The following is a 141527-nucleotide window of genomic DNA, read 5'->3' on the forward strand; positions in this document are numbered from 1 at the left end:
GTGCGAATTTTGGTTGAAGGAGATTAAATTTCTTGGTCATGTTATGTCCCGGGATGGAGTAGCAGTTGATCCAAGTAAGGTCGAAGCTGTATTGGCATGGCCACGTTCTTCAACGTTGCACGAAATTCGAAGTTTTTTAGGACTTGCTGGTTATTATCGCAGGTTTGTGGAAGGCTTTGCTCGATTATCTGGACCTCTCACTACTCTTACCAGGAAAAATGTTGAGTTTGTTTGGTCAGACAAATGCGAGATAAGTTTTCAGGAGCTGAAGAAGAGGTTAACTACAGCACCTGTTTTGGCACTTCCGGAACCTCATAAGCCGTTTGTAGTTTTTAGTGATGCTTCCAAATTTGGTTTGGGATGTGTGCTTATGCAGGAGGGAAGAGTTGTGGCGTATGCATCTCGCCAATTGAAAGATCATGAGAAGAATTATCCCACGCACGACTTGGAGTTAGCAGCTGTGGTTTTCGCTCTCAAAATTTGGCGGTACTATTTATATGGCGAGACTTGTGAAATTTACACTGATCATAAGAGCCTCAAACATCTTTTCTCACAGAAAATTCTTAACATGAGACAGAGGAGGTGGTTAGAGTTAATCAGTGATTACCAGTGTGAGATTAAGTATCACCCAGGGAAAGCAAACCTGGTTGCAGATGCACTAAGTCGGAAGTCTTATTCAGTTGATGAGGTTAAGTCATCAGGGTTGGACTCTCTTCTTTCTGGTATAAGGAGACTTCTTACCACTAGTTCTCAGCAGGAAGAGGTGTTGACTTCAATTCTTGATATCCGAGTTCTTGATTTTGAGGAGTTGGAAAATGACTCTAAGTTGTTAGACATTAAAGAAAGAGTCAAGAAGTCACAAGGACCCGCGCATTTCAGTCTAAGCAAAGATGACATTCTTTTATTCCGTAATCGTAGGGTGATTCCTACAGATTCAGAATTTAAAGAAAGAATCTTGTCTGAGGCCCATGCATCACCTTATTCAGTTCACCCTGGAAGTACAAAAATGTACCGAGACTTAAAGAAAAGTTTTTGGTGGGAGGGAATGAAAGGAGACATTGCTTTGTTTATTGCGAAATGTACAACTTGTCGGCAGGTTAAAGCTGAGCATCAGAGGCCCGCTGGCTATCTTCAACCACTCCCTATTCCTGAGTGGAAATGGGACGACATCGCAATGGATTTTGTAATTGGTTTTCCAAGGTCACCTAGTGGGAAGAATTCAATCTGGGTTATTATTGATCGGTTGACCAAAAGCGCCCATTTCTTACCTATTTCTAACACTGATACTTTGGGAACCTTGACTCGGATTTATATCAAGGAAATCGTACGTCTTCATGGAATACCCATGAGTATAGTGTCAGATAGAGACCCACGATTCACGTCTCACTTCTGGAAGAGTTTGCAAACAGCATTGGGCACCATGTTGAAATTCAGCAGTGCTTATCATCCTCAAACCGACGGTCAATCAGAACGCACTATTCAGACTCTTGAGGATATGCTGCGAGCTTGTGTTTTGGATTTTAAGGGAAGTTGGGAAAGTCATCTGTCGCTTATAGAGTTTGCGTATAATAACAGTTTTCAAGCGACTATTCAAATGGCCCCTTATGAAGCCCTTTATGGGAGGAAGTGTCGATCTCCCTTATTTTGGGATGAAGTTGGCGAAGGGAATCTACTTGGACCGAATATTGTTCAGGAGATGAAGAATCAGGTTCAAATTATAAGAGACAAGATGGCAGCTGCGCAGAGTCGTCAGAAGAGCTATTCGGACACGAGGAGAAGAGATTTATTATTTGAGGTTGGTGATTGGGTTTACCTCAAAGTTTCTCCAATGAAAAGTGTTAAGCGTTTTGGTAAGAAAGGGAAACTTAGTCCGAGATATGTTGGCCCTTTTCAGATTCTGGAGAAGGTTGGATCAGTTGCTTATCGTATTGCTCTGCTAGAGCATTTTGGTAGAATTCATGATGTTTTCCACGTATCATCCTTAAAGAAGAGCTTTGGTCAGCAGGAGCCACGTTTCGTTGATCCATAGAGCATTCAACTCCGCTCTGATCTCACTTATGAAGTTGTTCCAACTCAGATCCTTGACATGAAGGAGCAACAATTAAGATCCAAGTCAATACCTCTAGTTATGGTATCTTGGGGAGATCCGTTAGCCCAGAATTTTTCGTGGGAAAGAGAGGCAGACATGAGAAAGTTCTACCCTTACTTATTCGGGTAATTTTGAATATTTGTATTCTTTCTCAAGTTTGTTTAAGAGTTTTGTATTGTATCATGTTTTGGAATCAATTTAGGAACTTGGCAATTTCGAGGACGAAATTTCTTTTAAGGATGGGAGGTTGTGAGATCTCTAGTTTCCCTTGAATTTTTAATCCTTATTATTTTGAGGTGTTATTTTATTTTGATGTGTTAATTAAATATGTTATTTGTTTTGGTATTTAATTTTAATTTAATTTAGAGAATGTTATTTTAATTATTTGTATTGTTTTTATTTTTGGACTTATGTTTATTTTTGGGCTTTTTATTTGCTTGATTATTTATTTGGGCTGTGTGTGTGTGTGTTTTTGGTGACCGAGATCCGGCCCAACCCAGCAGGGGGCCCAGACCTTGTGCGGAACACGGCCCAGCCGTGCGGCCCGTGAGAACCCAGTCTCTTCATTGTGAAACGGTGTCGTTTTGATGGAGCCCTAGCTCCATCTTATTCCCTTCTCTCGCGCAGCACTCTGCTACCCTTCTTCCCGATTCTTCTTCTTCCTTTTTCTTCTTCATTTCTACTTCTCCCACCGGATCTCCACGCAGCTGCTGCCGAAAATAGATCCCAGCCGAGAGCCACCTCCACCTACGTCTCACTCTCTCGTGTCGTTCGGCATGCACCCCAAAGGTTTGCTGTCAACCCGTGGCATCGCACGGTCACTAGCTCTTCCGCAAGTGGCGATGAGCATGGCTTCCGTGAGTGCCGCCGTGCCACGCGTCCGTGAGAGGACTTCTTTTTCTCCACGGCATGCTGCCGTTATTTCCTTCCTCCACCGTGCGACACGCACGCCATGCGAACCGCCATTTTTGGCCTATAAGTAGACCACGACTTCTCATGGTTTGGGGATCTCCATTGGAGTGTGTTTGATTTTGCTTTGGATAAATTAATCGGGATTTTTGGTGTGATCCGAGAACAATTTTCTCTTGAAATTTCTGGGTTTTTGGTTTGTAAATCCGTGAGGTGTTGTGATGTTTGCCGAGCTCTTTGTGCTTTCAAAATCTTGTATTTTGGTTGGGTTGTTGTTGAGTTTTCATCTGGTTTAGTTACAACCTGTGAGTTGAGAGAAACGGTTTTCAGCCGTGAGACGCCGTCGCCACTGTTGGCAGCACTTCCTTTCACGTGATCTTCCAGATTTTTATCAATTTCATCGTGTGTATGTAATTTTCTCTTTATTTAAATATTATTTGTAATTTCTCAATTTTATAAATAAATTGTTGTATTTATTGGCTTTATAAACTGTTGTTTATTTGTACATTATTGGTTTGATGAAAATGTATTGTATTTGTTGAAGTGTTGGGCTTTAATGGTATTATGAAAAAATGGGCCTTGGGCCGTCAAAGTTGTTGGGATTTTAAAATGTAATTGGGCCTTGGGCCGGATTAGCGGATGGGACTATGCGTGTATTTATGGAATTGTGTTTCGGCGTTTATTGAGAACTTGTAAAAATGAATTATTTAAATGCGTATTCTAATAAACTGTTGAAATGCATAAATTATCATTTTGTTAAATTATGCGGTAATGTCACGAAGTCTGTTGGATATTGATACTGTTGCGTGGGTGCATGTGTTTCACGACCCCAAGCCGAGATGGGGCATTATCTCGGTAGAGCTTCTCTGGTCACTCGGAAGCGTAACAGACTGACGTGACATCCTCTGAGTTGTCGCAGGGCGACGACGGGAACGGACGAGACGGTAACGCTCTTATACCGATTCCGTGACCTTTGGCTGGCGAGGTTAGAGGATGCTTGGCCATGTACGCGCTGGGCGCGGAACTGAGCATCGCTCGTTACGAAGTCTCATGCACGGACGTTACCCGTGATGTGACGAAGAGAGCCAGGGTGTGCGGAAGGTCCATAGGGGAGACCGTGGTGCATGCGTGAATTCATAATAAATATGAATTGGACAAAAATGGGATTTTTGGGTGAAATAATAGAATGATATTTTTGGGAAAGAAATGTAAGTTGTTATTTGTCCGCATGGGAACACGTGTTTGTATAATTATGTTTTAAATCTCTTGGATGTTATTTTGGTTAATTACTTGCTGAGATGTCATAATCTCATAGTGGTGTTTACCCTACGGTTCCGTTTTATGGTGCCGTATAGTTTGACGCAGAGCCCAAGTATGAACCTGAAGGACTGACTCTGCCAGAAGCTTAAGTCACTGTTATGTTGTTCAGCGTTTTAGGACTTGTTTCCATTATGTTATTTGCTTTCTTTAAATTATCTGACGGAAGACTGTAAAATATTTGTAAAGTTATTTTGCTGTTTTATGAACAATTCTGGTACTTAATAAAGAAAGACCCTTTTATTTTCACCACTGCGAAAATTACTGTACATTTTATGTATGTTGTACACACTTTGAGCACTGAGAGTTATTGGGGTGCGTGATCCGTGTGGTCATCATCCCGGTGTCACGAACTCCATAAAAATAACACGTGGGGGTCGAGGGCGTCACACTACTCATACCTAATAAATTAATAATAATAACTAACCTATTACAATAATATAAATTAAGAGAAAATAATTATAAAATTACAAACATAAAAGGGACATTGTATCAACAATACAAATAACTGAATCACTAAAAACAACTGAACTAACTAGTAACTACTAAGTAAGTTGTTTGACATTTGGGGCGGGTGACCAAGGGTGGCAATACATAATTAGAATTTAGTGCTGCCTACTGTGAGTTGTGAGATCATAAAATCTAAAATATTAACAATTTTATAGGAAGATAAATTAGAATTAGAAACAAGAAACAAAAATTAAAATTAAAATTACAAATAACCATTAGAAATGAAAAAAATTACAAATTAAAATCTGACTAACAAAGATAAGATGGGATCAATATGAGACATTGATGATATATCATTTGAGTTTTGGTCCTTGAGCTTGAGATTATGATTGAGGCTTGAACTGCGAATATGACAGTAAGATTATAAAAATAATTAGATATCAACAATTATATAAATACAAAAAATAATTAATGGACAATATAAATTGTACAAACCTATGACAAATGGAAATAGTGGATCGGGGTCGAATATGGTGAAGTTATACTGCATCAGAGGTAGACGCCGTCTCATATATTGCCATAACAATTAAATTTAAAATTAATACCAATGAAATGAATATAAATAAAATAAGTAAAAATAATAAAATGAAATCAACAGTTACTAGTTTACCACAATGGTTACACTTGATTGGGGGTTATTAGGGTCATCACCCTCTAATTTGGTAAAGCGAGACCAAACTATAAAAAAATATTTCTTACTTTGTGTGGGCTTGAGACAAGGTAAGGATCCGTCTCCATAGGGTTGGGACTAGGGTACGTGAGGTTAATATCAGGTGTAGGGTTAGGTGTTGGGGTAAGGGTAGGAGAACTATCACTAAAATCTGATGGAGTAGACATTCTCCAAAACAAGCAAAAAATCTAAAATGAAAACATAAACACCAATGATTCACATTAAAAAAACATAAAAAAATAAAATTCAATGCACATGTATGATCAGTTGTAAAAACTTTTTAGAACGAAATTTTAGTAAATTTCATAAAAGTAGTAAACCCATATTAAAAAAGTTAAAAAATCAGAAATTTTAGTAAATTTCATAAAAGTAGTAAACCCATATCAAAGATTCACATAAACACCACAAATTCATAGCAACATCACAGGTTCACAAAATGCAATGTATACAAATCAATAGTGAAAATTTTTAAATTTTGAAATAACATCTATATTTTCTCTTATTTCAAAATGCAATGGAAATTTAATCACATGCATCTTAATTTGCCTTTAGTTTCTTAATTTTCAGGAATTAAACGATATACAAGATGGTAATTAAGTAAAAATAGCATATGATTATAAGTTGCTATTGTCGATGATTTAATTCATTTCTTTTAAAAAAAAATAGTCAAAATAGGTCTAGATTGTTTCTAAATATTGAGAAGATGGAATGGACAAAGTTTTTTGATAAGTCTCACAACAAGCCATTATATATTCAAAGAACATGCTCTCTATCTTCCTTATTTCACATATTTATATACTTCTCAACATTTTAATAATATTTCTTCATGATAACAAATTAAGAAAATAAATTAATTCATGTCTTATTATACAATATATATTGTTCTTTAAGAACATGGTCCAATCCGAAACCCTAAAGGCCTGGAATTCTAAATTAGTTTATGGTTCAAATCTGAAACACAAAATATACAAAATCACAACATCAAAGATTCAAAACACATGCACAATCAAATATCTACAACACACAGTTCACAAAGACACAATCTCATCCTCAAACTCTTCTGTTTAATCCCAACCTTCTTCCAATCTTCATAACTCAAAAAAAAAAAAAAAAAAAAATTTAAAGCTTTGAATTCAAGGCTTAAGCTGATTTCGTACGACAGATGAATAGCCTGCGAGAGAGAGAGAGAGAGAGAGAGAGAGAGAAGGGTTAAGGAAGCTGAGAAGGGGGAGTCGAGGAGGGGGTCTTAACACCTTACACCAAAACAACGTCGTTTTGGTCTGGGGTGCTTTAAAAAAAACACATATCACAAAAATGACGTCGTTTTGTGACGTATGGTTTTATTATTATTATTTTTATAATTATATATTAATAATAATATATAATATATATGCGGGGCGGGAGAAAATCAGAACGGAACTGCTCCTTCCATCCCCCACTTTTGCTGGCCGCCCCAGGCGTCGGCGAGGCTACCCGACCCCAACTTCCATGGCATGGATCCCTAATCCGACAAGGCGAGGGAGGGGTGAGGCAGCTGGATGTGGACCCTACTGCCCACCACTAAATTTGATAGTAAATTGATCTATTCTTAAAATTTTAAAATTAATATATATTAACTCGATTTTAAAAAATATACAAAATCAGACAGACTGATTACACGTAGTCACGTCCAATCTTTCGTGGAACATGTGTCCCACGAAGCTTTGAACGCGTTGAGCACGGGGTCCCACTCCCCACGCAGGATCAGATCAGATCAGAACCACGACCGATAGATGGATACAGAAGCAACTGCAATTTCATCACCTACTTCGCTTTTCTCTCCACTCCTCTCAAGGTACAACGAGCACATATTAATTTTTTGTCTCTGTTTGGTTACGTGAAATCCAAGTAAAGTACGATGAAAAGTAAATGAAAGAGACAAACAAAACTGTGGTTTTTGTTTGAAACATTATGTGGAAACTCACCTCCGTGGTGACACTAGGATCAGGTGCAATGTTGTGTGTGGGAGTCGAGTTGCGGTTTCTTTCGTTTTTCTTTCGGTTTATCAGCAACCCAACAGAGCAGGAAATGCGTATTGCTTCATTTGGAGGATTTACAGTTAAATGGACTTGTTTTTGTTGCATTGATTTATGATATGTTTTGGGGGTGGATTCTATATGTTTGTGATTTTGGAATCTAGGTTTTTATACAAACAATCTCCAGACGTCCAGAAGAAATTTGGGAATTTTGTAATCTCATCTTGATAGATCAAGAAATAATGCTATTGCTAATATTTTAATGTCTAATTCCAGTTGGTGAGCTATTTCTAGTCATCGTGAAATGATTCAAGCACAATTCATTTCCTTGGAAATTGTGCTTAAACTGCCAAATCGACTTAACTGCTTAAACTTTATGTAACCTTATTTATCAAAAAACAGTTGCTTGGGTTTGGTAGTGTATAACCGAGCTGTCACTAATTTCCTGAGGATTGCTTACTCAAAAACCAACTGGGTAGCTTCTGAGTATGAATACAGACCAAATCGAAGCAGAAGAATCTATAAAAAAAAATATTTCTTGGATGCTTTACTGTTGAAAGATATACGCTTGTTTGTCAACCATTTGACTTCATAAAAAGGGCTTATTTTCTCTCTTGGAACCCGATTCAATTTTTCTTACTAATGAACCAGCCGCCTTGTGTGATAACCCTACCGAAATGTCTGTCATTCCTCTTTCTTTCTTCAAATTGTATCATATTGTTGTGGCATTAGTTAGCTAAGTTACATATGCATAGAATTAATCCTCGTTTGTGAACTAGCCAACTTGATCAAGCATCCCATTTCTTAATTTTCCTTGTTTTCAGTTGTCTTGTTAGCACTGATATCCCTGACAAACATATTGAAACAAGTGCTCTGAATCTGCATGGTTTTCATCACTAGAATATGGTCCGTCTAAAATCTTTCTGTATTTCAGTAGCCTTTCTATAGTTAAAAAGCTGCTCTCAAATTTCCATCCTAAAATTGAGTCCATGCCTCGGGATAGCTTTCAAGGCCAAAACCAAACAAGTCATAGATACTGAAGGCTTTTTGGTTCTTATATCATCTCAAGTATCCCCTGATTTTGAACTTGACAGAGGTGAAACTTTTGCTAGTTTCAGTTGAGAAGGAATTGCATGCTTGAGCTCTTTGACATCCTCCTTGGTAATAACGGTTGACTAAAAGCAGATAAACTTATCTTGATAAACTTTATCTTGATAAACTTTCTAGCAATATGTTATCATGGAATGTATTTTATTTATCTATCAATGCTTTTCTTCCATGCATGTTCTTGATTGAATGTGATAGCAATGTCTTATTTTCTAGATCAATTTTATGACATTAAATTATGATGACCATTTGCACATTTTCACTCCTTATGAAGGTAATCATATGTGGGTAATTACATTGTTTTACGCTATATTGTGTCAGAAGGGTTTTTGAAGGATCATATTTCCGAGGAAAATAGAAGAATCTTACGGGAACTACTCTGTTGTTCTGCTTTTGCAAGTTTTGATCTTTCATGGAGCACAAATCAGATGAAACTTCACATGGTAATAACTTACATGTCAATATTTTTGGAAGTCCCATAAAAGCTTTAGGCTATAATTCTGAACGTTAGAATCAGTTTAGTTGAGCACTCGTGGACTTTATTTTACATATTGATGAAACATCTTATATTGATTTCAATATTGATCAGAATTGGAAACAAGGTGACTAAATCTATTTATAGTTTATGTTTAGATTTTATTTTATAACTGATGCTCAGATAATTTATTGCATCAGTAAAAGATGGTGTGCTTGGCAAGTCCACTATTCTTTCTTTCAAGCATATGATTATGTATGGTCTTTATGGAGCATCTTTGTGCCTTGAATCTTGTGCTTGGCTTTCATAGACACTTGAGCTAAAAGTGCTTCCCCCTTTTAATGTCTAAATTGTAGTTATTGCTCTTCATAATTGTCATGTCAATCAGTCTAAAGCCACATGTTGAATGTATGTGAAAGAAGGGTAATCAAGCTCTTATGTGGCATATTTACCAGCAGCTTGCTATTTGACATTAACTCATTTTGGGGTCTCGATGTTGTTTAATTCAAAAGATAGACCAAAAATTGACTTCTACATTGTGAATATTTGGCGTATCACTCCTATACTTTTTTTTTAATAAGTAAGAGAATTTATTGATCCTCATAATTTTTTTTTTTTGATTAGTAAGAAGTAAATTTATTTATGCGAATGAACTAGGCATAGCCCGTGTACACAGGAAGTATACAGAAGAAACACCTAGATACATTCTAAATTAAGGAAAGAGAGTCATGAACATTGTTTGCATCAAGTACAATAGCAGAGAACCAAAGCATTAAAGTGTGCATTAAAAAATTCTGAAGCTCCGCCATTGTGTGCTCCCTATCTTCAAAGCACCTCTCATTACTTTCCGACCATGTACACCACATGATACACAACGGGATCATCTTCCACACTACCGCCACTTGAGAGCAGCCTTGAAGCTCCTTCCAACAACCCAATAAATCCACCAGCCTCCAGGTTATTGATCCTCATAATTAGGCATAGCCCAAGCACACAGGTAGTATACAAGAGAGAAACACCTAATTACAGCCTATAATTTTGTTTTCCCAAGTATCACTCCTATAATTGAAGACTTGAAGTCAACAAATTAATGACAGCTTCCATATTAGTGATCATGAGGCAAAATATAAAATCATAACGATTGCTTCTTTCTTTCTCTCTCCATTTGGCAAACCTAAGTGGACTTCAATGTTAAGATATCTTTCATGTTTGAAAAAACCTATGGTCAAACGTTTTTGGAAGTAACTTTATGTTAAAAGAAGCATTTAAAAGCTGAAGACAAGCTGTGAAGACCAACTATATGATGGCGTTGATAATTTTATTCAACTCAAAACCCCTCTTGAAACAGAAAATGAGATATAAATAGACTATTTTAAAAATATAAGTAATGTTCCCTTTATATATAGTGGAGAAACAAAAGAGAGGAATCGGTTATGAATTTTAACAGAGTGAATGTGAGAAACAATGACTACAAGAAAGGTGAGGAAATTTATGAGAATTGGTTACACCAGTATAAGACATCCATTGAAAGTGAAAAGAACCAAAATTAGGATTTATAGGATTTCACTTTGAGTACATTTTTCGATTAGGTGTTACACAACATGGCTTGTTATTTCTCTGTTATCATAGTTGTACTAGTAAATTTAGAACTAATTTTACACATGATCATTTTGTCGTATCTATAAGCATCTAATTTTTCCAGTCATTCTTCTCTTCCTGAAACTTTTTCCATAAAGATGTTAAGTCCACTTTTTTGGTTTAGAAACCAGCTACCATTACTTATAGTGGAATTAAAGTTAAAGCATGGCCCTATCATATGTTTTGGTTTAATATCTGTTTGGTTCTTCCAAGTTGGAATCAAGCATGTTAGGTGTTTTCCATTTCATTTCGTTGTGGATAGAATTGCTTTCATGAACATGCTGGTGTTTTTTTCTTGTCAAGTTGAAGTTGCCTGTGCTTTGAATGCCACCAGATAAGAATGAGAACCTAATGGGGAGTGAAGTATTGAACTCCAATCGGCACGAGATAGATGGAAAAGATGTTCTAAGTCCAGTTTTAAGTCCTCCTGGACATCATGTACAAGTTAACATGGCTGATCAGAAAGTTGAAGAAAATGTGCTTAAAGATCCACCTTCTGAAGATATGTGGGCTTATGGGGAAGTTAACATGGAAGCCTCCATTTCAACCGATGATGTTATACGGGCTGGTGGCTTTGGAGCTAGAGATGATATAAGTAGCTTTCTTCCTGTTGCTAGTGATTCTACCGACTTTGAAGCTACTATCCGTGATGCTCGAGACTATGAAGAACCGCAGGGGGAGATATGCAGACCAGGTCTTGGCTGGACAGAAGTTACAGAAGCAGAATAGTTTAGTTGTTACCAGAATGTGCGAGTTGTTGCACTTAAAGTTTCTCATAGTACCTGTGCTTGTATGAATTCAAGGTATGCTCACATGTTAGTTCATGACCTAGGTTTATTTTATGGATCAAATACATCTTTTTGTCAGCTTAAACTGTCATTTTCATGGGAGAGATGTCATCTGATCTTGTATGTGGAACCAATTGAACGTTGTTTTACATATCGTTCTGTTTAATATGCTTAAAAGTCTTCCTTTGCAGGCTGCTGCCTTGCACCTATTTGATATTGCGATGTTCTCTTTGTATTTCTAAATTTTCTACCAAAGTACCGACAAAGGTTTCAAATGGCCCACAACCTTCTTGTTATGTAACACCCCGTTCCCATAGGATAGAGATGTTACTAACATTCATAACATAATGCCCGGTAAAGAGATTCATATCTTGAATATACCTCATTTATTGAAAAGAGATAAAATATTAAAAAAAACTGATTTGAACATAATCATCTCAAAAACTGAACGTAAAGTAAAAGAACATAAATTAATCCTAGGAATGACGTAAAAGACGTCTTATTCTTGTGTGAATTATCATCTATTCCTTCCTAATCCTTTGTACTAAATCTACTCCTGGCCATCCAGCTCTGCATCGTCATAAACATCATCTGTAACAATTAGACATGAAAGAAACAAGAAGACAAACAAGAATGAGTCGAATATTCAGTAAATAGCACATTCTACTGTAAAACATAATCTGGCCTAGCATGGATTTAGTTTCTGAAAACTCTTAACAACATATATACATATATCATCATATATTCACATAGCACATATCTATCCATCATCATGAGCGGAAGCATACATAATATGTAACGTGAATGTATAATAACTTGTTTATCTTGTTTTAACATGGAGTGAAACACGTTTGAGTCCGTGTTTCACTTAACTGGTATAACATGGAGTGAAACACGCTTGGGTCCGTGTTTCACTTAACTGAGTAATATGAAGTGAAACACGCTTGGGAGCGTGTTTCACTTCACTAAGTAACATGGAGTGAAACACGCTTGGGTCCGTGTTTCACTTTACTTGAGTAATATGGAGTGAAACACGCTTGAGTCCGTGTTTCACTTAACTGAATAACATGGAGTGAAACACGCTTGGGTCCGTGTTTCACTTTACTTGTGGTTAACCACGCTTGAGTCCGTGGTACTGTATTAAAATTTCTTATCTTTCTTAATGCATGAGAATTCATTAGGATTCATGAACTTTCTTAACATGGCATATTCTTGTACATGGTATAACATAACATGACATAGCATAACATAACTAGAACTGAACATTTTATGACATTCCATGGCATACATGATCTAAGTATTACACGAACATGGCATACATGATTTACGTGCTACATGAACATGGCATACATGATCTAATTATCATATGAACATGGCTTGCATAATTTGACTATTCTATTACATGGCATATTTGACTTGAATTACTACATGAACATCTCATGGCTTTCATATGATTTTAGTAACATTCAATTAATCAAATAACAAATTCATTCATTCAAGCATAATCTCATATTTCATCAAAGATCGTGAAAGGAATCTAACCTTGACTTGTCTTATAGCGTAGCATAGATAATCATCATAAGGACATCATATTTTCATACATAACAATAATATTCACAGTACGCATGCATTCATATGATCATACTATTTACCTCTTAGCGTTGCTTCCTGACTTCCAACTTGTAGCGCGTTACCGAGAGAAAAAGGCTGAGGCGATGGCGGCTCTGGGGTGGTTGGAAGTGACCGGCGACGCGACTGGATCCTTAGAAATGATTGGGTTCAACGGGGTTGGGTTGGCCGGCGTTTTCTGGCGCCGTGGGTGGTGCTCCGTCGTCCTAGGGTGGTCGGCGGTGGCTAGGCAGAAATAAGGCTTGTGCGAAATTGTTGGTTCTCTGGGTATTTCGATGTTTAAAATAGAGGCTTTGTGGTTTCTTATAGGCGATGGGAGGGAAACCTTAAGGAGATTGGCTGAAATTCGAAAATGCCTAGACTTTAGGAACCTATTCTTACGAGGATATAGATTTTGAGAGGATTTGAAAAGTTTGAGTTGGAGTTAAACTTAACCTGGAAACCGAATCTAGTACGAGAACTTAATGGATAAGAATACAAAGATTTTGGATAGGGAAAATCACTAATTTAAATCTATCTATTAGCACATTTTCTAAAATGAAAAAAAAAACAATATAATATAAATAAAATCTAAAATAAATAACAAATAAATAAAATACTAGTGTTTAAGCCCTAAATTTGGATCCGTATGCTACATGTTATGCTTACAGTTGTTATTGAAAGGCAAAGATGTTTACGATATTCTGTCCTAGTTTACCATTTTATGGTCATTTCTATACACCGTGGCTCATATGCGAGGCCAGCACTAATGCATCATGAGGTGCGTATTGCCTTCTGGAAGATTCTTTGTCCAGGAGCAAGAATTGCCCAAGGGTCATAGGCTGATTTCCTCTGTAAAAATACTTCCCAAAGGGAGCCGAAGTGAGTTTGCCACTCTTCTCGTGTATTGTAGTGGGGCAGGTATTGCTTCATTCCAAGTTGGGCTGTGGCACAAAAGTCTAGAATCCTTTTGTTTTTGGTTAAAATGTGCTCTAAGCCATCTGTTCCTGTAGAATAAGGCACTGCGGAGGATAAGAATGCCACTAGGTAGAAAACATCTTCATCTGGGGTAACTAAAGATGTTTTATTGTTCCACCTATAACACAGAAATAGGGGAAATTGAGGTTGAGATTATGATTTCCAAGAAAATATCTACAAAATAGTTGGAGCAATTGGATAAGTACTTGGTTTGGTTGACTGGGTAGATAAGGATAGGGCCATTGCTCGTCTCCATAACAATGTTGCCAAAGACCTCCTTGGCAAAGTCAGAAATTGTGCTCTTGGGGATGAGAAGATTCAGCCATGGGTGAGGAACTTCCCATAAACCTTTTGCTTGTAGTTTTTTCTCAGACACATGCACTCTATCCAGAAACTCCGCATAAGAAACTTCTGAGTGGAAGAGTGTGGATGGAATATAACTCAACTTTGACAATAAGTTCTCAGTAATCTGCATTTCAAATGGAGGTTGAGAGGGGTTTTTGGATAAGAATTGTGTACGTATTTATTGAAAGTACAATGTGATAGTTTCTACGCAAGTCTCACCTGATTCATAGTTTTAGTCTCATCCGGATTGAAGTATTTGACCATTTCAAGACAGTACAGAGTTCTTCCATCTGAACTGAATTCACGGGCTTGAAGTGGATCCTTGGGACTGAAAGAAGATCCCCAGTTATTAAGAAGTCCTGTTCTATTTATAATCACAAATCCTTCGACGTAGTCGAATGTATTCTCGGATGATATCAAGTGCTCTTGATCATTGGAAAATATGGAGAATTCTGAGTAGAGCACTCTAATCCATTTCACCTGTCCAAAGTAAATGGTTTTGTTATGGAGGGAGGAGCTTTTATATAGCCTTGGATATGCATCAAAGAATATAAATTTACTCTTGCCATCTTTGGTGCTAATTCAAGAGAAATTCTAGCTCGAGTGATTATGCCAAACTGTCCAAGGCCACCAAGAACAGCATGGAAGAGGTCGTTGTTTTGCTTCTCCGAACAGGTAACCACTTCTCCCTTTCCTGCACTCAAAATATTGATCTATATTAGTTGTGACCCATGGTTTTGGAAGTGAAACTTGTGGTAACTTTTAGTTCTGTATTGCATCTTTGCTTTAGTGCAAATTTTTCTTCCAATTGCTGGTTTAGAAGTTCACTATCCGAAAAATATTGAACCTACTGGAGTACTTATGGATTTTAGTGAAATGATAGTGTTATGCCACTTATTAGTGATCTGTGATTGAGCCACATTGTACCATAAACGTGTTTTTTGGGAGGGATTCAATGGATTGACTGAATACCTGTGACAACCTCCAGCTGGTAGATGTTGTCGATCTGGGGTCCATGCCGGAATGCCTGCCCGCTTATTCCTGCATTTGATAGAGTACCCCCAACGGTGAGATGAAGGTAATCTGTCCAAGATTTAGGTGCCAGCCCATGTTTAAGAGTCTCATGCAGAATATTTATCCACAACTCGCCACCTGAAACTTCCACATAAGGCATCTCCCCAGTGTGAACTTGCATTTCTAGTGCCTGAAGTGATTCCATGCTGATAACTATGCCTTGATGGGCTTGTGCTTGACCCTGGAGAGAGTGAGCACGGCCTCTAGCAGCAACTGTTAGCTCCGAAGCAGAACCCATCTGGAAAATATGCCTTATCGTGGTGGAAATATCAGGCACTGATTTTGGATGCAGGATTGCTAAAGGGAGGAAATGATACATGTTGCCGAAGTCCCTGGCTGCATGGTGATTGTTCTCAAAACTGAAGTAACCATCTAGAGGAAGTGTTTCCAATGATGAAAGAATATTGGTTGAATTTGAACGAGGTGGAACCGTTAGGGTGTCAAGAGAGTCGCTAGAACAAATATTGGTTTCATCAAGTATACAGCTTATGAATAAAATCATGAAAATTTGTAGTTCTATAATGGTGATCTGCTTGAGGAAGCACAAAGGTGGTGACCCCATCTTTTGTTGGGATATGTTGAGAGAGACAGAGAAAGGGTGAGAGGGAGAAAGATCTCTCTCTTTGCTCTCTTTTGTGAGGCAAAGTAGAAGGAGAGGTGTGGAAGAGCCCAAGGAATTGAAAGGCAGAGAGGAGAATTTAAAGGGATTTGGGCGGCACAGTCAATCACGTCCAGTGACGACTCTGTATATACACCCATCTTCAATCTTGTGGGATTTTCTTTTTACCTCTTTGTGCTCCAAAGTTGAGGAGATAACAGTCACAAAAAAGCGAAGATTTGGTACTCCCCCCACAGTAATAACCACAATTTCTTCCTTTTAAGTTTTACCTCGCCATTTATGGAGGTCTTGCTATATGCCTATTAAGTAACGATAGTACCTTGTAGTGTACGAGTCACAGCAGGATCATATGACAACTTTTGCAAACGAATGTAGTGCATGAGTGCTCTGTTGTCAGATGTTTGGGCATTGGTATTTAATTTTCCGATCATTAGAGTGATTGGCAGACCGGCCCCTACTAAGTTGCGTGCTTTCACAGCCAAGTGTGTGAGGGTGCGGCTCACTGGGTCCTCCTCCTGCCAGTGGAGTTCTTTGTGAAGGGCATAACATATGTTCTGCTCACTGTCTCTCTCTTCTGGGGTGGGCTAACTTCAATAATTTCGAGTGAGTACTAAGTAAGAAAGAAAGCATATTAAGGAAGGCACTGCTATTGTTTGCATGGTTATCATTCTCTTTTTTCATTCGTTCAAAATCTTGGTCTGTTCCAGTCACGAACTTTGATTTTGACGGTAGTCGATCTATTGTCTGTATCGAGTAATTTAGTAATGAGTTTAGCGCTTTCATTATGCAAAACTCTGACCGCCTAAGACTACTTGTCAAATTTCTTGGCTGCATCTGTAATTGATTTCTAATGAATAGCAGGCATATTGGGTGGATAAACTGCTGACCGATTTATTTAGATCTCATTTGTTTGTATGTTGAGTTGAGTTGAGATGAATTGAGTTCTCTATGAATAGTAGTAAATTGAGATGATTAAGTGAGTTTTGTGAAGTCCACCTAAGATGAATTTAGATGCATTTATGGAAAATTGAAAAAGATTATAAGTCCCGTGTGTAAAGAAGTGTTAAGTTAAAAAATATTGTGAGTTTCATGTGTAAAGAGGTTTTGAGTTGATATTAATTTTGTGATTGGAGAGTTTGGTATTTAGATGTTAGACTTAATTTAAAATTTACTTGAACTAAATTGATCTGGGTGTCAAGTTTTAAAAGTTCTATTCGTATACTGGCCTAGATCTATTTATATAATAATTTCAGGTAATTTGTTCGCGTCTTTAGTGAGGATAAGAACTTCGAATATCCTTTCAATTAAAAAAAAAAATTGAGAAAGAAAGAGAGTTTGTGAGGGCCTCAAACACGTGATCTCCACGTGATTCCCACGGTTTTCTGTTGGTGGGGAATAGGAAGTAGTACATTCTGAAAAGGACCAACACTGCAGGTAGATAAGGACCAGTGGAGTAAAGGATTATTCAGAATCTGGATACCAACAATGCAGTAAATGACTTGGCAGTAGCCAGTAGGAACTAATGCATTCTGAAGTGGACCTCTCTTAAAGCTTATACTAAATTTAATATAATATAAAATTTTAATCTTATTATTTATGGATATAAACTTATTTTTAAACATGAATATTAATATTATGTTATCAACATGTTATTATTTATCCTTACATAGTAAGTTATATACTTACATATTTATATGGTATAACATATATATATATATATATTGATAAGTACACATTAAGTTACATATGCATAGTGTTTTGGAGCTGAAAATAATGTTTTAAGCTCTAAATTTTATATTTGGGCAAAAATAATTATTCATTTGCTTAAGAAAAACCAACATGTCCAAGAAAAAAGTTCAAAATTGAATCACACATTTAAAACCGAATTGAACTGAAAAAATCTTAAAAAAACCAAAAGTTCAAATTTCCTAGATGAATTGATCGGTTCTGGTTATCAGAATTTCAAAACCAATTGAGATCGGTTCAGTTCAACAGCATGTTCAAAATCGAACCGAATCGAACCGATTATACTCCTAACAAAGCTACTCAACAAAGGATTGGTTCTTAAACTTATTTCGTTTGTTTTCAGAAAACATTTTATCTCGTTTAATCATTACAACTTTTCCAACTTCTAATACAAAATAAAATAAGCAATTTAACTTTTTTAAATTTTAAAACAAGAATAATATTAAAAAATATATTTGAACAATATTTTATTCAACTTTTTAACTTTAATCTCAACTCATCTCATCTGCAAAAATAAACGAGGCATAGTACTTCAGTTTCCTCTATTTCACTGTCGTTCTTGCTATTTTATTAGAGATTTAGATTTAAAAAAAAAATATATATATATATATAGATTGATGTGATGTGTTATATCTATTTTATAGTAAAAATAATATGAAAAAACTAGTCTTCCTGCTGGTAACTTCCGTTGGTTTATTTATTTATTTTTTACTTAATAATTAAGTAAGTGTTTTTTTTAATAATATTGTAATATTTAAAAAAATATTTAAAAATATTAAAAATATATATATAAAAAAATAATAAGAAAAATGAACTGGCGAGCCCCAGTTTCCAGCTGTGGCTTTAGAGCCACCCAAAATAATAGTACAATTTATAAACTGACGTGATCGGCCTGGTCTTGTGTCTACGGTTGAGGACTTTACCTTTGGTAGGGGTCATATTTAATCTGTCGGGTCTCGTATCAACTCTTACCCAATCAATACTCGTCATTTTTTGTCTATCAAAGAGGACCTTTGCCCATGTGGATTGCCACCTCTCTTTTGTACTAGAGTTGCTATAAAGTCAGAGAAGGTAGAAAATGTATTGGTAATGGGCCATGCCACGTGGAGTTTTCTAGATGAGTAAAATTATATATATTTTTTATTAAGGATGTTAAAAAAAATACTTCAAAAAAAAAAAAATTTAAATACACTATAAATAGTAAATGAGTAGTAATTCTATCACTACTCTTTAGATGTTGTGTGAGTGGGCGGCGGGTGAGTGGGTGATGAGAGAGAGAGAGAGATCAGAGATGAGAAGAGGTGGTGATTATCATGCATATACAGTAGTAGTAGTACGTATGTGGGAGTAGAAAGAGTAATTTTATATATAATTATGAAGTGTACAAACATCGCGTAATCGTTTTAAAAAAGAATAGAATCTATTATTAAAAAATTAATTTTTTTTTTTTTATGTAAGTCTAGTAATTGAGTCTGAAGTCGAAGAAGGAAAGTGACTTTTGGAAAGCATGCATGCTAGTTTTAGATATAATAGAGTTATATAATTCTGTTCTCTCTTGTTGGCGTGACAGACTACATACTTTTTCAGATCATATCTCTGCATACCGCCTTGTTGATCAATAATATATCATGTGCATGTTTTGGAGTTGATTTGTCACTGTCTTTCCACATCATTTTGGCATGCATGCATGTGCTCTACCTAGACCCACGCAGTTACTAATGCTGTCAATTTCTCAATCCTTGAAAACTAAAGAGAGGTATATAAATTATAGGGATTCACCCTTTCACATGACATGAGAGATCAAAGTCCAGAAACCTCGAACACAATTGGGCCCGAGGATTCAAAGCAAACGGAATATCCCGACATAATGCATATGTGTGCGCGTGTATATGTATATGGGTCATGCTATGCTTACAGCTCATTTTTATCCTTTTTCCCTCCCGTTGTACATGGCATGCCATGTTTTATAATTTTTTTATAAAAAACAAGAAAAAAATGAAAAAGAAGACAAAGCCTGTCTCTCCTGCACAATCCCCCTTCCTCATTTCCTCTTCAAAAACCAGCAAACCCCAACCCACGACGAAAGCTTCATTTCTTCTGACTCCTCCGTCAGACGTCCACCGGCATCCAGTCCACGCGGCAAGCCATCTTTTGAGATTTGTGATTGTCTGAGCAGGCATTCAACCATCTTTTAGGATTTTTTCTATCTGATCTCTTCTAATTCATTTGAACCAAGCCCAGGAAATATGTTATTGTTTTTTGCTCAAGGCTTCCCCTGTGATTTCGTATTTAACATTAGTGATTAAAGCATATGGAGTTTATTTTATTTATTTGAATTTTGGCATTTCCCATGGATTTTAATGGATTGAGTGTAAAAATTGATAGGGGGTGGGTCTGTATAGGCCAAAAAGATGGGATATATCACAAAAATTATGTGGTTTAGGAAACGTAATATTTTCATATTTCTTATCTTGTTGCTGTTTCAGTAGTATTCTGGACGGAGATGTGAGGTTTGGATGAATGGAGGCTTGAAGGGTTGGCGACGGAAGGATGGGTTTCTTCTCGAACTGGGATGGAGGCTTGAAGGGGGGGCGACGGGAAGGGTGGATTTCTCGAAATGGGTCTCTTTGGCCGTCGGATGGATGGAGGCTTGAAGGGGTGCTTTTCTCTTCTCGAACTGCTTTCTCTGGCTTGAAGGGGAGGCGACGAAATGGGTTCTCGAATTGGATGGAGGCTTGAAGACCAAATGGGTTTCTCTAAAGGCTTGAAGACGAAATGGAGGCTTGGCTTGAAGATGGAATGCAAATTGGTTTTCTTTTTAGTGGGATGGATGGAGGCTTGAAGACGAACTGGTTTCTCTTTGGTGGGATGGGTTTCTCTGATTTGAAGATGAAGGTTAAAGCGAAATAGTCTTTAGTTTTTAATTTCTAAACGCATACAACGCGACATTCCACGTCAAGTGGGATGTGAGAGCGGGACGTCCGAACAGTGGTCATAGCATTTTCCTATGTATATATATGTAGAGAGGTGGTCATAGCATTTTTTTATGTATATATATGTAGAGAGAGAGAGAGAGAGAGTCATATCTATCTTAGCCACCTCTTTTCTTTTCTGTTTTGTGCTAGATCTGTTTCTTAGGGTAGTCACATTCATATCATGGATGCCTTTAGTAATTTAGTCTCATTTATTTTTAGAGATAAGATGAGATTAACATTAACAATTGAATAAAATATGATTATAATATATTTTTAATATTATTTTTATTTTGAAATTTGAAAAAATTAAATTATTTATTTTATTTTATGTAAAAATTTAAAATAAGTTAAAATAATTAAATGAGATGAAATGAGTTGAGAGAAGTTGTGAAAACAACTAAGATTAAGTTGCTTTGACTAGCTTTTATTTTTGGCCCAATCTTACAAAGGATTATTAGGTAACATCAAGGTTTTAGGACAGAATAATTCAGTCCAAATCATTTATGTATATAATCTTTTTTTTCTTCAACTTAACAAAGTAGATAGGTTTTCTAAATATTACAAATAAAGATGCACATTGGTAAATATACAGGTCATCACTCCCATTATCAAGTACCTCGAATCATCTCCTGAGTGGAGAACAACACGATGACGAGACTTCCCAATAATAGAAAAAGAAAGGGGATTTAGACTCGAATCTGATTGGTTTCCAACCAAACTGTGCCTCTACGTTTAGATAGTAAGGTATTCTCAGGTATTTTGTGAAAGAATTTGCTAGATACAAGTGATTTGACACACTAAACTGCATACCAACACTCACATAACTTTTTTTATTACAAAAATAAATAAATAAATGCCTTACATTTAATATTTATATGCGGTTTGATACACGAAATCGCTTGCAAGAAGATTTTTTCTTATATAAATAATAGTAAAAAAGTGATGAAAAAATAATGAAAAAATATTGAATAATAATAATTAGTAGTAAAAAGTATGTGAAAAATAATAATAAAATAATGAATAATAGTGAGGTATTCTGAGAATACCTAAGATATTTTCAATGCCCAAACTATTTATAAATGCTGATTTAAAATAAAACAAAAAACCAAGAATTCAGTGGTAACTCAATTCTATTTTTTTTTTATTCTTTGCTAGGTAACTTAGTTCCAACTTCCGAACCCAGGAAGAAAATATTGCCAAAATTCTCAAAGCAAGAAATTAAGACTGAATTTATTTTCTTTATTCATTTGTATTTATTCTTGTTTTGATGCAACACACACCATTTACAGGCCATATATTGAATCAGCTGTTTTCACTGGTGGCATAATAAACTATGACAGCATAATTCTGCCACTCGTTTACATAAAGAAACAGTTATACAAGACAAGATAAAATACAAACTAGCTGATCAACTCATACTTACTTTCCCAAGCCTATTTTGTTCATGTCAACATAAGCAACATAAGCCTATTTGGTTTGTGTCAAGATGCAACACCAGGAGATGACTTCAGCTTCTTTGGTGGTGGGTTTCCTCCCGAGATCAGCACATACGAATAGAAGCACAGCATTGCAGCACTTTGAAGGACAAAAAACAGAAAACTTTAGAGAAGTCGAACCAGAATCTAGAAGCTCAACTCTTTTACCAAAAAGAGGGTAGTCATAATAATAAAAGCATTTTCAATCGGATATACCTAATAGCAACATAAAACCCTGGTGGAAATATTTTCTTTGTCTGCACCCATAGTACCAATACAAAAAAGTTAGAAACAACAAATCAACTGGCCAGTGAATAAGAAGAAGTTTCGGTTTGCTGCACTACCAGTGAATAGGTCTGGTAGTTCTTCCAGAGGAGGACTGCTGATAGTGCTGCAAATTTTGCAGGCATACACGTACTTATATCAAATGATCTCAAAACAAGAGAAGTGAACATGTAGTTTAAACATAGACAACAACAAAACTATTGGACAACTCAGGATTTCTCCAAGTCACAGATAAAATCAGAACCTGCTTGTCCTAGAATGAATGGTGCACTGGATTTCCCTTGCCTCCAGATCTTTAAGCTAAAGGTGCTGAGAGCTAGCAAAGCACCTCCAAAGAGCACACCAGTGCTCAGAGTCACCGGATTTCTTGAGAAAACAAAGCCAAGAAGTCCACCGCTCAAAACAAGTCCACCTGTAACAAGATATAAGTTCGAACTTTACACCAGTCAGTCAAGTAACAGAGACAATGACTAATAGAAAAATTAAACAGACAAAATTGTAGTATATATTCAGCTTATGACTAAAAACTATACAATAAAACGATCTTGTAGCAAATGCCTAGTGGGTCAGCCTCCTGTAAGTCATGATCCAAAAGAATAACTTGAGAGTTTGCCTTATGGGGATTTGTATCTGGAGAACTATCTTCGGTCATTACATTCCAATGTCACATTTGAGACAAAAAATATATCACGAAGCAACTTCTCAAAACTTCTTCGGTCAATAATAACCAACCCAGGTACCTTTTCTTTTTTTAAACCAACTCAGGTAACTTATGATTTCAATCTTCTCAAGAGAATAGCCAAGTTACCATGTCCACCAAACCATTCACCATGTCCACATGGATCATAGCCCACAAAAGTTGACCAAGCAAAACAAATAAAATGAAAATCCACTTTGAGAATAAGTTGATGGGTTAAGATTTCCTTATTCTAGTCAATTTTGAGTTTATTGGTGACACTATCCCAGTAGCCCTCTGCAATACCAAGGGTTGCTTAAAAGATAGTTAAGCAAACCCCTATTTGCTTTGACTCTAATTCTCCCGACAGGCTTCCATGGACTTCTCTCCAACATTTTATCTGATCAATGACTTGCTTTATTAGTCATAGCTAACAATTATTTACATTTACTTGCACAACGTGTTTAATTGTGTTTTAAGGTTTGAGTTGTGCAGCAATAAACACTTGAGCTTGAGTTTTGAAGTGACTTAACAAATCAAGTAAAAAAATCACAAATGACACCGGGGGGGGGGGGGGGGGGGGGGGGTGGGATCTTCAGTGCCAATATCTAGAACTTCAATATGAGGAATAAATAAATACAGATGGATCCGATCCATACATATGACATTTTTGTCCGACCTATATGTATAGATAGCCAGATCAATCTATCTACTTCATTCCCTAAAAAGTAATTGAATTTAATATGACTACGGAAACCATTGCCAATAAGCGTTTGCATATGTTATTCTACATTACTAACAAAAAAAATTGTGTCGTGTACATCAAAAAAAAAAAAAAAAAGATAGTATGATGTAAAAAGTGAGAGCTATCTGCCAAGTCTTTTTAATGCAGTAAATGGGACAATGGACGTGTTTATAGAATTGATACAAACTCACCGAAGGGAATGCCAAAACAAAAATCATGGATTTTTGCAGCCCTTTTTTGTTCAATGACACCATTTTCCAGTGCTGGCTCACCCGTTCCTGACTTTACAGAAACATCTTGAAAATCCGGATATGAATTTGCTATTCCTTCACCTTGTGATTTAGATGCATCAGCTGTATAGCTTACACTAGTCTTAATCTCAGAACTGGAAGCATCTATCTGACGCCCTTCAAGGCTCATCAAAACTGTAAACTAGATGGAAAATTATAGATCTTATTACCACACGTAATCTTCCCCGAAACAGTTTCGTGATAATAACAAGAAAATTTTGCCTACTTTTGCCATTATGAATAAAATCTCTTATTAAAAAAAAAATTCCAAGAGATGTTTTCATATAACTATTTAATTACGCCATACATGGCGCACACAATTGCGTTATCAGATCAGTAGCATATTGATATTGTATGACTGCGAGGGAATTCCAATACAAATAGTTAATTAAAGAGAAGCACAAATGACACGCAAAAGAACCACAGCATACACTACCAGCTAAAAAAACATATTCCAAATGTGCTTGATAAACCAAATTACAAGCTTTCTCAAATACAGAACGCTGGGCTTGGATCAAAATCGCACATAAAGTCTCGATAAGACAAACTAGCCTTCTAGTAATAGCCAACCCAAGAATTTAACTACAATTAATATCTTAATTACATTGTGTGGAGAAAAGTCCACAAAGATTATACACGAATAGAAAGACTAACATTCTGCTCGTTTTTATGATTAATCTAGAAACTATATACATGGCCTGTAATTACTTAATTTCAGAAACATATACATACATATATATGTATGAATATATTAAAAAAGAAAAAGAGACATTTTTACCATAAAAAAAGGAGCAAAAATACTATTATATCGCAAAGGACGCCGTGTTTGGCTGAATCAAGGTTGTATTCTACGGCTTTAAAAAAACCACGGCAGCATAAAAAATTAAGAAAAAAAAAAATGAAATCTCGAATAGTTTGTTATTTGGGTCAAATTTCTTGGCGAGGTCTTCGAATGGGGGCTAAGAGAAGTACCTTTGAGCGCGGTGATGGGCTTAGATATGATAACCTCTGCAACTTCAGACTGCGGTTGACTGCAGAGAAGCAGGAGAGTTGAGAGATCGTCGCCGCCATGTCTGAACTGGAATGGAGAGAGACAGAGAGCGCTGAATGTGAATTGCATATTACCGACTAATATAAAGGAAAACTCGGCTCTTACCGCTGGCCTGACCGCTACTTGTTGCTCTTGGTATCAGCCGGTTGTTCCAACGCACACCCTACACCTTACGTGTAGACCGGGCTCACTAACTGAGATTGAACCGGTCCTGGCTTGAGCTCTCTCTCTCTCCCGCGATTTCCAGATGCGACAACGCCCCTCAACTTTACATGCCCCTCTCCGGTCGAAGCTCAAGCCTCTCACGTCAAATGAACTTCATCTGGAAAGCAACGGTGTAAAATAAGAGAAATTATTGAACGAGTAACATGAGTAAACTACGTGCAATCACTTTTTTTAAAAAAAAGTAAAATTTATGATTAAAAATTTATTTCTTTTATATAAATTTCGTATTTATTTTTTATAAATGATATTTATATATTCATAATTATAACTATTATTTCTCTTACGGCGATACCTGATTTTTAAGAGCCAGCAATAGCATATATATGGGCCTAAGATGCTTGGGCCTCTCGGTCGAGTCCATTAACATTCATATCAGACCATTTTTCCAAATGAAATAATGCACAGGGGTCCTTTTTCTGCCCCTTCCGGCCCGTTTACTTATTATTTTTCTTTTTCTAAATAAATGACATCTTTATCCGAACCATTTTCCTGCAGGCAGAGCTATTTTCTTTATTGTAAAAATATAATTTAAACAATTAAATTTATTTTTTATTTACTCCAAGTTTTTAGATAAGTGGTAATTTAATTTTTCTAATATCGATCTAAGCATTTCTCATCTCCTAATAAACATTTTTTTGTTTGCAAAACATCGTAAGTTATACGTACGTATGAGAAAACCAAAGTGTATTTTTCACCGGCCTGGATTTTTATTGTTTTTAGTCAAAACGATTGATCATGTATACGTGTGTAATTATCGCAAATCAATTAATTTTAATCGCAAGTGTGTGTATGTGTGTGTGTATATATATATATATATATATATATATATATATATATATATATATTTGAAGATTCAAAACAAATATTATTTTTAGTTTACATACAGTTTTTAAATAGAGACTGCTCATATTATATTATCATTTCACTCTTATCAAATAACTCATTTATTTTGAACGTAAATGCATGCATGCACGTGGATTATATTTGTCTCCAATCTTAGTAATTATGCCTACCTCTTTCAATTCACAAGCAGGTTAATCCGCTCATCATGTCTTTATTTGTATGATATTCTTCCACGCGTGCACGTTGAATTAATGTCTGATCACGTACGTACGAGTGGGAATCATGAAATCCAGTATACTAATATTGCATATATATGCTTTTCAAATTAAGTACTTTTGTTAGGATTCAGGAAATATCATCCATGATGCATTCATTCTATACAATCAGCTCTTTGGTCTATTTATTCGCAACCATTAATTAAGATTAATGTTAGATAAAATTTTAAGGTATACAAACTTTACATATTAATATATCTCTTTGAAAAAAATATAAGATTTACTATTAAAAAAATAACTTTTTATATGGATATTAGATTTATCTATTTTTTTAAAAAGAGTGTGAAGAACTTGTACACCTTTATAAGACTGTAAATATCATTTATAATTATATATGAGAAATGATATTTACTATTGACAGATATCTTGCCATATTTGCCACTGCACAAAATTGTCATATTTGTCACTGCACAAAATCAGCAATCAACATGATTCTAGGAATTAGTCTGATTAGTCTACTTACTGTATATACTTAGCACATTGTAAATCTATTTATTTGTAAAGATATACATCAGTATTGATAGATTGGAATAAATAAAGTTTTCCCTCTTTGCAATTTTAACATGGTATCAGCCTAACATCCGATCCCTCAAACTCCACTCTGCCCCAATGGCCAACATCTATTCTTCCTCCTCCACTTCATTATCTCTTTTGGCACATTTTGTCGATATCACCCCTTCTGTCCTCTCCTTTATTTTTTCTTTTGATCGGCACCATCACTAGGTCGTGGACAGCGGCGCCAGCCACCATATGTACCATCGACATGAGTCATTCGCCGATCTGAGGAGCCTTGACTTTGAGCAACTCATGCGGCTCCCCACTGGACAACAAGTTCCTATCGAAGGGATAGGGACTTGTGTTTTCTCCCCTTCCCTCACTTTATCTCAAGTTTATTTTGTTCTCAAATTCTCCTTCAAACTTTTATCTGTTCCCCAACTTACCCTTTAGATCTCTTGTGTTATTTTATTATCTTCTACTATTTGTTTATTTCAGGACCTACAATCGACTTCGTCGATTGAAGCGGGTGATCTTTGCAATGGGTTCTACATGTATCGGCCTGACTCTCCTCTAGCATTATCTGCACAACCCACTACTAATAAGATCTTATGGTATCAACATCTAGGTCATCCTTCTAGTTTCACAACTCTTAGTCTTTTTAATTCTCCTTGTATTGTCTCTGATTGTGACATTTGTGCTCATTCTAAGCACACAATATTACCTTTTTTTACTCATGCTAATAAAAGTGTTTCTCATTTTAATTGCATTTTTGTGATATTTAGGGTGGCTATCATACATTTTCTCTATGTGGGGCTTATTATTTTCTCATAATCATTGATGATTTTTCTTGCACTACTTGGATATATCTTATGCGTTTTAAATCTGAAGCTTTAATGCATTTTTTTGCTCTTGTCCAAAATCAATTAAATACTTCTGTTAAAATCATTAGAACTGATAATGGACAAGAATTTCTTTCTCATCAATTTCAAACATATCTTCATACCCACAACATCATTTATGAATGTACCTGTATTGAAACTCTACAACAACATAGTGTTGTGGAGTGTAAACATCGACACCTCCTGAATATTGCCCTTAATCTTCACTTCCTGGCTCACTTACCTTTAAAATTTTGGGGTGATTGTGTTCTTACCACTGTATATCTCTCATCAACCGTACCCCCGGTCACAATCTTCAAAATAAATCTCCTTTTGAAATTCTCTTCAATAAAACACCAAACTATGATCACCTTCGAGTGTTCGGGTGCCTTTATTATGCTCAAACACTCCATGCTTATCGGGATAAATTTTCCCCTCGTGCCACCAAATGTCTTTTCTTTGGCTATCCTAGCACCCATAAAGCATACAAGCTCTACAATCTTGACACTCAGTCCATTTTTTATTCTCGTAATGTCACATTTCATTAACAACAATTTCCTTTTCAGCAAATTCCTAATACTTCATCTTTTTCACACCCCATTCTTCCTGTTCCTGTTCCTAATCCTGTATTGCCATATTCGCCACTCCTTACTTCCGATAACTCTCCCGACATCTTACCCCCAACACCCTCATCTTCATCCATCATTCGTCTTCGACGCACAATTATTCGACATGCCTACCTCTAAGACTACGTCTGTCTCACCTTACACAAGGAGCCCAAGACATCTTTACCTGCTACACAGGCTTTAAGTACTGCTCATCCTTTATTTGCTTTCCTTTTATACTTTCGTTTTTCTCCCTCTCATCTTATCATTTTAACTGCTGTCACCACTTCTGTTGATCCATCATGTTATTCTGAAGCTATTCGCCACTCTCATTGGCATGAGGCCATGTCTGTTGAAATTTGTGCCTTAGAGGACAATTCCACTTGGACACTTGAGAGTTGAGACTCTCTCCTAGTAAGAAACTCATTGGCTGTAAATGAGTTTTTAAAACTAAGTTTAAAGCTGACGATTCCATCAAGCGGTACAAAGCTCGGCTAGTCACCAATGGTACACTCAGGTTGAAGGCTTTGACTATCATGAGACATTTGCTTCAGTTGCCAAAATGACCACTGTCTGCTGCTTGTTGGCAGTTGCTGCCACAAAACACTGGATCATCCATCAACTTGACATCAACAATGCCTTTTTGCACAACGATCTTGATGAAAAAGTCTACATGACACCACCACCCGGATATTGCATTAAGGGGGAGACCCGTGTCTGTCGACTTCAAAAATCTCTCTATGGCCTCAAACAAGCATCCCGCAACTGATTTTTTAAACCAAGCCATATGCTTCTTGATGTAGGTTTTCACTAGGCAGATCATTCTTTATTCACTCTTGTTACTCACACCAGCATCACTCTTGTTCTTGTTTATGTTGACGATATCTTGGTTGCTAGTAATGATATTTCTCAGATCGAGATTTTCAAACGTGTTCTATCTACCCATTTAAAAAGAAAAGATCTTGGTTCTCTGAAATACTTTATTGGACTCGAAGTTGCTTGCTCTTACACAAGTATCTTCCTCAATTAGCAAAAATATGACATCGACATCCTTTCCAACAGTGGCCAAATTGGTGCCCGGACTGCCCCTTTCCTATATATGGAACAACACTTGAAGCTCAACAATCAAGACGACAACCTTTTCCCTGATCTTTGTGTTTGTCGTCATCTGGTTGGCCGACTCATCTATCTGACCATCACACGACATGCCATTATTTATTCAGTAAATATCCTCATTCAGCTTATGCATGCTCCTCGGGTTCCTCACATGATTGCAGCTACTCGAGTTCTTCATTACATCGAAGGCAGCCTAGGACAAGGTATTTTCTTCTCCTCCTGTAACAGTCTACATGTCATAGCCTATACTGATTCTGATTGGGCCAGTTGCACTACCACTTGTCACTCCACCATGGGGTACTTCATTTAGTTAGGCATAAGTTTGATCTCCTGGTGTACAAAAAAAAACAGACTACTGTGGTTCGCTCTTTCGCTGAAGCCGAATATCAAGTTATGGCCATCACCACCTATGAATTCACTTGGTTGAAGCAGCTCCTCACTGATCTTGGAATTCCCCATCCTGAGCCTTTCACCTTACATCGTGACAATCAATCTACTCTCTACATCGCTCACAACCCTGTGTTTCATGAGCGCACCAAACACATTGAGATTGATTGCCACATCATCCATGATAAGATTCGCTCATGCTTTCTCCAATTCATTCATATCTCTTCAAATGAGCAATTTGCCAACATCTTCATCAAAGTTTTAGGTTGAGAAATTTTTCACTATTTTTCATATAAGTTGGGCATTACAGATCTTCATGCGCCAATTTGAGGGGGAGTATTGACAGATATCTTGCCATATTTGCCACTGCACAAAATGATTAGCAATCAATATGATTCTAGGAATTAGTCTGATTAGTCTACTTACTATATACTTTTTTCTATACCTAGCATATTATAAATCTATTTATTTGTAAAGATGTACATTAATACTGACAGATTAGAATAAAGAAAGTTTTCCCTCGTTACTATTTACAATTGTAAAGTGCGCGAGGAACGTGCAATTCTTTTAAAAAAATACAGTAAATACGAGATTATATGTAGCATTACTCATTATATATATATATATATATATATACACACACATATAAGTTCGGCTATGATCTTTTGTTACTAAGGGGGGTGTGCGCCTTCATTAATCATGCTTTTAAGGATAAAATATTAATGCACTTGTCAAGGTCATATCTTTGTTGGGGAAAAAATTGCTGGCTTTACTATATTCTAGGATATGGAATAATGCTGTTTCCGATTCTCTAATAATTTCTTCCAAATCTAACAATGTCATATTAACTGAGTGGTCGTGTTACTATATATAGCCAGCTAGCTAGCTATTGAAAAATTGGAGAATTCCTGAGAGGAATATTTAAGAAGGATAACCACAACATTGTAGATCTAGAGAATGCATGTATTTAATATATATAATAGGCAACAAATTAAAGGATCCTTTTAGATCTTCCACTATTAATTCATGCATGCAAATATCCCCCTAAAATGCATACACGAATCTTATTATTTAATTACCTACGTGAAAATAATAAAATATATGATTAAATTCAATATTTATGTTCATAATGGTAAAAAATCATAAAAAATATATACGAATTAATTTAATTGGAACCCGACAGCTTGTTGTGACAACTACAAGAAAATTGTTAATTATTTATGGCTAGCTATTTCTTGTGAAAATGAATTTCCTTTCAAAATGAGTTTGTTTACATAGCAAATTATCATTCTAGTAGTAAGTAATCCACCACGAAATGAGTTGTCCACACGTTGTAATTAGGATCTGAATTAAGCACTAGTTTGCTATGCACCTTCACATGAAAGTACAATGTTATAGAGAGGCACGCAATAAGAAATTGATTAAAAAATAAAAGCAATAAAAGTACGTATTAATTTTCTCGGCAACTGGACATAGGAAAAAATGAAGAATATTAAAATTAGTAAGGGATCATAAAGTTTCCACAAAATGTTGAGTAGTTAATTAGACAAAAAAAATAAATAAAAATAAATATTTGTAACGATAATAACTATTTACAATAAAAACAAATTCATTTTGATAAGAAATAATTCTATCCATCCTTCTTTATAAAAAGGCACCCAAGTATCCATAGATTTTACTTAACCATCTTTGCTATAATTCTCCCCTTCTTTCTTTTTTATTTTTTCTCCCTAATGGCATCCAAGTTTGATTCTACTGGCACAAGCCCTAATTCCCTGATTTCCACAATGCTAGTGTTTGGGCTGCTAATGGCTTCCCTAGGCACAACAGGTCTCTCTCTCTCTCTCTCTCTCTCTCTCTCTAGCTAGCTAGCTAGCACAAGCCACAAAGTTAATTTGATCTAAAAAGCTGGATTAATGGATGGGACTGATCTATATGTATATAAAGCCATTGACTTCTTTCTTGTTTATTCTGATGCAGGTGCCCAAAGTGGTGTTTGTTATGGAAGGCTTGGAGATAACCTACCACAGCCAGCAGAAGTTGTAGCTATCTTTAACCGAAACAACATACGAAGAACGAGAATCTATGATCCAGACCACTCTTTTCTCGCAGCCCTTGGAGGCTCCAATATTGAGCTCATTCTAGGTGTTCCAAATGAGGATCTCGAAAGCATTGCTTCAAGCCAAGCCAATGCAAACAATTGGGTCCAAAACAACGTGCTAAACTTCGGTAATGTCAGATTCAAGTACATTGCAGTTGGAAACGAAATAAAGCCAACAGATACATCTGCACAATTCCTTATCCCCGCCATGCAAAACATTCAGAACGCAATATCTGCGGCTGGCCTCGGGAACCAGATCAAAGTTTCCACTGCCATTATGATTGGAGTCCTTGGAGCGTCCTACCCTCCGTCAATGGGCTCCTTCAGGGCCGATTACCGGCCACTTCTCGATCCCGTTATTAGCTTCTTGGTCAACAACCGGTCTCCATTACTCGTTAACTTGTACACGTATTTCAGTTACATTGGAGACGCGAAAGATATTACTCTTGACTATGCTCTTTTCACGTCTCCTTCATCTGTAGTGAGCGATCCTCCGCTCAGTTACCAGAATCTTTTTGATGCCAGTTTAGATGCAGTTTACTGGGCATTGGAGAAGGCCGGCGGGGGGTCTTTGGACATCGTTGTATCGGAGACTGGTTGGCCTTCAGCTGGAGGGACAGCTACATCACTTGAAAACGAAAGAACTTATGTCACGAATTTGGTTCAGCATGTGCAGGTAGGGACTCCGAAGAGGCCTGGAAAGCCTATAGAAACTTACGTGTTTGCCATGTTTGACGAGAACCAAAAATATCCCGAGTATGAGAAATTTTGGGGCCTCTTTCTCCCAAGTGGACAGCCCAAGTTCCAAGTTAATTTCAATTAAGATTAGCACTTTATTTTGGTGCATCATGTAATAAATTAAACATTATTGCACCTAAATATTGGGTGTTAATATATATCATAATAAATCAGAGTTCTTCAATACTTGCCATGTTTTAGTTTTAGTTTTTTTTTTTTATATGTAAATATAATTAATAAATGATTGGATAATGAAAGTTTTTATTAGAAAAATGGGTTTTTTCTTTAGATTTATAGATCTTTTGAATTGAAAACTTTTTGTAAAAATTTTTTAAAATACCCAAACTGATGCGCTTTAATCACATTTTGAGGCATGCACTGAATTAAATATATATTGGCATTTCAAAGCGAAGAAGATTAATGAACACTTCAGAATGTTAATAAATGGTATATACTTTATTTGATGTGTCTTTTTTTTTAGACTTCTAAATTGAGAAAAAAATCTAGGACAGATTTCTTGCTGAATGGGGACAGCATGTGCAAGCTCTTTATTAAATAAAAAATAGTATTATTTTGATAAAGATATTATTATAATTTTAAAAAAAAATTAAAAAAAATTAATTAAATTTATAATACAATCTCTAAATAAGGACAGTATGTAATATTACTCTTTTCCTTATCAGACTTTTAAATATTCCCAAACACTAGTCTATGGGTTTCTTAACTAGAGAGCTCAATGATGGACTTTCCTAATTTGGGCTCTAACTACAAAACCAAACCTACTCAGACCAACTCGACCAATCATCCCGGCCCAGTGATTGATTTTGTTCTATTGCAGCACGCTTCGTTGTCCTAAGCCACGTCACATAGCCCAAGTCCTTTGCTGTTATTCTTATGCAGAGCATATCATTCTTATCATTTAAATATTAAAATTTAATTTATAAAATTTAAATTTTAAAATTATTTAAAATAAAATTATGTTATGTAAGTATTTTATTAGATGTATTATCCATACCGATTTATAAATAGAATTTTTCATTAGCGTATGATTCTTCTGGCATTGTTTCTAAAAATAAAATTAGGCATTATTTGGATACAATAAGTGTTTTATCTCATTTCATATCGTCATTACAACTTTATCAAATTTTCATACAAAATATAATAAACAATTTAATTTTTTCAAATCACAAAATAATAAAAATGTTAAAAAATAATATTCTAAAATATTTTATTCAACTTTTATATTAATTTATTTCATTTTAACTCACTATTCAAACGATACTTTAATGGTTCGTTGGTCTCTCAATGACTATCTAATTATTCTCATAATTACTTCATGCTATGATATCTTATGACTTAAAATTATAAAATTTAATATGAAAACAGTAATTATTTTTTGACCAATGGATATACAGATACTGATCGAATATGGAATTGGAAACTTACTACATAATTTTCGGGTACCAATAATTTTAAATATAACCTTAGGCAACAAGATTTGTCACATTCATTGGACAGTTAAAGTAGGAAGGAAAGGTCAACAAAGCAATCCTGAGTATGGCACAGGTGAACCTAAAGAAACACGTACGTACGGTGTCATCTAGTTTCTGTCCTTTCGGTCTAGAAGATCACAACATTCAACCGACAGTTAAATTTGGATTGTGAGATGAAATTAGATAAAAATTAAAAATTAAATAAAATATTATTAAAATATTATTTTTATTTTTATTTTTAAAAAAATTAAATTATTTATTATATTTTATATAAAAATTTATAATAATTAAATAAAATGAGATGGATTGAAAAATTTTGAATCCAATCCTTCTTTACCGTTTGAAATTCATCATGAATTGAGTATTAATTACATTTGAATGTTGAATTGAATTGAGTTGAGATGATAAAATATTATTAAAATATTATTTTTTAATAATATTATTATTTTAAGATTTAAAAAAATTAAATTATTTATTATATTTTATGTTAAGTATTATTATAAAATTGAGATAGATTTAAGTTACAAACGAGAAGCTAGATGCTTGCGTGAACTTTGAATATACTCTAGAGTCTAGGCTCTAGCATGTCTCAGATCACTCGAATAGACGATTAAAATAAAAAAAGTTCACAATTTTACAAAGATGGTAAAACTCAAAACTTTCGTGGATAGTATGAATCTCAGTAAAAGTTTTTAATTCAAAAATAAAATTTTCAAGTGAGTAATATTATCTCTGGAGAAGTATTACACTTATAATTTTTTTTTTAATAATAAATTTATATATTTACATAATTTTATATAATATATTAGATTTAAGATCGTGCTATACGAACTAATGAATTAACTGAAGAAATCAACCGATAAATATAAATTATTTTTTTTTCTTATTTTCTTTTAATCATTTTTTATATATTTTTAAATATTTAAAAAAATATCAATTCACTAATATTCACATCCTTAACTATTAAATAAAAAAATAAAAAATTCAATCAGTCAATTTCATCAATTATATTTATAGATTTAACTGATATTTTCTTTAAATTTAATTTTATAATATAACGTATTATATTAAATTATGTCGGTTATAAATTTATTTTTATGAAATTTGGTAAAAACTTTTTCCTTACCAATCACGTTGCTCAGGGGCGTGATGCTTACTGCTTATCAGTAAAGAGGCGATGGTTCACAGCCAGGAGAGTCCTTATAAAGAGGCGATGGAAGCGTGGCAGGAACAATATATATTTAGTAAATTCAAACCAAAACCAAGAGCTTCCATTACCTCCGACAACCAACCAAAGCGGCTTCTCTTTCGAAGAAAATATATGCTGCCATAACGTCACAATAACCTCGGACAGTTCCCTGTCTCTGATCCCTTTATAGACACTCCTCCAAATGCTTTTACTTGGAAGGAAAAAATAAAAAATCATAAAAAGCTCTTCAATTGCTGCAGCTCACCCAATCACACCAAAGTTAAGCTTCTTGTGTATCTTTGCCAAGAAAGACACAAACCCTCCTGCTGTTTTCCCTGCAAAACCTGAGAATTGCTGCATTTTGTCTCTTTTGCCGCTCAAAACCCAGTTTCTGACTCTGTTTTCCCTGTTATTTTGCTTGCTTTTCTGGGTTCTTTTGATTTTTGTTTGTCGTGTTTTGCTTTGTGATTTACCTGTTATGGGTCGTTGGAGAAGACAACAAGGCGGAACTCATCATAAAGAAACTCAGGGGACACGATCGCAGAACTGGAAGCCACCTGTGTGTATGTGACCTTTCTGGGTTTTTTATTATTTATTTTTTACGGGATTGTCGACTGTAAAATAGTGTATTCTTTTCTTATTAACGGTTTCTCTCTAGTTGAATTTTTCTTCAAGAAAGTGGGCCGTTTTTTAGAAAATATTTTTTTCTCAAAATTTGATGCAGCCGCCTTTGTGTCTGCACTTGTAGTTGTCTCTTTGGTGCCCATTTTATCAGGCGAGTCATATAATTCGTGATTTTGTAAAATGATGGTTTCTATTGGGTTTTAGGGAAATGATAGAATGGATTTCTTGCTGAATTTGGTAGGGTTTCTGATCTTGACATCATGATGTATTGGGCTTTTACTTTTCCTTCTCTCCTTTTAAAGCTTCTTGATTATGGAGATTTGGACGTTGGAAGATTTTTTTTTTTTTTTTGGTTGGGAGATATTAATTTTTTTTTTGAGTTAAAATAGATTAACAAGTATGGATATGTTTATTGGATGTGGATTTTGATAATGTGACTCGATGACTTTAAAATACTCCAAAAATGGCAAATGATGCTGATGGTGGAATCTGTGGAGTTATGTTAGTTGTATGAAAGGAGTTGTCTCGCATTTCCTTTACTACTCCTATCTTCCAGGAGATGCGTGCATCGAATTCCTTTTTTTACGTCAATACAATGGAGATCCTTGCATGTGCAATTGAACTGATGGCTTCTTACTCCTTTTGTTTTCAGATGCTTGGCAGTCATCTGTGCCTTCCTGGGAAAAGAAGTTCTGCACATCAATTGGTTCAGTTCCATGGCGGAAGCTCCTGGAAGCCAAGAAGTGTATGTATCTCTATGATAATGTGGTTCAATGGAATGACTCTGCTGGTGAAGAAGCATTTCACAATGCAAAAAACAGATTTTGGGCAGAGATTAACGGCCTCCCCTGTGACATACCATTGCCTGATCCTGATATTTATATTGACGAAGTAGATTGGAACTCCAGCATTGATCCTGAATTGCTGTTGAACTTGGAACAGGAATCCAAGGCTCCTTCTGAGGGAGATAAAGATGAGAAGGCTGTGATTCTTGCTGATTCCCTCTTGAATCAGCCATTTTGTTGCAATGGATGGGGGGAAGCTGAAGAGGACTTGAGAAAAACCACCGACTTGGCTTGGCATCCTGGATATGGGAACTATAACCAGGCTGTAAATAACAACAATGATTATTGGGAGCATAATTATGGTCAGAGTAATGGAGCCATTGAAGACAATGGATGGGCAAATTATCAGAATGATTCGTGGGGATCGAATCAGTGGAAAAATGATTGTTGTAACGAGTGGGAGAAAAACTATATTGAGCCAGAAAACAATAGCAGGAGAAAGGAAGTCTCTGATCGGTACATGTCAAGGTATAAAACCTCAGGGTTTCATGGAAATGACTATCATCAAATGGGTCGTGGGTGGAAAAATGGTAGGGTAAGGAGGAAGGTCAATTTTCAATATGAATGACCACTCTAGGTTTAGAAAGTTAAAAAAAGGCCTGCGTCTGGGCAGTGGAACCTGAAATCTTGTTGTTCTGCCATTATGGATTCAGCATAGCATGAAATCCATGGAGCTAGGAGAAATAAGTTTTGTGAAGCCCTCGAGTATATAGTATGTTGTTTATATGAGTTTGTTATGTTCTTGGTTATTTGCATAAAAAATAGTATGTAATTGTGTGATACATTCTCAGCAAAGTCGATCATGTTTGGTTTAAGCTTAGATTTTTGTAGTTTGCTTGGGAAGTCAAAGCAGATTTGGAACATGGCCCGGCAGGCCATCAGGACAGGGTGCGATGTGACCATGTTTGATAAACTCAGTTATCATGAAATGCTTTGCCGTGTGTATGTGACAATGAGAGTATCAGTGTGGAGGCTACTGTATTTTAGGATGAGAGAATTTTAAGTTACAATGGAAGTTGATTAAGATTACTCGGATTAATGAAATAGTAAGTTCTCATTATTACTTCTTTTCCTGTTATTTCGTTTTATGCCAAATTCTTGTTCATGAAAGTTGCTCAATTGCCATATTCTTTTGTCATCACTTTACCGTTCGAGAAATAAGGATAACTGCACTTCCCAGGCCTCAGTACGACAACCTTGTCTGAGCTTTTTGTGCTTCTGCATTCTCTCATGTTACTCAAGGAGGTGCAAAATGCTGCATGTCATCAAATCGAAAAGGAGGATTGGGAGGCTCCTCTTAAATGGGGGTAATCTACAATTTATCTCAAACCCAAATTTGAAAATGTCTCCAAGTATATACATAGTTTATCAAGACCGTGCAACATGTACATGCGAATTGTTGTATGTTATTATGAAGTTTTCCTTCACTCAGTATTTTTTTGCCTTCATTTTGGCGTCACCTGAAGACAGTTTTATTTGCGCGAGAAATGTTATGCATCAATCACTATTCATCCCTACATTCCACACCTATAACTTTTTCATAGGGTGTAAGTGTTTTTCATAAAATGTGAAGATATTTTTCAGTGGATATAAGGTGTGGGATAGTGAATAGTAACTGATTAGAAGAATTTTTCTTATCTGCACATTGTTGTTGATCTCACTCTCCATTATTCCTAATAATTTCGAAGCTCATTTAATTTGTATGCTGTAATAAATTGCTTGTAGAGGCTTATTAAAAATCCAATCTTTACGATTTCCCACCTAATATAATTGTGCAGAATATGATATGCATAGAAATATTTATAGGGGAAAAGCAAATTTATGAACTTTTCTAATATCAACCATTTTAGAACTTCGTTTAGAGATGTTTGTATTAAGATATAAAATAAATAATAAAATTTATTTCTTCTCATCAGTTTAAATTTTTGGGATAAATGATGATTTCACATGGTATCAAAGCAGAGGTCTTGGGTTTGAACCCTGACTTTACACTATCACATTTAAGTAAATATTCTACGTGTTAGGCCATCCATAAAGGGAGAGTCTGACTCACAAGTGAGGGTGAGTGTTAAGATATAAAATAAATAATAAAAACTACCTCTTTCTATCAGTTTAAGCTTTTGAAACAAGTGGTAATTTGTGCCTGTATTTTTTTTTTTCTTGCACAATTGGATTCAAAATTCCACCTCTTACCAGAAGCTAAAAAGTTGCTCCGGACACCAAAAGGTTTGCCTGTGCATACAAATTGCTCTCCGGAATTGCCTACAGCTAGCTGAAGCATTGCTGTTTCATAAAAAGTCAGTTATGGAACAGGTGCAGGAAAATTGGGATAAAGATCCCATTTATTCTTGGGTAGCCTGCTTTTTAGTGCTTCCAACTACCACAATATTCAATTATTTGATGTTATATTGAAACAGAGCTACCATAAGTTGTGACGTCAGGTATATATAAAGACCTACAATCCACACCAATAATGATAATAATAAAGTCCCAAAGACCTGCACTCCCATTAATAATAACAATAAATGACACACCAACTAGGCAGGATTTTCTAGCCAAGAAGGTGGAGGCAGAATATATTCATCAATTTTGAAACAGAAATGCATCATCCTTCGTCTCTAATCCTTAATTTTAAACTATAACAGTATAGGAACTCATCATCAATACTCTTACCACAAAGATGTTCATGTGAGCAGTAACATGATCTCTTGCTGTCTTGGCTTTCCAGAAAGATTACTTTCTTCTTGATGGATCACGATGATATAAATTAATCTCAGGGGTGCAATGTCGTTTAGCATGATCTCCAAAACTGTTGAAACTGTAGGGGATTTGTGCTCCAGAAACTCTTTTAAACCAGGTCATATCATTCAAGAGCAAGTGTTCCAGATGTTAATCATTACGGCCAGAAGACCATTTCTTTGACGTTGCCATCTCATTTATACCAACCAGCAAGGTAATACCTCAGCACAAAACAGAGGCAGCATGCACTGGCCTGTTCCATATAATAAGATGAAATGGCACATATGGAGTGAAATCCAGTCAAGCAACTTAAAAAGCACAAGTATTCTCTATATAATAAACAAAATGGTCTTTCCCTAATCATAATAGCTCAAGATCGAAAAAAAAGGTCTAGTTGTAGCATAATGTTTGCGTCAACTGAATCAACAGATTTCAAAATCGGACACTTAAGATCCTAAATATGCTGGGTGGGATAGCTGATGAGCATTCATTATATTTAGATGGGTTTTCCAGGCAGGGTTGACATTTAAACTTCTGATTGCATGTAACACATTGAAGTGATGGAGGCCTGAGCTCCTACTCTCAAAGACAGAATAAATAATTTTTTATGACATGGAACCTAGGCAGAACTCTTTGGACCCACCCTGGGGAGTAAATCCAGGATATATGACCCCACCCACCAAAACTGTGTATCGGGTAATTCAGGGGGAACTCCTAGTGCAGAAACTAATCCAGGATATCTAGATCTACAGCTCATCCCAAGTCTGCCAAGGCTGAACCCTGATGGATACAAGATAAAATAAATACTAAAAATGTCTACATATAAAAAACCAACAAATCACCTGGAAAAGAAGAAGAACGATGCAAAGTGACTTTTCTGACATCCTGCCAAGTAGTCTCAAAAGTAAAACTAACCAGTGTCCCATCATTAGTCCCAGTTAGCTGACCAGTCTTAGAATCAAACCTGATAAGTTAAAAGGATAAGTGAGGTATCAATGGATACAACCCGAAAAGCTGAGAAAAAATCTAGAGGACTAATAAAGCTACCTAGGGAGACGATGCCGTGGATATGGAACCAAACCCGACAGCTGAGAAAAAAAATATCCCAAAGTTAGATGCATTTTAGCCAGCAGAGTTGTAAATTATCAATAGTTCTTTTCTCTCCTCTCTTCCGTGGGTTGGAGGGAGTTTACTAGACCAAACCTGAGGGAGCGATAAGAGGAAGTTCAAAACTTGAGGAGCAAAGAAAATCAGTAGTGTTTCACTGCAACAAAGATTTGGAAAATGGAAAAGATAACCATTACTAGGTAACGGATAAGTATTCTAATACGCGTGATATTGAAGTTTATTGAACTAGAATTTGATCATGTTATATATAGGTGACACTAATCCAGCAGATATACAAGCGGGGAAGAATATCCTGACATATCTAACTAGCACATTGAATCAGCAACCAAATGAGCTTTAGATTGGATAGTGCCTTGAATCTATCACACATCCTAAATGGGTGAAGGCAAATAAACTGGATTCGTTTCTCTTAGAGCTGGTTTGGATTCCACTCATCTCACTACTATTCACAAATTTTAACTCACAAATTTCATTACTATTCACAAACCATCTCAACTCATCTCATCTCATCTCTCAATCAAACGGGGCCTTAGTTTTTGTTTCTGGGGAGAGGGGGGATTCATCATTCAATAAGAACTGAAACCCTGATCTCTCAGCCACTCGTTAAGTATTACCAGAAAGTTATCACAAAAATCCTATCTTTCTCATCGGTGAAAATTCAAAACCGCAATCCACTTTCCTAACTACTCCCTAATTTTAGATATGAAAGCAGCATAATGTTGGGGGGAGGGAAAAAAGAAAAAGAGAGAAGATCCAACTTTCTGAAGCACCCATGAGGGAATATAAGTTAACACACCTAAAATGGCCTAAAATCCCAACTACAGCCATAGTCATCCCAGCAAAGTACGTGTAAGTATCTCCAACAAAAACTGAAGATGGGTACCTATCATAAGCAAGACAATAAAAAATGTCAAGAACAATTAATTAAGGAAAATACTAGTGGAGCCCCTCAAAGTTACCGCTCAAAATTACCGCTTGATTAGTTTAATTATTATTATTATTATTTTACTTAATAGTTAAGGAAGTGACTATTAATAAAGGTATGTATTTTTTTATTTTTTTTCTTAATGATTAAGGACCTTAAAAAATTGTTGAAAAAAAAAATGAAAGGAAAATGAAAAAATTTAAATACACTAGCAGTTACGCTGGGCGGCCCGCTAGCACTACTCATTAATTAAATTCTGAAGAATGGATAACAACAGTGTAACAAGAGAATGTATCACTACCAGTTGTAAGAAAGTAAAGCCAATGAGGTCGCAAGTAAGGGTTGAACTAAATAAATAGAGAATGCATGGGCCTGCTTATATTCAGGATCTGTAGATGCTCCAATTTGCATGGTATTGTGAATCAAAATCTGCAAATTGCTAAAATGGGTCATATTCTGTAACAAAGTTATAATCCAACTGGTTTGCAGACTTTATGCTTACAGCAGATGCAATTACAACTGTTTGCCCAACTTCAAGTCCATTCAGACCAGCATGGATATTGATAGAGTTTGTGCAGAAAACCGCCAAAAGCCCCATATATAGCTTGTATATCCATCCCGTGACATCAGAAGATAATGGTAAGGCAGACTAGAAGGATAAATAACTAAAATAAAGCTAACAACTAGGATTTCAAATGTGACAAGAATCTGCAAAGTCAGGCAGAAACTGCTTAACACAGTTAAACAGCAACAGCATTTTCTTCCCTTGGGGATGGAGGAGATAAGTCACTGTTTAAAATCCATGCAGATGATGTATCCAATTGCTGAAGTTTGGTGCCTTGTCATGAATGTATTTCAAGCAGTCTACTGGCAGAAATTTCTATCCTGTCTTCAACCCAGTTTGTTTGTTTGTTTGTTTGTCAAACTTTAAGAGAAGGGGAGAGAGAGAGAGAGAGAGAATTGTAATAATTTTAATGGTATGTTTCTCTAGAACAGAAGAACAGAAATCATACCTAGATCAAGAACCTCTGGGCCAACGTATGGAATGAGAGGCTTTGGTATAACAATAGTTGTATGCCCAGCATAAGCCATCAACAAAGGAAGAGTAGCAAATGATGGCAGCAGTAATTTCCTGCTCTTTAAAGATTTCAAGGAAACACATAAGAAATTGAATCTAGCACTACTTCAAGAAGAATGCAGAGGAAACAAATGCTTACAGTTACAGAGCAGAAGATATAGATGACTGGATACTCACACTCTCCAAGGGACATCAAGGACATCATCGACAAATCCAAGTAATGTCATGAAGCAGATGGATGCCAATGCTGCATTGTACTCAACAAGCCACTGCATCATTGATTTGGTAAACACATTTTTTGTAGTTGAAGCGTTTCAAAATCAATAGATGTTAGAATAAGGGCACCATGAGCTTAAAAGCAATTCAAAGATAAGTCCTGATGATCGTAAAAAAGAACTTAAAACTTCGATTGGCTTAAGATGATAGATAATACCAAACAAAGAAATAAAGAAACGAGCATATTATGAAGTCAACACGAAAAAGCATATCATTGTTGAACTTCCACTTTTTCAAGCCGAATGAAGAGAATAACAAATGCTATAAAGCCTCATATCACACGTTTCCCCAGAGATTCTGTGTTTTTCTAGAGAGCCTCCTATAGGTCACTCAAGGGGACCACAGTGGTCTCTACCTGAATATTCAGGATATTCAGGAGGCATAATTGGTTACAGCACGAACAAAACCAAAATTATTTTTATTTATAGTTATGAACTAAGAACTTTCCAAGAGATAGTGAACTTACATTGGAATCGGATGTGAAGTTAGAATACTGAAATAAGATGGCCAAGACCAAGAAAACAATTCCAACAACAATACCCAATGACTCAGGCCTGCAACAATTTCAAAATACTTTCATCAAGTTTAATAAGAGAAGTTAAACAGATAATTATGGTATAGAGCTAAATGAATGAATGGAGGGGGAAAAAGAAATAAAACGAGAGAACAAATAGAAGATAACACTAACTACATAGAAATTTCTTTTCATTGAGCTTTGCATTTTCCTACGGCAAGTTTTGGTGTAAAAGTTTTGCCCCTATGGGTTAACTTTCATAATCACCCACTATTACTAATAATAAGAAAAACCATGCAATCACAAATTGATTGATTATTCATGAAATCTTAAATTTACGCTAGCAACTCCCCAAACTATTAATAGCTGAACATAATTAGAATTGTTCCCTCAAGCTTTTATTTTCCAGTTGATAAAAAAGGAGAAACAAAGACACGAATACAAAGCTGATTCTAAGATCATTGTCAAATTAAAGAACTCGAACAGACATATTAAATCCAAATAAAAAAATGGGTGAGGAATCTCATATAATTTCCTTCACACATAACTTTGGGATATAGTACAATATCAGCTCAAAAAACTATATTGAAAAGATTCAACCGCACTTCACAGTAATAATGATGGAAAAGTGATACAAAATTAGAAATCACTAATGTTATTTTTTAACAAGTAAAATCAGTAATATTATTGAAAAAATAACAGAAAGGAAAAAAATTGACACTTCATTAAACTATTGCAACGGAAACCCTATTCATAAATTCGACCAGAATGAAAATTTAAAACCTACCCAGCCGAAAAATGCAGTAAAAAACTCAATCTACAACGCATCCAGCTGACAAAGTGAACTTACAACGAAAATCTAACATCCTACCGGATAATATCGTAGGTACCCCTCTTGTTAATATCGTAGGTACCCCTCTGAGAGTGCCTCCATAGGTACCCCTCTTGTTAATATCGTAGCCAAAAAGATTGCGCCTGAGGACGTATTTGGAAGCCACGGGGATCATCTTACGAGTGACGAAGAACGCAGCGAGGCTGACCCCCGCATTTACGAGGATTGACTTCTTGAGGTCCCTGTCGATCTTGTAGTGGTGGAAGATGAAGTACAAGTATGGGCTCAAAAGTAAGAGGGAGAGCTTCAGAATGAAGCCCGACTTTGAATTTAGTGGCGCAGTTGGAGGCTCCGTTGGAGTGGGGTCTTGAGATTTGTGTTCTGTGGTGGATGCGTCTGCTAAAGCTCTCTTGCGAGCTGCCATGTCGGGCTTCTCCCTCTGTGAAACGTTCCTTCTCTGAGCTAGCATCTCTGTTGTTGCCCTTTTGATTTCTACTCTAGAGTTCTAGGACCAGGCCAGAACGAAAGATGATAGATTTACGTATACGTCATCGGCCTACTCAGATCATGACATGTCATCGATCTATGGTTCCCCATCAAATTCCGTCCAGGTCAGCATTGAGACAGCCCCAAAAACGCACCGGCGAGAAAAAAGATTTCAAGATTTTTTCGAGATTTTCCTACGAAATTTAGGATTTCAAAAAATAGATTCATAAAATAAAACAAAATTTTTAGTAATGATGTAATTATTTGAATGAATTTTTAACTCTGACGCCTGAATAGCATCACTCCAAGTCACCGCTAGGTCAAATTAGTTTTTTTATTTGTTTTTTTCAATTTTTTTCATATTTTTTTATCATTTTAAAACATTTTTAAAAAATATAAAAAATATATCAATACATTAATAGTTACTTTCTTAACCATTAAATAAAAAAAAAATTAAAATAAAGAAGGTGTCAAATTTAGGTGCCAAATTAGCATTTTCTATTTTTAAATGGGAGCGATAGCTGGATGGGTGAAGATCTTCATTTTACACCCACATAATAAAATCTCGTTTGCTTTCGCAGATAATATGAGATGAGTTGAGATTAAAGTTAAAAGTTGAATAAAATATTGTTAATATATATTTTTGTAATATTATTTTTGTTTTGAGATTTGAAACAATTAAATTGTTTATTTTATTTTGTATGATAATTTAAAAAAATTGTAATGATTAGATGAAATGAAATGAATTGCGAGTAGTTGTGAAAACAAACGAAACCTAAGTTAACAACAAGACACCTAAATACTTTATTAAAATGAGGAATGGAGCTGCATGCACTGAATTTGTCGCCCTCCCAAACCCTGATCCCGATCTTGATTCTGTTTATGCCCCACCCCTCAATCAAGTCAGTTCCTCGTACACAGGAAGAAAAAAATGAAAAATGAGTGTCATATACATGAAGACGGTGAAAAGAAATTGGATAGAACAATACTAGAAGATCAATCTATAAGTCTCTAATGCATAAAATACCGATTAACAAAAAATCTAATGCAAAAAGTGAGAAAACGATAAGAAAAACTTGTCACTGTTTGAAAATTTTTCATGGAGAGATTGTGATGAAAGGCTGCCTTGACAATATGCAAATTAGGGTTGGAACTACTTGCTTGTTGAAGGCTTCAAAAGAAAAAGTGGAGCAAAAATTATCACTTATGACTATGCATAGGTAGTCTTTCTATACACCACAAATCCAACTTTGTGACTTCACCGATGGAAGAAGACAGAGCAGGTAAAAAAAAAAAAAAAAAACAAAACGGTTTGAAGAAATTCAATCACCAATGATGCAACAAAAACTTGCAAGGCCTCATGGGTAGGTAGTATGTTGCCTTTTATTAAATATTATGGACAAGGTTAATTTCGGGGATCCTATTGCAGAGTTAAGTCAAGATAGAAGGAAACAACAAATAATTAAAGGTAAGAAAATTGATGAATATCAATTTTGGGAGATCCTATTGTAGAGTTTTGTCAAAGAGAGTTTTGGGGGAGAAGAGGGAAGAGAGAAGTGAGATGTGTCGAGAGAGAGAGAGAGAGAGAGAGCTTCGAGGAGAAGAGCGAAGAGAGAAAAGGGAAGGGAGGAGACTTCGGCGGAAAGGAATGAGGAATTAATGAGAATGGAATCGCACCCGCCATAAGTCCCATGGATTTGCTATGTGTTGCAATTTTATTGAATGGTGTAAAAAGGAAAAGAACCGACCGGTTTGAAGCTTTTTCCTTTTTAAATAGTATTATAAATTCAGCTTAGACTTGAAAAATTATACATGGAAGCCTTACACTATATGCATTCACCTAATTAATATGTGATTTGTTCTTTTTTTTTCTTTTATTTTAATGCTGAAATATGTGTGTTTAAATAAAATGATAAAAATAACAAATCACATGTTGATTAAGTGAATGTGTGTGGTGTAAAACTTCCTTATAGCATTTCTCTTCTCAAACAAATTAAGGCCTCGTTTAGTTATACAATTCAGATAAGATAAGATAAGATGAGATGTTTTGTTGAAAGTTGAATAAAATATTATTATAATATAAATTTTTAATATTATCTTTATTTTAAGATTTGAAAAAATTGAATTATTTATTATATGTGAAGTTTGAAAAAATTGTAATGATTATATGAGATGAGATCGTTTGGTTTTGTGTAACCAAACCAGTAAAATCCCTTAAGTCAAGAGTCTTTTGCTTGCACCACCAGTTCTCAAGGTTGCAAATTCTTTTTAACTTGAACCTTCTTCTCAAAGAGTGTGTGCAAGTCATTTGATTAGAACATTTACAACATTATACATTAATCACTTGGGTCCTAGACTACATACAAACCTTACAATTTCTGCCCACTTCTTGATTCCAAAAATTCTACCACCATTGCCTAAAAAGAATATGTAGGTTACACCGGTAAGGTTTAAAAAGCAAAGCATGTGCTGGGCTTTACATTTTGCACTCTACTCTACATTTTGCACTCTATATTCCTTACTATCAAAACTGACACATTACTCCCTTCAATCAATAAAAGTTCATTTACCGTGTATTAACAATCAATTTTGAGGCCACGGTTTTAGATTACAACCTCAGGCAATCAGCCGATAGTTATATAAATGAACAAGGTATAAGAAAATCAAGAACCTGCAATACAAATCCCCCCTACACCTATAACTCTCTAAAATGTATAACCTAAACTTATTAAAAAAATGTATAACCTAAACCTGAATGTACACCAGCGCTTGGGAACGATCAGGAAGAACCCGAGTAAACTGAACATTGAAGTGCCCGTCAGAACAGCCAAGCCTGCTACTCGCACTCAGTTTGTTTCCTCTTTTGTGAAAAACTCACAATCTCCAAACATGAAGCTGGCAGTGGCAAGGAGTTAGGGCCATAGTGAATGAAAAAAAACAAATGGGGGATCATGCCTCGATGTGAAAATCGTGCAGGCCAGGAGGAGATAAGGGTGGGATAGCCAAGGGGTGAGAAACAACTTCTTGGATTTCCAAGACCTTTCTTGCAGTCGCTTGAGAGTCTCCACTGTTACCCATCTTCCTTGAAGAAAGCACTCCAGTTGTGATTGCCCCAGAAGAGTTACTACTCTCTATGGACTTTAAGAAATTGTCTTTCGACAAACTTTTTTGCATTGCTGATGTGAATATGGAGCTAAAAACTCCAGATTCTCTCAGACCTTGAATAATGACCTGTACAGAAAACTTACCGAGAGTTTGAGAATATCCACTAACCAATCATTAATACAAAGCATATAATTTCTTGTGTGTATAATCAAAATGAAGGTAGACTTTATAACAACCGAACTCACCATTGGAGCATAAATGTGAGTCAAGATGCCCTTCCTCAAAAGTTTCAAGTTTAGTTCTTTGTCAGTCCACACGATGTGTTCACGGTACCTATTGCAACAAAGAAAATTGAGTGAAAGCAAGTATTTATAGGAATCAAGCCAGGAACAGTCATTCATTGTAATACACCCCCTCTTAACTAATAATGAAATGCAGCTGTAACAGGTCATCTTGGAGAGATCTCAAGAAAAGTGGGTCTCATAACAATCCTGCGTGAGTTATCATTCCCAATCTTAATCACAACAATCATTCCAACAGTAAATGTTAAACACTGCAATGAAGTCAATCAAACTCTGGATGGCCAAATGTACCCTCAAATACAACTTGCAATGCACTCAGCAAAAACAGAAAAAAAAAAAAATATATATATATATATATATAACTTGCAATGTGCAGGACTACAGAATAGTTTTATCTAATATCAACTTCATCTAATGAAATCAAAGATGGGAAATTTTGAAATAATCATCGTACCAGCGAAGCATTTCCTCCTCTGTTGCAGTTGAAGCAATTATGAATGCCTGCACAGCATATAGTAGGACAGAACTGTAAGCAAGATGACCCAAACATAATCATGCATCTGCGATTTGTACTAAAATACTTAACTACAAATCAAGATATACTGACACTAAGACCCTCCCCCACTCCTCTCATTTATGCTCGGTAAAACTAACATCTATCACTACTTATAGTAAACAACCGCAGAGAGAAACAAACATTTGGGTAGCCAATGAAATTGCAGCCTGATGGTATTTGACCCTTTCTCTCATGAGGGATGTCCGGCAATCAAAACCTTCTACTCCGAGGATCGAGTACCCCATTTTCAAAAAATCACTTGTTATATCTAATACCAAAATAGATTGGGTAGTATGAATTTTAACACGAGGACAATGAAGGCATCGCTTGTTATATCTAATACCAAAATAGATTGGGTGGTATGAATTTCTACATGAGGACAGTTTAGGCATCACCCATTCTATCTACTACCAACAATCTACTTGCCATATATGATGCATCTATATACCGGTATAAAATATTTCACCTCTCAGGCCCAACCAGAACAGAATCGATAACTATACCATGCTGCAAATTACATGCCATAATAACATGCATGGTTGCATCATTTTTAAGAGACTGGTCACTGATTAGACATCTAAAAGATTTATGGGTAAGGATTGGATAGAGTTGCATAACTGTTTCTAATCAAACTTCTCTAACCATAAGAAAAGGATAGTGAAAGCATCAGAACTCACAGCTCTATCAAACTCCAGCATGAAGCATCTTTTAACATCTTCCTTTGTAGGCTTGCAGCCACACCGATCACGTCTTGAAGTTAAATCAGAAAATTTAGGGTATGTGTAATGCAGAACAGCAGCCTCATCTAATTTGATCTCACTATAAAAGAGTGCATGGCAGATGTGAGTGTACAAGAAACAAAATACCATCTAACCATAACTTGGGAAACTTTAGATCAAAAGGTTTGAGGGTAAGAGAAAGCTGGTGATGACCATGTTGAGAGAATTACCAAGGAGTTCATGCAAACCAATTCACATAAGTATGTCAATTATATAGAACAGTTCTTAATAAGAAAAAAGTATTGTTTGATAAATTAGTGTGTATACTCATAGAGGTTTAAAAACTGTCTGTGACATGCATGGTCGTAAACCTGCTGGCATATAATGTAGATCCAACATACTTTGGAGTCTTCATATAGTTGTGCCATCTGTGTGCACCGTTAGGACGAAGGTGATCTTGAATCCGAGCAGCTGATTTTCCATTTCCATAGGTCAAAAAGTAGTTTGGATTACCACGGGTTGCTTCTTTGTAGTTACCAAAATATACTTCTTTGGGAAGATGGTCAAAGTTCTTCTTGAACATTGATACCTATTCCAACAAAAGATGAGTGATATTGGATGAAAGAAAACGCATGTGCCTGTGTAAGAACTGTAGTTTGATGACAATTTTGATGGAAATAAAGGTCAATTGCAAACATTTGAATGCATATTATCCCTGGTCAACTTGTCAATTCTATTTTTTCCTTAGGCCTCGTTTGGATGTTGAGCTGAATTGAGATAAATTCTTTATGAATAGTAGTGAGTTGAGATGATGGAGTAAGTTTTGTGAGGCTCACCTAAGATGAGTTTAGATGTGTTTGGATGTTAATATGAGTTTAGATGTATTTATAGAAAGTTGAAAAAGATTATGGGTCTCGCATGTAGAGAGGTGTTGAGTTGAAAAAGATTGTGGGTCCCACGTGTAAAAAGGTTTTGAGTTGAGATAAGTTTAGTGATTTGAGAGTTTAGTGTTTGGATGTTAGACTCAGCTTAAAATTAGACTGAACTCAATTTAGTCCGAGTTTCAAACGGGGCCTTAAAAGCAACTTTGAAAAGTCTTATACCTATATACATCCCACATGCGCTTTTGACTTTCCTAATCACAATCCATTGATTTGACAAATATAAAAATTCTTAGGCGGACAGGACAGTCCATAGTACAGATAAATACAAGTATTCCAACTTTGATTATAATTAGTGTTGCCCATCTATACCATTAGTCATACATTTTTTAAATATTAGTTAAGACCATGAGAATGTCAAAAAGATTATACCTCACTGAAAGGTTCCTTGATATCATCCCGCTCAACACTGCTCTCCTGAAACACAAAACATGCCAGCATACTTTGAAGTATTGCTATTAACCGCATCAAATAAAATTCTAGATAAAGATGTTCCACTTACATAATTTGGAAAAACAACCATATCAACATTTCCAGGAACATCAGACAGCAATTGTCTTAAAGAGTACTCCCGCGTGCCTGCCGGATGTAATAGTTCATCAGTGTCAAGATGGATGATCCAGTCCATACCACCATCCTAAAATTGTCAAAGACAGCAATAGAACTGTATTACATAATGAAATATAATATCTTGTGTCGTGCAACAGGTGAAAATTCAGTAACCATACCCGTGCCATGACAATTGCCATTTCCATATTGAGAGATTGCTTCACAAACAACTCATAGTTACATGGTTTGTAGAAGAAGCTTGCCAACCAAGTCTCATTCCAGATCCGGCTAATTACACAATTACAGGAACGGAAATTGAAGCATAAAAAATTAGATTCATAGTACTTAGTAACATCTACAAAATAATAAAACTTCACAAAGTAAAAACAACCTTGACTGTCTTTTCCACTAATAATAATTACTTTAGTAATTCACTGACCACCTTTGAAGGCAAAATGAATATTCAGAATAGGAAGGAGCAATAGATTGGGATCATTCACAATGTTGAAACCCATAACTCCAATGGTCACTAAATTGCAAGCTCAAGGTTAAAAAATTTACATTGTTCTTCCACTTGAGGACCAACATGTTTATTTTATTACTTTGGTCCTGAATATCGACACCAGTTTTCAGTATCCAAATAGTGGACCTAACTCACAAAATCAATGTATAGTTTTTTTATTGGCACCGGGTGTCCGAGAACAGCGTCCCGACTAAAATTCCAATAACAATTTTGCCTTTGAATCCCAAAATTAACTCTCTTCCACACATTTTCCATGCAATATTGATTGAAGATTTGAATTTGAAAACAAGCATAGGCCTTAAGAGCAGCTTCAACATTACAAATAAAAGGAATAGTTATTCGAATAACAGAGAACTATTCAAAGTAGAGAATGACCAAAAAAGAGAACAGATAAAAACACTTTTACTGTAAACATAAAAAACTATTTGGATGGAGAATGCCTAAACCTTTTAGCTTGCTGCTCTTCTAATTCTCTTGTTCTGTATATAACTTTTACCCCCTGTAAAAAATAGTTCACAACAATAGATATCAATAAACTCAAAACGAAAAAATACAAGAAGGTATTGAGGGGTTAAATATAATACAAGAAGCAGAGAACATAGACTCACTGGAATGGTTTCCAATACTTTAGATACGTTTGCAGAGGCAGCCTTCCCTTCCACAAAGAGAAAAAAGGTTGAAACTCCAATAACCTTATGATAAAAGATCCATGGCAAAGTCTGCTCTAGACCAGCAGAAGTGCTTGTTGTAATGCATATCTGGCATACAGCAAAATTGCAAGAGATAGAGGTCATTAGTTTTTTATAAGAAAAGTTTTATAAGTGATCGAAAATGCACTATCCAAGTATGACAGGTTTAGCACTAACTCATAACAGAAAACATTGGAAATTAATGCAAAACAACATTTCAAATTGCTTTATATATTAATATAAAATGGCAAAGTCCATGATATTAATTAAAGATGGCCATGAATTGGACTGAACAGTCACATCAAACAGAAGGACTCCTATGGCCTCGAGGATCAAAGGAAACGGCTCTCCATCATAAAATAATAATAATAACAATAATAAAAAGACCAACAACGAACAGACTTGTCAAAATAAAAACTGCGATGCGTTGGTAATCTAAAAGACATATGTCATATCACTATTCACTTTCACACCTCACATTTATAGTTTTTTCATAGTGTAAAAGTATTTTTTATAGAGTGTGAACTATTTTTGTAAATGTGTTTTTCATAAGGTGTGGAGTGTAGGGTGGTGAATAGTAACTGATGAGAAGAATTTTTCAATCTAAAATGAAGGAAAATATCCATGATTTTTTTTCACGCCAACTGAGAGTGGACACGCAAAAATACCGAAGGTTGGAACCATATCATCTACCCTGCTTTGGCCAGACCAGCACCGGGGGCAAATGCATTAAATAGTTAATATCGTTACTATTCCTACATTCAGACCTCGAAACGCCAAATTTTCTCTGGCAACAAACAATATTAACTAGCTTAGAAGAAGAATCATTGAGTATCTCATACAATGTAAATTTAAATAGATTAAACCAATCCAGCTAATCTACTCTAAGATTTGAATAAAAAAAATTACCCAAGACCAGAGTCCAGATGGACCTCGACACCTAGATGTTCGAGATGCTTGTGAGTAGGATCATTTCGTTAGTCATTTCCTGATCACAAGGATTTACAGTTTCCTCAATCTGTATCCTGGAAAACACTAGAGATCTTGGAGGATACATTACGACGCTGCACAAAACTCTGAATAGAGCATGCATATAATATCATCCCAAATTAAGAAATCAGATACTTTTTTTTTATACTTCATCCCAGATACTTCAAATAGGTTCAACATGAATTTCGAAAACCCACTTTAATTATCAACGGGCAATGGCTCACATGAGTCGTATCATATTCTAATGCTGATTAAAATAATGTATTTCTCATGTCAAACTAAAATCAGCAAAACCCAGACGCCAGATCCAAAAACTCAAACACACCCGCCAGAAACTAACCCCCCAAGAAACCCAAAAAGCAAAACCCATTGACCACATTTAACCGCAAACAAAACAACGATAAGCGTTATAGACAAAAGAAAACAACAAAGATAAGCGTTCAATCAAATTCCATTCAGCCGATCACCTTAGGCTTCAGATCCGACCCGTACCCGAACTTCCAATCCCTGAAATACGGGAAGGCCGGTGAGCGGCTCTGACCCAGAAGATCGACGCAATCGGAAGAAAGAGACGATTGGGAGGGTTCGGAGCCGGAAACATCCATGCCCGGGAACTCGTTATGTTGTGGTGACCAGCGGGTAATCGGGTCGTTGAGGCCGCCCCGCCATTGAAGAATGAAGGCAAAGGAAGCGAGTATCAACGAGAGGATTGTTAGGAGCAAGAGCAAGCGAGAAGTGAAGGACTGCGTCGAAGACGATGAAAACGAGGAAGAAGAAGAAGAAGAAGAAGAAGAGGAGGTTGTGGGTCTGACGGCAGAGTGGAGACCCGCCATGAGAGTTGAGGGGAGAGAAAGTTCTATTTGTATATATGCATACAGGTACTATTTTGTATATACTAGCTAGCGAGCGCGCGGGCGAGAGAGAGGGAGGGAGGAGGGAGGAGTTGAAACTGAAAGAAACCTGAAAGGAGAATGAAACCATTATAGGAGCCGTTTTGTCGTTGGGCGTTATTGTGATTGCCGGGGCCGGCTTCGGTTTCTTTCTGTTTTCAATTTAAAAAAAGATGAATTCTTTTGGTTAAAAAATATTTATGATCAATTATCCTTTTTGCCTCGTTTGAGTACAAAACATGCGAAATTTTTTTTTATGTCAAATGTTACGCCGAAATACTCTCAATTTATTTTATTTTATCATTATAAATTTTATAAATTTTTATATAAAACATATAAAATAATTCAACTATTTTAAATCTTAAAATAATATTATAATAATATTATATTTAACTTTTATCTCAACTCATATCATCTCAACTCACTATCTAAACTTAATTTTAATTTGACCGATATTTCTTTAGTTTTTCAATAAAAAGGTGGAGAAAGAAACATATTAATTACTTATGCGACCAACTTTTTAACGTTATCATTACTGATAGATAAATGATTGATATAAATCTTAAATAGATAAGTTTCATACAAGTCCTATACAAATTCTTATAAAAAAGTAGACCCAACCTAAAAGTAGATTTTAAAAAAAATATTCTTTATTAGTAAAATTCACTTTTTTACAAATGATGTTTATAAAACTTGTAATTAACATCAATCTTTTATAAAAATAGTCCTTATTTAAAATACAGGTGTATAAAATTTGTAAAAGAGTTATGCATTCATCATTTTCCTATCATTATGGGCATGCTATTTGGTGGTCGTGAATTGCGATGAGCAGTAAGATTTACGCAAGACTAACTTGGTTTTTAGCTTTTTGGTTTTTTGTTTTTGTTTCGTCTTTGGTCTTTCTTTATTTTTGTGGTAGTGGGTGCTTAGGCTGTGGTTTTTTGGGTCATTCAGAGAGGTTTGGATCCCTTTTCAATCCTAAACATAGCTGTCCATTGAGGATGACGACTCACCATACAGATAATCATATCCTTTGAATAATAGAACTGATCTCTCTACCATATTTTACAAAAACAAGAAATAAAATGCAATATCCAACGTTCGAATTAACCTTATTTTTTTCTCAAATGTAGCAGCAGGAAGAGTAACATGACTTGCAACCTGCAGGGAGCAATGAGAGGGATGGAAGGTCTTGATTTTGCTTGCACATGGCGTCTGTAATGCTATCTGTTTATTTACTTCAGTTTTTTGTTTTATTAAATTGCACAATGCTTTTCTTAATACAACAATGTTATTAGCCCAAAAAATAAAAAGAGAAATGATAGTTGCGGTTGTAAGTGTGCAAGTGCCGTGCAATTATTTTGAAAAAAAGTAAATAAATACGAGACTCACATGAAAAATAATTAATTTTTTAATAGTGAACCTCACTCTTTTTCGAGTAACGCTACATACAGTCATGGAGTGCACAAACGTCATGCAGTCACTTTGAAAAAGAGTGAGATCCACTATTAGAAAATTAATCTTTTTTCACGTGAGTTTTATATTTATTCACTTTTTTCAAAGTGATTGCACGGCGCTTGCATACTCACGATTGCAACTATCATTTTTCTTAATTGATTTCCATCCCTATAGATGGCAGTAGACATCATACTTGGCGCCTCACAAGGGTTCCATATTTTCTATGAGTTTATTAGTAGCACACAAAAATAACTGCATTGGCAATACATTCTCAAGACATCAGACGTGCCAACTCAAAAGCCAAATCAGAATATACTTAGGTATGAAAAGTGACTTTTTAGCCATGAACAAATAATCGAACGTAGATATTAATTTTAATAACTGTATGAGCATCAAGTAATACCATGTTACACACAACATATCATCAGAATGTCACTTACAAAAGAAGCATAGTTTGGCAGGCTTATGACGACATTTAGAAGCTTAGCTGCTTCTAAATGTGGTATAGAATCAATCTTTTTTACGAGTAAAATGTGGTATAGAATCAATGTGATGTAATGAGTGAAAGAATGTTTTGGACAATCCCTATTTTTGGCGCTGTCTAGTTTATATCACCTCTTCAATAGCTTGAGTACATCCCCAACCAGATGCAATGATCCAGTGACAAGAACCTGTAAATCAGCAAATAAGCACAAAAATACCTGGTTAGCATGAGTTTTTTTCACTGTCTGTCCGGATGCATGCGGGGTAAACTGTTATCATAAGGTTGCATATCGTTGTTATTATTATTGCTGACAAAACTTATGCAATTATAATGCATGACCCACATCCAGATAATCTGCACACCAGCTTATTCTTAAAATCCAGATACAGAAGCCGCAACCATCTAACAAAAGGGAAAAAATGGAAAGACACTTCACTTGGAGAATTTGCTAACATTTCTTGTATTTAAGTAAGAGTCAGACGAAATTTTCAGGACTAATTAGCCCAATCTATATTTCCACAACCCCACATGCTGCCTAAGCCATTCCCAAAATCAAGTTAAAAGTAAGAATGGGTTGTCATGTCGGATAGTAATCTTGCCTGAACTTTTAAGGATGGGTTTTGTTTGACACAATCGCGCAGCCATTTTATCGTCAATGGCAATGAAGGCATTACTGCACTGCAAGCAAAATAATTATCCACAGGACTGCAATGAGAAGCATCCTCGTAAAGAAATTCATGAGGTGGTACAATTGCTGCATTGTCCATCCTGGCACCCTTGTCATGAAAAGTACCTACTTCTGCATGTGAACAGAACAGCAGCTTGCTGGTCAGATCATACCTTAAAGGCTTTAATGTAGCACTTATTTCAAGTGCATGTTCAACTCAAACCCATATAAAACAAGTATTCAGAAAAGAAAACATGGTCTTGATAATTTTTGCTTCCCAGGGTATAAGGGCACACTGCCACTATTTCACCGTTTAATAAGGAAAAATTCTATTTAACACACATTCCACATCATTGATAAGGCATTATTTGATTTGCAAGAAACATTTAAAAATTTGAATCTTGCAAATCAAATATTGCCACATGACCAGTGTGGATGGTGTGTTTTCTACACTGGCTTGCAAGTAGAAGAACTCTCTAATAAGTTTGGGTGAATTACTGTTACACCAATCCTCTTAATTAAGAAGTCCGGGCTTCCTTTCTATATCATGGTGGTGTGCTTTGAATGTTTACCAAGATGGAACCCAAAGCTCAGTAAAAGAATGCGATTGATCTCAACTTGAACAATTATTAAATCAAACTCGCTAATGAGTTCTGCACATAACTTCATCTTTTCTTAATTTTATTTTTTAAGTAAAATTATATAAAAAAACAAAATAGGAAGGCAAAATCCTTAGTACATAGGAGTTTGTAAAAAGGACAAAAAGTAAAGAAATTTAATGTATTTAGGGACCTGTTTGCTTTTTATTTGCCTTTTTTTTCTTTTTTCAATATGATACTGCAGGTAATTAGTTACAAAGGTGAGCTTTAAATACATTAAGCTCCTCTTTCATGGAGCAAATGACAACTGTTCAAAGAAACGTTGATTTACCCCTTTCAAAGATATGTGATTGATAAACAGGAAGTGAAATTGTTGACATATTTAACAGTAAGCCAAGAAGATGGGGGAATACCTTTCCCATGGATAATCTTCTCCCAAAGTCTCTGGAGGTTAAATTGCCAAGACAAATCCCTCCCAGAGATGTCTGAAGGAATGACTGAGGCACCATAAGTAACCTTGTTATATGTTGACATACTTGGTACAAAAAGTGCTTTTGCGAAGTGAGTTCCTGCACATAATTATATATGATCCTCAATGCACGCTTGTAACTTGTGTCATGACCATGCAGAAATCTTCTTGGAAAGGAAAATAAGGCTATGTTTTCATGCAGTCATTTATAAGCAGGAAATCCAAGAATCAAAAGACCTCCTCATTTATCCTGACTTCATGTCCCAGTGGCCCTCGGGAGCAAATGACATTCCAACCCCACAAGAATAGAGTAGTGGGTGAGATATAGGATTCAAATCCCTTGAAATGCTAGAGGTACTTACCAATAATAATAATAATAAAAAGAATCCTAGCCATTCGAACTATAAAAAATTTCCATTTTTTATTTTCAGGGACCTCCACTGACAAAATCAACAGGCATTTGCCTCTACAGTTATTCTCCAGCAGTTTTGATAAGAGTATTTTAATTAATATATTCATTATAAAGCACAAGAGACACAACCCAGGTACACAGGCATTATTGCTAACATTATATTGTTAATAGATATTTTCTGGAAATTCTTCTCACAGAATCAAGTAGAATTTGTTTACATGTTTTGTCCACAGTGTAGAATGAAGCATGTGAATTACCATACTTTATTTTTCAGTGTATTACGCCACAGCTTTATTTATTTACTTATTTTCGCTTCCAAAGAAATAGTAGATTACTAGTCTATTAAAGATGAGTACTGATTCAGATGCGCTGGGATGAAGTGACATGATTTCAGGTTTAGTAAGAATGCTAGAATTACGAGAAGAGGATGTAAATTGGGGTAGAGAAGACATGTTGCATACGATTCAGCAAGCAAATATCTCTTGACAAGTGTTGTAATTTTATACAAAATGCAAAGGGGTGCAACCCAAGAGCACAAAAAGCATACAAACACCCAACTAAAAGGATGAAGAAGAAAAAGAACACAATTCCACGAAGTCTAGAAAGCTCTAGGGTCATGGAAACTATTGTGCACCCTCATCTAAACATAAAGAGAATTGAACATAATGGCTCTTAATTCTAAGACCGTCCTCTCACAATCTTAGAAGGTCTGAGCATTATGTTCCTATCAAATACACAAATCAAGCACAAGGGGACCATCCTCCAAAACCCTAAATTGCTACCAACATGCGGATTAGTGTTATTTGGGTGCGAAAGGGGCTTCCAGAGGGATATGCTCATTTGGGATGTGAGGGTGGTGATGAAAATTTGAGGACTGTATGGGGGAATATACAATAGCATGCAGCTTTGAAACTGTTGTTGACAACTTTAAATGGGCTTGTGCATGTGCTTATGCTTCTGATATTGATCATGATATGACTATTCATTCAAGTCTGAAGTAGTGATACCTGATGAAGCACATGTACTTGCAAGCCGTGGAAGCAGAATATGAGGGTCTCTCACATCCATGCAATTGAACAAAAGAATCTGCAATGAGTTATAAATACAGTATGTGAGGAGCCAATTAAATCCATCATACTCTACATAGAAATGGGCAAAAGTGTCTATCAAGAAATATGTAAGCTGGATCACCATAAGTTGTCCAAAGACACCTCAAAACATGAACCCTGAGACTAAGTCTGGCTGTTTATAATGGGTTTGACCTGCTTTAATGATTTTTCAGACTCCTCCATGCTCCTGATTTCATGTTGGGTGTTACCATTCCCCCAGGCTTCCTCCAATTTTCTATCCTTAAATGAAGAAGATGATTTCTTGTTTTCATTCACAGCACTAGAGAACCACTTGGCACAAACTTCCATGCTCTCGGGACTATGAGCTCCATCCAAGTAGAAAATCAGATCTCCACAAGAAGTTTCAGACAGTTTTAATGAATCACTGGATTTGGAGTGAGTGTCATAAAAAGTCTGAGCCCTTCCAGAAATTTGTGCGGTTGAAAGACCTCTTAGAAAGGCCTCAGGCAAATCTTCTTCCTGGGTATCCTGATTTTATAATCCACAAAGTTGAGACAGTAAAATGTGGGAGAAAAGAAAATACAGTACAATAGAAAAAGAAATTAAAAAAGAACAAAAATACCATTCTTAACCCCCAGAATACCAATGTAAAAAGAAAAAAAAAATTATTTTTTCAAGTAACTAAAACAGTAACAGTAAAATGTTACATGATCATTCTGTTTTTCTTCCTCTGTAAGATAATACAATTCACTGAACAATATCAAACCTGTCACTTCACCCTCCACTTGTTGTGAGTAAATGATATGCTATTGTGCCCAAAGGCCATTGGTTTACATGAAAGAGTTGACACCATAAATATCCTTTTTGTGCTCTTATGAAACCAAGGTGCTTGGCTCCAGTCCACTCAGAAGAAAAATACTCTCTCTCCCCCCCCCCCCCCCACCCCCCCAATATGGGTACATTTTCATCATATATTTAACAATTCTACCACCCTCTCATGATGAAAACCAAGAAGATTCTGTGAATTTACAAGCCTGTAGAGATATTGATATATAGTTTGCATGTAAAGCAAAATTGCAGTGGCATATGAATTTCAACCAACATTTTGGAATGGCTTTTCCCAATTCCCTGTTCTTTGAAGCCAACATTTACAAAGGGAAACAGCAAGACCAGCATTAATGAACTGATGATCACCAGACAAGCCAAGCTTCAAACCATCCAACTTTTTGTTATCAAGAGGTGCCACTACTTTCAATGGGACCTGCAATTTATAATTAATAATCAATCATTTATTTCACTACCAATTTACCAGTCCATGTATGAGTGTGGGTTGTGTGTTCATGCAGGCCTGTGTGTTTGAGTGTGTATATAAATTACAGTAGTCCTGCTAAGATTGTTTGAACCCATATCTAATTGCAGTTGCATCTGAAAGAATTCTTTTCCTTTTTAATTGGCACCGGGGCGTCCGAGAACAAAGTCTCGACCAATCCCTGGGGTGCACATGCACTCGGCAAGGAGTTTCCTGCAAGTGCACATCGGGTAATTCAAGCATGTGTACGAATTAAACCTAGACTAATTGTTTTATTATTTTTAGTATATTCCAGAATAATGAGTAAAAAAATGTATGATGATAGTAGTCACTTCTCCAGATTGGCAGGGATTTTCAGTAATCTTGCTTCTTGAACTATCCTCGCAGAAAATTCCAGATTATATAAGGACAGAGCTGTTAGATAACTAGACTTGTTAAAGGATCAGACTAAATAGAACATACCTTTAGCCGCCTTCTTTTTGCTAGAAAGAAACTATAATGAAGTTGGAAAAGATCTGGATAACTCAATATATACAGGCTCTGGAAATTATCGTATTTTAATTCAATTAAGATAAATAAATATTTTATCGTAATTTTATTCAATTAAGATAAATAAATATTTTATCAGAGTGACTGTATGCACAGAGAATTTATAAATACAATTGTGAATTTATCACTTGCATATTAAAGAACATAATCACAGTCAAAGTCATGAAATTACAGATAAACAAGTGGACCAAATATGCTAAAACCGGATATGATTCAGAAATTGATTCAATCTGCTAGTAAGGAGATAGTTCTCTGGTCTAGATTGAAAACAACTCAAGAACCATAAATCCATAGCTAATGTATTCACCTATAAAAATAACAAGCAGGTCATGTCTAGGCAAGCAAAAGTAATTTCACCAACACATTGCTACAAAAGAAGGCAGTTGAAATGAAAAGGACATAATTGTAGGCTTTTGTTTGTTATAGTTATGGAGGCTTTAAGTCGGATGGTGCAGGCTGCTGTTGGTGGAGGTTTCTTACGTGGTTTTCAGGTGGGCATTGGCTCTGGTGGCCCTATTATCATTTCACACCTTCTTTTTAGAGATGATATTTTAGTCTTTTGTGAAGCGGATAATAGCCAGATTCAAACCTTACGAGCATTGTTACTTTGCTTTGAAGCAGTGTCAGGGCTTAAAGCGAATCTTGGTAAGTCCGAGATGGTTCCGGTGGGTGCGGTCTCAAATATCCTCAGTTTAGCAAGCCTCTTGGATTGTAAGGTGTTCTCTTTACCAATGAAATATTTGGGTTTTCCTTTGGAAGCAACTTTCAAGGCTAGAGCTATATGGGATGGGATGATGGAAAAGATAGAGAAAATGTTGGCTAGTTGAAAATGGGTGTATTTATTGAAAGGGGGCCGCCTCATTCTTATCAAGAGTACTCTTACTAACCTCCCCACATATTTTTTATCTCTGTTTCCTATGCCTGCAGGGGTGGTGAATAGGATTGAGAAACTCTTTAGGGCGTTCTTATGGGGGGGTTTGGGGGAGGAGAAGAAGTTCCATTTGATTAGATGGAAGACAGTATGTGTCCCAGTTGTGTATGGGGGGTTGGGAGTGTGTAACTTGAGAATTTTTAATAAAGCTTTATTGGAGAAATGGCTATGAAGATATCACTCGGAGGGGGGGGGGGATCATTGTGGAAGGAAATTATCGACGCTAGATATGGTGTTGCTTGGGGTGGTTGGTGCTCCAATGAAGTGAGAAGGGAAGGGTGTATGGTGTGGGCTTATGGGAAGTTTATAAGGAAGGGGTGGCCTTGCTTTGAAAAACATATTCGCTTTGTAGCCAGAGAGAGCAATCGAATAAGTTTTTGGCGGGACGTGTGGTGTGGTGATCACACATTGGAAAGGGCTTTTCCGGCTCTCTATCGTGTTGCAGCTAATAGGAAGGCTTCAGTGGCGGATATGCAATTATTTCCTCATAGTTCTCATCAGTGGAATATTCTTTTTAATAGAGATTTTCATGATTGGGAACTATCTATTGTTTCAGATTTTTTCAGTCTACTATATTCCATGGGGACTCCTATGGCACAGCGTGATAGATTGAAGTAAAGTTCTAATAATCACAAGAAATGTACAGTTAAGGCATATTATAACATTTTGTCAACACATAATCATACTCCGTTCCCTGGAAGAATATTTAGAGGTCTCATGTGCCTTTTAAAGTAACATTTTTTGTATGGAATGCCGCTCTTGGGAAGATCTTGACCACGGACAATCTGAGGAAGAGAGGATATGTAATGATGGATTGGTGTTGCATGTGTAAAAAGAATAGAGAATCTGTGGATCATCTCTTACTACATTGTGAGGTAACAAGGGTGTTGTGGGATGAGATATTTCAAAGGGTTGATGTTGCTTGGGTTATGCCTTTGAGGGTGGTGGAATTGTTGGGTTGTTGGAGGAAGATGCAAGGCTGTCAACAAGTGGCAGCAGTGTGGAAGATGATCCCGTTGTGTATCATGTGATATATTTGGAGGGAAATGAATGCACGCTGCTTTAAAGATAAGGAACGCACAATGACTGAGATGAAGAATTTTTTTCTCGACACCTTAGTGCTTTGGTTTTCCACTATTGTATTAAACGGAGACAATGTTCATGATTTCTTGTCTTTAATTTATCGCTCTTAGAATGTTTTTAGGTGTTCTTCTGTATACTTCATGTGTACATGGGCTATGCCTATTTCATTCATATCAATAATATTATCTCTTACTTATAAAAAAAAAAAAAATGGACATAATTGTAAACCTTTAACATTACCTTCAGTTCATGCGCTCTCTCGAGAATAACGTCCATTGCTTCAGAAAGTTGGTGCACCGTGAATGCAGGAATTTGAGGCTTCAGGAGCAGGGAAGACATTAAACCAAATCAGAAAATGCTTGTCAATGAAAACTGCCACTTTGAATAATCAAAACATCTATATAGCAATAAACAACCCATTATATTAAAGAAAACCAGATACTTTATAGTCTGAGTTGCTAAAAGGAGTTCAATACCTTGAAAATTCCAGCCTTGTGTGAAGCTATCTCCCCAAGGGTATTTCCTGCATATTGTACAGTCATTATCAAACTTGGCCACCAGATACAATTTTTTCTTCACATTGACTAACTTCAACTGTGCATAATTTGCAATAAGAGTCAAACAGAATATAAAAAAACAAATGCATCACAAACAAATCAATCGAATAGAAAGGTTTAAGTTTTCCATATATTGGACATTGAGAGAGAACTGTATCAATAGAAAACGGAAAGCAGCAAACTTGTTGAGTTAGAAAGCACGCACCCAAGGTCTCTGTATGATCCATCCCCAGAGAAGTAATACCACAGACAACAGGCTTTTTGATCTGCATGGTTTATCACCAATCTTCAGAACTATCATATTTGTTTACACTTGCAACATTTTCAAATAAATGCTAAAGCAAAGACTCAAGATTTTATTTATTATAATGTTCTTGGATTTATGAAACTAATAAATGATAGTCTTTTAAAAAGGTAAAGTTAGAGCTTTGAAAAGATTGAAAAATTGAATCGGGGAATCAGGGTAATTGTATAAATAGATATATACCAATTTTTTCCCTAAAAAAAAAAGCGTACCACATTTGTTGAGTCTGTAGTTCCCCCAAGACCAACCTCAATGATAGCAACATCAACCTACAGACAGGAACTATTCTCAGCGACAAAATTATCCTCAAACACAATAATTCATGCAGTACTTAAGTCAGAAGCAACTGTTGATCATTACAAATTGCTTAAACTTAAAAAAAAAATAAATAAATTGCTTAAGACGATAGGTAATCAAAGTATGGAAACAGTTGGGATTTTTTTTTTTCGGAGATTGGATGCAGTTACTAATTCACAATCTAGCAAGTACAGAACAGACGCATCTGTAAAAATATTGGCACACAGGTTGATGGCCTTAAAAATATGCAAAATAATTCAAGAACGCCAGGATCATGTCAGTTAGGGTACAGGATATTTATCATTTGCTCTTCACTTATTAAGGTGCAGGATGGGATTTGGCATAACAAAAGCACAAGACTGATAGAGATATTAGATGCTTATCCTTAAAAAGCACGTAAGTTTCAAAGAAGACACTAATTAATAAAGGCAGCAGATATACACATATTAAGAAACGTTTGTGTATGTGTCTATTTATGTGTGTCTGTGTGTGTGAAGAGAGAGAGAGAGAGAGAGAGCCTTGGAGATCTCTACGATTACTACTGGGTGAAGCACCAACCCAGCAGCATGATCACCATAGAATCTTCATCAGAGTAGTTCAACTGTTAGTCAAACCAGCAAGCTTCACTGATGAAATATACTCCGGATGATCTATCACTCATATAGTCAGCTAAAGCAACTAATGTTGTGCAATTTGCTAGGTCACATAGGAAACATTATGAAAGATAGACATAGAAAAAGTTACAAAAACATGCATTGCAACTACTAGCCAGTCACAAATTTGAAGGAAAGAAATGGCTAAGCTCCTACTTATCAAAAAAATGGCTAAGCTCCAATGGGAACCAAAGGATATAAGACCAACCTTTTCACAAATAAATATCTTGAAAGCCAAAATGGTGAGGAACTGAAATAACGGGGGCATTGGCAGGTGCTCTGTGACATTTTCCTGCATAATAAAAAGTGCCATTTAGGAGTTTTGATTTTGAACTGGAAAGAGGAATCACTCACAAGTTGCAATACATTGGTAACAAGTGAACACAATAAGTAATAATGTACAATGCATCAAACTGTGAGTCTAAAATTTCAAAATAGGGACCCAAGCATCACGTTGAGTTTCTAAAAGTCCTCCCAAACCTTTATTTAAGATTCAGAACAACAATATCTTTGAAGATACTCTGGCTTCTATACATACCTTCAATTGGTACCAACAACCCCAAAAATACTGTAGGAACTTATCTTCAGATACATCCACCCTACAGAGAAATTAAAATCAAAGATGAAAGATAATTCTGCAGAGAATTTTCCTATGAACCAAGAACATGACTTCCAGATAATAATTTAATAATGAAGACGCTTAAAAAAGCTAGGGTGATTTTTTTCTGATAAAATAGTCCAAAACTTCCATAAACATATATAAAGATTGGGTCGTACTGTAGCCCCCTATTCTCTCTCTCTCTCTCTCTCTCACTCTCATAAGTATTGTTGTCCTATTCTCAAAAAGAGAAGACCTGATATCAAAATAAAATTATCAGTTTATTTTCCTTCTAAAAAAGTGAAGACCTTATATCGAAGTAAAATTATCAGTTTTTTTTTCCACCAGAGGTTATTTTGCAACTCAAATCCATCCATCTATGTGGAGATGCTGAAATGACATGCTCAAGTGGCCTGAGGGAATAATTGGGTCATGTAATGATTTTATAGAACACCTTCACACAAGTCAACAGCCAAAATAAGCAAATGAAGCCACAAATAAAGGTAAGAGAGTTAACCATCACAGCTGTGAAAATGTTTGAAATGAATCCGGGGGCATTGAGTCTTGACAACCTTCTAAAAAGGGCATGCAAATGAAATACTTATAGTTGTTTACATGGAAATTAAAGGTCCAAATATATCTTCTAGTCAAGTGGTCTTTTATTTTCTTGTACTCCACAAATTAGGACACTTGGAGGATTTCATAGGTACCGATCATCCATCTTGTTACAGACTTCCTACTACTGTATATTGAAGATTAAAAAAGTTTGTTGATCAATTTAATAGAACCAATGAAATTTCATATGAATGAAAATTCTCAAGGATTCGGTCTACGGGCATTGATGTCATCAACACACACAAACGCACTCAAGGGGTATTAATCACAAAGTTTGTATCAATGATTCATTTGAAAACTTACCCATTTATACGAAATCGTTCTCTCACGTCAATTAAGTGGGGCGAAGTGAAGAGTCCAGTTTGAAAACCACACTCCCTTAAAATTGCCTCACAGAATGTACATGTGGAACCCTGAAATGCGGATCCATTAAGCAAACAATAAAATTAAAAAGAAAGCATACTTAAATATCAGTTCTCATTTTATATTACTTTCGAACAAATAGATCAAACTGCAGTATAAATACAGATTTTAGCCTCTTGTCAACTAATATGTTTGACACTTCTATCATGTTTGTGCTTTATCCATGTCACACAACCATACATACGCTTACATGATAATGCATTTCTAAATTGTAGATGTTTTTATATTTTACAGAAGGGATAACTGTAGTAGACATATTACCAAGAAAAATTCCGATAAAATATTAAGAAAGAATAAAATTCCAAATCAACAGGTCTCAAGACAATCTGCCATGGTAAGAAACTGTTGTGTGATAATATCATTGGAAGATTACCTTTCCCTTAGTTCCAGCCACATGAATTATTTTGAGCCCATCTACATGCTCCTCCAAGCCAAGAATCTATAAAGAAAAGATGCATGCATCTTTCAATCATCAAGAAATTCTGTTTAACCCAAAAAGATATTCAAATCGGATGAGGGACTACACAAATCAAGATTCATGGACCATTTTCCGCGCCTAAAACAAGAAAAAAGCTTCAAGGAAAATATGCCAGTTTAATAGTCAGCCTCATAAGTTTGAGCTGAATGCTCTACAGATTGCATTTTGACATATTGGAAATCATCGGCTCCAAGCATGTTGCTGACACACAAATTATTAAGGAAGCTAAGAATATGCAGCATTCTTAACAATTACTTCACACATGCAGGCAGGATTACACCAGTGTTACCTTAAGATACTCGGACATTCTTTCCAATTTTCCAAATGTACTACCAGATGATTTGTCTCCACGTTTTTTACCAGTGATGAGAGAGGAAAGTGCTTCCATGGCAGCGTCATATGAAGATGGAAGGGGGAAACCTTGCAAGTACTCCTTCACAGCCACACTGCTTTCCATCTTTTCCGTGACTTGAGATGACATCTCTTTATATCTAACACCTGATATGTTAAGCCCAAGGGTTCGAAAAATCAAGGTTAATACTTTACAGAGCACAGCAAGATAATCCAAAAATATGATATCTTTGGCAGAATATGGAGCGGTTCGGAGAAGCTTCATCATTATACCAAAGGGATGAGATGGTCCAGGATTGAGATGATATGATTTATATGGGAGAGGACAGTGACAGAGTTGAAAGCCTTAGTATTCAACCCCCTTTATGTTTGGATGGCTGCATAAAGCAGTTCCCAGCTTCCTAACTTCATAGATTTCAAGCATTTTTGTTCTTTTTCTTATTGTCACTTATTTTGTGTACTTACTTACTAGGGTTGCGCCCCTCTACAGTTTCTATAAGATTACATCATTCATATAAAAAAAATATCTATATTTCAATGATTATTTCATGTTTGCTTCTGGTAATCTTTCTATAACCTTTTCCATTAGTATCTCCTAAATGAGATAATTTCCTATTCGGGATAGTTTATAATTGCAATTGTAATTGTATTTCAATTCATACAGAATTTTTCAGTCTGTGTTGGGCTGTGAGACATGGACCATTCACCCCCAGCATTTCCTATCCTTGGACAGGACTTGGCCACGATAAAGAAAGATACAAGTCTGAATTTTTAATTACATGCCATTCTTCTAGACTGAAGAATTCTCCAGAATTCCTACTAGGCAACTAAGGCTCGTTTGTTTTCGCAGATGAGATGAGATGAGTTGAGATTAAAGTTAAAAAGTTGAATAAAGTATTGTTAGAATATATTTTTTAATATTATTTTTGTTTTGGGATTTGAAAAAGTTGAATAGTTTATTTTATTTTGTATTGGAAGTTGAGAAAATTGTAATGATTAGATGAAATGAGATGTTATGTTTTCTGAAAACAAACGAGGCAAATTTTTTTTCCAGAATCATGCACAGAAGTGAATATTGAATACATGTAACTCTGACCATACCAAAGTGAATGTTGAGATAAGGTGACATTATATCATCTCCGCTTCTTTTTGGATGAACAGATCATCTGATTTCAGTTGGATGTCATTGATTAAAGTCTTTCTTAACAATTTATCAAAAGCATGGATTAGAGAGATATGAATTACACGTAACTCCGAACCTACAGTTCATTTGGAATGGATCTTACTTTTTCTAGTAAGATAACATGCGTGGAAAGAAGCTGGCAAACAAGTTAAGCTCCCTTTCTTTTTATGTAGAATTGACAATCTCTCTTATGGAATTGTAAAACTTCAAATATCCCACACTTCAGGTAATTGTTTGCATAAACGAGCATCAGAAAGCATCAATCCTGCAAAACATAGCAGTAGTCAATCAAAAGACCAAGATAAATTTCACAATGCAGGACTTTTCAGGGAACGAATAAAGAACAACATTGGATTCCTGAAATAACGAGGAAAGGAAAATACACTGCACATGACACACACGGCATGAAAATTTTAAAATCCACCGAGTGAGTTACAATGTATCGCCCTTATTCTTATGAATTTCCCATGATGAAGATGTAAGAGAAATAAAAAATAAAAATAAAAACTTTACTTTTCGGTTCCTTCCTTTTAAGAATTCCTCAATCTACAGTTTCAAGTTTCAACACTGCGGAAAACTCAAGCAAACAACTTAAAGCCGGTTTAGATATTCTCACTACTATTCACTACTATTCATAAATTTCAACTCACAAATCTCATTATTATTCACAAACCATCTCAACTCATTTCATCTCATCTCTGAATCCAAATTACTACCAACAAAACACGCACAAAGCACTACCAAAGTATTAAACAGCCGTACAATCATAGAAGGAAAAAAAAAAACCCCACATGAATTATATGTGTGTTGTGTGGTCCGAGGGAGAGACAGAGAGATAGGGAGAACTGGCTTACCGAGGAACCATGGGGAGCACTGGAGGCTGTGGCTAAGTTTAATGCTGGCAGAGATAATGGTGCAATTGTTTCTCAATTCTCAGCTTTTGTCTGCCCGTTCGTAACGTGTTCTATTAGGCTGTTAAGTGTTAACGGCGTCCAAGATCTCTCGGTTCATTGACGGCTGCCCCTGCTCTTATATCACTTTGTCATTTTTTTATTTATCTATGTTGAGCTAGCGTTATTTTTATTTAAAATTTAAATTATAAACATTATAAAGTCTATTTTAAATATCAATCCAATCTCTTCTTCATTTTCAATATTATAAAATCCAAATAAAATTTTAAACAATCTAAATATTTTAATATTTTTTTTTTTCAGAAGATATTGGATAGATACCACAGCGTCCTCACAAAAGGCTTTTTAGATTTTTTTATATATTTTATGTATTTCCTATGCAAAAAGAATATATATATATATATATATATATATATACACACACACACAATTGTTTAGAGTATATTATTTTTCAAGTAATTAAATGAACTTTATTTGTCATGGCTTTATTGTGCTGTTGTCAGTATGTTTAGGTCACAACATCAAGTCACAAATCAACTTGTGTACCGATAGAAACAAAATGTCTACAAAGGAACTTATACAGGTCAGCTGAATTTTATAACTTTTTTTTTTCTTTGTTAGTTCTAATGACAAAGTGATAAAGGTTTGGACCGATCCTTGATAATCTTTTTTTTATTTTATTGGCATAGGGTGTCTAAGAACAAAATCTCGATTAATCCGATGATGCAAAATTTCTTGAAAATAAGATTATCCATCTCGGGTAATTCAAGAAAAAGTTCTCTCAATCTAATAGTCTTTAAAAATTGTTTATACCTAAGAGAATTCGAACCTTAAATCCAAAGGAAGCATATGACCAAGACTCAGATCTTTACCGTGTTGGTATTCAATGAATCGTTGGTTTCCACTTATTTGGTGCCATCGCAAGAGAATTCAGGCTTGGAATTGACCTTTGTGCTGCTGTGGTACTTGGTAGTTTCCCCCCACTTGGTCTATTGCTTTGTGGCCCGAAACATTAGTCATGGGGTCTACCACAACCACCGTTTCCCGTCTCAAACGTTATCGAAAGCTTTGAAAACAATTTTCCAAAGCTTTCATACGTTTTATCGTTTTCATTTTTTCAGACATATAGAATCTTTAGGCTACTAACATGTTGTGTTGCTCGTGTTGATCATATCATCCAATGTATAATAGAAGCCATACGCTATTTGAGGCCTTCCATTAAACTTACACTCACCAATATTTTCGGTTTCATGATTCTTCTACAGAAGTTACGAGGCTTATTGGTGGTAGATAAAGGTGGTTAATAGCTCACACCCTAAAGAAGTTATGAAATGATATTGATCACTGTCTTCAAGAAAAGAAAAAGATAATCCATTAAGCAGGATATGGAAAGATTCAAAGGGGCTATTAGCTTGAGAAATCAAACGCAATGGACAAGCACGAAAAAATTTTCATTTCCTTATAAACAGAACCTCTTCTTCTTTTTTCGTCTTGTCATTTTTACACCTTTTTTTTTCTAATTTTCTATTCCAAGGATTTGTTGGTAAAGCTAACTGTAAACTGATAAAGGACACGAGAATGAACAAGGATGGATACAAGAGTTGCAACCTTGCCCTATACAAAAGCTGCAGAATGCGAAATGCGAGACATTGATTTGATTTGACACTAGAAACAGAGCTACAAGCTTGCTCCCTTCAGCGAGGCTGCTGGATGCGTCGGGGGCTGCATTTCGGGTTCACGTACTTGGCTGGCTTCTCATTATACTTCTTTGCAGGTTGAACTGGGGACTTGGGACCTCTTTCATCCAAAGTTTTCAGATTCTTCACCAGTGTTTCAGCATTCATTTCCAAGCCTGTCGCTCCATATCCAATATGGTAAAAACAGTTAACTCCAATGATCTAACAGGATTTACCGAAATTACAAGAAATTTCATGACCATATTACAATATATGTGCACCTCTGTGTTCAGAAGATTGGACAAAATACTCCTCAAATTGAGCTTCCATATTTGAAAAATCTCCACCATCATCAAATTCAAAAGTCTCTGGCAGCAAGTCAGCTACATCGATACCATCAAAGTCATCCTCAGCATTGTCACAGAAACTATCCTCACCCTGACGCTGGCTGAGCCAATAGTCATGGTACCATGATGAGGTTGTGACCAGTTGCCACCATTCTGGAGAGAAATCCTCCACTTGGCGGAAAGCAGCAGGAATGAAAAGAGGTGCGTTGGGGTTCAATGTCGACCTTCCTCCTGAAACCATTGCCATCTTTTTCAATCACCGCCGAGCCTTGAATCTTTAACCTGTACTTCCAAAGTAGCAGGACATTAGATAACATCAAGAAGCAGGGACCATGAACGGAAGGAAAAAGGAAGCAGTGTTGTTGTCAAGCCCGGCCTATCCTTAAATATGAATGCAACTTGAGAACGGCTCATCCAAAGTCCTAAATACCATACTCGGCCACTCTATTAAAAGTTCCAAACCAACCTAAGATATAAACCCATTTGGTGAACTGGATAAGCTGCTTCCTACTCATAAAGCCACGGAAAAGACGAAGAAAGAGGGTCCATTTTTAATAATTGAATGAGAAACCTGAAACTTAAATCCCATCAATAGTTATTCAGGTACCATTACCTCACACTCTCAAACCATTTTCCCCAAAATTGAAATCAACAAAATGTAACGCCCCAATGGAACGCTGAAACCACATGACCTATACTCTAAAAGGACTAGTCAATCATTCAATTGGAGCCCTATTGAAATCTTATAAAGAGTAAGAACTTCTCATTCCCAAACAATGTGAGATCTCATACACCACCTACTCCTATCCTTATCGAATGAGATATCACACAAAAGCTATGAAATAAATCAGCTATAGGTTCAGGGTAGCAAAAGCAATAGCATCAAGGATTTCTTCATCAGGAAAAATATCAAAATGAACTTTGAGATCCTCACAATCAGATACAACTAGCACCGAACATTAGCAGTGGCAGGGCATAGCTGTTGTCTCTCAGAGGGGCACAGCACAGTAGTTGCTTTTCTCTTTTCTGTTGCATAGGGCATAGATGGGGTAGGCAACATCCAAAGATAATGTTGACAATAAGGGCAAAGGCAAAGCGTTGGATCCCAGATAAAATCGTCAGCATAATTTATTTTCACAACAATAAAATATCAAACATGTTGAAAAAATCTTCCGTATCTGTTATATAATGATATTGTTACAAAAAAAGCCACATTATTTCCATCAGATCACACGGTAAATGAAATATACACCGAGAAGAAGTAATTTTTACTTTGACAACAGATTCGAAATTAGAAATCCAAACAAAATCAGTAACCACGAAAAATCCAGTCGTATACGCAGTATATTATCAGATTCAATTTCCCTACTTAGAGAATCGGTACAGACCGTCTAGGTTCGTATGATCTTTGAGAAAATCCAGCGAGATTTCTTTTAAAAGTAAAGAAAAAATCATTTCCCCTTTCATTTCCTTCGATTTCCCGGCAACCAAACAGACCGTCAAAATTCGTAATATTCTATCACATCTGTGAATGAAAATGCATACAAATCGCAAACTTATTCGTTCGGAATGATTGGAAACTGAAAGAAAGCATTTTTATTATTATTACCTCAAGATCGAAGAAAATCAAGGATCTTTTCACACACTCTACGTTGAATTGAAAGCTTTTCCCTTGGACCGTTGAGTGAGTGATACGCGTGCCTCGTGAACATTGAGCGTGAGGGGTCGGGGTTTTATATAGGACGGTTGGCCCGAGCCTGTTTGGCTCGGCTTTACGCGTTTGAGGTTCGGGAGTCATCCAAACCAGCTCAATCAATACGCACTGCACTGTACGGCCTGCCCACTCATCGCCAGCCATCTGAAGTTGTTCATTATTGACTTTGACTTCCTACGGCGCCTTTTATATTACGTTGTACAACTCGATGAACAGTGAAACTTAATCATGTTTATAAAAATATTTTAAAGATTTTATAAAATAGCAGAGGATCGAACAAAAAGGTTTTTTTATTTTTTATTTTATTTTTACTTTTAAACATTTTTTTTAGAAATTCACTATATCACAAAAAAACACTTATTTAATTATTTAGTAAAAAAAAAAAAAAATTTGAGACCCAACTCTTGGCGACAATAATAGCATTTCTGTATAAGAAAATAACTTCTAATTATTAGGATCTCGAATTTGGATCATGAATGTGTGTCCCGAGTACCTCCTCTTTTTTTTTTTTTTTTTAAATTAATGATTTAAGAAGTATTTTTTAATAATATTATAAATTTTTTATTTTTTTTAAATGTTTATGATGATTAAAAAAATACATAAAAATAAAATAAAAGTAAAATACACTATTCGAGAGATATCTTCAGACTATTTTTCAGTAGCTGTAGCATAGCTCAATTTCATATATTATGTCATTTTAAAATTATTTTTAGAGAAATTATATTTGTAATTTTAAGATATATAAATCTTTTATACTTATTTTTAAAAAAATAAATAAATTTATAATTCAAGTAAAAAATTATTTTTTTAATAATAAATTTTATTTTTTTAAAAAAGAATACAAATTCTAAAAATTTATCTAATATTACTTAATATGAGAAATATTATAATTAAAAATAAATTTTATAAAATTAAAATTAAAAATTATGTGATTTCAATAAGGTTGCAAATCTGGAACGGATTTTTTTTTTCCAATCCAATCCAGAGCCCATAAACTCGGGTGTATCCAAACAGGTAAAATAATATTCTACCCGTCCTGACTTGGTTACGCGGATACTGATTAGTGATTATTGACCAAGGTATCGGATAAGTATTCATTTAAGTAGGCAGATGCAACCGTAGCTTGCAACTTGCCCAAGTTGATGTCTTTATCTGTGGGTGGTGGGACCTGTTTAAGGTGCTGAATGGCTGACATTACAACGGCGTAAATTAATTCACATGGCTTGGCTTGTGGTTGTGGGTCGGTGGGCCGGGGTTTATTAAACAGGAACAGGGATATGATGTTCGTCTACAATGATCCTGAATTCCTGCCCACCAAGGAACAAACACCCTGATCATAACTTCCTCTCTTAATCATATATTTAATGCCTATGTGTGGGATCCACGAACAGTAGAGGCAACCAAAATGGATCCAGCAATTCTATTCTTAAGAACGGTAAAAACAAGAGGCAATGATGTGAGAAAATTTAGTGTTTTAAGGTGCAATTCTCGTCATAGTAAATATGAATGATTGGTTTTGTTAATAATATAATATAAATAATTAAATCTATATATTTTATTGGTTTAAATTTTAAATAAATAATAATTTTACATAAAATCATAACATAGATTTTGATTTCAAACACTAAATTAATGATTTTGAATCTTAACTTTATACGATATCTATTAATTTAGATTTTTAAAACAAATAATAACTTTATCTAGAGAGGATATCCCAACCGGTTAGTTCCCAAAGTGGGCTTGGGTCCTTACTAATAACCAAAACTTATACCATTACCGAGAAGCCCAGCTCAATATCAAGGAAATCTGGCTCATAGCCAATACCGACTGGATAACTATCCAGTTGGTAGCAAAGAATATAAAAGGCTATCATTCAAATCTGCTGAGAGATGAACCCAGTGACTTAGGCATTGGAAGCGTTCTCCCGAACCCCCCAGCTTTCTACTCTTTGGTTGCAGGTGATCGTAAGGTGGTGGCGGTATAACATGTCCTCAACATTACCGGGTTTGATATATGGGGTTTGTTCAACATGAATCACATATAGTTATACATTAATTTTCCTTTTAATAAACGTTAAAACAATACAGAGAGTGGCAGGCAAAGAGCCTTTTAGAAGACATTAGACACATACTGGAATGATCAGTTCAGAAACCTGCTGAGTGGAAGACCCCATTTTGTTCACATCATATGGTCCACCTTAGGCACACCACCACATTAGATATAATATCCCTATGTTTTGAATGGATCAAAAACAACTTTGTTTCTGTTGCTTCACATTTTCAAACTTCAGTGCAGTTTAGTGGGTTCTGTTCTAGGATTCTACTGTAGATGCGAAATATGCCAGTGATCACTCTCTTTTTTTTAGTTTTTTTTGTTAATGGTAGCACTCATTTGGGTGCTTCTGGATTTTTGAAAAAAAAAATTGTTATAATGAATGATTATAGATTGAATCCTAAGTAGCGCTATAAATTGTTTGAATATAGATGGCTAGTGAATCTGCAGTAAGATCACTGCTTTTTATCAGGGTTTCCTATATAACACAAATGTGAACATCCCCAAGTTTCTACAGGAGAAATCAAGCTCTTTATACTAGGTCAGCATACTGTAGATCTTAGCAGTAATGGCCTGCTCAGTTGAAATGGTTTTCTGCATCCTCTATAGTATTTGTGAACACAACCAATCAATATATCAGCTTTATCTGTACATTGATTGAAGTCATTATCTCCTAGTATTATTCATGCTACACTTGACTGTATCAAAATTTTCCTTTGGTTGGTGAAGTGAAGAAGATTTCCCTCTGAGATTAATTTGCAGTGTAATCAAGTGGAGAGACCAACCTAGCATGCTGGCTTCATTTCTCCACAGAAACTTCACAACTATATATAAATTTTAAGACAGTCTCCCATTCTACTTAAAAGCCTAAAAAAAACAGAAACAAAAAATCTCTCGTATCAACAGTTGGTCTTAGCTAAAGAAACACGCACACAGTCGGTATCTCTGCAGAACAGGACTCCCTTGTGGGCGATTTTGGTAAACCTCATGCATCAGAAACTATACATTAGAAAGGGTGCAGTTATTGGGCTACTACTGCAAGTCATAGTGGGTGTAGTTATTTGTATGAGCTGTTTCCATTCAGAACTGAATTTCTTACTTATGCCTTAAATAAAGTCATATAGGGAAGGCCGGGCCCTTTTTGGGACTGGCAGGTCCAGTCAGATAATTGGACCCTAAGATATTGTATAAAGCATATCAGACTTTTGTATGATGTAGCATCCTTTGTTAACAGCAGCTAACATTATCAGTGTTAATATGCACAGGACCAATTGTATAGCTGATTTAGATACACTCTTTAATAACCCTACAATCCACTTGTGGGTTCGAATAAAATTGGGGATACCGTCTCTCTTCTTTAAAAAAAAAAACTCCGCTTATAGTCTTCCGACAATTATTCATTTTCCAACTACTAATGACAACCAAGCAGTTTCCTCTAAATCTCACTACTTCAGGACCAAATTTATGCAGGGCAATTATAAATATGCAGAATCCAGGGATTTGGTACAGAGAGGTAATCCAGAGGGAAGATAAAGTAAAGTATTAGGGGAGGTTGTCACTCCTAATGGCATGCATCTGGAACATTGATTGAATAAACTATCGTTTGAAGTAATGCCAATGGCTCTGGGCATGTCTTTTTCTCCAAATAAATGCAAGCTTTTGATAGCAATAGCATGGCCTTTGTGTTGGTGTTTAGTGACTAGGATCCTAAGAATTCAATATTTTTCTTCAATAGAATAGCGTTAGGATGGCCGTCAGCCTATCTCAAGATCCGCCGTCCATGCATTCCTATTGGAGATAGTTTGTGGCAGATGGTGTTATACGTAAGATATGCAGATGCAGAGAATAAACAAAATGATATGATGAGAGAGGGAGGGAGAACTATTTTGTTTATTTTACAATATGATCTTTGTTAATTTTACTTTGAAAAAGATATTGATAAGCTGACTTTGTATTTTGTCTTCATGGCTGAGAGCCACACAACTTATTCATCCATCCACTTATGATTCCAGTAAGCCTTTCAAAGCCAGAAAGGATTCCACCCTCTAAATATCTATTTTTTCATTTTTTTTTTTCTTTCAGAGAAATCAAAGTTTTTTTCCTATCCATAAATCGTGGGGAATTGACGATGCTTGTCCTAAATTATTGTACTACAAATTGGCCCATATAGATTTCAAAATCTTTTGTGTATGGGCATATTCAAGCATCTTCCCCATCAAGCACCTCCAAAAGCTGCGCTCTGCGAGTCTGCTGCTGCTCTTGCCCACTCTGAAGGTTGAAAAATATGCTCTCTGGAAACGAGAGAGAAAAAACGTTAAGGCATATGTATACTATACAAAGAGAACTTAGAAATTATTTTACCACTTTCGGTTTCATGTATTCCGAGGAATCCCCGATTATGTCCATGTCTTCATTACAGGCCAAATTAGAATCGGACAAAGTGTCATGACACAAGCACGATGCCTGTCTGCAGTATACATGCATGATTGATGTACTAACTTTGTCTATTGTTTTGTTCTGTAACTGCAAGTCTCTCACCTATATTGAAAAGTTCTAAGCAATACTCTGGTTTACACCGCAACTTTAGTTGGTAAATTTCAGGTTATCTAACATGGCATAAGGCTTTTCAGTTGCAGACTTCTCAAATTGTTCATCAATTACCATACAAAAAAGAAGAAAAAATAATTTGCAAATGGAAGTTGAACATGCTGAGATTGATTTTTATTAGTACCTGTATGTTACACAGTTACAGGAACAGCTTGTTACCACAAAATTTCTCATCCGAAAGCAAAATAAGAAATCAAGCTCCGCTTGATGTATGCACTATACAAAATTCAAAACTAAACAACCCCTGTTGCCTGAGGATCAATCTGCATGGCATAAGCTGCCCTTAAAATCAAGAGGTCTCGGTAGGCTCTTGTGGAGTCCACTGCAACCAAGAAAGCGGCTGATTCGGCAAAAGATGGAGACTTTGGCCATGATCATGTTGCTTCTGCACTAAAGGTTGAAACTTGACAAGGTTCTTCTGAACCATAGTTTTGGGTCCTTCAGAATCATTGGTTGTCATGTCTTTCTGCTGCTGGATGGGAAGAACCGCTTTGCGGGTGGTGTCTGAGGTTGCAGACTGTGGACGAGGGTAAAAGAAATCAGTGGGGAAGAAGTTGTACTGAAGGCCAGCCATTTCTGAAAGTTTCCCAAGTCGATGTAAAATGAAGGGAAGAGTTAAGAAAGCACCGACCGAGAAGAGGAGAGAAAATGCACCTAAAAATGTGTCTTTCGTATACACCTCTCACAACTTCACATCTACTTTGTTTTTTTGGATGGTCACATCTACTTTGAATGGAGGAGGGACCGTTGGCTCTGCTATGTTCAGCACGTGAATTCTTTCTACGCCCGTAAAAGAAAAATAAAAATAATTAATAAAACCTGAACTTCATTTGTTTATTAAATTGTATATATTTCTGTCTTTTTTAAGTCTAGTTTATTTTAAAAAAAAAAAATATCTCATCTCTTCTTATTTAATTATTATTATTTTTTTAATTTTTAATATAAAATAAAATAAATAATTTAATTTAATTTTTTTAAATTTTAAAATAAAAATAATATTAAAAAATATATTTTAATAATATTTTATTTAATTTTTTAATTTTAATTTCAACTCATCTCATTCTACCTACAAAAACAAACCATTCCTCCGTTCTACAGCTCATATATTTTACACAGTTTTGACTTTTTTGGTTGAGCTGTTTACCTTCGATTTTACCTAATTTGCATTGCCCTCCTGTCTGTCTCTGACAAGGAAAACTTTTAAAGACTAGAAAGAAAAAAAGGAAAGTATTTCTTCGGATACTCGATTAAATTGTAAAGTACAAAAAGGGTATATTCGATTTGACTTCCCGGTGTGGAGTTGCCAACGGATCCGGTTCCCACCTAACAAAATGTGGCGGCGTGCCATTTACATGAAATGAAGTTAGAAAAATGGATGAGAGATGTCTACAGGTAGAGGTGGAGTTATAATTTCATAAAGCTATCTTCCTGATGATTACTGATGTGTCTCGAAATTGAGACGGTTTGGTATGACAATCTTCTTTTATTTGCAAGAAAAAACCACCTGTACGGTCATCTGCTCATTGTTCTTGATATTTGTTGATGTAGAGGGAACATTTTCGTTCCTAGAAGAATATTCTATCCACAGTCATCGGCAAGAGATGCTCTGTATTGAGACACAAGCAAATTATCTGTAGTTTTTGGTATAATATATACCATTTAAAACCAGCTGAAACATTTTAGGATTGGAAATAATGCATCTACAGGTTCCAAAATGAATAAGAATAAGATCTACTCATGGAATAATATCTATTCATTCATCACAACTTCTAATGACTTCAAGAAGCCTTAAAATCAAAAAAGAAAGTAAGGTTTGAACCTACAATCTTAGACTTACAACTTGCATCTACATGGTATACTGCTGCGTCCTAAGTGACAGCATGAACAACAGTAAGTTATTCAGCTAAAAGGTCACCTCTGAGAACATTTCCTCTGACTGATGCGACAGAGCCATCTCCAGTGATCATTACCAAATAGTTGTTTTTTGTTGCCTTACCTGCATATTTTCAAAAAGAAGAACGAGACTCCAAGAAGATAAATGCATTATGGTATCAAGCAGTCACTTAAAAAACATGTCAATTGGCATTTCTTTTGTTTATCATTGATATTTTGTTTGTGTTTCTCGAAATTTTATTCAGCAGAAGAAAAAAAAAATGTTTGGGTTTCTCTAATACTTTTTACATTGAGGAAATGATCTTCTTATGTGCAATCTGATGGATAATTGGTTTAAGTAAGAACAGGGGCATTGGGTCGACGATCTGTACCTATTATTATTAGATTCTTCTGTCCAAGGTCTTTAGATTACTTTGATGATGCTTTGTGAGCTCCTTTTTGCCATTGTCATACTTCCCTTTGTATGTTGTGGAGCTTATTGTCTTGCCTTATGTAAGTGAAAAGGAAAATTGAAGCTCTTTGCTTTACCCTTACTGGAATATTTGGCTTGAGCAGAGTTTGCATGATTGGAAGAATGTTGCTGCATCGTGCCTTTCAACGTCCTATGGTTGGAATGACTGTTTCGAAAGCTGGAACAAGAAGCTCCACTATTTTCTTTTCTGGGCTGGGGTTAGTTTTGCAACAACCAGTTGAAGTGCATAATCAAAACATCCATTCCTCAGAATTTTTTTCTCCGATCCATGTCTTGATGCCTCAAATGAACTTTTTCACCTTCAGGGTCTGGTTAGTGGTTCCAAACACTGCTGGTCAGTGTATATATATATATATATACTTCTATGCTTTTACAGTCTTTGTTCAAGTTTTCTTGTACTAGGATCAACTCAACTCTATATTAGACTCAATTAAGCTACATTTTGGCACTCAAAGTCAAAACACCATTTTTTACATTAAAAAATAAAATATAAAACTACAAAATGGGCTGCTTCTTAATCCTCACAAACATTGAGCAAATGCAAGTTGTAATTTTTTTTTTTTTTCTCTTGCCTCTTTTTTTTTTTATTAAAAATTTAAATGCACAAAGATTGGGGAAGGAGGGGGTATTTTGATAAATATTCTTGGCTGGCTAGATATATATTCGTGATCCATAATGTAGGGGGGGCTATTTCCTTTCTGTCACCGATCAGTTTAGAATCTTTGATAATCAAAGCGTCCTCATAAGTTAAGTAAAATTGACAGCAAAAAATAAAACAATACAAGTGAAGACATCAGAGAAGCAACTTACCAAAATTAAATTGAAGACATTAACTACTGACATTCTAGGAATAGAGTACATGAGAGACATGTACCATGTAAAAAGAATTATCAAGGCCTCTTTTCTTCCCGGTGTTGCATATTATGATATGTATAAATGTTTTTTATATAATTTATAAATCATTAGTAATAATTTTATATGAAATGAGGTGGTTTTAATAATTAAATATTTTTTTTAAAATAGAAACCAGGTATTGAGTTCTATAACCGTACCCAAGCGGGGTGTGGCAATCTACTTTCCGGCCTAGGTGTTACCCTGGCCAAAAACCGTATTAGAATCGGGAAAAAATCCAATCCGGATGAGTAGTTTTATGTGAATTGATTTAAATCTTAATGCAACAGTACATACATCCATCTTCAAGTAAACACTCTCATCTGTGATTGCAATTGTAATAGATTAAATGAATCTGCAGAATCTAAGTAAGAAAAATTATACTTGTAAGTTGGTGTGCAAGACACATGTTCAATCCTTCACACCGTTAACATGATAGGAATTGATTTATATGTGAATTCAATTTTAAACTTTTATTACAAATCAAATTATGTCCTGTTATCGATATTGAATATGTGTACTCAAACCAGCTTCTAAGTAGAAGGTCTTTCAAGATAAACCACCTAGGAGAAAATTAATTACACCTGGATTGGAAATGAAAGCATTTGATTCCATGTTTGGAAGATGAAATCACCTCATTTATCTCAAATCAATTATTGATGGAATCCATTACCTTTTCAACTTCTCATAAAAAATTAAAACTCATCTATCCTTTTTATTTATGATTTAGAGCCAAAAAATTACAAATGATATTACAGTCAGAGAATAAATAAAATCGCCTTGAATAAATTAATGGAAAGCTGAAAACGACAAAGTTATTTCACCAATAACCCTTACAAGAACAGTCGCCATCTTTAAAATGGTGAAACCGATTCCTGTCTCTCATGACAATCTCTCGGTTAAAAGTCTTAGATATCATTTTTGTTACTTCATGACAATCCCAACAAACCCTAAGGTTCTTTACGATCCTAATGGGTACACCTTCCTTCAAAGCGATCAAGCCAAAGCAATGGCTACCTTCTCACTATGTTTACACAAAGCATCCTCTTTCTCTTCCTCTTCTATGTCAAACAACACAGGGTTGGTGTTAGCCACATAACCTGATAGTTTTAGCCGCTTTGAGATCTCTGCCAACTTCATCTCAATTTCATCATACCTTGGGTGGGACTTATCCCCAACAAAGAACTCATGAACTTCACCATCTACCTCTATAACACTACAACCAGGGAGCTTTCTCACACCTTTAGCCTTCATAATATCTCGCACACTGCTAACCTTTTCCCAATTCTTGGAATCAGCATACATATTTGACAAGGCTACAAAAGCACCATGATTCTTGGCCTCCAGCTCCACCATCTTTCTTGAGGCAAGTTCACCCAGTTCTGTATTCTTATACATTCTGAAAAGCTCCCCAAGCACCTGAATGAGGCTTCACAGGCATGCTATTGATGAAGTTTAGGGCTTCATCTAACCGGCCAGCCCGACCGTATAAATCCACCATACACCCATAGTGCTCGAGCTGAGGCTCAATACCAAACACTCTGCTCATTGATTCAAAATGCTCATGACCTTCTTCAACCAGTCCAACCACAGTACAACCTCTAAGAACCGAGACAAACGTGACCGCATTTGGTAGAACCCCATCTTGTTTCATGAGGGAAAAAAGTTCAAGACATTTCTCACCAAATCCATTCATAGCTAGCCCACCCATGGCACTAGTCCAAGTATAAACATTCTTTTCTTTCATTCTCCAGAAAACTTCCATCGCCTTATTCATGTTTCCACATTTTGCATACATGTCAATCAGTGCTGTTCCCAGCATCACTGTCACCCTTAACTTGTTTCTCTCTATATATGCATGCGCCCATCTCCCTTGATCCAATGCACCCAAGTGGGTACATGCAGATAAGACCGAAACCATAGACACCTCATCAACCCTCACACCCTCCATCTGCATAAAATGAAATAAACTTAGTGCCTCCCTTGACTTTCCACACTGTGCATACCCTGCAATCATCGCATTCCATGCAATGGGGTCCCTCACAGTCATTATATCAAACAACTCCCTTGCAAAACCAACGTCACCGTGTTTTGCACAAGGACCGATCATAGCAGTCTGACACACTAAATCTGGCTCACAAATTTCCTCAAACACCTGGTGGCATGAACTCAAGCAATCCAATTCAGCATACATGAAAATCAACCCACTCTGAATATGTGGGTCGTGCTCAAACCCGTGTTTAACAAGGGCACCATGCACCGCTGGACCGGTCTCGCGCCCCAAGAGCTGCGCACACGCACGAACCAAGAAATTGAAGGTATAGCTATCAGGAGAGACATTGTGAGTGGATTGGAGAATTCTGTTGAAGAAGTGAAAACTCTTTTGAGGGGTTGGGCTCTTGGAGTAGGCTCTGATCATAGAGTTTAAGGGGAAGAGGGTAGGGTTCCCGCATTGGTCGAGGACTTGGTGAGAATAATCAAGATTGCTGGGGTTCTTGAGAGCTACGGTGGCTATAAATTGGCCCAGGAGGTGAGGGTCGTGATGAAGACCGTTGAGTAGCAGTTGGGAGTGGATTTGCTTGAGCTCTTTGAAGGTGGAGTCTGATTCTATCAGAGAAATGATGGGGTGGTGCTTCGTAATGAGTCTTACGGAGTTCATGACCTGCTAATCAGAGCTGACAAAGAGCGGGCACAGGCACTTGTAGTCGGTTGCTCGGCTTTGAAACCATTTTTCTGTTTTTCTTTCCCGGCATTTTCTTTGAAATTACAGGATCTGCCAAAGGTAAAAGTTCATAATTTTGAGTTAATAATTCTTAACACAAATTGCAACTCCAACGAGAAATAATCAGATTAAAGTTAGAGGCCTAATTCATTAAAATTAAATAAATTAAGTTGGAGTTGAATCATATGCAACCCGAAATCAAGTTGGCCTGATTCATGTAATTATCTTTTGTTAATATTAGAAAAAGGTTAAAAGTCTCAAACCAACCTAAGATATAAACCCATTTGGTGAAAGAGGGACCATTTTTAATCATGCAATGAAAAACACAAAACCTGAAACTTAAATCCCATCAATAGTTATTCCGGTACCATTACCTCACACTCTCAAATCATTTTCACCAAAACTGAAATCATAAATCAGCAATAAGTTCAGGGTAGCAAAAGCAAAAGCATCAAGGATTTATTCATCAGGAAAATTATCAAAATGAACTTTGAGAATCTCACAATCAGGTACCACTAGCACTGAACATTAAAATTTCTTTTCACATCAATATAATATCAAACATGTTGAAAAAATCTTCCGTAGCTGTTAAATCAGATATTGTTACAAAAAAGCCTACATTATTTCCATCAGATCATACGGCGGTGAAGGATATAGACACCGAAAAGAAGTAATTTTAATTTTGACAACATATTTGAAATTAGAAATCCAAACAAAATCAGTAACCACGAATAATCCAGTTGAATCCGCAGTATGTTATCAGGTTAAATTTCCCTGCTTAGAGAATTGGTTCAAACCGTCGAGGTTCGTATGATCTATGAGAAATTGCAGCGAGATTTTATTAATTTTTTTTTTTTTTAAAAAAAAAAGTCACTTCCCCTTTATTTTCCTTTGCTTTCTCAGCAACCAAACAGACCATCAAAATTCGTCATGTTCTATCACACATATGAATGAAAATGCATGCAAATCGCAAATTTATTCGTTCGGAAAGATTGGAAACTGGAAGACAGCATTTTTATTATTATTACCTCAAGATCGAAGAAAATCGAACCTCTCTTCACACACTCTTCGTTGAATTACCGTTGAATGAACGATACGTGTGCCGCGTGAGCTGAGCATTGAGCGTGAGGGGTCGGACTTTTATATAGGGCGGGCGGCCCCATATAAAGCACCTCCAAAAGCTGCGCTCTGCAAGTCTGCCGCAGCTCTTGCCTACTGTGAAGGTTGAAAAATATGCTCTCTGGAAAGAAGAGAGAAAACAGGGAAAGAGTTTGAAAAAACTAAAAGAAAGAGCAGTGCTAGTGTGCTGACCGTTGAGCGTGTCAACTAATACAAATCTCACTTTTTTTTTCTTTCCATTTTTTTAACATATTTAAATGTTTTTAAAAAATAAAAAAAAATATATACTAATACACTAATAATCACTTCCTTAATAAGTAAGTAAAAAAAATTAAAAAGAAAATAAATACATAAATGGTCAAAATGAGGGGAAAAAATGAAGCGGCAGTGTAACATTACTCAAAAAGAAAGAGCAAAACGCTAGTTTAGCCTCTTCAACTATATCTAGTTAGCAAATTTAAATATTTAAAAAAAATATTAATAATAAATTTGTGTTTTTCTTTTTTAAATTAGAATCGGACAAAGTGTCATGACACAAGCACGATGCATGTCTGCAGTATACATGCATGATTGATGTACTGACTTTGGCTACTGTTTTGTTTTGTAATGGCCTCTTCAATTATGTCTGCAGTATAAGTGCATTAGCAATGCCTAGCCATTTTAATAATAATATAATATTATATATTTTAATAATTTTTTGTTTATATTTTACAAATACACTCCATATATTACTTAATAATTTAACTTTTACTGTCCAAACAAATTATTTAACATGAAGAAGAAAGGAAGAAGAAAGGAAGAGAAACGGAATACTTTTTAATAAAATATTATTTTGGTTGGTGAATAGTAACTCACCAAATATGACTTTGATTTTTCATTTACTGTAGCTCATAGGGGTATAACCGGTCCGGTCCGGTTTTGGACAAAATTTAAGACCGAATCAGTATGTACCGATTTTGCATTTTCAAAAACCGATTACGCACCGGTTACCCCCCTAAACAGGTACTTCCGGTTTTACCAGTTCGGTCCAGTTTCCCAGTTTTAATAAAATGCAAATTTCTAAAAAAAAATCTGTTTATAAAATTAAAAAAAATAAAAAAAAAATTTAAAAAAAAACTGCTTTAAAAAAAATCTGTTTTATACTTTTATTCCAAAATCTGATCAGTACAAAAAACTAAGAAGATTGATGTTTAAAAGAACTCAGAAGATTGCAATATAAATGACAATAAAAGAACTGCAATATAAATGCATGACCAGTACAAAAAGTCAAATCTTATATATCATATGTTGTCTAAACATACATATATATATATATAAGCAAGCTGCAGGTTTTAATTGTTAGGGGAATACCCAACTTGGGAAATGGCTGTTTGCCTGGCCCTAGCTAACTTGTGCATGCAGGGTCAGAGCCCCCAAGTTAAAAAACTCACCCCCCACTCCCCAAGTTGTCCATCTCTCGTGACTTCAATGGATATTTTTCAGAACCATATTCATATATTTTTGTTAGGTTTCAGCATCTACTTACTTTTCTGGTGTACTGTAGATTTGAAACGTATTCGATGGAACGCGGTTTCTACTAAAAATGACACAAGTGGCATTTAGCGAGCTGTCTATTTGCATCTCAAGTTGGCAACTTGCCTCGTTCATGGTTTTGGGTGTGTTATTGCAATCAACAGCTGAATAGTTTAATGTCTTTTTCATTTTCAACAACAGAAGTAAATTCATAAATAAATAACTGTCAGAGTCACCATGTCTATTTTGACGTGTTATCAAGAATTTCTTCATTCTGTTTTTGACTTTATAGAGACGATCATCGCTTTTAAGAGATTAAACTAATTATTTTACTATTAATTAGAGGGTCCTTTCATTTATATTAAAACATGTTAGCTTATCCTGATAAATCCAAATGAATTGATCCTCTCTATGCAGTAAAACATGTTAACTAGATCCTCTCTATGAATTGGTTTGAAGACCAAGACTTGTTAAGACTGTTGAGGGCCTATGTTGTGTATGGAAATGGATGGAGGGATTGGAATGAGTGTTATGTTGCAATCTGCACTGTACATGGATCTTCTCTCTATCAGTTAACTAAATCCAACATTCACGCTTATGGTTTAGCATTTGCTACTTGAACCTTAGAACTTGTAGAAATTAATTCCTAGCAACCTCAAAATGTTGTGCATTGCTACTAACATATTATAAGTAATAAGAATAATATTCATATAATTATTTTACAACTTAATCTGATACTTTCATTTCATTAAAAACATTAAAATTCAAATTTTACATAACTACCCTCCATTTGGAACAGGGTTGTAAAAAGAGTTATAGCAAAATAACTTACCTCTATAATTAAATATAGGCAGCCTGCAATCTGAAAATTTGAACGGCTACCATGCAAACTACATCGGATTAACACAAAAATTTATAAAAAGTTGCATCCAAGTTCATGAAAAACAACTAACACTTACATATATATATATACACACACACACACACACACACACACACACACACACACATACATATACAGAAATTACAGATCACTAGCTATATATAAAGTCTGATTATGGTATGAGATATACACATCCGAGATTGTTCCAAAGCTTGTTCATATGATTCATGCTAGATTTCAAAGTAATTTCAAATAACTTAAATAAGTGAAATAAAAAAAAATAAGTGTGAAAAATTACCGTCGAAGACAGAGAGACATGAGAGAGGGGCTGCCGGCTGCGTGAGAGATGGGAGGGCTGCGTGAGAGTGAGACGGTGAGATACAGAGAGGGCAGCGCAGCGTTGAGAGAGGGGCCGAGGGGCTGTGTGCGCGATGGGAACGGCTCGACAGGTGTGAGGCCGTGAGGGGAGGTGCAACGGCAAGAGAGCGGGTCTATGTTTCTGAGGGGGCGACGGCGAGAGGGAGCGGACTCAGGCTGAGGGGTCGACGGCGAGATGTGCACAGTGCAACGGCGTGGGCCGTGGCCGCGTGAGAGGGCAGAGAGGCAGAGTGAGAGAGTGAGGAAGAGGGGCGGGTCTTGGACGGTTTTTTCAATTGGGAATTTGGGATACTGGAGAGGAAACGCGCCCGTTTCCTAATATTTTTTATTTTTTATTTTTTTATAACCCTGGATGTCCGGATCAGTTTGCGCACACTTTGATTAATTCTACAGGATTCTGAAATTAATGATCAGGTAAATCTCCAGTAACTCTAAGAGGACTCAGACTGGTGATCATTAGGAAGTAAATTCAAGACTAAACCTGCTGAGCTACCTCTCAGGATTTACTAGTAGTTTAATACCATATTGGTAATATACTATAGTCTAATATATTATATAATACTATTAATATTAGACTGTTATTATAGCTATATATTAATATTAGTTATGGTGATTTAATATAACTCTATTAGTATAAATATAATTATAGTCTATATTAAATTATTAAATTTTACATTCAAACTTATCAAAACAAAAAAATATTACAATAACTAGTATTAGTTATTGCTATATAATATATTAGATTATATAATAATATTCGTATTAGACTAATAGTATAACTATATATTAGTATTAGTTATAGTGTTTTAGTATGACTATATTAGTATAAGTATAACTATAGTCTATATTAGACTATTAATATTAGAATAACTATATATTAATATTAGTTACAGTTATATAATATATTAGACTATATAATAGTATTAATATTAGATTATTAGTATAGCTATATATTAGCATTATATATTAGCAATAGTATACTAATGCTAAATTACTAATAGTATCAGTATTACTATATCATTATTTCATATGCAATTATTTAGTATAGTGATTTATATACTAATTTATATATAGACTTAAATCATACTATTGATATTAATATAGTATTACACTATTAGTATTAGGCCATAAAATGTAAATTGTAATTAATATACATTATATACTAATGTATAATGTATATTAGTATTACTAAATTATTAATATATTATATACTTATCAAAAATAATATATTAAGAATTTATTAGACCATACAAATTTGGTAATGTTATTTGAGTGATTTTCTTTTTTTTTTTTGGTAAATAATATTTTAGTAATCCTATTTACAACTTTAGTATATTATAAATATCAAATCTTTTGATATTTAGGATTTGTTTTCCAATTTTAAACTGATTTTAAGTGATAAAAAAGTATTGATGTGAATTATCAATTTCAATTTAAAGTTTTACAATTTCAATTTATTTTTAAATTAATTTATGATAAAATGTTATTAATATATATATATATTATGTTTAAAGCATATCATTAATTAAATTTTAATATTTAATATGTATAATTTATTTTATTATATATAAAAAATAATTTAAAATACATATTAACTATAAATGGCCCGGGCCTAAAAAGTCTAAAACAAGCCTAGAACCGAACCAGACCGGTTTCGGCCCATTTTCCTATTATGGAAACCGACCGGACCGGTTTTCCCGGTTTTTTTTACAGACCTATTACTAGCTCATAACTTGACTTGAAATGATTTGACTAATCCAATGCAACTGATTTTGAAAAAAATTAGTTAAAATTTAGACTTGACTGACATTTAACTAGTCTAATACCAGTGCTCTAACTGCAAGTCTCTCACCTATATTGAAAAGTTCTAAGCAATACTCTTGTTTACACTGCAATTTTAGTTGGTAAATTTCAGGTTATCTTACATGGCATGAGGCGTTTCAATTGCACACTTCTCAAATTGTTCATCAATTACCATACAGAAAAGAAGTAAAAATAATTTGCAAATGGAAATTCTACATGCTGAGATTGATTTTTTTTAGTACTTGTATGTTACACAGTTACAGGAACAGCTTGTTACCACAATTTACCATCCCAAACCAAAAGATAAATTATAGACATAAGTTTCACATTCTGTAAATCATTTAAAAATATATAATTTTATTTTTTTATTCACATATTTTATATTGAATTAAAATATAAAATATAAAAATATAAAATAAAATTTCATATTTTTAAATAATGTGTATAAGAGTGTGGAGCTTTGTTTAACGCAACTCCAAACAAAGTAAGAACTCAAGCTCCGCTTGATGTACGCACTTAACAAAATTCAAAACTAAACAACCCCTGTTGCCTGAGGACCAATCAGCATGGCATAAGCTTTCCTTTAAATCAAGAGGTCTCGGCAGGCTCTTGTGGAGTCCACTGCAACCAAGAAAGCGGCTGATTCGGCAAAAGATGGAGACTTTGGCCGTGATCATGTTGCTTGTGCACTAAAGGTTGAAACTTGACAAGGTTCTCGTGAACAAAAGTTTTGGGTCCTTCAGAATCATTGGTGGTCACGTCTTTCTGCTGCTGGATGGGAAGAACCGCTTTGCGAGTGGCGTCTGAGGCTGCAAACTGTGGACGAGGGTAAAAGAAATCAGTGGGGAAGAAGTTGTACTGAAAGCCAGCCATTTCTGAAAGTTCCCAAAGTCGATGTAAAATGTTTAGGAGTTAAGAAAGCACTGGCTGAGAAGAGGAGAAAACGCACCTAATCTTTGTCTTATGGATATACCTCTCACAACTTCACGTCTACTTATATAGAGGAGGAGGTACGGTTGGCTTTGCTATGTTCAGCAACTGAATTCTTTCTCCGCCCATAAAAAAAAAATATAATAAAACCTGAACTTCTTTGTTTATTAAATTGTATATTTTTCTCTCTTTTCTATGTTACCTCAAAGTGTCCTCCCTCATATATTTTACACAGTTTGGACTTTTGAGGTTGAGCTGTGCGCCTTCGATTTTACCTAATTTGCTTTGCTCTCCTTCTGTCTCTGACAAGGAGAATCTAAAGAAGGAGAAGTAAATTAACGAAGGAGAATTAGGAGAATTTAAAGACTAGATAGAAAAAAAGGAAAGTATTTCTTGGGATATTCAATTAAGTTGTAAAATACAAAAAGACGATATTCGATTTGACTTCCCAGTATGGAGTTGCCAAAGGATCCGGTTCCCACCTAATAAAAGGCGTGCGGCGTGCCATTTATATGAAAAGTTAGAAAAATGGATGAGAGATGTTTACAGGTAGAAGTAGAGTTGTATTTTTAAATGTTTCTCTGTTTAGTTTTGTAAAGCTATCTTCCTGATGATTGCTAATATGTGTTCCGAAATTGGAAAATTGAACCCACTAAATTGAGACGGCTTGATATGACAATCTTCTTTTATTTGCAAGAGTAAAAAACCACCTGCATGGTCATCTGTTCATTGTTCTTGATATATGTTATTGTGGAAGGAACATTTTCGTTTCTAGAAGAATATTATATCCGCAGTCATCGGTAAGAGATAGTCTGTATTGAGACACAAGCAAATTATCTGCAGTTTTGGGATAATATATACCATTTAAAACCAGCTGAAACTTTTTAGGATTGGAAATAATGCATCTCCAGGTTCCAAAATGAATAAGAATAAGATCTATTCATGGAATGATATCTATTCATACATCACAACTTCTAATGACTTCAAGAAGCCTTAATCACAAAAGAAAGTAAGTTATGAACCTACAACCTTAGAATTACAACTTGCATCTACATGGTATACTGCTGCGTCCTAAGTGACGGGATGAACAACAGTTAGTTATTCAGCTAAAGGTCATCTCTGAGAACATTTCCTCTGACTGATGCTACAGAGCCATCTCCAGTGATCATTACCAAATAGTTGCTTTTTGTTGCCTTACCTGCACATTTTCAAAAAGAAGAATGAGACTCCAAGAAGATAAATGCATTATGATTACAAGATGTCACTTAAAAAACATGTCAATTGGGCATTTCTTTTGTTTACCATTTATATTTTGTTTGGGTTTCTCGAAAGTTTATTCAGCAAAAGAAAAAAAAAAATTGTTTGGGTTTCTCTAATACTTTTTACATTGAGGAAATGATCCTTTTTATGTGGAATCCGATGGATATTGATTTAAATAAGAACAGAGGCATTGAGTGGACGATCTGTCCCCATTATAATTAGATTCTTCTGTCCCAGGTCTTTAGATTACTTTGATAATGCTTTGTGAGCTCCTTTTTGTCATTGTCATACTTCCCTTTGTATGTTGTGTGGCTTATTGTCTTTCCTTATGTAAGTGAAAAGGAAAATTGAAGCTCTTTGCTTTAACCTTACTGGAATATTTGGCTTGAACAGAGTTTGCATGATTGGAAGTTGCTGCATCGTGCCTTTCAACATCCTATAGTTGGAATGACTGTTTCGAAAGCTTGAACAAGAAGTTCCACATTTCTTTTCCGGGCAGGAGTTAGTTTTGCAACAACCTGTTGAAGTGCATAATCAAGCATCCAGTCCTCAGAATTTTTTCTCTGATCCATCTCTTGATGCCTTAAATGAACTTTTTCACCTTCAGGGTCTGGCTCCAAAGGCAGATAACGAGGCCCCTTTGGATTAAATTCCCTTACTTTTTCCAATGCCTTGATGAATCTTTTAAGCAAGATCCACTTTTTCAGAGTGCTCCAGCTACTTGGCATTTCCTTGTTTGATTTCTTTCCCCCATTCAACTTGGTTTTCTCTTTTTCTTGGGTACTGATATTACCAGATGTAAGCCATTTTTCTCCTGGAGCTGTTCTGTGGGATTCCATGACACTGTTCTTGCAATTTGAGATGAATGGTTTTCCTCCCTCACCCACTTTCTCTTCTGAGAGTCCCTTGTCTCGAATCATCTCACTAGTGCTAAATTCATCATTAGTTGAGTGGTCCTGAATTTCCGGAAGAAGGATTTCATCAATCGCCTCTTCTACCAGCTTAATGGCTTCAGTTCGGTGGAGATCAACCTTTTGCTCATCTGCTTCATTATCCCGGTCCATATCTTGATTCATTTCTGAGAAGTTTTGACTTAAACTGGAAATGCCCATTTCTGGCAATGAGTTGGCATCATCCACTGGTTCTTCTTTATCTGCTTCATTGAGGTATGGCTTGGCTCCATCTTTTGCTGCAATACCTGATACCATGTGCTTATACACTAAGTACCACAGTCTCATGTTTTTCCCTTTTTCCGATCGGGCCTCATTTGCTACATCAATGGTGCCCTCAGGCTTATATTCTTCACATGGAGGAAACCCTGGATTTGTCTCTAAATCTTCGCCTTCTGTTTCAGATGTACTGTTTGAGAGTTCTGAACTTGGAGTAATTACTTTGGAGGCTTTTCCATTCTCTCCAACTTCTTCATGACAGGTGCTTACAATGTTCTCTGGCTTCAAGGAGAATTTATTACATGAGCTGGGATCTTTGATCTCTGATGAACAACTAATGATGGAATCGGGTTGACCTTCAGTGAGAAGTAATTTGCTGTCGACCATATCAATATTGATGGCAACAGTTTGCTTTTCCTTCGAGTCTTCACCAGTGTCTTGACAGTCCGTTATATGTTGTTCTGCTTTAATGGAACAACATTCCAAAGTTGTTTCTGTGAGCTCAGAAAATTTCATTGCAGGTAGCTGTTTGTTCGTGAGAAAATCATTGGCTTGGTCTGGATAACCTTGGAATATTTCAGCTGACTCTTCATAATTACTTTCTTGACCTGCTCCTCCTGTGCTTTGAGTTGAAGAACCATTACTGGCTTGAATGGGATTTGCTCGAGTACAAATTGCTGCATTGGAGCTCTGGCTAATTTCGATTTCTGACAGTGGAAGAACTGTCTCAAAAGCTTCTACAAGCAGCGCTACTTTTTGTTTTTGAGCTGGAGCTAGTTTAGAAATGACCTGTTGAAGTGCACTATCAAGCATCCATTCCTCGGTGTTTTTTCTCTTGTCTGTTGTTTGGTGCCTTAGATGGACTTTTACTGCTTCTGGGTCAGGCTTCAAGGACAGATATCGTGGCCCCCGGGGGTTGAAATCTCCCACCTTCTCCAATGCCTTCACAAATTTCTTGAGGATGATCAACTTTTTCAAATAGCTCCAGCTCTTGGGCATTTTCTGGTCAGATTCACTTTTCACATTTGATGCTGTTCTCTCCTCCATGGGAGTGCTATTACTATCAGCTTTGAGCCATGTTTCTTCTGGCTCCTGTACCATACTGTCTCTAGCAGGCTCACTGTAAGCTGAGATGCTCCATTCCTGGCACTCACCATGACTCTTTTCTAAGAGGTCGTGGTCTGAACTGATGCTACTAGCAATTGATTGATCCTCCATTGAGCGGTCTTGAAATTCTTGCAGAAGGATATCATCAAATGCTTTTTGTACCAGCTGAATGGCATCAATCTGGCTGAGCTCATTCTTTTGGTGGTTTGCATCATGATTTTCCTTGACCATGTCCTTGCCAATTTCAGAAAAGCCCTCAGAAGAACCGCAGTCATTAGTACCAAGCAAGGTGCTTGTATCTTCCACCTGTTCTTCATCCAATCCATCTAGTGGAACCTGGTTTCCAACTTTTCTATCGACACCTACCACTGCATGCTTATATATCAGGTGCCACATTCTGATATACTTTTGATTTTTAAACTGTGTTTTGTGTTCTACATGATTGGTCACGATGAGCTCGGAGTCCCTGTGGGTAGGGGACCCTTGAAAAAGTCCATGGTGCGGCTTCAAATTTCCTTTATTTTCTTCATGACCTGTAATTTGATTCTCCAGTGGCTCAAGATCAAAATCAGAAGAGACCATGCTGTTACTTCCTGTTGATTCCACAAATTCATCATCAGATGGTCTTCTAATTTTATCTGGTGTTTCTCCATTTGGAAAATTGACCCTTAAATTTTTTCCAAATGATGTGGAGTCACCATTGTACGAGTCCTCAATGAGAATGGAATTAGCCTCCCCAACTTTATGGTTATATACAGCACTTCTCTCTTGCTTTCTGTCTTCATCAGCGGCTTCTGATGAATGATTGTATAGAGTTTCACTAGGAAGCCACTCAGCCTCATATTCAAAATCGCCAAGGTCTTCATCTTCTCTACCCGAACTGCCAACTCCATTTGCTGTGCCTTTTGGTTCTTCAGCATGGGAATTTGCAAGCAAGTCCCGTCCTGCTTTTTGTTTGACTGGAGAGATAGCTATATTACTCGCATTACCAACTGCAGGATCTCCATTATGGAGCATTTTGCTTGACTGAATTCCTTTCTTCATTTTTCCATAACGTTTGCCTTTATGAAGTTGATTCTCCCGTTTCATGCTCTTCTGGGTCTTCAACAATCTCCGTCTCATAGATACAAAGTGTTTCAATGGAGGAGCTTTGTTATGGTTACGGCCATGAAGGGAGCAATAAGTATATCGGCAAACCTTCATGACTGATTTTCCTTCAGATTCACATTCACCAGGCTGAAGCTCGAGCTCCAAGGAATCAGGGAATTTTGAATCTTTGAGAATTGAAGAACAGGTAGCTTTATGTATGCTTGAGTCAGGAGATTGACATATTTCATAACATTTCCCCATAGAGGGCTTCTTTAATTTGAAGGTACCCATTTTTGTCAAGACTTTCACAAGTTTCAAACTCGATGTTCTTGTCATTGTAACTCTCACAGATTTGTTACCAGACAAAGCAGATTTTGGCCTTGAACCACTTAATTTTTTGCTAATAAAACTAGATTCAGAATTACGGAGGCTTGCCTGATACCGGGATTCTAATGTTCTTGCATGTGTACTCGACCACTCGAAATTTGCCTGCTTTATTGATCTCGACCTCTTCACTTTCCCCAGCACCTCGGTCCCTCCATAGCTTTTACTCGTCAAAGTCCTCTTGATTTTCAAACTAGACATTCTTGCCAAACTCTTCCCAGGCTTTAAAATCGATATTCTTGTTGGTGTAATCGCTGATTTCTGCCCAGAATAAGTAATATTTGGTATCAGACAAATTAAATATTCTTTACTTGAATCATTGTCACCAAAACTAGATTAAAAATTTTCAAAAACTTGCCTGCAAACTTTCCCTCCTTGCATCTGAACTCCTCGTGGCCTTGGTATAACACGGTGGCGCATCTGACATCTCAATTGGAGTTGGCGGTGGTGTGCTTGATGGATTAGCATACAAGACAATAGGAAGGGGATCATGTCGGGATTTGGCTCGTCTCGTGGATGATCTTAAGCTTGGTAATCTTGAGAGCTTGATTGACCACAGTTTCTTTGGCTCTGTTTCTCCCCTGCCACCACGGTCCTGAATCCGATAACAAGATGATTCCTTGGTTAGGGACTGCATCTCAGGTTCTGCAGAACCAACACTATTGTAATGAACTCCAGCCTCGAGCTTGTTATGAATCATTATTCGAATCTTTACACAGTGGGGTTTGGATTTTTGAAGTGAAAATAAGAGGTTTGAACTTTGAATATGGTAATGTCAAAGTAATGGAGGTTGGACTCCCTCCCTCGAAGTATTTGCCAAGAAGGTATTCTTATGACTAAGAAACCAGTTATTCTAGAGCCTGTGCTTGGACATGGTGACTGGTCTTCTTCTTCTTAACTTCCATGACTTTGAATATGGTGGCGAAAGGGACATGAAGATGCCTTGACTTGTACAAAAGAAAGAGTGATAACGACTTTACATATATCAAATAACTACGACAAAATCAGATCATTCTTCTCCACATAGTTCATATCATTTTCTGACTAAGAGGTCAAGAAAAATCCTTAGATATGACCGACCAGTAATATGCCTTTTTGTAAACTACTCTCGTTGTTTTCTGGAAAGTTCATGACCAATGCTCAGCTCTTGAACCTCACTCCCACAAGATTGCATTTTCCTGCAACATTCACATGGATTATATGAATTTGTTGACACATTAAATGCACAATTAATATAAAAACTTGAAATTAATTAGTAAACAATAAATTATATGAAACCAGTGTTTTTAAAGGCCAACTTTTTATGTCAAACCTGCAGTACTGAGTCCAACACCAAGTAAACCTATCTTAACAAATTAGGGCTCTTTTCTTTTCTGAAGAAAAATATATCTCAATCTTGCGACGATAATCCACTGTCACGAGCTGGAGGCATTTATTAGGATGGTTGTGATCTGTGAGTAATAAAAGATGATAACAATGGAGACAGGAAGTGAGCACAAAACGCGTTGACAATGGTAATACTTTGGACAAGCAAAAGCTCAGAAAGTCAGAAATAAAGCTGTAGGACCAACAAAAGCTTGCTGGCTCTCGGACCCAAAATTATTCCAAGCGCAATTACCGGGGATCGGACGGACCTCCTCCCTTTTTTTCTTCTTCTTCTTCTTCTTCTTCTTCTGTATACCATCATCTTTTCTATGATCTGGACTCTGGAGTGCAGATCTTCCAAAAAAAAAAAAAAAAACCCATTGCATTTTCGTGGGACCCAACATAAATACTCACAAGTTTCAGTGTTTGGTTGATGTATTGTGTTCTGCCAAGAGCATTGGTAATAGTCTAAAATTTAACTAGAATGTTATATTTTAGTCATAATATGAATTTGTAATTAGATTAGTTCATTAGACTAACTATCTTAAAGTTTAAATAATAATAAAATATTATATATTTTAATAATATATAATTTTTTTTAATATTCTACAAATACACTTCATATATTAATTAATAATTTTATTAAAAAATAAAATTATAATTTTTCAACTATTTTTTCCCTCAACTTAATTATTCAATAAATATATTTTGCCAATCATTTACCCAACAATCACATATACAAACATACCGCCATTTATTCTACCCAACATTTACATTTAAAATTGTGGTTGAACCGTTGAAGCTAACAAAGATGCCAACAACTTATTATACCAACCTATTTTTCTATCCCACAATTGTAAATACCAACCAAAATCAAAAGTATATATTTAAAACCTACTAATCATGTATAGTGTCCATACACACAACTAAAGAAATAAAACAATCTTGTAAGAATCATGTGTAAACAGAAAATAGTCATTTCATATAGTAAAATAAACAAATATATAAAAGATTTTGTGGCAGGAAAGACACTATTAAGCTCACAACAAGATCAATTAAAATAAAAAAAGGAGCATTACTAGCAACTACTACTAAAACAATTAACATGTAGTAGCAGTTTCTTTGAAAAACTAAACCTGTATAATGATTTATAAATTCATGACACAAAAAGCAAGTGGTTCTATCAAAATTTATCCTACAAAGTACAATATATAGCAGGTGCCCAGCAATAGCATCATACTCTTCAAACTATACTTTTCTTGAAAAACATATGCTAAAGAATCTAAATTAGCTGAGGAAGAGTACCATACATAGCATCATATTTCACTATCAATGTGCACACACTCTTCAAACTACTGACTCACACACTCTTAGGACTACTGCCTAAGACTAATCACAATCAGAAAATACCAATCACAGAAATTCCAATAACCAACAACATTGCACAAATAGCAAATCCAATTAATAAAACCCTCATAAATCTCCAGCAATCACGGCTATATATACATCCTCCAAATAAATATTGTATAAAATGTAGAGCCAAATAGATTTTTCATACCTAAACCCAGACATGTGGATCAGTTGGTTTCACGAGCATGCCACACGGTCTAGTGATGAAAATTGCCTCCAACTATGGTATTCTAAAACCCAAAAATTTTCTCACGTGAAAGCAAAAAAATGAGGAAGAGAAATCTGAGTGTGTGCGTTTAAACAATCAGGGATGTGAGACCCTCCCAGTGTGCGTGAGTAAGACGGAGAGTGACTGAGAAAACTTACCACCAGCCGACACTTCCAGTGAGAAGAAAGTGGAAAATACCTGCTATGTTTCGGGAGAAAGAAAATGGCAAAGAAGAGAAGAAGAAAATGGAGTTTCGGGAGAGAAAGAAAATGACGAAGTTTCGGGAGAAAGAAAGATAAGGGCGAAGAAGAAAAAAAGTTTTGGGAGAAAGAAAGAAAGAAAAGAAAGATGAAAGGGAGGGTTTTGGGATGAAGACAAAGAAAAACTGAGGGAAAGAGTGAGCGGGAGGCAACGAAATGATAAAATAAGAATTTGGTCCGTGTATAGTACCTCGCCAGACTTGGCGAGGAGCTAAGAATTACTGTAGCATAAATGTCAAACTTTGGATGTTTAGCTAGGTCAATGTAGATGTTTTTTCACATTTACTTTTAATTTGGACTTGTATTGACAAATGACTAGTCCATTACCAATGCTCTAAATGGAACTTCACGTGGGGGCAATAGCTTAGTCCAAAAGAGATCCGGTGATACCAAATAAATCTGTGTTAGATTGAGATTGATATGAAATGAGATGAAAGTTAAAAGTTGAATAAAATATTAATATAATATAACTTTTAAATATAATTTTTATGTTAAAATTTTTTTAAAAAATATAATAATTATATAAAAAAAAACTGTATAACCAAACCCTTAGAAAGCGCTTGTGCCGTGGGCCGTGGGCCGTGGGCCGTAGCCCGAAAGCTTGTGCCGGGGGCCGAAGCTCGTCAATTAGCTTCGGGTCCAGATTGCTGAGAAACAGACAGAGAATCTTGATTCTTAGAAAGCTCAATAGCCTATTATCCATGAAAGAGGGAAAAGGCCACCCCCGTATGATGCATCTCCCAATAATGTCATTTCTCCCCGCGCTTTTGTTTGTCACTTTCTATAAATAGAAAGTTCCGACGTTTAACAAGTTTGTCCAGAAGCGCGCCATTGTGTTACTTATCACCATTCTCCTCCTCCTCCTCGACCTTCGTAATCATTACGCCATCGCAAGCTTTATCCGAATCCTCTCTCCAAATTCGGCATCACCCTATCTGTATCTTTATCTCTTCCCGGATCCCAATGCTTCACATAATTGCATTTTTCTGGTAATATTAATTTATCTCACGTTCCTCTCTATTTACTCCTCCTATAATTGTAGCCCTTCTGTGTTTCGCTGGGATTTCATTTCTGGGTTTTTTGGGTAGGTATTGTAGGTTCTCTGTTCTGATTTGGAAACCCATTAGGCTGTGAATTGGGGAATCTGATCTCTGGAGCTTTCGGGTTCCAACGATCATGACAATTTTGGGGCCTCTGATATGGGATCTAATTGTATGTTGACTTACCGAGGGGTGTGGTTGGGGTCAAATCGTATGCTTTGGCATTTGGTTCCGAATCAAATGTGCAGTTAGGCTTCTTTTTGTTGATTTTGTTGAGCACTTTTCCGATTTCTGATTTGTATAAATTTGCAACGTACAACATTAGTTTTTTTATTTATTTTTTCATAATTCTTGAGTTTGATGTTGAAATTTTTTTTCTTGTTAATTTGGTTTTTAGTTCTTGGGAGATATCCAATACGAGTTTGCAGAAACAAACCGATTCGCATTATTACCTCGCTCATGTTTCATTAATTTTCACTGCCAAACACGGCCTGTATTCTACACAAGCCGGAAGGATATCAAAGGGACACCAAGGTACCTGACCGGAGAAGAACCTTCATCGAAGCTGCGGATACCAAAAGTTTGATCCTTAACAGAATCATTCACTCCACAACTAAAAATACCACTCGTCTGGGGGTTCGGGGCAAGACCAGACAAACCGAGAAAGGCATTCCTCATTCCGCAATCAAAGAAACAGAGTTAATCACTCTTTTTGGCGAGCTCTACTTCAGTCCCTTGCCAGGTGTCCTTCTGCGCAGTTATTAGTTTTCTTTTACATTGAGCAGATTGAATCGTGACACAACCACTCATTTAGACGCAGACCTGTAATATAAACCAAGAAATGGACATTAGTAACGAGGCCAGTGTTGATCCTTTTTCAATAGGACCTTCAACCATTGTTGGTCGGACAATAGCTTTTAGAATTTTGTTCTGCAAGTCAATCTCACATATGAGACATCAAATACTTCGCGTGTTGTTGAATTTTTTCTATAGATTCAGGGACTTTGTGGCACCCATGTTAGCATGGTTGCATCCCCGGAACCCGCAAGGGATATTGGCAATGGTGACAATAATTGCCTTCTTGCTGAAACGATACACAAATGTAAAACAGAGGGCTGAAAAGGCTTATCGGAGAAATTTTTGGAGAAATATGATGAGAACTGCATTGACCTATGAGGAATGGGCTCATGCTGCGAAGATGCTAGATAAAGAGACCCCAAGGATGAATGAATCTGACCTATATGATGAAGAATTGATGAGGAACAAGCTTCAAGAGCTCCGCCATCGTCGCCAAGAAAGATCTCTGAGAGATATAATCTTTTGCATGCGAGCTGACCTTATCAGAAATCTTGGCAATATGTGCAACCCCGAGCTTCACAAAGAAAGGCTTCAAGTGCCCAAACTCATAAAGGAATACATCATTGAGGTCTCAACTCAATTGAGAATGGTTTGTGATTCGGATTCAGAGGAGCTATTATTAGAAGAGAAGCTTGCTTTCATGCATGAAACAAGGCATGCCTTTGGGAGGACAGCTTTACTTTTGAGTGGGGGTGCTTCCCTAGGAGCTTTCCATGTTGGCGTGGTTAGAACACTGGTTGAGCATAAGCTTTTGCCCCGGATAATTGCTGGCTCTAGTGTAGGATCCATTATGTGTGCTGTAGTTGCCACTAGATCGTGGCCTGAGCTGCAAAGTTTTTTTGAGGATTCTCTGCACTCATTGCAGTTTTTTGATCAGATGGGTGGGATTTTTACTGTAGTGAAGAGGGTCATGACACAGGGGGTTGTTCATGAAATTAGGAAGTTGCAAATGATGCTGAGGCATCTAACAAGTAACCTTACATTTCAAGAAGCTTATGACATGACAGGTCGAATTCTTGGTATAACGGTTTGCTCCCCAAGGAAGCATGAACCGCCTAGATGCCTTAACTACTTGACTTCACCTCATGTTGTCATATGGAGTGCAGTGACTGCTTCTTGTGCCTTCCCTGGCCTCTTCGAGGCCCAGGAGCTGATGGCTAAGGATAGAAGCGGAGAGATTGTTCCTTATCATCCACCATTCCATCTGAATCCTGAGGAGGGCTCTGGCGCTCATGTGCGTCGCTGGAGGGATGGTAGCCTAGAGATAGATTTACCTATGATGCAATTGAAAGAACTGTTCAATGTGAATCATTTTATTGTCAGTCAGGCAAATCCTCATATAGCACCATTATTGAGGATGAAGGAATTTGTGAGAGCCTACGGAGGCAACTTTGCTGCCAAGGTATGTAAATATCAATCAGGTGTGTCTCTGTTTTTTCTGGCTGATGTTTCTGCATACGTCGATGATATTCTGGATTATAGTGTTCATCGCCAACATAAAGTCCTCATAAAAATGGTCCTCGACTCCTCCTTTCTCAATTCTTCTTTTACTTCCTCCCTTATCCCCAACCCCAACCCCTTCTTTTGTGGTGTTTAATAATACTTTGTGAAAAAAACTAAAGAAATGAGAGTAACAAACAATGTGCTTGAGTTTGGACTAAAGTTTCCTATTTGACCATTCAACACGTGGCTATCCGATCTCCTGTAAACGTTATCGGGACTGGTTCTCTGTTTCTATGATTATAGATGCATTTAATGAGTCATTGCTACTTGGTACTAGTAGAATACAGCTTTCTGGAGTTGCATGCCTGACATTTTGTTAAGGTAATCATAGCTTTTCCTCCCCTCCAAACCATCTCATAGGTACAAGGAGATTGATTGTGACTGGTTGGTTCTCCGAAATGATTACAATCCACATTTTCTTTCTCCCTTTCCAGTTTTCTTCCCCTGTTTTAATATATCGTAGAGTTTCACTTTCTTCTTTAGGCATTTTGTTTTTGTTCTTCCTCGTACTAGGGTGGCAACCTTTCTTTGTTCTTCCTCGTACTAGGGTGGCAACCTTTCTTTCCATTTCGTTTTTCTTCATTTAGTTGTTTTTTATTGGGGCGTTATTTTAAAAGTTTATAACTTGTGAAATGAAAAATATTGGAAAGCAGGTGAAATATGATTTTCTTGCATCAATGGCTCAAGCTGGTGTTTGAATTGAGAGTTGATGCGCAAGGGTTACATTATATAGTCTTAAAAAGAAAATTTGTGTCAAAATGGTTAGGTTGTGGCACAGATAGTTGATAAAGGTCGGAGAGATTTTATTTTTTAATTTTTTATATGTGATGCATGGGGTGGTTACACTCGGTTGGAATGTCATAGCAACTCCACTTGAGTGGAATATCATGGCACGGTTTTAATGTAACAGCAGAAAACATTGTTGTTAATTTGGATCACTGAATGTCAAACCACATCTTAAATGCACTCCAGCTCAAATACGTTTTCCAAAAGTCGTGATAATTTGTAGCAGTGTCTCATCTTGTTTCATTAAGCTGCACCTGATTTGGAGCATGGGAAAATTTTGTCAGAATTATGGGCTCATTGATCTACCACCTAGTGGTTATTGATTTCAGTCATTTAATCTGTTTTTGTTTTTGTTTTAATTTATTCTGTCATTTTTGTAAAATGAAAGTAATATTCTTAATGTTTGATGGTGTAGCTTGCCCATCTCACCGAGATGGAGGTGAAACACAGATGCAACCAGGTACTGGAACTTGGTTTCCCTTTAGGTGGACTTGCCAAGCTCTTTGCTCAAGATTGGGAGGGTGATGTCACCGTTGTTATGCCTGCCACGCTTTCTCAGGTACGTGCAAAGAAAAGGTTTAAATTGCATATTGGCATTTTCCATCCGAATGACCTAAACTTTCTCAGAAGTTTGTTTAATTAAACACTCAAATATTTAAAATGAAAGTTGTTGAATACTTGAAAGTTGGGCATCGGAAGCCTAGCGCTTCAAACTTGTATTAGTTTTCATCAATTGGAAAATTGTGATGACACTGAAGTAATTGACTAGCAATTTTTTTCTCCCACTTATTCTTGTTCCAGTACTCAAAAATTATACAAAACCCATCATCCGTGGAGCTTCAAAAGGCAGCAAACCAAGGGAGAAGGTGCACTTGGGAGAAGCTCTCGGCAATAAAAGCAAACTGTGGGATTGAGCTCGCTCTTGATGAGTGTGTTGCAATTCTCAACCACATGCGAAAACTCAAAAGGAGTGCTGAGAGAGCTGCTGCTTCTTCTCATGGCCTAGCTGGCACAGCCAAATTCAATGCTTCCAAAAGGATTCCTTCTTGGAACTGCATTGCACGGGAGAATTCCACTGGCTCCCTTGAAGAAGACCTTCTTGCAGATGTTTCTGCCTCATTTCTTCAAGGAGTTGGTGGATCCACGGGTGGGGGACCTTCTAGTAAAAATTTACGAGCACACCGGAACATGCATGATGGAAGTGATAGTGAGTCCGACAGTGTCGATCTAAATTCTTGGACAAGATCTGGTGGGCCCTTGATGAGGACTACTTCAGCTGAAATGTTTATTCATTTTGTCCAAAATCTGGATATTGATGCTGAACGAAATAGAGGTTTAATAGCTAATCGCAACTCAGCTGCACTTCAAATAGCAGGCAACAATCAATATTATCATAGCTCAAGGGTAACAACACCGGATAGAAGCCCAAAAAGCACAGAGTTTGATCAGAGGGATCTTTTCAATAGAGTTTCCAGTAATAGTTCCAGCTTAACGGTGGCGGAAGGTGATCTGTTGCAGCCAGAGACGACCCACGACGGCATTGTGTTTAATATTGTTAAGAAAGAAGATTTAACAGTATCAACTAGGAGTTATGATGCGGAAAGTTACAACAGTGACGTCCCTGAATGTGTGCAACTTGACTGTCTTGAAAAAGAGATTGATGCTAGCTCTGCATCTGAATATGGGGACGATAATGTCACTACAACAAACAGTCTTAATATTCCAGAAGCTACTTCTAGGGATCATTCTGGCATAGATGGTGGTAGCAGTCAGCATGTTGTGGATAGCTGATTTTGACAATAACTTGGTATCGACAATTCTATATTTTACAGTTGATCAGTACTAGATTATACAAATTTGAAGCTCTGCTGTTGCCATTGAAGTGCAGGACCATGACTTCTAGAAGGGCAAGGCTACAAATGCGATTCATTCCTCCCCAGTCCCCAGTTATTTGGCAAGGAAGTCTCTTGATTCTTGATTCTGCAAACATCAGGCGTTGAATGTGTGATACAACCAGACAAGTAAACACCATAGTTGATACTGTCATTCTTATATATCAACAAATGATGTAGAGCACATGATTATCTACTCCGAATGGCAGCAACAAAGTTCTCTTCGTTTTTATGTTGTTATCTTTTATCCTTTACTCAGGCAAAACCCCCTTCACAAACTGTACAAAAAGCATGTTGATTCATCTCATATAGCCTGAGCAAAGAACAACTGACAAGTTCTTGATTTCTCTTCTATATATAATACATAATTAGTATTAATGCTCAACTTTTCGTGTCTATTGTGTGAAAAATATGCTGAATCTCATTATATATATACATGGAAAACTTGAAAGTAGATGTTCCCAGGTGTCTATAGTGTGAAATGCTCCTCTTTCTACGTATGCTTACTGCCTAAAAAGCATGGAAGCGAAAAAGAAAATTAAAGAAATTAGTATTTTTTTTCTTTTTATGCCCCATATTATACCAAATTAAATGGAGCATTAGGTTCTATCGCTTGCACAGTGTCGATCTCCATAATCAATTATATCGCCGATTAACTTCTTTTTATATATTAATATAATTAGGCAATGTTATTGTTATCTATTGCGAAAATTCTGGTGAGTGGTGACCCAATAACCCACCCAGAGGAAACATGGGATCCTTTTCCCCATGATATTGTTATCTGCCGCTCAAAAGTACAGTTCACCTGTCAATTTTTTTTGTTGCATATGTGGACGATTTGAATAATTTCGATCTCCTTCAACTAAGAAGTTCATGTACCTGGTCAACATGCAGAACGTACACGGGGAGCTTGTCTTTTGGGAAGATTCTTCCTTTCTTTCCCAGAAATTGTAGTAGCAGGAATTCAGGATTATCTTTTGGCACCTCCTTGGCAGTGATATTTGAAGGTTTTTGCGTTGCACACTATTTATATTGTAAAATTTAATTTTTAAGATTTAAATTTTAAAATTTATGTTCTAAATTAAATTATATCATAAATTGTGTATGGCGTAAAGACTTTTAAATATAATTATTCTTTCTACGAGTGTCGAATTTTTTTTTTTTTTTTTTAAGCCGACTAAAGAGGGACAAAAGGTAGAAAGAAAAGAGTGTAGCTACTCTGCCGCTCCACTCTTATAGTTGGACCGTAATTTTTTTTTTTTCATATTTTTTTAATACTTTTAAATATTTTTAAAAAATAAAAAAATATACCAATACACTTAAAAATACTTTCTTAATCACTAAATAAAAAAATAAAAAAAAAATTACTAAACGGTCAAAAAAAAGGGTCAAGTTGCGACAACATACTAATGTTTTCCTAAAAATTAACATATTCATGACCAAACTACTCAGCCGAAAGTTTTCCACTAATGCTCGTTCAAGTACGGCATTAAACAATTGCGTCCTGGAGTAGGTAAACCATCTCCCTGTATTAAATATTTAAAAAATAATAGTTATAATCGGAATGTCATGTAATTATTTTAAAAAATAAATAAATATAATAATTATATTAAAAAAATTAATTTTTTAATAATAAATCTCGTTCTTTTTAAAATGACTATATAATATTTACGTACTCTACAATTATACGTAATATTACTCTAAATACTTATGTATGAAGAGAAGCTTTTGCACAACGATCACTTTTCCGAGTCTGAATGGATACAATTATTAGTTTATTTCATAGTAAACAAAATACCAACTCTTTTTTAGTTTATTATTGGTCAAAAATAGTTACCTATGGTATCATCACCCCTTACTCATGAAGACGGATGGTATCCTTGCGTCTCAAAATTTTGCACTATTTTTGCCCAATCCATTTATGCCTACTCATACACAAAATGGCAAAATGCCACTTGGGTTTGAATAAAAAATTCTTCTCATTATTTTTTTTTTTCATCATCTTCTCATCATCACATGATATGACATTAAATGACAGATTCAAAAATAAAATATAATAAATAATTTTCAATCATCTAATACCATATTATAGAATGATGAATAGTATTACTCAGATTTGAATAGTGGGTTGGTGATTTCGAATATAATCTAGAGAGTCAGGCAAGTGGTAAAAGTTTCGTCGGCTGTTAGGCAAGGAATTAAATGGCACATAAAAAACATTGGAGTCAAACATCATTTCCCTTTATGCTTGTTAAAATTACATCAAGCAAATTGCATAGATATGATATGTGGTGTAGCTTGCGGTGCAACATTAATGCCCGCCGAGTTGGGGGAATATTTTTGGAGTGGGCTGTCACTTTAAAAGCCTCTAGACTGTGACAGCTCTGTTTTGTATATGTGGACATAAAATCTCTTTGAATTTCCTTCCCAATTCATAATAAAAAACATAAACATAACACTTAAAAATAAAACTTACTTTCAAATATGAGTTATTTTATTTTAAAATCGGTACTTAGAACATATTATTTGCATCACTTATAATATATATTTTTTCTTAAAATATTCCTATGATTAATGATGATAAAATATAAGATAAAAACCGTCATTTATCTTATTTTATTCTTATAATATTTTAAGCGGATTTATATTTATAAGAGTTTTTTTGTTGACGTACCAAATACAGTATTAGTCTAATAAAAAGGCTAGTATTTAAAAACCATTTATTATAACGGATGTCGTCCGCAATAAATATACAACGTGCAAGACCTGACCTGTAAACAGGAGAAGTAGGATCCAAATACGTGTGGCGTGCGTGTTTGAACTTTGTGGCAGAGGAGAAATTTCCGCGTGCTAAACCTTTACAGCGTGCTGCAATCTGTCAGCGCCATAGTCTATAGATTGATAGATATGAAAGCTGACTCCAGCTTTGCAGAATTCCCTTAACCAAAATGGTCAGACTTTTCAGTCCTTTGTCTCTCATCCTGTCCCGCATTTACGATGATTTCTTTATCCTTTTTTTTTTTTGAATATATTATTAATTTTTATTTTTATTTTATATACTATCATATATCAACTTATTTTTTTATATTATTTAAATATTATACTTTTAATATTTTGTATTCATTTTAAACATTTTCTTTAAATATTAATGATATATTCATATATTTAAATATTTACAATATCTCTTTATATACTAGATTATACTAGATTGAAGCGGAATGAGATCTATATATAATGTCCATTTAATGTAAAATAATAGATATTTTAGTCATTTGATATCACGTTTGAAATAATTAAAATATTTCATAGTGTTAAACTAAACGGAAATTATATGAGTTGAAGTTGAAATTGAGGGAATCATCGTACGACCCGACCCTCGTTCTGGTCCATGCAACTTTAATGCCTATTCATGGTGTTGATGGAATATTCTGTTAATATCCAACCCAACTTAGGTCTCCTTAGTTTTTGTGTTAAATGGGAACACCTTTTCCTACCAATTCCTACCAATTCAATTTTTTTTTTTTTTTTTATGCAACTAACATATCTTGTATGGATTTTTTTTTTTCGAATAATGCTATATATAGTAGTAGAGTGCGTAAATGTCATGCAGTCGTTTAGAAAAAAATATAGTTCACTATTAAAAAATTAATTTTTTTTTTTTCATATGAATCCCGTATTTATTCATTTTTTTCAAAGTGATTGCAGTCGTGAGTGCGTAAGCACCGCGTAATCACGACTGTAACTATCATTTATCTTTTTTTTCTCTTCCAAATAATGGACATTGTAGCAATGAAAGACACAGAAATATTTGTTCTAGAAATATTAATCTATTCATCACAAATCAGGCCATGTTTCAAGTTGCATGTTTCTGAAATAAATAAGAGTTTCAGAAAATAAAAGCATTTAATTTTTTGGATTTAAATCTACATATCGTCATTATAATAAAAGTAATACTAAATACAAACTCTAAATAGATAATTTCTATACAAATTATTTGTAAAAAAAAAAATAAGTTTTAGCGCTTGTAGAAATTATTTGTTGGTGGTAATCAAAATGAGATATCATTTGTAAATGTTTGTCCGTTTCAAGAGCGAGACAAAAACTGGGATTTTCGGCTGGTAGGCTACGTGTTGGAGCTGCACTACGGACAGAATAATAACTCGCATTCAACTTTCCAAAAATACCATTTTTATACATACACCAAAAATCTCATTTTTTGTCTCAATCATATTTATTATGAAATTACGCATGCACCACGGTCTCCCCTATGGACCGTCCGCACACCCTGGCTCTCTTCGTCACATCACGGGTAACGTCCGTGCATGAGACTTCGTAACGAGCGATGGCTAGTTCCGCGCCCAGCGCGTACATGGCCAAGCATCTCCTAACCTCGCCAGCCAAAAGGTCACGGAATCGATACGAGAGCGTTACCGTCTCGTCCGTTCCTGTCGTCGCCCTGCGACAACTCAGGGGACGTCATGTCAGTCTGTTACGCTCCCAACTGACCAGAGGAGCTCCACCGAGATAATGCCCCATCTCGGCTTGGGGTCGTGATACACACGCACCCATACCATTAATTACAACAGTCTCAATTTCAACAGATAACGTGACATCACAGTACAATTTATTATAAACGATAAATATACATTACAACAGTTTATTGGAATAAATATTAAATATCTCATTTACAATAAAATAATCCTCCATTTACAATTATACAGTTTCACAAATACACGCGTAATCCCAACCTCCAATCCGGCCCAAGGCCCAATTCCAACAAAACCAACAGATCAACAATTTACAAATGAACAACAGTGATAATGCCAACTTAAATAACTTGATTCACGATGGAAAATTACATACACACGAAGATGGGTATTTCTAAAAGATCACTCGAAAGGGCGTTGCTCAAGGTGGCGGCTCAACAGCGGCACACGGCAATTACCAACAATTCACCAAAAACCGTTTGAAATTACACAATTTTAGAACAAAACAGAGCTCGGCAATGCTTCACAAGCTCACGGTTTCACCAAAAATACTGAACAAGACACAAATCAACAAGAATAGAAGATGGCTAAGACAAGAGAGGAAGATGATGAACTCGGAAGGTTTTAATCGAAGAACCCGTGACCTATTTATAGGCCAAGTATGGCGGTGGGAGGAGTCGCGTGTCGCACGGGCGGAAGAAGAACAAAACGGCAGCAAGCCGTGCATGGCAGTGCGGGTTGACAGAAGACGGAAGATGGACATGGAGAAACCATGGAAGCTCGAGGTGGTGGTGGCCGTGTGAAGCCACGGCTTGACAGCAAGGCTTCGGAGCCTCCATCGAACGACACGGAGAGGAAGAGGCAAGATGAAGGTGGCGGCTTGAGGCTGAATTGCAGGACAAAGGCCCGAATGGCGTCGGCAGCAGCTGCGTGGAAGAAGGAAGAAGAAGATTGCCGAAGAAACTAGAAGAAATGAAGAAGAAGGAGCACGACGCAAGGGAGAAAGCAACGGAGAAAGAGATGAAGCCCTAGAGGTCATCCTCCAAAACGACGCCGTTCGGAATAAAGGGCTGGAGCTGGGTTTTGCACTTCGCACGGGCTACGGGCTGGGCTTCGGCTCAATCACACACACACACCCAAGGCTGAGTTGGGCTTCGGGCTTCACACAACACTAAGCCCAAAAACAAACACTCACACACAGCCCACAATAAATAATCACTACAATAAAATTACATAAAAAAATACTAACACACATATATATAAAATAATAATAAGGAAATTAAAAAAAATAACATACCAAAATAATTAACAATAAAATAATACATTTAAAAATAACATAAATAAAATAACACAATAACATATTTAAATAAATAATTAAAAACCCATAAAAAATTAGGGATCTCACAGGATGCTTAGCATTTTCCTAAAACTTTATACACCTGCCTTACAATTAAAATAAGTTTATAAAAAGAGTTTGAGAGAATTATAAATATATTATCAATCAAAATAAGTTAATAACAAAAAAGTATATTGAACAATATTAAATTAAGTTATGATATTTTCAAAACCATATGCAAAGTACATGATCATCCAAATCACTCAAATTGTAAGATTTAAATTTTAAAATTTTTATTTCAAATCAAATAATGTAATATCAGAACTTTATTATGCATATGCTCTACAAACAAACATGATAATAGAATTTTGTCAAAAAAAGATTAAATATGGTTTGGGAACTATGGAAGATATTATATTTATAAAATGTGATACAAAAAATGAGATAAAAACGTGATATGCCGTAATTGAATAAATAAAAATTGTGCATTGTAGATAACGCCTAACGGTACCTACGAAAAGATTTTTTTAATGGGTGAGACACTGTAGGTGACTATAGCCACTTTGTTTGGTCGTGTATTTGGTGGGGTTCCTTTTGAGTTTGATGTTGTTGGGGGCAGCGACTAGCCAATAAAAAGCTGTTCAAGAAAATTAAAAGTTGCTTTTAAAATTAACCAATTAAGTTGATATCAACGTCGCATGCTTTAAACGTTTTAATTAAGAAAAAATCTATTCTGTCATTTTTTTTATTGTTCTTTCGTCATTTATAATGTAATATTAGATAATAAATTTATAAATAAAATATAATAAATAATTTTTAATTATTTAATATCACGTTATAAGATAACGAGAAGATAATAAAAATTATGATAATGAGTTGAATTAATCATTAATTAAAGCTTCTGTTTATAAAGATGTGCAGGCCGCTGCTGGAGAATCTTTGATTATTTACCCAGTTAGGAGATAATAATCGAATCTGAAGTCAATCGGCATTCGGCTGATTCCCTCGAGTAAGTGTATATATATAAATATATATATATATATATATATATATATATCTTTAATGGCTAGTCTGTTATTACTTGGTTCAAACGGCTATAATGGAATTTAGCAAAATGTAATTCTCTTTGAAATATATTGATAAGACATTGATGGACCAAGACAACTACTTACTAGAGTTGTCTAGAAGATTCATGCATGCACTACTGCAATGGACATGCCGAAATCTCGAATTGAAAATACATCTTATGGTGTCACGGCACATTATGTGCTAGTAAGATAAAAAATATATATTTAATCACAACATAATTTTAATAAAAATAAATTCATAAATTGATAATGTAATTTGATATGGTATGTCAAATTATAAAATTATTTTTATTATAAAATAAACCTAATTTATAAAATATCTACTGTAACACTTCTTAAGTAATAATAATCATAATTTATAAGTAAAAGCAAAACTATGTTCATGTCCATTGCGAGTCTTGTGACATGCAGGCTATGTTGTATGCCAATACCATCTTTGTATAACTGTGCGGGTTAAGTTAAAGGTCAAAACGCACAAGATCTGTCTTTGTAAGTTCATAAGCAAACTGCCTGTTGTGTTGGGAAAATTAATAAAAATGGTCGCATTTCACAATATATATGCATATATAGGAAAGAAATCTATTGTTATAAAAAAAATTCTATAAAAATAAATTCATAAACTGACACGATTTTATATGATTCGTTATATCTATTTTACAATAAAAATAATTTTACAATCTAACGTATCATATCAAATCACATTAATTTAAAATTTAATTTTATTAAATTTCTTTATAACTAAAACAGTTATCTATATAAAACGTCATCTCAACAGTCTGTAATTAAAGTAGTAATTATGAGAGTTGGATCATTATTAATTAAATACAATAATCTAACAAATATGTGTTAAATATATATGTATCCTTTGACAGGAAACTTATTACTACTATACGTCTTTGACTATTGTTGTAGTTTTTTTTTTTCCAAGTTTTCGAGAGCAAGAATGATAATTATATATATATATATATATATATCTCTTCTATTATATAAGTGGCTATTTAACGCCACCTAACGGAAAACCTTGTTTTCTGTTAGTTCTCTGTTAAAGTCACCTTTTTAGGTTTATAATTTTTATTCTTGTTATGCTCTGCAGGTTGAAGCAAAAAAGGAAAACTGTGGACTGAAATGCGTGATAAGTCTGCAGATCCCAGTCCCAAACGAAAAAAGGAAAACGCAAGTCACCTTTCTGTTAGTTCTTTGTTAAAGTCACCTTTTTGGGTTTATAATTTTTCTTCTTTTTATGCTCTGCAGGTTGAAGCAAAAAAGGAAAACTGTGGACTCAAATGCGTGATAAGTCTGCAGATCCCAGTCCCAAACGAAAAAAGAAAAACGCAAGTCACCTTTTTCTTATCCTTATCCTTTTGGCTTTGCAGTTTTGGCAGATAATAGTTATTTTGAGCTTAACTAATTTTCACCTTTTTTTTTTCTGCAAATCCCAGTCCCAAACCAGAAAAAGAAAACACAGATAATAGTTATTTTGAGTTTACTAATTTTCACCTTTTTTTCCTGCAAATTCCAGTCCCAAACCAGAAAAAGAAAACGATTGAGACACTACAGCAAGTGACCTTTTTCTTATCCTGTTGGCTTTGCAGTTATCAGTAACAGAAACAGCAAGCCTATCTATGTCATGAAACGGTCTCAGACTCTGTCATCACAGCAAAATCACATCCATCAATTTGGTTGAAGTAGTGCAAAACTCACGGATAAAAATAAAATCGTTCTCAATGAAAAAGGAATATCAGTGCATGTTTAGTCAATTTTGCAGTTTCATTAGATTATTTTGGGTTTATTATTTTTCTACTTTTAAGTTTTGACAGTTATGTCAGTTCCTCTTTAGTTGTATACTTTTTCTTCTTTTTATGCTCTGCAGGTTGAAGCAGTCCTGCTCTGCAGGTTGAATCAATGTGGTATTCATTTCAATTGTGCTGTTTAAAAACAAAACTCACGGATAAAAAAAAAAATTACATCCTCACTGAAGAACAGGGAATAAGAAGGAATAAGAAAGAAGCAATAAAAAAAACAGAAAATAAAAGAAAAATAAAAATCATGTCAGGAAGATTTTTAAGTACAATACATCTAAGTGGATAAAAAAACTGTACAAAAAAAAAATCATACCCCTCACTAGACACAAAAAAACACATGCATGGGAGGAGAGGGGACACTGCAGTTTATAAATATAATGTGTTTTGAGAGACCAAACCTAACCAAACCAATCCACGTCTATGCAGCCTTTCTTCCAACTAAACAAATTCTGCTCTTTGCTCCTCATGCAACTTCACTTCCAAGTAAACAAATTCTTGTCTTTGCTAAGGATCAAACAAATTGTTATAGGTGAATAAGCAAATTTAGTGTTCATCTTTTACTGGTTGGGTGTTGATCTTGAGCAAAAGTCCTCTTCTTTCTATTTTTTACTTTTGCTGGTTTTTTTATGTTTACTGATGGTTTTTATTGGTGATTTGTTTTCAGTTGATTTCCCAGTTCTGTGAGGTGTTCTTGGGTGTGGATCAACTGAACTTGCTGTGAGTGCATGATTATTCAGTGTAATATTTTCTTATGGTTGTTTAGTATAGTGCTTTCTAACTTTTTTTTTTTTTTTTATTCATTGATTATTGCTTAGTATTGCCTTTGAGTTATTTTTAGTGGTTTGTTTTCAGAACTTGTTAGTTGATAACTTTCAGATCTGCTGATTTTTACTGCTTCTTTTCTGGCTTGTTTTCAGGTTCTTCTAAAGTGTTCTCAGCCTGAGATTTAAAAAGCTGCAACTTTCTGTTGTTTAATCACTGTGAGTGCATGATTGTTTAGTGTAATATTTTCTGATAGTTGTTTAGTATAGTGGTTTATGACTTACTTTTTTTTCCCCTTTTTATTCATTGATTATTGCTTAATATTATCTGTGAGTTATTTTTAGTGATTTGTTTTCAGATTGCTTAATATTATCTGTGAGTTATTTTTAGTGATTTGTTTTCAGATTTTGGAAGTGTGTTGTTGCTATCTTTCTAGGTGCTGAATGTGAAATAAGAGGGGAAAAAATGAAGTTTTAAACTAACTTAAACTTAGTCATCTAGCAAATGAAATTTAAGCCAAAGTTCATGCCTTACATAGTGAAGATATAAGCTGAAAATGAAGGAAAAATTGCTGCAGCACAAGTAGCAAACATCATTGAGATGGGTTTAAATTGCAGCAGCACAAGTAGTATTTTGGACTCTAACAGGTTGGTTTAAACCTGTTACTTTCGGACTAAAAAGTTTATAATTATTGTATTATTATTACATGCACAGTAACAAATATAATATAAGATATCATTTATTTCCTAATTTTACCAATCCAACTAAATAAGATAATGAAAATCATGTTAAATAGTGATACATTTTGGACTCTAACAGGTTGGTTTAAACCTGTTACTTTAGGACTAAAAAGTTTATAATTATTGTATTATTATTACATGCACAGTAACAAATATAATATAAGATATCATTTATTTCCTAATTTTACCAATCCAACTAAATAAGATAATGAAAATCATGTTAAATAGTGATACATAAGTGTTAGAAAAAATTTCCAGAGCATAAAATTTTTACAACTCATTCTCAAACAATCAATAAAATTGTTTCATTCCATTAAAAGTAAATTTTAGTAGTATAAAATTACTCTACATGAAATCGGATCAAAGCAACCAGTGCAATACACACAATATTCACCCAACAACCAGCAGAAATATATTACAGATGAATGTTAATTTCCCAAAATCAAGTGATTTTTTTCTCGTTTGTAAATCTCCACATATTTCAGATTTGAAATTTGAAAGTAATTTTAACAACACAAGTCTAAACACAAAACCTAATAACACAAACAGAACCACAAAAATCCTAACTTTCGGATCCAAAAACCCTAATTAAACAATTACATAATATCATGAAGCAGATTTGAGATTTCAAAGTAATTTTAAAAAGACAAAAAAACTTACAATGGGGAATCGAAGACAGAGAGTGAGGTGAGGCCGACGGTCCGTGAGTGGTATCACTGGTAGGCTGCGGCTAGGTTGTGTGCGACGGAGAGTGGAAAGCAGAGAGAGGACGTGGTGGTGGGAGAAACAGAGAGACTCGAAAACAAGGGTGGATGAGTTCGGCGAGATGGGTATGGCGGCGCATGGTTCAGCAAGAAGAAGAAGAAGAAGAAGAAGAAGAAAGAAGAAGAAGAAAGAAGAAAGAAGAAGAAGAAGAGATGGGAGAAGGGAGGGGAGGGTTCGTGCGGCACATCAGAGAGCGGAAGAAAAAAAAAGTTTGGGTTTGAGCAAGAAGAAGAAGAAGAGGAAGAAGAAGAGAAGAAGAAGAAATGGGAGAAGGGGATGGCTTCGTGCGGCGCGATATGAGGGTGACGAAAGCGGAAGAAAAAAAAAGTTAGGGTTTGAGCAAGAAGAAGAAGAGGAAGAAGAAGAAGAGAAGAAGAAGAAATGGGAGAAGGGATGGCTTCGTGCGGCGCGATATGAGGGTGAGGAAAGCGGAAGAAAAAAAAAGTTAGGGTTTGAGCAAGAAGAAGAAGAAGAAGAAGAAGAAGAAGAGAAGAAGAAGAAATGGGAGAAGGGATGGCTTCGTGCGGCGCGATATGAGGGTGAGGAAATTATGAAACCCTTAGGGTTTTGATTTCAGATGTGCCAAAACGGCGCCGTCCGAAGGGCTGGGTTACTTCCCTTTACTCTTATACGGGCTGGGCCCGAAGTCACCCACAAAATCTAACTAAAATAAATAACTATAAAAAGCCCACTCTCAAACAAATAAATCACTTATATGGGCTTCCTTTTTTCTTTTTTTCTTTTTTTTTCTTTTAGATCTGAAAAATACATAAGTGTTAGAAAAAATTTACAGCTTAACTATAAAATGTTAAATAGTTTTTCATTACTGTATTTAAATGTTATTGTTGTTATTTAAAATGTTATTCATATTATTTTACTATTTTACAATAGTAAAATAAAATAATGAAATATTATATCTTCATTTTACTGTTTGCCGGTGAAAGCTTGACCCAAGGGAGGCAACTTCATGGTTATGCGATCAAGGTCGGGTTAGTAATAGATGGATCTGTACAAAATTCAATTTTGAGAATGTATACCAAGACAGGCTGTGTTGAAGAAGTTGAAAGGTTTTTCAGGGAGGTTGAACAAAGGGATGATGTTTCCTGGAATACTTTGATATGCTTTTATTCCATGGAAAGAGACTTTGAAAAATTGGTCAGTACGTTCAGTAAAATGCAGGGTCTAGCAGCACTCAGCGTTGAGACTTTAACATTACTAATTTCAGCATTTGCGAAGTCTAGAGATATTTTTCAAGGTGAGTGGATGCATTGTTTAGCTATAAAAACTGGTTTACTGGATGATGTGTTGCTGACTTCTTTATTGGGTTTTTACGCCAAGTGTGGGAAAATAGAGACATCGGCACAGTTGTTCAGAGAAATTCCTTTTCAAAATACTGTTACATGTGGTGCTATGATGTCGGGTTTCATTCAAAATGGTTATATTAAGGATGCCATAGATTTGTTCCGTCAAATGCAAGCTGCAAATGTTGAACCAGGGGTAGAAATTTTGAGAATCATTCTTGATGCATATACACATCTGGGAGCTCTGCAATTGGGCAAAACAGTTCATTGTTACTTTATAAGAAACTTGTTGAACAGTTCCAAGAAAGAAACTACACACCTCGAGACCTCTATCTTAAACATGTACTTAAAATGTGGAAGCATTTCTTCAGCTAGGGTATGTTTTGATGATATATTGGTCAAAGATCTAGTAACATGGACCACTATGATTGAAGGCTTTGGGACTCATGGGCAAGGTTTTAAAGCACTAGAACTTTTTGGTCTGATGCTGGAAAAAGGTATAAAACCAAACAGTGTCACCTTCTTGAGCTTATTGTCTGCTTGTAGTCACTCTGGTCTTATCAGAGAAGGCTGTGAAGTTTATTTTTTCATGAAATGGATCCATGGTATCGAACCTGAGTTGGATCACTACACTTGCATGGTGGATCTTTTGGGTCGACACGGAAATCTTAAAGAGGCCTTAGCCATTATAGTGAAACTGGTTATTTCTCCGGATAGTCGGATTTGGGGTGCTCTTCTTGCAGCTTCCAAAATTCACGGTGACATAAAACTCGGGGAATATACAGCAGAAAGACTTTTGGAACTGGAACCTGATAATGTTGGGTATCATACTCTGTTGAGTAATGTACAAGCCAGTGTGGGACAGTGGGAAGAAGTTGAAGAAGTTAGGAGAGTTGTGAATGAGGAGTATATGAAGAAGAAACCAGGGTGGAGTTGTATTGAGGCAAAAGGGATTATTCATGGATTTGTATCCGCTGATAGATCACACCATCAAGTGGATGAGATTTATGAGGTATTGGGGTGTTTAGGTAGGATGATTCAGGAATTTGGAAAGTATTCTTTGGTTGATTTGGTTCCCTGACGTATGCTTTGAAATTCCTGAGGCAAAGACATTATCCTAGTCTTGTTTGTGTCTGGATGGTGAGACTGGAGGGGGCTGAAACGAGATCAGGCTTAATGCCGATGTGCAGTCGTCAGAAAGCAAGGTTGATGCTAAAAGAAGTTGGGCTGATATTCAAGTGTTCATTTAGTGGATGAAGTAGGGAGTAAGTTGGATGCTTGGAAAGACAAAAAATCTCTAGTTTGTGGCAGCCAGAACCTATTCAAATTACCTTACGGCCTAGAAGCAAATGAAGATCAATAGACTTGCAAATAAAATGGTAACGGTAAGTCTGTCAGACAGCCGTGTGAAAATCCCAAACAGTTTATATTGGCCGAGAAGGATCCTCCGCTGCATCAATGGTCCAAGACTCCAAGGACCGTGGATTCACCAAACATAGGATAGGAAGATGATATGATATTGGAGTTTTCTCATGTGGGTCGACAATGATTCATGGGTGAAGTTCTTTCTGCGTCGGTATTTCCCAGAAGAAAAATTATACTTACAAATTGGCGTGGACAACATATCCTTCACATTGCGGCATGATATGATTTGATTTGTCAAACAATTTAATTTTATATTTTTTTAAATCAAATTCCACCCTATCACCAATATGGAAAGTGTGTGATTCACAATGACTTGCAGGAAAAATGACGAGAGTAATATTGTGATTACTAGTTGGCTCATGAAATAGAAGGAAAATGTTATTGAACACTTGTGTGACTGTCCCCGTTTTATAACAGGTTTTATTACTTATTATCTTTACACCACACATTACATATGTTTTAATATTTTATTTATTTATTCCTACTAAACTAGTTAAATTATTTTACTCATCATCCATACACAACATATTTGATAAAAAAAAAAAAAAAAATTCATGTGTATTGTGTGGTGTAGAGATGATTAATAGAATTTTTCTTTTATAACAGGCCAAATGGTGGTATATTAAAGTATTGTTTAGTTATACAGATAAGATGAGAAATATGTGAATAGTAGTGAAATAGTTTAAGTGAATGTATTTGATGGGATTTTGGGAAATGTGAGAAAAAAATTAAATAAAAAATTATAAAGTTAAAATATTGTTAGAATATAATTTTTGTTAAGATTTGAAAAGGTTGAATTATTTTTTGTATTTTATTTAGAAGTTAGGAAAATTTATAATTACTAATGATTAAGTAATTATTAAATGAAAAATTTGAGAAGTTATAAATTTAAAGATAAATGCTAGAGTCAACGACATTTGGGTCCCGATAAAATTTTTTGTTTTTCTTTTGAGTGATTAAAAAAATGTTTTTTAGTGATGTTGTGATTTTTTTTTTAAAAAAAAATATTCAAGAATAAAAAATGTTTTTTGAAGCTAAGGGATACCCAACGTATCATAAAAGATAAATGATATATATAAATCTCAAATGCACAAACTTGGTGCAAGCTTTTTTATAAAAAAATGGATCTCAGCATGGAAAAGTGTGAGAAACTCATTTTTTCTTAGAGTCCACATTTTTTTAAAAAATTGTATATTTGAGACTTATACTTAATATTATTTATTGTATAAAGATGAATCTATAAATTAGAAAAAAGACAAATGATATTTACAGTTATAAATTGTGCAAATGTCGTATAATTCAATTAACAAAATAAATAAATAAGATAGCAAAATAAAAAAAATAATTTTTTAATAATAAATTCTTTTTTTTTTTAAAGGATTGTATCGCATTCCACAATAGGTAGTAATACTCTAAAAAAAAAAAAAAATTAAGATTCTTATTTCTGTGTGTATCAGCCTATCAGGTGCATCGCTCGTGGAATTATGACGGTGTAAACTAGAACAAAAATAAAAAAACGGGCGTGGTGAATCGGTGATCACTGATCAGTAGTGGAGTTGATTCAGCTCTGGCTCTCGGGATCTTTCTCAGATTTCTAATATGTCGGTACCGTCCGACTGAATCCTTCTGTATACGAGAAACCCAGTTTAGATAGAGATCCAATTAGCACAGCAGACAAGGCAAAAACAAGGAAGCGAGGCTGAGAAATGGGTGGGTATGCGCTGGGCTCGGCGTTCGATTCGAGATCGGGGCGAATGATCATGGTGGCTCTGCTATTAATGTTGGGCTCCTTCTACGCTGGCACCCTCTTCGGTAATAATGCCCCTGTTTACGTCTCCCAGCTCCCGGCCAAGTCTTCTTCTTCATCATCAACTGGTATGGGTAACCTCTCTCTCTCTCTCTCTCTCTGTGTGTAAAAATTTCATGGGTCTCCAACTTTTTCTTTTTCTCCGTTGAGATACGTGCTGTAGGTTTGGTAAACTGGACAATATGAACAGTTACGCATGGTGTGGTCAGAGTTAGGATTGATAGGTTACAGGAAGAAGATGTATTATCCTATTCGTTTATAAGTCTTGTTTTTAGATATTCTTTGGGTTTTTGTAACTTAATCGGAATTCATTAAAAATAATTTAACATTGTGGTGTAATAGAGGTAGATTTGATTTGAAAGAAAATTATGGATGCCTGCATACCCTTTGAGTTAGATGATTTCCTGATTATCTCTTTAGGTTAGGTTTGGATAGTGAGATGAGATGAGATGAGATCAAAGTTGAAAGTTAAATAAAATATTATTAGAATATTATTTTTTAATATTATTATTGTTCTGGAATTTGATAAAGTTGAATTGTTTATTTTATTTTATATGAGAATTTGTGAAAATTGTAATAATGAGATGAGATGGGTTGAGAGTGTTTTTCAATCCAAATTGAGCTTATTTTGGAAGATACGTGTGCAGATGATTTTATGGTCATATCTTGGAATGTTCTAAATCTTTAGTAATCTGCGAATGCATTAGTGAAACTTATCCATAAGTGCCATCCAAGTCAGGAACTATATTGCCTACATGCGCATTGTAAAGTGGGAGGAAAATCTTAAGCTGTGATTAAACTTATGATGTACATTCTTAATTTGTGTCTTGGGGTCAGCCTCAGTGGATGAACTTCAATATGGTGTGCCTTTCAATCTGGTATATTACTGAACTTTACGGCATCAAATCATTGTGAATGACATTTTTGTACTTTGCACTTGCAGGTATTTCTGAATTTACGAACATAGTTGCTCTCACTAATAGAAAAACACCACTTTTGATCCCTGAATCTGGGATGAATCTGTGCCCATTGACGTTCAATGAGTATATTCCCTGCCATGATGTTTCTTATGTGAGGAATTTGCTCCCTAACCTGGATGTTTCTAGGAAAGAAGAACTAGAGAGGCACTGCCCTCCACCTGAGAATCGATTGTTTTGCTTGATTCCACCACCAGAAGATTATAAGTTATCAATAAAATGGCCAACCAGCAGGGATTATGTCTGGCGAAGCAATGTGAATCATACACATCTTGCGGAAGTCAAGGGAGGACAAAATTGGGTGCATGAGAAGAATCAGCTCTGGTGGTTCCCAGGTGGCGGTACGCATTTCAAACACGGGGCAGCTGAGTATATTCAAAGGTGAACCTGTTTTCATAATCTTTTTAAACAGTTTTTTTACTTTTTTCATAGCTCCACAACTAGCCATGGAGTTAACGTTTGACGATGTTTTTTTTTTTTTTTTTCTAAATCAAGCATTGAAAGAAGATTTAGCTTTTCTTAGAAGATTGCTCATATGATTTAATCTCCCTTCTGTCATTAGTTTAAGATGATCTTATCCCTTTTTCTCCATTAATCCTTTGGTTCATGCTGTGAAAACTCCATCCAAACTGTTGATAAAGCCTCATCAACGTTTTAACTTGTAATGCAAGCTTGGGTAGAAAGCTCATTACTTACCAATCAAAAAAAGAAAAAGAAAAAAGAAAGCTCATTACTGCTGTATATGTATTTTCGTATCATTGTGTCACATGTACTGGAGGCTTGGGTAGAAAGCTCATTACCCATGTATATACCTGTAGATATGTTCATTATACGCATTTCATATTTTTGTCAGGATCAGAGTGTTTGGGTTTGATTTACACCATATATTTTCAAAGTTAACTGTGTTTGGTGCAATTACAGGTTAGGAAATATGATTACAAACAAGGCAGGTGATCTCCGTTCGGCAGGGGTTGTTCAAGTTTTGGATGTTGGTTGTGGGGTTGCTAGCTTTTCTGCTTACCTCCTTCCCTTGGATATACAAACAATGTCTTTTGCTCCAAAAGATGGGCATGAGAATCAGATTCAATTTGCATTAGAGAGAGGAATTAGTGCCATGATTTCTGCTTTAGCCACAACACAACTACCATATCCCAGTAGCTCCTTTGAGATGGTTCACTGTTCAAGGTGTCGTGTTGATTGGCATGAGAATGGTACTTTGCTTCCTAGAGATTTAGTTTTTATTGAACTGGAAAGTTGGCATAAATAGCAACTAATAAAACACTAAATAACATATGGATTTAACTATATAAATTATATGGAATGGGAGGAAGTATCCAAGAAAAATTATTTTTCATATAGTGATCAGGGATGAAACATGTTTTTAGGTTAGCTTTGTTACCAAATATATTTTTGTAATGTGTTTGTAACTGTTGGCTGCATGCATTTTGAATTGTGAATATATATATATATATATATATATATATATATCTGCAATCTGTATCAACAATGTTGCAACTAGTAGGAGCTCATATGCCTCTGCTGCACCTAAAATCGAATCATTTTGGAGATCTTTCCTGTTATAATCGCACAGAACTCATCATGAATGCCGAGTGTGTGAACACGGAAGAGTTATCAAAATGGCTCTCCGGGAGTAAAGTTCTTGGGTGTGTGTGAACATTGTATGCTTGAATGGTTTGAAGTATTCTTTACCTCAATACACTCACTTAAAAAAAAACAAAGTTCTACTGTGTGTGTGTGTGTGTTCGCTCCATAAGCTTCTTACTTATCAAAACAAAAGAAAAAGGAATATATCCTAAGCTTCTTATAATAGAATGATAGATATGATAATGCATATATAATAGATTACGTGAAGCATGCTTTCCACGTCAGTGGGATTCAAAAACTACCCAGTTTGGATTCCTTAGGTTGAGTTTTTTGCTTGTCCAATGTGAAGTGCTTATTCTTGTTTCACGCTCTTGTTACTTGCAGATGGTATTTTACTCAAAGAAGTGAATCGCCTTCTGCGATCTAATGGGTACTTTGTCTACTCGGCTCCACCTGCATATAGAAAGGATAAAGATTATCCATTGATCTGGAATAAATTGGTAAATCTGACTTCGGCAATGTGCTGGAGACTCATTGCCCAAAAAGTTCAGACAGCAATCTGGATTAAACCAGAAAATCAGACATGCCTTCTGGAAAATGCAGAGCAGAAGCGGTTGGACATATGCGATGCCGATGATGATACTAAACCATCATGGAATACGCCCCTGAGGAACTGTATACAAGTAAGAAGTGCAGAAAAAAAATTTCAGACACTCCAGACTAGGGCAGATCGTCTTTCGGTATATTCAGAGAGTCTCAGTAGAATAGGTCCATCCACTATCCTTTGCAGAACTTTAAAGAAGCTACTCTTTTAGTTATATATTAACCTTCTTGTTATTTAGTAAAATCAGTAATATTCAGTCTGATGAGATGATTAATGTTTTCACAACAGATATTAGTGAAAAGGAATTTACTTCAGACACTCTGTTTTGGCAAGATCAAGTTCGCCGCTACTGGAGCTTAATGAATATCAGTAAGACAGATATACGAAATATAATGGACATGAATGCTTTCTGTGGTGGATTTGCTGTGGCTTTGAATACCATGCCTGTTTGGGTAATGAATATAGTTCCAATAAGCATGAAGAATACCTTGTCGGCTATTTATGACCGAGGACTAAGTGGTGCTTTCCATGATTGGTAAAACATTTTCAATCCATTACATAGTGCCGCTAGATGTTAATATTTTACAAACAAAATGAGCTAATATTGCTATATTATCTCATTCTATTCAGGTTAGTAGTTATTGCTAGCTAATACATATAATTATATCAGGTGCGAACCATTCTCAACTTATCCCCGCACATACGATCTGTTGCATGCCGACCATCTCTTCTCTCACTATAAAAACCGTGGAGAAGGCTGCTTATTGGAGGATATCATGCTGGAGATGGACCGTATAATCCGACCCCAGGTAATAATGCTGTAACCATCTTGCTTGTGTGAAACAGAGATTCTAAACTGAAAATAAAAATAAAAAAAGCCTGCAAAGCCATTGGAGTGAAAAAGTGGGTATAGATATAGCCAATTGACATCCTGCTTCTTCGACTTAGACATCTGTGCCAATTTGCTTGCATCCATTTGTATGCATTACAATCCAAGTCATTGTCATTCCAAGCTAATGAAAATGAAAATGTTTTGACCTAGATATAGTTCCAATTTACTCTTGCTATACTATATTTTATTGGTCTGGTCTCGTGAATAAATTTGCATAAAAACGCAGCGTCTAGTTTATTGGAATTGAACAACAGTTAGTTTTGTACAAAATGATTCAGCTGTGGTCTAGTTGGTTGACATGTACATTCATTTTAGGATGTCCCTAGTCGAGGTTTGAATCGAAAAATATCTTTGGCATTTGGTGTCCAATTTATTGACAATGTCAATGTGCAGGGGTTTATTATTATTAGAGATGAGGAAGCTATGATATCAAGGATCCGGGATGTAGCTCCCAAATTTCTATGGGAGGTTAAATCGCATCCAGCAGAAAACAAAGAAAAGAAGATAGAAACTGTGTTAATTTGCAGAAAGATCTTTTGGGCAATCATCTAAGATGTAGCTGCCTGCAGAGATTTGCCATTACAAATTAACAACAAACAAAAATTTTATGCGTAGTCACTTTTGCATATTCCTTGCACGCTCTACTAATATGATTGGTTGAGTCACTTTTTTTTAATATAAAATAACTGCTTTGGCTAATCATATCAGTGAAGTGTGTAAGGAGTATGCAAAAGTGACTATATAGTAGAACTCATTAACAAATATGTAGGTTTTCTGTATGATGACTCAATTCATTTCTTTGTATCTGCTTTTAGAAGGAAGCGAGGTGACGTACAAACTGTTTATTGCTTAGCAATCGACTCTGGTGTACATTATATAAGAGAGACTTGCGCCTATATATTTTGGCAGTTCTACAATACAAATGTTCATTTCTTCCAGTTCCCGATTCATAAAACAGCATATTCTGGCGGCCCATCAATTAGTTTTTCCTGTGCGTTAAGTGCAGTAATTATTCGGCCAAATTCTCAAAAGGCCCATCTATGGATGGGTGGGCCTGGATTCATTGGATGCTAAAACTTAGTAGTTTACTGCATTGATCAACACGAAACGCCCTAAGAAAACTAAACGAATCAATCGATTTAAAAACTAAGGGGGAAAAGGAAAAGTCTTCTCTTTGAGAGAGAGAGAGAGAGAGATGTATGAAGGTTTTGAGTCCCGACAAGCCCGGGACATGCACAATTAAGATAGGAGGGAGAGTTAAAAGAAAGAAAGATCAGATGCCCACAGACTGAAGACAAGGGGTTGAATATAAAAGAGAAGGCAACCCACTAAATTAAGTTTGATTTGACAAGACATTTCACATACCCCACTTGTCTCCCTTTGCCCCCCACCCCCCTCCTCCTCACTCCCTTTTATATATATAATCATATTATAAACATATATATACATATACATATATATATATATATACCTACTGTTTCATTTGCTGGTGCTGCTGCATCTTTGCTCTGCTTTTTTACCCCATTCGCCTAGCTCTTCCAGTACCCCTCTCCTCAGTTCCAATCTTCTTCTGCCTTTCAAATTAAACTCATGTATTGCTTCAATTGTATTCTGATCGATACATGTTGTCACAGTTCTTGGAGACATACTGACCTCACACTTCGTTAATTTTCGGGCTGCCAATGCATGATCTACTCAAACAAGTACATGACCTTTTTTTTTTTTTTTTTTTAAAAAAAAAAATTATATATATAATTTATTAATACCTTTCTGAGTCTTCTAACTAAGATCAAGTAGAACGTACACACTTTTGCGATTGGTGCATGCAGCATGAGAGCAATTTCAGCGCATTACTTTACTTTTTGGGTTGGGGAGTTAATTATAACATATTATTAAGAATTTTGCTTGATTCCTGCCTATATTTGCAAACATGCAGACAAAATATAATAAACGGTATTAACTTTTTTGGGATGAGGAAAATATCAATGAAACCATTGCATCTTGAAGCATATTACACGATGAGGTTAGATATATGAAAAATGATAATTGTAGTCGTGAGTGTGTAAACGTTGTGCAATTATTTAAAAAAAATAAATAAATACGAGACTTACATGAAAAAAACTAATTTTTTAATAGTAGATTCCACTATTTTTCAAAACGACTGCACGGCGCTTGCGCATTCCACGACTGTATATATCATTACTCTAGATATAGATATATATATATATATATATATATATATATAGCTTTTGGGTTTCGTTTTTAAAAGAAATAATTAAGATGCTTATAAAAGAAATTAATCATCAAAATATAAGATAAGAACCTGCATACAGTACTGTTTTGACGGCCATAACAACAAATATAAAAAGAGAGAGCCTGTCTGGTCATGATGCTTTTAGGTTCAAAGTTAAAAAGAGGATTAATGATGCTGATAACTCTCGTATCACTTCTGCCCTTTAACCATCGAGTAAAAGAATAATATGGTGTCGCAAAAAGTTTGTCTAACTGATCTTAACATGATGAAATGCATGCATGCCCGCTAGCTAATCTTCCACTTGCATTTGGTTTATATGTTGTCTAATTGTCGTTTTTCTTCTTTAATTAACTCAAAAGGCAATGCATTAACTTCCATTTGAGGCATAGACAGCAAGCCAAGGATATCTATAAATCCACAATCCGTACTACCAATTGTCTGGCTAGGCTTGGACCAAACAAAGAAATAAAAGTTGTTTGGCGTGGAAGGCCCCACGTATAATTTTTTTGGTATTTGTGAAGATTTTGTGATCCGATGTGTCGGAGAGTTTTCTTCTTCCTCTTCTTAATTTACTTTTTCTAACATATTATTATATGAGTTATATATATATATATATATATATATATACACACACACAACTTGTATGTACAAATTTTCTCTTCATGCATTTTTCTCAGCTTTCTTCATTTTTCAAGGCAATTTAATTTGGACAGCCAGCTAGTTTGATATCAATTTCGACAAACGACACACGCACACAGATACATTTAGGTGGAAGAGGAATGCTATATATGCATCAGTCACTATTCATTTTCAAACTCCATATCTATAGCTTTTTTATAGGATATGAATGTGTTTTTTATAGAGTGTAGAAATATTTTTTATAAAATATGAGGTGTAGAGTGATGAATAGAAGTTGAGAAGAAGAATTTTTCTAAGGTGAAAACCATCTCATCTATACATTTATGTGAAACTAATGATAATCAAAGGATTCTGATCACTATATACACTGATCTTTATACCCTAATTAATGGTCTATATTTTACTTCTCAAAAGTGGGTGCATATATCTTCAAATTTGATATATACTATATATATGAGTATTGAAATACTGATTATTTGTAGCCAGTTATTTTTTATAAAAATGATTATTTTCTATTAAAACGAGTTTATTTTCGTCACAAATAATTATTCTTATCGTAAATAATTCGTCATAAATATTCGTTTTTCTTACAGTGTTATGGGATTTAGCATGCATTTGAATTTTCGGAAGTTCCAAAAAAAAAAAAAAAAAAGGTCAATTCACCATAAAGAATTAGTTTCCCCTTTTTTCTCAGCTTATTCGATCGAGGAAATCATGTATATAAAGTGTACTAGAAGATTTTCTATTATCGATGGTCCCCTACCCCTAGTGCAAGTAATTAAACGATCGAATTTCATGTCTTGATCAAAAGCTTCTCACGGACTCCTAAAATATGCTTATCCTCTCCATTATCTAAGAGGCAATGTCTTACTCAACTACTTTCTCCTTAAAATAAAAAGCACTTGGTGCTTTCTTTGTTTTTTGGAGGATCATGCACTTGCTGCTTTGTAAAAGCAAAGATATGATATATAATGTACAATTCAATGTAGGGTATTCTTAAAGTTTGGCAACTGAGACTCAGGTGTCAAATCCTGCTGGTATATATATATATCTCATTGTTTTATTCGTTTATTTTTTATTTTTTAAATTCAAGATCATATAATATCTCACTTCCAAAGTATGGCAAGCGTACCATATTGAGTATTTTTTCTTGTTGAATTTAATTTAAAATTTATCTTTCAATTTCTTATTTTTCATTTGTTTTCGCAGATGAGTTGAAATAAAAATTGAAAATTGAATAAAATATTATTACAATATATTTTTTAAATATTATTTTTGTTTTGAAATTTGAAAAGGTTGAACTGTTTATATTATTTTGTGTAAAAATTTAAAAAAATTATAATGATTATATGTAATGAGTTGAGACATTTTGTGAAAACAAATGACAAAATCCTCCTGTTGGCCCAACAAAAAACCTAGACACAAATGTTAGATGATGAGGCTTGCTGGGCTTACTAGATTAATTGTTTGCATCAAAGAAGTTGGAAGAAATATATATGTTAATATATATATATATATATGTGCCTCTTATCTCATCATTAAAATGCCACAAATTTGACACGGGAAGAAATGGATTTGAGTATATAACAACATTATTTGAACTGAAACTGGATTCCCAACAGAAATTAAGCAAAAAAAGCTTCGTGCAACATATGAGGTTAGGCCAACATATATAAGATTATAAAGGGTTCATGCAACAAAGAGCATTGAGTTTAGATAAGCCTAACCTACGTATAAGGGTTTATGACATGCCATCAACACAATCAAGTCATGCTTTATATATTCGGCAGTCCCTAAAAAGAGAAAACAGAAAATAGTACAAATATAATCTGATAAGATCATGACAAGAGAGTTCCCACTGGAGCGGACATGTTTTTCTGACAACAAAAACCCAATGGTTACAGACTCTTAACTGCAGTAAACGCCATGGAGTCCTTCTTAAGGAACAGACAGACCATACGAGAGAAAGAAAGAGAGAGAGAGAGATGGATCAATGACAGAAATCAGAGAGAAGAGGAAGGAAAGGCAAAAGGAATGAGAGAGACTTTGATGGAAGGGACGTGTGAAAGATATCTCGACCCCTCTCTGTTTTTAATGAAGCGTCCCATGCCTTTCACCCTAATATTGGCAGATGAGATCGAGAGACCCTGTGCGCTCGGCGCGCGTGTGTATGTCAGATGCAAGGGTCATCGTTGGCACGTGGGAGTCAGTGCCCATACATACATATACACAAATACCTGCCACCTTTCACAACAGAAGCTCTGAGAGACATGTCTGTAATTAGCAACGACTGTACATAGAACGCATCAGTGAGACAGAGACAGCATGGGTTGATGACACGGGTATAGCTGATGCGGGTTTGTTAAGGACCAGGGGACCGTTTCTAATCCATGTACGGCGTTCTTAGCCGTTTTTTCTTTTCTTTTCTGTTTTCTTTTTTCCAAGTGCAAAAGTTCTGCGTTCTGCTATTCGTGGGGCTGTGTGCCTAGCCAAGACTGCAATGGCTGGGTCTGAAACGTCATGTCAAATGTCTAATCATACCCCTCACATGCACTCAATCGTCTTGTCTTGTCAAATCATGCGGAATCATTGAACATCAAAGTTACCATACTGAAATTACGAACGGGCGTATTATATCACATTCTTGGAGTACTGTATCAATTAACTTTTCTCGTACATGAACATCGATCAGCTTAATATATTATATTATACTGAGGGAGAAGGGGTTCACAAAACTAGGGAGAGTGCATGTCACATTGAGCATGCATGTGATGGTGTTAATCATGTGTTAAATTTAAAAATTAAATTGAAAGGGCGAAAGATTATGATCATGAATTGTTGTCATCCATCTGATCCATGGAGTACTGTTGAAAGTTCTTACAGAATACTTACAACACAAGTACTCATGCATGCAAGGGGTTAGAAAGCAATTGGCTTTTAGAGCTTGGAGTCAGCCTTTAGCAAACAAGATATATATCGAGATATTTTGATGTTTAAGGGGAACTCTCATACAAAGTCTACAGTTCTATCGCACTTTATCTGGTTATCCTAGCTTGGGAGAAGGAAAAAAAAAAAAATCTTATAAAATAGAGTAATAATACATACAATCTTGCATGTAGTTATTTAAAAAAAAAATTAGATTTATTATTAAAAAATTAATTTTTTTATATAAATTTCATATTTATTTATTTATTTTTAAAATGGTTGCATGTCGTTTAAATATTCACGATTGAAACTATTATTTGTCTATAAAATATGGGCAAGTTGGTCGCATTCATTAGGGGACGTTTCGACGGGCTAATGGTGAAAACCAAAAATAGGACCCGCTTAAGGAGTTCCTGATTTTAGTGGGACCCTTTTGGACCGATGCTTAGGAAATCATATGGATCTCCTAGCTGGTAATGGTCTCCATGAAACTTCTGGTTCAAAAAAAATCCCAGATAACACCTTTGAATGCAGGTTCGGTTTCTATCTAACAGCACCAGATTATTCAACGAATAGCGTTAGCCTAGGAAGACAAACCATCGATCTTGTGGGGGCTAACATGGTGCCAGTAATTGGAGAGAGAGAGAGAACTTCAATCTAAATTCCCACTCAAGCTAATGTTCTGGCAATCTCATGATGGTATAGTTGCCCTAATTGGTGGAGGTCAAAGGGGCCAGACGTAAGAAAGTGGGTTTCTCAAGGATCCCTGGCTCGATCCCATGCTTTTACATTAGTGGCAGTGGTCTCCTCAAGTCTTGCAGGGTCACTCAATGGTATTAAGGACTTCTTATTGTCAAAGTCTAAATTTCCTATCGAATACTCATTGACCAAAAATTTTCTCACAACTTGTGCTGACACGAACGATATAAATTAGGCTTTGACAAATCTTCAAGAATATCTTTAATTTTTTGTAGAAATTCTCAGGTCAATACTAGTCTATCTGTATATATAATGCTCCCATTTTCCGTAGATCACATATATATATATATATATATATACAAGTTATGGAATAAGAGTACAGGAACATACATCTTACTTACATCGATGAATGATCCATTTTTCATTTTTAATATGTGGAATCATAATTTGGGAGACGTCCGAAGAAATGAAACAAGGCATCGAATTGGGAGAAAGGGATTGCTAGAATGCCATATCTAATAGGTTTCATGACCAAAGTCTGCCATTTTATTTAAATTTTTTACTTGTTAATCTTCATGGTATTGAGTACATTTTGTGATGCTAGCATGAATGTCGGAAAATATATAAGATCTCTGTAATGACATTAATTCCAACAACATGCGACAGTGATCGGATGGTTGATGATCATTGCAATAAAGCTGGCTAATGATTTTCTCCAAGAACATGTAGACATGAGATGGCATTATTACATCACACATTTGGCACACCACATGTTGTCGAAACCTAGTGTTTATCACCTTTTCGTCTGTCATCTCACCGAGTCAAACCTGGCCGAACTTTCATGGAAAAAGAAAACAAATGCTTCTTCTAAACGCAAAGGGTTGAGGAGGCATAAGAGATTACTTATGAGAGAGAGGGAGAGAGAAGGGGGGGGGGGGGGTGGGGGGCATAGAAAGTTCGAAACCCCAACAGCCTTAATTGGTGGAATGCGCATCAGAAGAGGGATTCCTAATGGGATGGGAAGGCATCGATCGAGCTGACTCGAATAATGTTCCACCCACTACATACCGAAAAAATTTAGTTGCGGTATTTTTGACCTTACACTCACCACACAAAACCTAACGTGATTCTTTGACCCACTTCCCATTTATGGAATTGTCATCCTTTCCCAATAACATAATATCTGATTACCAACCCACCATGCATTCATCACTTAATTTGTAGATCTAGAGAGAGAAAGAGAGGGAGAGAGAGAGGGAGAGAGCTGCAATCCAAATGGGCACCACCTAAGAGTCCCAATATATATATAGATAGTCAAAAGTCAACCAGATCCTAATGATTGTAACCATTCAACAGACATAACGTAGTTGGATAACTTACTCCATTAGCATTTCTCTACCTAAAGAGAACGTACTAGAAGTGGATCATAGTCATGACAGTTTTGCGCCGAAGCTGGCCGCCAACCTTACGATAGACGCGTATCGTAACTCCCACTTCTTTTTCAACGTCCAGCAAATATAACACATACGCCTAGGATCTGAAACAGTAGTACGTCTAATGGCCCACTCTGAACGTACACCAACAAATATTTGGATATGCCCACACAAAAGAGTGCCGACTAATTAAATACTAGCCTTCATTTGAATGATGAATAAAATCTAGTCAATTTGAACGATTCTGTCACTAATTAATCGTGCATGTATGGTCATTTCAGCTACAGTTATCATGAAACGAAGTTTTTTGGACATTGTTCTTATCCTCAAAACTTAATTTTCAATAGTCAAATCAGTACCCTAAGAGTGTAAAAATGAAGTTCTTTCCACTAAGATTTGAAAGTTTGAAAGTCACCTTAATTTTCATACCTCCAATCCTGCTTGCAAAGATTTGAAAGTGTTGCAAAGTCCTCTATCATAAACTAGATAGTTAGAAATTTCTCTGAACCATAACATGCATGCATGAGCCCGAATTATGCAGCGCCTTATTGAGGTAAAAAAGGCAGATAGATATATATATATATATATATATATATCTATATATATGATGAGCTTGCTAATGCTACCTCATTATTAATTACTTCAATCTAATACATGTAGAAGTTCTTTCTTTCTTTTGGCAGGGATATCAATGTACTATATGTATTTATATATAAAAACACAATAAACATAGGACGAAAATGGTTTAAATATAACTAAATAAAAACATTAATATGAAAGGAGGGTGCTAGCGGGCCACCCAACGTTTACCACTAGGCGTATTGCTAGCTAGTTATAAATTTGTTTTTTTTTTTCTTTAAAGTATTTTTTTAACATTTTTAATCATTAAAAAAATGAAAATATATATAATTTCACCAATAATCACTTTCTTAACTATTAAATAAAAAATTAAAAAACATAAATAGTAAGTTTGAGGGATTTCACTAACATTTTCCTAATATTAAAATATTCACCGAGCTACTGATCCATGACACACTTCTAGGGACAAGGGCTCCTCAGCCCCTTTGCAGCGCCACTATCCAAAAGGCTAATATTGGAGGCTTTTGACCTCCCTTAGCATAATGGCCAGCTTTGACACATGACAAATTATACGTGCCAAAGTAATATTTGCAAACGCTTTGACAACCTATTCATCATCATGAGTCATGACTTGCCCTTCACTTTTGATTTGATTTTATTATTCATGTTGACCTAGTATATAATATTTGGTTTCGACCATTTTCTTGATTGGATTTTATTTTTTTAACTTGTATATATGGAGCGTTTGTAAGGGCAAGATATTATATCTCACTACAAGAAAAATAGATATTTATGACTTTTTTGGTAATAAAAAAGTTATTTGTGACGAAAACAGACTCATTTTAATTGAAAAATGTCATTTTATTGAAAATAACTAATCACAAATAAATAATTTTCTTGTAGTGTTGTTCATAGAATTTATAGATTCCTTAATCCTCAGCCCCTTTTGATGTGATAATTCCACTTTAAAAAGAAAAGAATCCAGATACCCACGAAAACTTGCGAGCTTGTTTTTAATTTGACTGAAGGGTGGAGAAAACTGTAAAATTCCCTCCACCTCGATCCATGTCAAACACGTGCAGCACATGATCAAGTCTTGCTGGTGATCATAACATAACATATATGATCGATCGGAGCTCACGAGATCGAGGTACTGCTCCTATATATATATAATATATATTATATATATATATAATCATTGTTAATCAAAACAATAGTACTCAGCCTGACAATGTGTAACTAATTCTTATAAAAATGCTTGTAACCTTCTGAAAGTTTACGTTACGCAGTGAATAATGCGTTTATCATTGAGTTCTTAGAAAGATGGAGCCCTATACATCGCGGTTACTAATGGCTTTTGAGCCAAAATCTATGCATGCTGTACTGCTGATCTGTAATCTGTATTCATGCAAGTCTCTGATTTTTATTTATTAGTTGCCAGCTTTTCTCGATCACTGTTGAGAACAATTTCTTACGACTGTATATTATTTCTCCTGCATGCAGGTACGTACGACATTGATCAGCTTGATGGTTTCAGAAAACTTTTACACTTCCAGCTGCCCATGTAATCTTTAGAAACTAATTAAGTATAATTGCAAGCTAGCATGAAGATTACCTACTTTGAATACATGCATTCAAGGTAGGTTCCGGGGGTCAAGTTTTTTAGACGAAGCTACGTAATTATGAAGTTGAGAAGTGCATGTTACATTCCTAAAAACATTATATAAAAATAAGCTTATAAATTGACATGGTTTTATATGATAACGTTGGACTTATTTTATGATAAAAATATCTTTATAATTTAACGTACTATGTGAAAATATGTCAATTTATAAATTTATTTTTATAAAATCTATATATTTGTGGCTATTTAAGACATTTTACCTTAGCAAAGAGGGGGTATTTTCCGAAAACAAAAGGCGAGACAAATTAGTTGAGAAAGCAGAACAAGAAAATCACGACAAAATATATTCGCATCAAGCACAACGTGGAGGACACAAAAGGTTGCATTGTAAAGCAAAGAAGGCTGCTATATGTAATTATAGACAGACTTTCAACAGCAAGATCAGAATAAAAGCGATGTTAAGCATGGATAAAGAAAGGACCTAATTAATATAGATTGAAATGACTCCTCGAAAGAGAAAAATGACAAAATCATGACATGATCTGCTTTTTGCTGATGCCTGCCTACGTACGCAATTTAATTTACACCCTAATCTTACAGCATGATCTTGAAGATTAAAGAAATATATCTAACAGCTAGCTAGGATTATCCATTCCGGGATAATTGAGGGGACAACTAGCCATTCCAGCACGCCAATCAAGGGACATATATGAAAGCACCGTCCAAATCACAAGATACATTGGCTTTAAGCACGGCAAGAAAAATAAGTTTTTGTGATTAATTAATTTTAACGAAATGACTATTTATAATTAATTTTAATTGTGAATAATCTTTTAGTTGTAATAAATTAATCACAAAAGTTTATTTTTTTTTGTAGTGACGTGATAAGTACTAGAAGTTTGGTTGGCCAGGAAAAAAAAGATTAATATGACAAGGTTGAGATAAAATTAATTAGACATGCAATCTACGTAGAGCCAAGTCCTGATGCGCAAAACAAGTACTAGCTCCCTTATGGAGAAAGCTTTTGATTTTATAGAATGGATTTCCTATTTGCAGTGATGAAGGCTTTAGGTTATAATAGTCAATGGATTAATCTTATCAGAGAATGCATTACGACCGCATAAATGGTTCTCCGAGAGGTTTTTTCAAAGCAGAAATAGGACTTTGACAAGGTGATCCTATCTCACCATTTCTATTTATATTATGTACAGAAGTTCTATCAAGATTAATTGCTAAATCAGAGGCCGATGGCAACATTAAGGCATTAAAATTTGCAGAACTTGTCCGTTAATTTCCCATTTATTTTTTGCAGATGATCTTATAATATTTGGGAAGGCAAAAGAAAGTGCAACAAGGTCCATATATGCGAATTTGGAAAAATATCAGGCTTGGTCAGGCCAACAAATCAATAATAAAAAATTATCAATTTTCATCATAGGAAATACAAATCAAGCAACAAAGAGAGCCATTCTTGGGAAGTTGGAGTATAAGGAATCTACATCCAGTATGAAATATTTGGGAATTGGTAGGTCCAAGAAAGAAAGCAATAGAGAATTGCTGGAGAAGATCAATCATAAGCTAGAAGGCTGGAAGTCAAAGATCTTATCACAGGCAGACATAATGATGCTAATTCGCACAGTGGCAAGCACAATTTCCACATATCAAATGTCTACACATCTTCTATCAAAATCTGTGCGTAAATTGTTGAATACGAGCTTTAAAATTTTTTGGTGGGGAACGAAGAAGTATCGAAAGCACAAGCTTTATCTGAAATCATGGAAGTCAATTTGTCAATAAAAAAAAAAAAAGATGGAGGTTTGGGATTGAGGTTAATGGAAAATATGAATGTTGCACTGCTAGTCAAGACGGGATGGGAAATGAGTCAACCAAACACAAACATATGGCACAAGCTTCTTTCAAAAACATATCTGCTAACAAACTCTTTTTGGCAGGTGACATCAAAAGTTTCAGATTCCTATTTTTGGAGAAATTTATTGCAAACACGAAGAGTATTAGAAAAAGGTATGTGCAATCAAATTTTTAATGGCAATTCTGTAAAAGTCTAGTGATCCATGGATTCCTTCATTGGAAAGTTTTAAGCCACAACCGCTTAACTATCTCATGGAATTATCACATTCTCTTAAAGTTCCTGACTTCATCAACAATACAACCCACTCTTAGAATCTACAGAAATTGCTTAACTTCTTCCAATGAGATAATATTAGAGAGATACTTAAAATACCATTGCCTCATTCAAACTTCAGAGAAGATTGCAGTATATGGATAAAAACTCAATGTGGGAAGTTCACTATCAAAATAGCTTATCACTTGGCAGCAAGTATTGACTGTGCTCTTCAAGTAAGTTTCCCTAATTTTGCAATAGAGAAGATTTAGAAACTAAATATTCATGATCGACAAAAACTTCTTCTGTGGAAAACTCTCTGGAATTTACTTCCAACTAGAGGAAGGTTAAAGAACTTCATATCATCTATGTCTTCCTTTAGTTGCCCTTTGTGTAATGATAAAGAAGAAACGCTATTACATCTTTTTCTGGAATGTCCGGTATCAAGAATCCTATGGAGTCAAAGCAAATGGCCACTAAAACTGTCTTCCTTGGCAATTATTACAAAATAGGATTGGATATTTTTCATTCTTAATCCAGAGCTAAAGTTGGGATTAAGCTCACAGGAAGTGCACTCTTTTCAGCTATTTGCAGTTCTGATATTGGATTTCACTTGGAGATTGAGAAATGATATAGTCTATAATCAAACAACCTTATCTATTACGAAAGCTATAGATCAATTGGGTTTCCTTTATCACGAATATCTATCTGCTTGGCAAATGAAACTGAAAGAAAAGCAACCACAACTATGGCATTACCCTCATCTCAACACTATAAGCATTTCATTTGATGCGGCAGTCAGGACTACTTTCTCTTTCGCCTCTGCAGTGAGTTGTGATTCTGAAGGAAGTGCAATTGAAGTATGGACAAAAGAAATTAGAACAACAAATCCAGTAGTAGCAAAAGCAATTGCGGCAAGACTTGCAGTAAATAGAGCTAAACATTTAAATTTTCCAGATGTGACAATTGAACGTGATTCTCTTCTTGTAGTCTCAGCAATTCAAAGGTCATCATCAGTCTGGCAAATTTCTACCATCTCTGAAGATATTACTTTTACCATGTCCTCTCATAAAGGATGGCGTTTTAAAAAAAATAAATTGATCTCAAAATCGATTTGCGCATTTTTGGCGCAATGGGCTGCAACCAACAGTATGATTGGTCGCATACCAGTAGCTATTTTACCTTCTAGTATTGTACATATTGATAGTGGCAATGACCCTCATTGTTCTGTAACTTAAACCTCTTATTTATTAATATGCAAGCTTGATTAGAGAAGAAGAAGAAGAAGAAGAAAGTACTAGCTCCCCTAATTCAAGTGCACCAGAATCTCACCATTAATTGACAGCAACTAAAACTTCACGCTGCTGGTCACCAAACAAAAGATTAGCCCTCACATGCAGAATCCAACTACCAAAGTGAAATTGCAACCCTTAGACCCACATTATCAATGTATTGTATGTACATATATGTTACTAATAAAATTAAAGTTTATTACTCTTCGGACCTAGTGGTGGAATCAATAATTTTTTTTAGGAGCTCAACTTTTCTATCGCACGAGATTTTTATGTAAAATGAAAAAAATATTATAAAATCATAAAGCAAATATAAAATTAAATCTCGATAATTTGTCAAATAACCTAAAAACACAACTTAATGTTTGTTTCAGATTTTTGACGACAATATTTCATAGAATAATATTCATCCATTATTATTTTTGTAAATATGAAATATTTAGAAATTATTTTTTTCGTAGAAACTATCAAATGATCTTTTAGAATGCCAATATCTAAGCTAGTACTACAACTGAGACCTTAAATAAACTTTTTCTTACTCAATGAAGTTTAGAGGATGTAGCATCTCTACTAATTTTCGTATAAATCATCAATCTTAAAGAGTTTTTCTGGTATTTTTACTTTGGATTCTATATTAAGAAACTTAATATTGTATAATAAAAAACTTTGGGGTCAATTGTAATAGTTTATTATTTATCTTAATCTTAGTTTTAATTCAATTTTAATGTGACCACATCCTTGAAAATAGATAATTTATAGAAACTATACAAAATCTAGGGGTTATAGGTAAAAAAAAAATAGAGAGAAACATTTGTATGTATATTGAAATTTTACAAAATTTTAGAAAGCATATGCAAGTAAGGGAATTATTATTTATTTATTTATTTTTTTGGGGGGGGGGGGTAGGGGGGGAGGGAGGAGGCTGTTTTGAGTAAAATTTAAGGACTATTTTGAATTTTAAAAAAATTTTGGGGGGCCATGGCTCCCCTCAAGCTATATGTAGATTCCCCACTATTTGAACCGGTATTCAATCTCATTCAACAAGCTGTTGCAACAAAGGATGCTAATTAATTTGGGAGTTGAGCTCCGGTCGGCAATTAGGTCGACTATTTGTTTCAAAAATTTATGTTTATAAAAGAGGTAGATTTATTAATCATTTGTATTATATTCTTAACAGGACGGACATATATAATCCACAAAACATTAAACAATGCTCGAAAAAAGTATACGAGAACTAGAATTCATGACTTTCTTTAAACAAATGCTAGCTAGCTAGCACGTAAAAGAAACGTTGTACAAGTCGTCAGCAACTAAGGTTACGTTTGGATGTTGAAGTGAGTTGAGTTGAATTGAGTTGAAATGATAAAATATTGTTAGAATATTATTTTTTAATATTATTATTATTTTGAGATTTGAAAAAGTTAAATTAATGTTTATTATATTTTGTATTGAAATTTAAAAAAGTTGTAATGATGAGTTCAGATGAGTTGAGAGATATTTTATAACCAAACGTACCCTAAAACTCTCGAGACACATACGTATGTACGTACGTACATCCACATTGGGTTTCTCTCCACTTGATTTAGGGAAAATTACACTATGAAATTAAATATGAGTAATATTTAACGTACCCCTATATGTACATGTGCCTCATACGTACCACACGTACATGACTATCACTTCTATTTGTTTTTTTTTTTTTTTTGTTGTTTATATTTTTTTACGATCGAAAAGAAAGAGAATGTTTACTTGCACTTTATAACGATTTGATTTAGGTCTCGTTTATTTTCACAATCATTCTCATATTATCTAATTATTATAATTTTTTTAAATTTTATCTCAATTCATCACTTTTCATCACTCAAAACAAATTAGGGCTTATAATATAATACAATATAATATAACATTACCTTTTTTTCCTCTTTCGTTTTTACATTTTCCTTGATAATTGATTATACTTTACTGGCGTGATCTTCTCAAACTCTACACACGAAGTCCTAGACCACTCCTATATTGTTTCCCCATCCCAAATTGCAGGCCAGTACGATTAAGAGTACTATTATTTTACGAACAGAAAGTCGTGTCATCTATCCCAATTTTCATTGATTCTAATGGCCAGATCGAGTTCAACTAATTATTAATAGTGCACGTTGTCAAAATTTGATAATTCATAATATAATATATTGTGATCATCAATTACAAGATTTAATAGTTTAAATTTGTAAATATTTAAACAAAATTTTGATAATTCAAAGATAATTTCAGGAAATGAAACTTTCATCAGTGAGCATAGCCACAACATCCATAATAAAAGGTTGATCTTCACTACTAAATTATTAAAGAGTAATTCTACATATACCTATAATTTTACGTACAATACTAATTTTATCAGATTTATTTTAAAATTCAAATTTTAAAATTTAAATTTCATAATTTTCAGTATATCAATTTCTGATACATCGAGAAATAAGTTTGTTTGTAAGTTTTTTTAAAGTATTGTTAGTATTTTTTATTATTAAAAGTTGAAGTTAGTGTACGTGATGAATCATGGATATAAATAATGTACGTCCATGAACTCAAATTCCACATTAATTTCCCCACCTAATAAGAAGCGAATTAAGGCCGTACATATATAACAAAGCAATAAAGCAATAATGATATGGTAGAATAATCATTGCAATGGACATTATTTGCACTTCATTCTCCTCTCTCTCAGTCCGTACTACACTAGCGAATTATAGTATCAAGGAGAAAATATGTACGCTAGAAGGAATAATAATAATAAAAAAAAAAAAAACGGTTTTATTTTTTTGAATGTATATAAGTTATAGAATATTTAATTGTGTGCGCTATTAGGAATAAAAAAAAAAGAAGTCTAATTAGAACTTATATATGCTCATTAACTTAATCAATCTATCATTTTTCATTGAGAGTGCAATAGCTACACGGATTTCATAAAATTAAACTTATAAATTGATGTGATTTCACGTGATATATTAGATCTTTTTTTACAATTAAAATACATTAATTTATATTTTGACGTATCATATCAAAACATGACAGTTTGTAGATTTGGTTTGGTGAAGTTCCATTATGGCCAAAGCATCTCTCTTTTTCATTACTCAATAATCATACGTTATTGTGGACATGGAAACAGTGATAATACGTACGTTATACACTAATTAAGGGCAACT

At 35.3% G+C, this 141527-nt stretch overlaps 14 protein-coding genes and 2 long non-coding RNA genes across 34 annotated transcripts; 7 read left to right on the forward strand and 9 right to left on the reverse strand.

Moving 5' to 3' along the window:
• The first annotated feature begins 7158 nt into the window (after positions 1-7158).
• LOC121268423 lies at positions 7159-11727 on the forward strand. 8 transcript variants are annotated; one of them, XM_041172692.1, is made up of 3 exons: positions 7159-7329; positions 8605-8671; positions 11065-11727. In XM_041172692.1, exons 2-3 carry the CDS (start codon positions 8644-8646, stop codon positions 11457-11459), a joined length of 423 nt encoding a protein of 140 aa, XP_041028626.1. In that variant the 5' UTR covers positions 7159-7329; positions 8605-8643; the 3' UTR covers positions 11460-11727. The 8 variants fall into 8 exon arrangements, with proteins under 8 accessions (XP_041028626.1, XP_041028627.1, XP_041028621.1 ...); XM_041172687.1 differs by lacking the exon at positions 8605-8671 and adding an exon at positions 8939-9060 and having other exon boundaries at positions 7160-7329; XM_041172688.1 differs by lacking the exon at positions 8605-8671 and adding an exon at positions 8942-9060 and having other exon boundaries at positions 7160-7329.
• Positions 11493-16221, reverse strand: LOC121268422 (cytokinin dehydrogenase 1-like). Of its 2 annotated transcripts, none has more exons than XM_041172685.1 (6): positions 15422-16221; positions 15016-15143; positions 14669-14929; positions 14311-14573; positions 13790-14222; positions 11493-11815 (listed from the first exon to the last, which is right to left on the reverse strand). In XM_041172685.1, the coding sequence occupies exons 1-5, from the start codon at positions 16083-16085 to the stop codon at positions 13901-13903; spliced, it is 1638 nt and encodes a 545-aa protein (XP_041028619.1). In that variant the 5' UTR covers positions 16086-16221; the 3' UTR covers positions 11493-11815; positions 13790-13900. The 2 variants fall into 2 exon arrangements, with proteins under 2 accessions (XP_041028619.1, XP_041028618.1); XM_041172684.1 differs by having other exon boundaries at positions 15010-15143.
• Positions 16222-22081: 5860 nt separating this feature from the next.
• On the reverse strand, positions 22082-25487 carry LOC121268425 (protein FATTY ACID EXPORT 1, chloroplastic). 3 transcript variants are annotated; one of them, XM_041172694.1, is made up of 6 exons: positions 25307-25483; positions 24236-24469; positions 22868-23035; positions 22683-22729; positions 22555-22595; positions 22082-22438 (listed from the first exon to the last, which is right to left on the reverse strand). In XM_041172694.1, exons 1-6 carry the CDS (start codon positions 25452-25454, stop codon positions 22345-22347), a joined length of 732 nt encoding a protein of 243 aa, XP_041028628.1. In that variant the 5' UTR covers positions 25455-25483; the 3' UTR covers positions 22082-22344. The 3 variants fall into 3 exon arrangements, with proteins under 3 accessions (XP_041028628.1, XP_041028629.1, XP_041028630.1); XM_041172695.1 differs by having other exon boundaries at positions 24236-24476; positions 25307-25477; XM_041172696.1 differs by lacking the exon at positions 22683-22729 and having other exon boundaries at positions 22305-22438; positions 25307-25487.
• A 6418-nt stretch (positions 25488-31905) lies between these two features.
• On the forward strand, positions 31906-33175 carry LOC121268426 (glucan endo-1,3-beta-glucosidase). The gene is made up of 2 exons (XM_041172697.1): positions 31906-32042; positions 32193-33175. Exons 1-2 carry the CDS (start codon positions 31946-31948, stop codon positions 33134-33136), a joined length of 1041 nt encoding a protein of 346 aa, XP_041028631.1. The 5' UTR covers positions 31906-31945; the 3' UTR covers positions 33137-33175.
• Positions 33176-35736: 2561 nt separating this feature from the next.
• LOC121268427 lies at positions 35737-38270 on the forward strand. Its single transcript, XM_041172698.1, has 2 exons — positions 35737-36296; positions 37010-38270. Exons 1-2 carry the CDS (start codon positions 36212-36214, stop codon positions 37768-37770), a joined length of 846 nt encoding a protein of 281 aa, XP_041028632.1. The 5' UTR covers positions 35737-36211; the 3' UTR covers positions 37771-38270.
• Positions 38271-40044: 1774 nt separating this feature from the next.
• On the reverse strand, positions 40045-45305 carry LOC121268430 (UDP-N-acetylglucosamine--dolichyl-phosphate N-acetylglucosaminephosphotransferase-like). Its single transcript, XM_041172703.1, is given in 12 exon segments — positions 40045-40194; positions 40784-40846; positions 40848-40905; positions 40989-41029; positions 41145-41205; positions 41866-41952; positions 42296-42423; positions 42497-42612; positions 43008-43126; positions 43250-43341; positions 43815-43901; positions 44777-45305. Coding segments are annotated over 12 exon segments (1299 nt in total). The 5' UTR covers positions 45164-45305; the 3' UTR covers positions 40045-40134.
• A 2421-nt stretch (positions 45306-47726) lies between these two features.
• Positions 47727-54572, reverse strand: LOC121268429 (glycosyltransferase-like At2g41451). Its single transcript, XM_041172702.1, has 11 exons — positions 54022-54572; positions 52484-52633; positions 52322-52374; positions 51532-51640; positions 51306-51440; positions 51176-51220; positions 50264-50451; positions 49821-49962; positions 49042-49088; positions 48531-48618; positions 47727-48411 (listed from the first exon to the last, which is right to left on the reverse strand). The coding sequence occupies exons 1-11, from the start codon at positions 54385-54387 to the stop codon at positions 48130-48132; spliced, it is 1605 nt and encodes a 534-aa protein (XP_041028636.1). The 5' UTR covers positions 54388-54572; the 3' UTR covers positions 47727-48129.
• Positions 54573-56254: 1682 nt separating this feature from the next.
• LOC121268428 (folylpolyglutamate synthase-like) lies at positions 56255-69944 on the reverse strand. Of its 3 annotated transcripts, XM_041172699.1 has the most exons (18): positions 69789-69944; positions 69038-69199; positions 68853-68917; positions 67690-67898; positions 67296-67361; positions 66803-66912; positions 65825-65885; positions 65495-65578; positions 64549-64605; positions 64238-64298; positions 63952-63998; positions 63716-63793; positions 60706-60864; positions 59796-60131; positions 59541-59619; positions 58066-58221; positions 56986-57185; positions 56255-56573 (listed from the first exon to the last, which is right to left on the reverse strand). In XM_041172699.1, the coding sequence occupies exons 3-18, from the start codon at positions 68878-68880 to the stop codon at positions 56514-56516; spliced, it is 1791 nt and encodes a 596-aa protein (XP_041028633.1). In that variant the 5' UTR covers positions 68881-68917; positions 69038-69199; positions 69789-69944; the 3' UTR covers positions 56255-56513. The 3 variants fall into 3 exon arrangements, with proteins under 3 accessions (XP_041028633.1, XP_041028634.1, XP_041028635.1); XM_041172700.1 differs by lacking the exon at positions 68853-68917; XM_041172701.1 differs by lacking the exons at positions 68853-68917; positions 69038-69199 and having other exon boundaries at positions 69789-69925.
• A 1250-nt stretch (positions 69945-71194) lies between these two features.
• Positions 71195-88185, reverse strand: LOC121268435 (protein EARLY RESPONSIVE TO DEHYDRATION 15-like). 3 transcript variants are annotated; one of them, XM_041172714.1, is made up of 5 exons: positions 88032-88185; positions 87683-87740; positions 85248-85459; positions 71803-72150; positions 71195-71697 (listed from the first exon to the last, which is right to left on the reverse strand). In XM_041172714.1, exons 4-5 carry the CDS (start codon positions 72113-72115, stop codon positions 71540-71542), a joined length of 471 nt encoding a protein of 156 aa, XP_041028648.1. In that variant the 5' UTR covers positions 72116-72150; positions 85248-85459; positions 87683-87740; positions 88032-88185; the 3' UTR covers positions 71195-71539. The 3 variants fall into 3 exon arrangements, with proteins under 3 accessions (XP_041028648.1, XP_041028647.1, XP_041028649.1); XM_041172713.1 differs by lacking the exons at positions 85248-85459; positions 87683-87740; positions 88032-88185 and adding an exon at positions 73478-73629; XM_041172715.1 differs by lacking the exons at positions 85248-85459; positions 87683-87740; positions 88032-88185 and adding an exon at positions 72803-72952.
• Positions 78328-96755, reverse strand: LOC121268431 (calmodulin binding protein PICBP-like). Of its 3 annotated transcripts, XM_041172706.1 has the most exons (5): positions 96212-96755; positions 92472-96114; positions 91885-92042; positions 91047-91140; positions 78328-79017 (listed from the first exon to the last, which is right to left on the reverse strand). In XM_041172706.1, the coding sequence occupies exons 1-2, from the start codon at positions 96551-96553 to the stop codon at positions 92533-92535; spliced, it is 3924 nt and encodes a 1307-aa protein (XP_041028640.1). In that variant the 5' UTR covers positions 96554-96755; the 3' UTR covers positions 78328-79017; positions 91047-91140; positions 91885-92042; positions 92472-92532. The 3 variants fall into 3 exon arrangements, with proteins under 3 accessions (XP_041028640.1, XP_041028639.1, XP_041028638.1); XM_041172705.1 differs by lacking the exons at positions 78328-79017; positions 91047-91140 and having other exon boundaries at positions 91782-92042; positions 92477-96114; XM_041172704.1 differs by lacking the exons at positions 78328-79017; positions 91047-91140 and having other exon boundaries at positions 91782-92042.
• On the reverse strand, positions 82303-84270 carry LOC121268434 (putative pentatricopeptide repeat-containing protein At5g40405). The gene is given in 3 exon segments (XM_041172710.1): positions 82303-82505; positions 82508-82899; positions 82901-84270. Coding segments are annotated over 3 exon segments (1836 nt in total). The 5' UTR covers positions 84157-84270; the 3' UTR covers positions 82303-82317.
• LOC121268436 lies at positions 90358-94735 on the forward strand. The gene is made up of 4 exons (XR_005941158.1): positions 90358-90459; positions 90510-90924; positions 92498-93270; positions 93459-94735. It is a non-coding gene; the product is annotated as an uncharacterized LOC121268436 (long non-coding RNA).
• A 1702-nt stretch (positions 96756-98457) lies between the features above and the next one.
• On the reverse strand, positions 98458-100785 carry LOC121268437. The gene is made up of 3 exons (XR_005941159.1): positions 100639-100785; positions 98725-98727; positions 98458-98500 (listed from the first exon to the last, which is right to left on the reverse strand). It is a non-coding gene; the product is annotated as an uncharacterized LOC121268437 (long non-coding RNA).
• On the forward strand, positions 99829-105560 carry LOC121268432 (triacylglycerol lipase SDP1-like). 3 transcript variants are annotated; one of them, XM_041172709.1, is made up of 4 exons: positions 99829-102396; positions 103699-103842; positions 104085-105090; positions 105167-105560. In XM_041172709.1, the coding sequence occupies exons 1-3, from the start codon at positions 100978-100980 to the stop codon at positions 105072-105074; spliced, it is 2553 nt and encodes an 850-aa protein (XP_041028643.1). In that variant the 5' UTR covers positions 99829-100977; the 3' UTR covers positions 105075-105090; positions 105167-105560. The 3 variants fall into 3 exon arrangements, with proteins under 3 accessions (XP_041028643.1, XP_041028641.1, XP_041028642.1); XM_041172707.1 differs by having other exon boundaries at positions 105172-105560; XM_041172708.1 differs by having other exon boundaries at positions 99830-100085; positions 100534-102396; positions 104085-105560.
• An 11498-nt stretch (positions 105561-117058) lies between these two features.
• LOC121267944 (pentatricopeptide repeat-containing protein At4g30700-like) lies at positions 117059-119269 on the forward strand. Its single transcript, XM_041172041.1, has one exon. The coding sequence runs from the start codon at positions 117059-117061 to the stop codon at positions 118535-118537; it is 1479 nt and encodes a 492-aa protein (XP_041027975.1). The 3' UTR covers positions 118538-119269.
• Positions 119270-120380: 1111 nt separating this feature from the next.
• LOC121267963 (probable methyltransferase PMT7) lies at positions 120381-125618 on the forward strand. Its single transcript, XM_041172060.1, has 7 exons — positions 120381-120756; positions 121632-122046; positions 122587-122876; positions 123655-124038; positions 124163-124409; positions 124545-124683; positions 125160-125618. Exons 1-7 carry the CDS (start codon positions 120588-120590, stop codon positions 125316-125318), a joined length of 1803 nt encoding a protein of 600 aa, XP_041027994.1. The 5' UTR covers positions 120381-120587; the 3' UTR covers positions 125319-125618.
• The last annotated feature ends 15909 nt before the right edge of the window (positions 125619-141527 follow it).

This window comes from Juglans microcarpa x Juglans regia, chromosome 5S (assembly GCF_004785595.1).
Source record: "Juglans microcarpa x Juglans regia isolate MS1-56 chromosome 5S, Jm3101_v1.0, whole genome shotgun sequence".
Taxonomy (NCBI): Eukaryota; Viridiplantae; Streptophyta; class Magnoliopsida; order Fagales; family Juglandaceae; genus Juglans; species Juglans microcarpa x Juglans regia.

Bases quoted from the DNA above. Each gene is read 5' to 3' on its own strand.
- LOC121268431 (XM_041172706.1), bottom strand. From the start codon at position 96,553: ATGATTCATAACAAGCTCGAGGCTGGAGTTCATTACAATAGTGTTGGT. The intron at 96,115-96,211 runs GCAAGTTTTTGA...TATTCTGGGCAG, and splicing joins CAAGGAGGGAAAGTTTGCAG to AAATCAGCGATTACACCAAC.
- LOC121268435 (XM_041172714.1), bottom strand. From the start codon at position 72,115: ATGGCAATGGTTTCAGGAGGAAGGTCGACATTGAACCCCAACGCACCT. The intron at 71,698-71,802 runs GTGCACATATAT...ATGGAGCGACAG, and splicing joins CCAATCTTCTGAACACAGAG to GCTTGGAAATGAATGCTGAA.
- LOC121268425 (XM_041172694.1), bottom strand. From the start codon at position 25,454: ATGCAATTCACATTCAGCGCTCTCTGTCTCTCTCCATTCCAGTTCAGA. The intron at 22,596-22,682 runs GTAGTGCAGCAA...CTATGGGTGCAG, and splicing joins ACTACCAGACCTATTCACTG to ACAAAGAAAATATTTCCACC. The intron at 22,439-22,554 runs GTATATCCGATT...TGTCCTTCAAAG, and splicing joins GGGTTTTATGTTGCTATTAG to TGCTGCAATGCTGTGCTTCT.
- LOC121268427 (XM_041172698.1), top strand. From the start codon at position 36,212: ATGGGTCGTTGGAGAAGACAACAAGGCGGAACTCATCATAAAGAAACT. The intron at 36,297-37,009 runs GTATGTGACCTT...TTTTGTTTTCAG, and splicing joins GAACTGGAAGCCACCTGTGT to ATGCTTGGCAGTCATCTGTG.
- LOC121268423 (XM_041172687.1), top strand. From the start codon at position 9,030: ATGGAGCACAAATCAGATGAAACTTCACATG. The intron at 9,061-11,064 runs GTAATAACTTAC...GAATGCCACCAG, and splicing joins ATCAGATGAAACTTCACATG to ATAAGAATGAGAACCTAATG.
- LOC121268432 (XM_041172709.1), top strand. From the start codon at position 100,978: ATGGACATTAGTAACGAGGCCAGTGTTGATCCTTTTTCAATAGGACCT. The intron at 102,397-103,698 runs GTATGTAAATAT...TTGATGGTGTAG, and splicing joins GAGGCAACTTTGCTGCCAAG to CTTGCCCATCTCACCGAGAT. The intron at 103,843-104,084 runs GTACGTGCAAAG...TTCTTGTTCCAG, and splicing joins TGCCTGCCACGCTTTCTCAG to TACTCAAAAATTATACAAAA.
- LOC121267944 (XM_041172041.1), top strand. From the start codon at position 117,059: ATGAAATATTATATCTTCATTTTACTGTTTGCCGGTGAAAGCTTGACC.
- LOC121268428 (XM_041172699.1), bottom strand. From the start codon at position 68,880: ATGTCACCTTATCTCAACATTCACTTTG. The intron at 65,886-66,802 runs GTAAGTTTTCAA...ATTTCTCTGTAG, and splicing joins GAACGATTTCGTATAAATGG to GGTGGATGTATCTGAAGATA. The intron at 63,794-63,951 runs GTATTGAACTCC...CTGCTCCTGAAG, and splicing joins ACAAGGCTGGAATTTTCAAG to CCTCAAATTCCTGCATTCAC.
- LOC121267963 (XM_041172060.1), top strand. From the start codon at position 120,588: ATGGGTGGGTATGCGCTGGGCTCGGCGTTCGATTCGAGATCGGGGCGA. The intron at 120,757-121,631 runs GTATGGGTAACC...TTGCACTTGCAG, and splicing joins TTCTTCTTCATCATCAACTG to GTATTTCTGAATTTACGAAC. The intron at 122,047-122,586 runs GTGAACCTGTTT...GTGCAATTACAG, and splicing joins GCAGCTGAGTATATTCAAAG to GTTAGGAAATATGATTACAA.
- LOC121268422 (XM_041172684.1), bottom strand. From the start codon at position 16,085: ATGGGGTCACCACCTTTGTGCTTCCTCAAGCAGATCACCATTATAGAA. The intron at 15,144-15,421 runs GTATTCAGTCAA...TTTTGAGTGCAG, and splicing joins CCAGCTGGAGGTTGTCACAG to GAAAGGGAGAAGTGGTTACC. The intron at 14,930-15,009 runs GTAAATTTATAT...TACTTTGGACAG, and splicing joins TAGCACCAAAGATGGCAAGA to GTGAAATGGATTAGAGTGCT.
- LOC121268426 (XM_041172697.1), top strand. From the start codon at position 31,946: ATGGCATCCAAGTTTGATTCTACTGGCACAAGCCCTAATTCCCTGATT. The intron at 32,043-32,192 runs GTCTCTCTCTCT...ATTCTGATGCAG, and splicing joins GGCTTCCCTAGGCACAACAG to GTGCCCAAAGTGGTGTTTGT.
- LOC121268429 (XM_041172702.1), bottom strand. From the start codon at position 54,387: ATGGCGGGTCTCCACTCTGCCGTCAGACCCACAACCTCCTCTTCTTCT. The intron at 51,641-52,321 runs GTTTAGGCATTC...TTGTGTAATTAG, and splicing joins GAAGAGCAGCAAGCTAAAAG to CCGGATCTGGAATGAGACTT. The intron at 50,452-51,175 runs GTATAATCTTTT...TTGTTGGAATAG, and splicing joins TCAAGGAACCTTTCAGTGAG to GTATCAATGTTCAAGAAGAA.